The sequence below is a fragment of the Homalodisca vitripennis genome, chromosome 1, assembly GCF_021130785.1.
Source record: "Homalodisca vitripennis isolate AUS2020 chromosome 1, UT_GWSS_2.1, whole genome shotgun sequence".
NCBI lineage: Eukaryota > Metazoa > Arthropoda > Insecta > Hemiptera > Cicadellidae > Homalodisca > Homalodisca vitripennis.
The window spans coordinates 112,841,472-112,985,650 of record NC_060207.1 but is presented as its reverse complement, the minus strand read 5'-3'; the positions used below and the strand labels follow the sequence as shown (position 1 = coordinate 112,985,650).

Here is a 144,179-nt window from a genome sequence, read left to right as displayed (position 1 = left end):
TATTTAAGAAATAGTTAAGTATATGGAACTCGAATTCTTTGAGCAGTAATAAGGAATGCTCATCTTACTTTGATAGGCAATCGTTTTCTTTTGTAACAACTCCATATGTCATGAGAGAGCCGGTAGCCTCACGGTCTAGGCGACAAGCTTGAGGTCTGAGAGCTAACTCAGCATGATCTGCACAGTCAACCTTGTACTGACTGACTCTCTTCGTCTTTTGTTTGCTAAGATCTTCGTACATGCCAGTGGTTCATGATGTTAAGGCAAAATAGGGAATTAGGTTCACAATAAACTCCTTAAATTTAAGTAATTATTTCCATACTCTAAACGTAATACCAACATTTATGCCTTTTGAAACTAGTAAAAACTTAAAAGAAATATAACATTATTTGAGACTTGCTTCATTTCTAACTAATTTTATCATCATAGTACGACCCAAAATACCAAATAATTCTTCTTTTTGCCTCAATAGCTATTTATATTTACTGTATGTGTAGTTTTGGTTTCCTGACGTCACCTTAAAATACGATATTACTACTTCTTCAAGAGTGTTTTACACGAACGCGTTATTTTTGACAATCCTTATAGTAAGTAACGTGTGAGAAGGTTGGTGAACGCCAGACCCCGTGTCGCGAAGCAGGTTTCATTGAGGTTTCATGCAAAATGTAGAATTTATGGTTTGCTCAACTGAAATGTTAAAAAATGGAGGGAAGAAAAATGTTATCAGCTCCATGAATGATACGCATTGTTAATGTTCAGGTAAATCTATAGAGGGACATCCACAACCATCAATGGTCATGTTGCCTTTTTGAAAAATGTTATTCAAAATTTGAAGACAGTGTGGCAATTCGCTCTTACTTGATATTCTGCAAAAAACCTATAGACAGACAATAACAGACGGAAGATGAATTTTCCCAGCCACTGGAGTGGTAGCAAAATTTAAATTCTATATATGAATCCATTCTCGAAAGTTAGGCCCTAACTCTCATGCAAATTCCATGGAGTGACGCGCTATCATCAAATTTGATGTTGCCTATTCAGAAATGAAGCTTCATGTAAAATTTCAAATGGTTTTCGGGTGATATTTCAATTGTTTTAAGGCCACTTTCCTAGAAATATGCGAACATTCGTAAAAGACAGCCTCAGTGGGAAGGGCTGATTCAACGCGAATGCTGAGTTTAAATCCATTTCACCTTCCCCTTCGAAATTTAATCACCACTCTCAACGTTACTGTGTTTTGTGTGGGGGATCGGTTATTCCACCGTGCTTTAGGGTCATGTCTGAAACGTCGTAGTGCACTTACATGTATAACTAACGAGACAATGAGATCACCTACTCAACTAGATTACACTCTACGAGTATTTCTCCTGGGTAAACCAAGTGAAGCTTTTTTGTAGCATGGTTGCCTCTGATGCAACACGTAAACAACATAAAACTCATATTGTTACCGAGAGAACTTTTTGAATACTTCAGTTTCAAGCATGGTAAGCACTAAGTAATATTGCCAAGGCACTGTACTATTTCGGTCTTGCTGGATCACATCAGACGGACTTTGACTTCGAATTCAAGGCGTAAAGTCTGTGACATTGTTAGATCTCAGACGGCTGTTTCTTTTGCTTTCACGCATACACTATTCAATCGATTGTACTGAAATTCTGGATGGACATTTATAAGATCCATGGGATGAATATAGTCCTATTATTATTTCGGAAATATCTCTGGGCAATGCCCCACTGGTGTACAAAATAGCAAAAACCCAACTTAGTCTATAAAATTAAGAAATGTTCATTGAAAGATCCTGTTAAATGTAATCAACTGTTTGTGCCAACATTGACATAGCAACCATATGTTTAATTCATTTAACCACTATTCTAATAATAATATTTAGATTTCATAATAACTTTGAATTTTTATGTACATTCTAGTCTAGATACTCAAGACTGGTTGACTTCCTTGACATTACAACTGTACGAAAACAAGACGATTAATTATTACTGAAATGTTGCATAAACTTCCTAAAAATACCCATATATCCTGCTTTATATATACTTGACCGCGACAATCATGCAAACTCAAATTTCACATCGTAAATATATTAGATTAGAAGTGAATTTAAAGACCTAGAAGTAGACATTTTTTGACCGAAGTAGGCTTTTCAGTCTTGAGTTGGTAAATATATTTCTTTCATTGAGACAACGAAGCATCGCAACTATGGCACTGGTAATACATTAAAAAGAAAGAAAGAAATTTATTTCTTAAAGAAAGTAATATAAATCTGATTTTATTTTTCTTGTTAAACCTGAAGTATATCACAGGAGCAGGAACTAAGTGGTTTGTTTTATCCAAAGTAGATTGTTGAGACGTACGTATAAATTTTCTTAAACAGTGCAACAAAAAAACTCAACTGAGGCAATAGAAATATAACTCATTATAACTAGAAATGCCCCTTTATGAGCAAAACGTGATATAAGGGTTAGTCCCTCAACCCCTGATCGTCTAACCATGAACGGTGAAATAATACGTAACTACCTGATCGTATGCCTACTTACGTTGCTGAAAAGCATCATAGGGAACCATTATCTTACGTCATAAATGCTTGGATGTATACTACAGACTTTGATTTTATAAATTGCGGGTGAACCCGCGGGTAACATGTAGTTTTAGCATACAATTCATATACTGAGCGTGCATTCTTGTTTGGTTAAAAATTAAAATATAGAATACTTGTATTGAAATAACGTAACACATGATATAAAACCGCTTTAAAGCACTTAACTTCACCTCATTTGTAACTTCCTACCTTAGCTATAATAGTCCATTTGCATACTCTGTTGCAAATATATATATATATTTTTAATATATGATAGTGTTTCACATTTTAAATTAATTACGCGTAGGTAAACTTAATGTGTTTAACAACATTCATACACGTTAGAAAAACAACGAAAAAAGGTGAGTATTTCTCGTATTGGTGTTATCCATCTCTGTTGTAAATTACTTAGAGTATCGAATAATATACTAACAGATAAATTATCACCCTAATAGGATATCAGGTTAAAGTTTCGAATGAATATATATTATATCACTTGTACACTACCGCTCTATGTAAGATAGAGCATGGACTAGCATGTAAGACATAACTCACCAAATACTACGACGTTGATGCTGCTCTCTGTGTAGAGAATGTGTTTGTCAGGGAACTTGTCATGTATGACGTCTAAGAGGGAATCAGAAGTCAGCCAGTCCCAGTACCAGTGAAGGGCCGGGCCCTCGACCATCTCGAATACCTCTGGATCTAAGGCGAACTGACAACAATACAAAACTGTACAGCCAAAAAAAACTTTAGCTTGATTATATTGGTTAGGAGTATCTTAACTGAGAATTTCACTAATCACTCCACCACATGCATATCACAAAGCTGCATCTCATTACCAGTAATTTCAAGATAATGAAATGAAGGTATAACTTAACATGAGTCCATGTTACTTTATATAATGATTGTTTGATTATATGTGACTTCCTCATTGATAAATGTGTATTATACGTGTAATCATGAGGGAGCACCATTTCCCATACGTAGTCTCTCTGAATATGTTTTTACTTTCTTTCTCCAAAGTGGCTATCACGTTTAAAACCCTCGCGGTGATAATAGTATCGGCCGCGACGATTATATCGTCCGCCCGGGTGATATCGTCGCGAGCGCTACTATTATGTAAGCGCTTTTTGCAACGCTAATTCCTTCAACAATTCTCGTTGAAATCTAATGTTTTATACAGTGCCGTAATCATGGAAATTCTGGAGTTTCTTTTATATTCTCTATGGAATCTAATAGATTGCTTTGGCGGTAGATATATCGATGATTTCAATCAGCTGTTTTCTGCTGTTGTTACACCCATACAGTAATGGTGTCTACTGTGTTATTGTTTTGGATTGTGCTGTATTTAGTGGCAATGGATAACAATTTAGGCTCAGATCAAATCAGAGATGTTTTTTAGATGATGAAATAAGTGATTTGGAAGATACTAGTGATATAGATGTGCCGGAATTTGATTCAGATGTGTCATTAGAGTATTATTCTTCTGGCAGCGGTAAGGAATACGTTCCAAACTTTGAAGACTTAGAATCTTCTGAAGTAGATATTTCTCATCATACTGTAAATAATAGTGATAGTGATGAAGATGATACACTTAATCTAAATAGGCCTATTCAAGAATTTTCCAATCCCGTGTGGTTGAGAACTTATACACCAGAAGATGTCATTGATATTGAATCACAGTGAAGTTTGCTCAGAAAAAGAGGTGTACATAGTCATTATTATATATATAGATTGAGTTTTTTTATGAATTGAGCCATACATGTGTAGTTTTTCTGAATGTACATAAAAAGGCAAACACAATGGCTATTCCACATTTTTTATTTTTATTTGTATAATAAAGTACTGGTTGTGAGAATTTGAAAACAATCTTTTGCAAAAGTAAATTTGAACATTCAGCAGAGTACAGTGGGTCATCATATTAGCGCAAGTTCACTTATAGTATTATTTTCTGATTCCTTAGAATGTACAGAATAAAATGATATGCAACACAATATATTACAACACAGTTTTTGCTTTTTAAAAAATGTTTTTTTAACATGCGCACATTTAATCAAAATATGCCCATCACCATAGGTAAAAACATGTATCACCCGGAGGGTAACGTCTTTGCTACCTCCCCGAATTTCTCTATCAATCCAAAATATACCGTAATTCCTGTAGTAGTGCAAAACACCGTTTATATTTTATACTAGCGTGTTGATATTTTCTCATCTTCTATATGTTAGGATACTTTATAATTAATGACTATAACGTGTTAATGTGTTACATTATGGCGTGACACAAGGATAATGACAGAATGTGGTCTCGCGCAACATTATGGATACACTATATAACGGTTAATGTGTTACATTATGGCGTGACACAAGGATAATGACAGAATGTGGTCTCGCGCAACATTATGGATACACTATATAACGGTTAATGTGTTACATTATGGCGTGACACAAGGATAATGACAGAATGTGGTCTCGCGCAACATTATGGATACACTATATAACGGTTAATGTGTTACATTATGGCGTGACACAAGGATAATGACAGAATGTGGTCTCGCGCAACATTATGGATACACTATATAACGTGTTAATGTGTTACATTATGGCGTGACACAAGGATAATGACAGAATGTGGTCTCGCGCAACATTATGGATACACTATATAACGTGTTAATGTGTTACATTATGGCGTGACACAAGGATAATGACAGAATGTGATCTCGCGCAACATTATGGATACACTATATAACGGTTAATGCTACGAATACAAAATCCATTACATGAAGTGCACACCATTTACCATCACGTGCCACTGCATAGGTACGTTCGCAATATTATCCAATTATTCACTGAATATTGTTTAGGCTTTATTGTTGCGTTAGCTTATGTATCCTCCTAAATAAGGGGTCCTGAAATACCAGGTGACACCGGATCTAAAGATAACAACATTAAACACCTTTTACTCTCTCATCATCCATCTCAAATTGTTAAACTTTATAAGAGACATAATATCGGTTCCAAACCAATAAAGAGCGCACTATCGAATAATGCACAATCTCAACATTGCATAAAATAGAAATACCTTAAAGTGATTAACTTAAAGTACCAATATCATTGAATAATGTTTACAATATATTCAGTACAGTGATTTAAGTTGATAATATTAAGTAGAATACTCCTTGTTATCTTTATATAAATTAACTTCAGAGCATTCCTATGCCAAAACCAATATTGGTGAGTTTATCCAAATATCCGTTGTACCTATCGTCCGATTTGACCACCGTCTCTCATTGGTGAACACATTGCGTGTTCCCATCTGTCTGTATCAGCGATCACATAAGACCATTGGTCTTATGTGATCGCTGGTCTGTATGTCTGTCTGTCTCCCTTAGACGCCCGAACATTCAGTTCTACCGTAGAAGCCGTTCTGGAGACACGGTCCGGTTGTGGTCACTCATCCCTTTGTTCTCGCGATAGTAGAAGTGTCACCCCGGGTCTCTATGCCCTCTTTTCTTGTATTCATTGTATAGTGTCTCGAAGCTCCCGTCGGAGGTGACATGGTCCGATTGCAGTAGCAAGTGTGGTGGTTCCTCTCTACACTTGTTCCTACCCTGACGTCAGTGAAGATTCTTACTGAAAGTGATTTGTCCCACTGCAGCCCTAGAGACCGTAGCCGAGATGGACGTCCCCCCCTCGGATGAAACGAGACAAGAACCAAGGTCAACAACGGTGAACTGGCATCTATCCTCAAATGCACTATTTATACCTCATGTCTCACCCGTCCTTCCGTGTATCTCTATTTTCATTTCATTTGTAGTTCTCACTCCAGGTAACAATCATAACTCTTTCACATTTTACACGAACAGAGATCCGAATACAAATTCTGAGCAACAATGACATTCCACCTGAGAAGGAAAATCCTCACAAGAATATTATTTTTATGCCGCAGATGGTACAAAAGTAATTCCAGGGTACAAAAGTTCACATGTAAACAACGGAAAATAGAACAGGCGGCCATAGTCTAAACCTAGCCTCGCACACCGCAGGTGATCCAGCAACCAGAAGTCTCCACCTTCAACAAAACTACTTCGACGTAACACCCAATTGTTAAATCCCTTTACTAGTACCGAGGCAATATATACGATCTATTATGCAATCTGCAACCAGCCTATAAGTGTAACTTTCTAGCTGGCCTAAACGTACAGAAAACATGTTATGTGATAATTATGGTATATAGTCTGCACAGTTTAATATCGGATTAGTGAATAACTCTCTAAAATGTCTCCTCAACCTACGTTACTTACTAGTATACGGCTGATAAACCTAATCAACCCATCACTAGGTACAATAATGCATAAGTTCCAATATTATATCGCTATGTGGCTCCTAGCTTAATCTCAAAATTAATTCGTTCAGCCTTCATGCTTGTTCTTGTTCAGCAAAGTTGCTAAAGATGCTCATAACAGTTACAAGAGGCTGCAGCGTGCTATAGGAAAAATCAGATCAATTAATTATGAACACTTCAAGATAATAGTTAAAATAAGTATATGTACTGGTAAATTATTTTAATTACATTCTGCAAAAAAATAATAAATTTACTATCCAAGCTTAAAAGATTAATATAACTGTCTTATAGCTGTTTTAGTCATATAAATGCACAACCACGAGCAACAGTCTATTATTTCTGGTACAAATAAATGTAGGTATCTCACCAACAGGCGCGCAGGTCTACAGAATATTTTATTTCAAAAACTTATTTCTTTACCCAAACCCAACTCATCAAAATTAAACAAGTCTTCAAAATCGGTATATTCCAAGCCTTCACTTTGAGCTCCTAACAACTTTTTTTTCTCCAGCTTGAGTCAGCTTTATACATCTTTGCGGGATTTTTGATAACACTACTACATGACCACTATTTCTCTTACGCAAAGTTTCAATACCTACAATCTAAACTCAGTTTCAACATTCTTCACGTCGCCACTGCATATAATAACTAAAATAGTAAATAGAAGCTACACCAACACTTATGATAAATTATAATCATTTTCGTACCCGATCCATCCAGTACTTTGTGAAACCTCGCATGTCATCCATAAAAGCGAACTTGATGTGGCTGTGGTTAGATGCCTGCAGCTGAGGACCAAGGTAATACTTGAGCCACCGGCGATGGTCCAGCGGCCACGCCACCATGTTGAGCACCAGTGGAGTTTGAATCCATAAAGAAATCGTGACTTCATTTCCACCAGTTAATACCCAGAACTTGATTCCATTCTCAGCATACGCATCTAAAAATCTGTAAAACAAAGTATTTTTAATGGTTGCTTTACAATTTTGGTGGTGTAAATTGACTTCTTGTTTAAAAAATGCTATTTTAGAAAGGAATCAGTAAAACGGAAAATTTGCTTGATATATAATTTGGTAATGGACCAACAAGAATTTTATATAGAAGTTATCGCTATAAAATAGTCTACTAATAGATAAAGACTGAATGGCGAGTGACTACAAATGAATGCTGTGCCAGTAAACCATAACACATAAGACCAATAGACTATGAATATATAACTGGCATTACAGTTACCATTTATTGCTCTTATTGATATCAATATTTAAGCGGTTTTACAGTCTTCCCCTTATCAGTATTCCATACTATGATTGGTAGAACTTGACACGTTTGAACGCATCAAGTTAGCTAACTACATATAAATACCGATAGTTATAATCATCATACTTCACATGGTATCTGGCCCAGGCATCAAAGTACCGTGAAAGGATATATCCAGAGGGCGTACCATTACTAGTCTTCATCCATGAAGGAGACGTAAAAGCACATCCTACAAGTTTCAAGTTGTGTTGACTGACATTCTGGGCCATCTGTATGAGAGGAATCTAAACACATTTAATAACAGTCAATGAGTTCTCTGTTTCTAAACTGCTGTACTTTAACCTAGAAAATAAGGCTGTTACAAAACAAAAGTTTAACAAGTCTATGAGTTTTTCTCAGTTACAGAGCAAAGTAAGGGTAAACTATTATTACCAAAACAAATAATAATAATTCAAACAACCATTTTTGACGTGACAACGTCTTAAATTAGGTTGCGGCTCGGAGTCACTCATGAAAAAGTGTAACGCCCGGTAACGTTACGATGCCCGTCCAGTGGGTCCGCCGCACGGGATCCGCACGGGATAAAGCAGATAACTGTGGGTCCGCCGCACGGGATAAAGCAGATAACTATGTTTATTCGTGAAAATGTGGAGTGCTTAGATTCGTCATTTACAACAACTACAACAATAAAGGTAAATAATTGTACACTGATATTTCATTATCGTAAACTATGATTGATTGATTAATTGTTAGATTGACACAAAAGTTGAGAAACTGAGTTTTATAGGTTATGTCATACTATTGACAAAAATGTTGATAGTGTTAAGTAAATTATTAGTTTAAATCACTCTGCAATCAATCGTAATTCAGTCGATTGAGAAGAAACAGCGCGTATTGCTAGTCAAACATTTAAAATAACAAATTATAACCTCTAACCTGTCATAACAGTGCGACCAAACAAACGAACTAAACCGACCAATCACCACGCGTGGAGTTAGAATTTAACTGTGTTTAGCAAGAATTTCAAATTCCAATTTTAGTAAATGTTTTATTCAACTTTACCATTTACAATAACAAATTTTAATTAATTTCAAATTATGTACAATGTTTTAGTAAACAAAATATATTTCTATAGTTAAAATTTGTGCAATTCTTATTTTCATTCAATTCCTTGTTCCTATTGTGCAATTTAATAATATTCATATCAATAAATATTCTACCGAGAAAAAGACGTTGTCACGTAAAATCTTCGCCCGTAAAACCGACTTTACAGGCAACCATAATTTTTTTCACAAGTCCCAAATAGTATAACCTTAGCCTTTAAAAATAAATAAACATATATCGGATAGTTAACAATTAATTAGTAGATGAAGTACTTAGTTCCAGCTTTTAGAGCTTATTGTAATAGTATTGTTTGTTTGTAAAACTTTTTAAATAATTAAGTTTGATTTATTCTTTATTGTTATAATTTATATTACATATATACATATATATGTATATATATATATATATATATATATATATATATATATGTATGTATGTATGTATATGAACAACAAACGTTTACAAACGAAGAGTATACTAGGTAAAAAATATAAGTATTAAAGTAATAATAACAATGTATAGGCCTATACATATATAATATATACATATACATTGTTATTATTACTTTTATATAAACTGTTGTTCTCAATGTTTTTTATAGGGTCACGTTTCCATAATCTATTGATTTTGTATTTAGTGCTCTAAATTTAAATAATTGTTATTATATTCAAAGTTTGAATTTGATATTACAACCGAATTAAACTATCCATTTTGAGAGTTTTAAACATACTGTTGTAAGTTGCGTTTGCTTTTCCTCTTTCAGCTGATGTATCTGATTTTGAGTATTAAATTTAAATGTTGTATTAACTTTGATTAACATTAACTATCGTAACTTTATATTTGAAGTCCTCGCTTGACAGACTGAAGTGGCTCAGTTGATCATCGTCAGGAATGTCATCGTAGGTGTAGAAGTGGGTGGAGAAGTCAGAACATCCTATAGGGACCCGCGCTGCGCTGTATTCCACACCGTTTATGCCAAAATACGATCTGAAAAGTAATAGGGATTGATTATTTATCGTCACATCATTTCATCTCAGTTTATATTCTGTGGATAAACATCATTTTATAGATACAAATTCTGAAGTTTATGTGAAATCTTTCTCGGCATATCTTGGCACATGTTAAATTCAGATTTAGATCATTACATTGAGTCTCATATCAGTTTTAAGTAATACGTCTATACACAAATCCACTATAAAATGGTGTTGAATGTGTTGTGATAGTTTGGTCAGACCTCCCATATGTTAATATGTTAACATTTTTAAATCTCTTTTGGGTTTTTCTAGTATTAGGTAATACTAGTATTAAAATTATTAATTGAGATCTCTTTAATAATAAAGTAAAAGAGCCAGGAGTGCAATGATATGTCTTGCACTGTTGCAATAATTGAAAGTGGTGTGAACCAACAAAACTAGGACACGACACTCATTACGAAAGCGAAGGAACTAATAATTAATCAAATGTTATTCTCAGTATATATTTGTGCTTTTTAACACTACATGGGCAATGTTTACACTCATTTATAAACTATTACACTGTGACTGTCTTTAATATTTTTTGCCTTTAGCTACAATATCGGTTATTAATAATAGTTTAATATACTTCACGGTGACAATGTTATACAAGAATATAAATTATTTTTAAATGGATAAAGTATAAGAAATACTAACATTTTATTTTACGTTTTTCTCTCCTATGTAGTATTTTGTTGATTTTAGAAGGTTGTCATTGGAGCGTCAGTGTATTATAATAATAGGAAAGAATTGGGGAACACGGCTTGCAAGCGATTGTCATTTTATTGTTATTATTTTATTAAAGCTTATGTGTCATTTTATTTAGTGTGACATTCTTGACGCTTGCATGGTTTGTAGTGTACTGCAATTTTAAGAACCAGTGGACAGAACAAGTTAGTAAACAAAAAGGACAGACAAGTTTTATGTTATTGTAGGCCTAGAAATGGCTAAACTAATGCAAAAGAAAACACTGTATAGCGATGGTACACACGCACAGGCTTGCCCTATATGGATACTTTTTTTCTTATATTTTAAAGAATGCTTATTTTTAAACGATATTTTTTTTAAATATTATATTATAAATTAATGCAATATGCCATTGTAATTTCTTTATTTGGAAACAAATAAGTTTTTGCATTGAATTTTAACTGGTTAAATGAAATACTGATTCATTTTCATTGGAAAAAACTGTTGTTATTTACCTATTTTCCTCAATGCGTTATTCCCAGCGTTGTTTTTAGTACTGGTACCATACGGTCTAGACGTTTGAAACTCTACTGTATTTTTCGGATGGAAAACGAGAAGGTTGTTGAAGATACGTCTACTAGAGAAATTTAAAGACTTTTTATCACAGCATTTGGTATAACTTAAAAACTTAATTGGCCAATATTTTCCTAAAAACTGTTAGAACAGAGAACTGACCATTTTACTCGTAGTTGACAAGAGATTCGTTCAAAATCGACGTAGATGTAGGCCTACTTTCTGACCACATCCAGGAATTGTCAATCGCTATAAAATGTGATTCTCAAGCATTGGAAGGATTTCAAAACACGGGTTTTGAAGATTTTTTGTTGAGTTATCTTTAGAAGCTGCAAACTTGAGAATGCAGTTTTCATCCACATACCTCAGTGAGTCTTCAACATTGGCTTAACTAAAGTCAAAATCTTGACCAACACTGGACGTCGAAAGGTACTTGCAGTGTGATTGATCTTAGTTACAACCAGATATTAAAAACAAACATTACCACTAATTCTTCTCACTAATTACAAAGTAACTAATATAATTGCGTTTTAATTACCCTTTGAAACATTGTTTTAGTAGTGTGTTTAATTTATTTATCAAAACACATTATTAGCGGCAATGAGGGTATGCAAACACTGTATGATGAAAAGGTATGTGAGGTAATACTAAACATTTTGTAAAATATCTATCACGTATTTAATTTTAAAACATGGAAGTCTAACCTTCACTCTAACCTACAACTTGAAATTGTACTACTAATGTTTACCACATAAGGAGATGATGGTAAAGAGAAGTTGTGACCAAATGTCAAGTGTATTAAGGGAGGCACAAAGCCTAAAATATTTACAACCCCTACTGTAATACATCCAATAATTAAATTAAATACATTGAATATTATTGCTGCATTTAAATTAACAAATCGAAATTAGCAACAGAAAATGTTCAATATCGTAAATTTGTTACAAAAACGTGTATGACTACACAAAGGTTTCTACTTAAACCATATGTTATCAAGAATTTAAAATTACTTCCAGATCGTCAAAGATTTCTACAAATAAATGTGTGTGTGTGTGTGTGTGTGTGTGTGTGTGTGTGTGTGTGTGTGTGTGTGTGTGTTTGTGTGTATGTAGGTTTAATACTTAAAGACAGGAGACTAAACTATATAACTCACTCTATAAGCCTTTCTTTTGCCTCATCTGAAAGGCTGTTTACTGCGATACCGGAAGAATCTGTAAAAGATCCTCCAAACCCGATGATTTCTTGATGTAGGATATTGGCATTTACAGTAAATGTAACAGCTGAAAAATTCCATCGCCATTTATAACAAGTTTGTTTAATTACATGCTATAAATAAAATGTAACTGTCTTAAATCAATGACTAATGTATATGTATTTATATAGCTTATTGTTCTTAGTTATAGCTCTTTAGATGCCATCTTACAAAGAGTAACAATCAAACAATATCTAATCTTATCAAACTATTTTCAAATGTTATTTTACATAGAAATATATATAATTTTCTCATACTTCTTTTTATTCTATCAACAAGTTTAAAATTAAAATAACCTGAATCTGCCTGTCATTTGTTTCAGACTCATCAGTAAATGTGTCCAACGTTATATTTATTAACATTGCAACATCGCGTTTTATTAAAACATAACATTAGTGATTTCACATAATTATTCCATAAATATTTCAATTAGTATATGAATGGATACTTTATAAAAAAACCACGCACTTGTTATAATATCTATATTTCAATAGTCAAAAAAAAACTATATTTTCATAGTGCATTTTGGTCGAGCCTTTGGTTTGTACTGTAGATTTTACACTGTTATTACAACAATTACGCTTTTAATTTGTACGCGTAATTTATTATTGATTCCTTATGGATATCCAAATCAGCATTGTCTTCGAAAATATATTTTATAATTACTATTGATATCTTATATAGAAAGCTACTCACCATTTTGCTTGAGCCTTTCCCTAAAATAATACATTTTTATGACATATTTCTACATCTCGCAACTATTGAATTTTAAATTCAAGTTGTTTGAGATTATTATAAAGTTTTAGTCGGATACCGTAAAGAAGACCGAAATATCACAACGTGAGTCATAATCAATGCATGGTATCAATAACCGGTATCAAAAGTAACAACACAAAAACTCACTCATAAAAATGTTTTTAATTCATTTATAGAAAATATTTAATTTCCTAAAAGTGTGAACGACACTTACAGTTGTTATATTCACCGTTTGGCACTTTGGAAAAGTATCCTGTAGTCTTTGTGAAGCCTGGACTATCCTGGCTGGTAGTATAATGGTAATACTGGTCTGTACCCAGGTGTAGCGGTCTGGCCACTGTATCACAGTACGTGGAGTTGCATACACAGACTGAGCCAAACTCCATCTGTCTGGCAGCACACGGTATGTCTTGACACATCACACCTGGAACTGACACTGCCAACTTATTGTGTGTCTCCAATTTTGAATATTTTTCTGAATTATTAGTATTTAAAAGTAGTGATTTTGATGCTGTAATAACTTTTGTATATATGTTCCCATTTGTAGTTTATTGTTGCCTACAAAAATATACAGACAATACATATAAGTAAAATGTCAACAAAGTCTCTAAAAATAATAAACTTCCAAAACCGTTTAGAACATTCACATTTTGAAGTGAGTCAGAGATCGGTTAATGGAACTATTTTTATGGCTAATAATTATTTTTAATTTGAAAATGTCATATTCCATTTACGGCGATTGGTGTTAAACTAGATGTTTCTTCCTTTTCAGAAAAATATTTGTATTCGTATTTCTTTGTTTCCTATAATTGTTGAAAAATGTACTTTCTACAATATGTATTGTATAGGTGGACCTTTATTATAATGGTGCAGAAAATCCACTTTAAAAGTTTTAATAGAGATACATACTCGTATTTAGGACGCCCTGAGTGTTAGAAAAACGTGTATCGTAAAAAAGCTAGTTTCGCCCGGGCGCAAGAATTTGTTAAACTACAGGTCTCACGGACGCAATTTATGGAAAATGCAATATCTCACGATAGGAACCGAAGACATTCTGAATATCTTTATACTATTGTTTTATTCCTAAAACTATATGGTTTAAAGTAAAAAAACCGCTAACTTTCCTCATAATTTCAATGTTGCTTCAAAGGTTTTAATTTAATCTAAAATTAGGAAAGTGAGTGACAAAATTATATACCTTACCTCCAATGTTCAAACATATGAAGACAAATATAAACCAAATCTTCTTCATCATTGACAACTAATTCTGCAACAAAATTCATAAGCATTTTTCGTTTTTATTTCAAGTATAAAATATCTATCAGTAAAAAAGAATAACTATACAAAAATGTTTACAAATATAATTTATATTAGTTTGTTTATGGAGTGTTATAATATTGTGATCAATTGAAATCTAAGACTTGATCATCATTTGTCTTTTTCATAAAAATGTGTTCAGTGTTTCTCGTTACAACTACTAATAAGAAATTAAATTTGTTTTGCAAATAGATTTCAAACTAAATCTGAAATTAAGAAACTGTGTGGTATAATATGAAAAATTTTATTCTGGCTATGATCGTTTCTGTATATAACTTAGTTGTGCATTGACACCTGGAAGAACGGAACTGAAGGTCTTAGTCAACTTATTACAATCATTTACACTTTAATTGTTTAGTAATTAACTATATAAACCTATTTTTCAAAATTATAAGTTCATACTTATTTACTCATGTAAGTAATATAAGAGAGTAAACCAACGTGAACTACTTTACATGTTTTATATATATATATATATATATATATATATATATATATATATATATATATATATATATATATATATCAGTGGTTTTCGGTTTTAAACAAAAATTTTTTTCTACTAATAGACATATCTTAGAGTATTTAATACATTTAACTATATAAGTACAATTTACCAAAATATGAATTACTAAAATAAGCATAGTAAAATGTTAAATGTGAATTTTTCAAGAGTTATTATTGGAATTATAAGGCAGAACAATTAATTCCACATTAGGGCTAAGACTAAAAGATTATTATTTTTGTCTTAACATTTTCATTTAAACTAATAAAAATACCAGTTTATACTTACCCCATCTGAAGAACAGTTATATCTTTTACTGACAAATTTTAAACCAGTACTAACCAAACATGACTAACCTATATCTGAGTAACCGATACAATTTTATCTCTTATTGAGATGGTTCTATTATAAATTCCACTTCAGACTGACATGCTATTTGAATGATAATATTTAAACAAATATATAAACTTTGTTGTAGTTAAATATAACTGAATAACAAGTACAAAATTTAAAACGTTTACTTTTCAATTAATGTTAATACAAGAAATAATTAGTAAACTTGATTGTTTCTCATGATATTAAAGTTGCTGAAGCAATTCTGTTGTTTTCTCTAGTGTAAATTATTTATAAATTAAGTTTATAGCGTGATGGTTCTAAGACAAAATCGACTAGATTGCATCTTAAATAACAAACTTAAATATTTTAATGTCTTTATGTATATTAAGATAATTTTTATATTCATTAAATATAAGATGAAAACGGGATAATAACTTTATGATTAAGGTTTACAAATTCAATTAAGAAAGCTTTAAATATTACATCTTACAAACTGTTCTAAAAGAAACGTGTTAATGAACACTGTAGTGTTGGTTAGTTTTTTGTTGTTAGCGTAAACCGTTAAGGATTTAGCGAGGGTTAAACCTGAGGGAAGAGATGTAAGGTTGTAATTCTCAGAACTCCATATGGCACGAGAAACAATGAATTACATAATATTAATAATACCCATTATTCTGGTGTGACGGATATTACAATGGTGAGTGGCAGGGTGAAATTCAAATTTTCAGAATAATGGAATGTGAACTTATATTTAATACCCCCTTAAGCCCTGTAATATTCACTAATTAGTGGCTCTCACTGCGCAACCAAACAATCGCAGACTGGCAACTTTGGAACATTGAAATGGGTTAAAAATATGTTTGGTCTATTTTATAAATATGTGCTGATTCTTGTTCAACAAGCCACCAATAACATTAAATAGTCAAGACTAAATTTAAATAAATGCTATTTCCAAGAAAATTATGTTGAGGGACAAAAATTTATATTACTAAATATGATTGCAAACGTTTCCTTCGTACTATAAATTAGTTAGCAAAAACGGATTAACGTTTTTCAAGAGTATCATTAGTATTTAGTAGTTAATAAATAAATTTTATTTTGAACAGGAAAATTTCGCTTAGTTATATTTGTTAAAGTTTATAAATTAAATTCCTATACATTACATTAAAACAAGTATCAAAAGTCGCAAAGGCAGTGTCTACTTTTATATCTACAAAAGGAAGGTAGTATTTAGATTTCAAATTCCGAGCTGGTTTCCATGTACCAGAACCAGCGTAATTATGACAAGTCTGCATACTTATCTTGCAAATGACAAGGTGGCGACTGTAGGTACTAGCGGATGGAACTGTTGTTCTATATTGAAACTGGACAACATTGTGTCAAAACTGGGGAGGTCTGTGTGTTATTGACATTGACATGGCCACTGGACTGGTTGTCGCTAATCACCGCGATACTTGTCAAGTACCGGGATACCCGTTGTTTTATCGAGGGAGTACAGATTTCACGACAGTCTACATTAGTTTATTGCACGATCATACAACTTGTATGATCAACCGTAACCCTGTCGTCTTAGATTGAAGAGGGTACGTATTATCATCTCACATATTGGTCGAGGAAATCATCAGTAAGGTTTCACGAAATAACTATTATCAGATTTTCCAGAATATAAACGCGCCCTTCTCCCACAACGCCGCAGGAACTGCGAGTTGTGTGATACAACTATACCTTGTGTTTATTAAAATGAAGTCCCTATTGAGTATAAACAACAGCATTCTTACCACAACTATTCTCAAATATTTTCATCCCTTTTACATTGTTTCTTTTTATATTGCAGGCAATTTAAAACAGAATAGGATTACGCATAAGCTCATAATAAATTTCATATTAGGAAATATTTATTAACGCGTTGTTGAGTTTCAGTTATAATCATTCCCCTCCTGCGCCACTCGACATTCACCTTACCTTCACGATGTTTTTAATACTTACAGTTTGTTAGGGAAAAACTTCCTACGCTTATGTTGTGTATGTACGTGAGAGAGGAATGTGCTTAACTTCTCCATTACTTCAACTCATTCAGTCTGGAATGTAAGGAGCAGCAGAATCTATAACCGTGGGATCTCAATGGCTCTCTGCTCAGTTTGACTGCTTTCATTATAGCGTCGCAATGTCTTTATTGCGTCAGTTCTGTTGAGTGAATGTGTATGTTTATTTTGAGTGTTTACATGAAAGTGAAGACTGCAGAAGAAATTGTATTAATTGGATCCATTTAGTCTGGACCATGAGACAGATCCCCATTTACACAGAGCAATAAATTCAATAATACTTCAATGTGAGTTGATACATTTAGGATTTTGTTGTGACTATAGAAGTCTGACAACGTCTTTATTGTTTGAGAAAACGTTCCTGTGTTTTTATTGTGTACTTGAGAAGAACTATTTCCTATCATCCTGAATATACAGAGCAGTATAGTCTATAGTAATGTGACCTTTACGACTCTTTGCTGAATTTACTTCTTTCACTGACTTCATAATGCCTTTATATCTTCAGCTTCGAGATCCAATCGCATCATTGTTTTTACATAACTCTAAATATGTAAATTTTATACATAGATATAAGGAAGGCACAAAAATGTATTATTGTTCAATAAAATTAAAGCAATGATGTTGTAGCGCGCGGGTGTGTGTGTGTGTGTGTGTGTGTGTTTGTGCGTATTATAATACCCTTAAATTGCGTTTAAGTATAGAATAATTATTATTAATTATATTAACAAAAAAACTCGTGATAATTCAAGAATATTACAGCACGTTATGTGACAAATATCGCACAAACAGCTTATTCAATTTTCATTACATCAATGTTATCTCTGTTGATTAAATTACATATTCTGCTTTTATTATATTGTCAACAAACTGCGTTAATGGCTTAGTTAATAAAATAATGATCTTATCTCATAGTACGACTTTGCTGTTTATTTTTACAATCTTATTTATTGTGCTTTGTACTCTTTTTTCAACACCCAGACAGATATTGGAAAATATCTGCCAGCCCACTGAGTGATACACTTCACTGACGCTCAGTCGTATACCATGCACCTTTACCGAACACATTCTTGTTTATGTAGAAATTTCCTGCAGAATTTAAAGTACATGGCTCAATTGGGATATCAACGGAAAACACACAGATACAAATAAGAGGAATTTTACCAGTAGATTAGTGATAATTAAGCAAATTATACAAAGTTTCAAGTTTATAGCTCAATGCATTCCCGAGATATCACCCTAAGGGTTCAGCTAACACTCAGCCGAATCCCATGGAGGCACCATCTAGAAACCGATGCTCAAAATATAGTAATGAAGCTTCATGCAAAATTTCAAGTCTATTTGTAAGTTCCTTCTCGATTTATCCTGATGACACATACACAAATGGACACATAGACAGAAATTAAGTATTTCCAGCCTCTCGACTCATAGGCTTCGTTAACCCTGAGAAAATTAAGTATTAAATATTAGATGACCAGCTTAGACAAACCTATTTGGTTTGATTGGATATAATGAAATATGACTTTTATAAAATCTCTTGTTCTATTATATTTTATTCATACCCAAAACCATACGTTTTGGGAGCAGTTTGTTACTATTAAATTTGACAATTAATTAGCAATAAACATGAGCCTAGAGCTATTTACAGACTAAGAGAACAAAGAATATTTAACCTTAATTAATCGTGCAAGTGTCAGGGTCAGAGCTAGAGTAAATGTTCAAATGTTTCATTAGCACAAGCCCTTACAGTCAACAAAGCCTCATCCCTCGTCGCTCGGGTAGTGTTTACATTGTTAAGTGTGGGAGAGGGGACACCATGCGGGAGTTTCATAACTTTACATGGAAACTCCAGGGTTTAATATAACTTTGTATTGAGATTTTGCAGAGTTTACCCAACACATCACATACGTTGTGTAAATATTAATCAATTTTATATTACTTGCACCTTCAACTTGAGACTAAAATTTGTTTATCCTCTTAAATTGTAAGAGATGAATAAAAATTGTGTCACTATACTTCTTAAGCACAATTTAGGTATATTTCATAAAAATAAGCTTGTTTAACTTATTTCAATCACCTCTATAACCAAAATAGCCAACTCAATGCAGTAAATTTTAACTGATTAGGTCAAACATAGGTACAGAATCTTATTTACACATTCATCAAGCATCTTTATGAAGGCCATTCGAATTTCAGTAATTGCTTATATAAACAAAAAATAAAGATTAAATAAATATAATCAAATTAAATTCATATTATATGTGACACGCATGTCGATATCACATCATCAAAACGTCGAGCGTCAAAAGTTTCGAAATTAAATAGTAAAACTAAGGCAAAACTCTGGATACACCACAATAAAAGTCGAGAGGTAAAAAGAAATCATTATAACGTTTGATATGGAGTATATTTAGTTGAGGCCACACATTTTAGAACCCACATAATAGCGGAGGCTATCTTTAAATCCACCGTCTAGGATTTAGGTAGAACTTTTTAAATAAGAAGGGAGCCACGTGACATATGATTTTGAACTGCCTAATTCTCAGGAGTAGGAATATGAAATCTGTAGTAATATAATATCTTTATTTATGTCAGATTTATGATCTACAAAATACACCTAACAATTTCTAACGGTGCGAAGAATCATTATAGCGTCTGTCATGTTGTCTACATGAGGGTATAAATTTTTAGACGCTAATGTAACAGAGTTGGCCAACTTGAAATCCCCTATCTTGAATTTGGCTAGAATTTTTCAAATGACAAAGAGATTATGAGTACATTATTTTGAACTGCTTCCTTCTCTGGAATATTAATTTGAAATCTGTTTGAATTATCTGTGTCGAAGTTATGGCTTATTAAATTCTAACCACATAAAAAAGAAAAGAGGTAAGGACAAATCGGAATTCGAACCCGTATCCCTCGAGTGATAATTTGGGCGCTAACTAATCAAATACCACAGATGGAATACGTTAAAACACTAAACTTCTAAAAATAAGTCTATTCCATTTAAATATATGAGCTCATCCATTGATTGAGTAACTATACTAAAACATCAGAAAACTTTATGCTTAACAGTACTGAAAATTCATATGGCACTTAGAGTTTTCCTAAGTGATATAATGATATGAGTTACAACAAATGAGACAGAATCCCCCCCCTAAAGGCCCTTATCTCACTTCCGTTCTGTAACAACCCTCTCAACCCTTTCCCACCCGCCCCGCTCAACATTCCTCCCCCTGAAACCCCTCTTGACTCTGATCCCCATTTAACATTGATGGCATCTTATCTCTTGGCAACAAGGTTCGTACTATCGACGTTCAAACTGAATTTCTTTTGAATTTCATTAATATACTCATTGTTTTATACTGTGTTAGATTTTGTATGATAAATTTTATTTAAAAAACGTGTCAGCCTAATTAGAAAACGCTATAGACCAATTGTAGACTGTGTTCCCTTGAACACTCAACTTTGACTAGTTATTTATATTTTATAACCTATGCGTTACATAACGATAATAAAAAAGAATTTGTTTGTGGAATATGTATAAAGCCTTTCTTTTAAAATTTAATCATTTTTTTAAGCGCATAAATTAATATAAATCGAAATAGGTAATGACAATTTACTGAGTCCTTTTATTTTATAATAATTTGATCCTTTACTAGAAGAAGTCTGTAACTCACATCCACATCCACATTACCCTTCATTAAAATACATACTCGTATACTCTGGGTTCGTAATGAATTGATATATTTTATATGTTGTAGCTATGATCTGAAGAATTGGATTGGAGGCGTTTGTCAAATTACTTCATTTTATGATCAGGTGATTGTTTGTTACTAAGCAAAAAATACGTGCCCAAACCTCCCAGGGTGTACAATGAGACACTCATATGCTCGTATCGGGAACGAAATTCAATTGATAACAGATTTCAAGGAGGTGTACTATACTCGTATATTAAAATTTTTGAACCTACATTACTGGTATCTCATCAACACTTTAAGTTAAAAATCATGTATCTCTCAATAATTAATGAGAGCTTCGCCACAGCAGAGGGCAAAAACTAAAAATTCGACAGCGAGGTGACTTTATAAACGAACGGGTGGATATTTGTTTCTAAATATTTCACATCACGAGCATAGAAAGTTAAACCATTCATTTCCGTCATTCAACCAGTTTTTAAATGCGAATGAAGTAAGGGGCGAGTGCTTGCGGCAAAGTAAATATGTTTTACAACATTTAAAAGAATTGTATATATTCACCCTCTCATGCCCGTCATTAGTAAAGCGGTATGAAATGTCGACTAATGAAAGAGTTCTTTTCATTTAAAATTTATCTGGAAATGAAACATAAACTGTATTTTAAATATACATTGTTTACGATGTCATTAGTTATTACCTTTTAGGCAATATATTTCCATTACTTAAAACTGAAAAATATTACTTCAACGATTAAAGATTTAAGTTTTACAATTTTAATAAGACTAAAATTTGGTTATAATATAATCATACGAATTAAATATGTAAATAAATATAAGTAAAACTGAGAATATTGTTTTAAAATTATAGAATTAAAATACTTCTTGAATCACTTATAATTCTTATTAATATTTATAAACTTGCACAGTCAAGTCAACATTAATACGACAATTTCTCTGCGTTTCATATGTACAAAATCGCCATTACCATCGGCCTCTCCTTTGTCTTAATTTGCATTGTTAATTAAATTGTGCGTGGCAAAACATCGAAGTCATTTTGCTTACTAACCAAAATAGAAGTTAAACCGAGCATTAATTTATACTTGCTTATTCAGAGAATTTACACAATAATTGGTTTCCAAAATTGTCATTTATAACTTATTTATTTAATTGCATTATTAAGTTGATCAGTTTGGTCTTTATTTAATTGCAGTTTGGTCTAAGTTGACCAAATTTATTACGTTGATATCTGACATTTTTGTTTGGTGCAATATCATGTAAATTGAAGAAGTAACATTGTTATTACTGAACACAATACAAGCTAACTTTACAGCACAACTAATGTTTTTTTTCTGTTTTGTAGATCTATACTTTGTATCTGTAAGTGTTCAAGGTCAAGATAAACATGAAAAGTAGTTCAGTAACTTGTTGAAGGAGTTATTACAGTATATATAAATTAGATTATAAATTAAATATTCGTTAATTATTGGTAAATTATGATTTGGATATACAAGTTTGAATAACTATCTAGTGATAAATCTAATCTATTTACTTGATAGATAGAATTAAAATTAAATCTTTTTCAATTGAAACAATTGATATTCATTTTTATTCATCCGCAGCTTTGCACGCAATTTCTTGTTGTAGAACTAACACGACATAGGATAGGCATGTACTTTTTAATTCTATACAGGGGTGCTGAAAAGTCCCGGGACGGTCTAATAACTTTTTAACTAATTACAATATAAGAACCAAAATTTACATCAAGCTTTTGCTCATATAAAACTATTATTTTATGTATTTCACCATGATATCCTGCTTATGGGGGACGTCCTGCTAGGGGTTGGTGAAAATTCTTAAATAGAAGCATAGGTCGAGTCGTACATCAAATTAAAGCTCTTTTAATTAGAAACATTTTGACGAAAATCTGACGTAAAACAGTTGACGCATTACAAAATGGCGGACACTCAAAGATTATAAAATACAGAATTTTTCAAATGCAAACATTCTGGCTGTTAGAGAAAACTGAGACACTTAATCTTTTATTTTACTTCTTTTACTTCAAATCACTTACCAAAACAGTTATAACAAATGTTCAAAGTGTTTGCCTTCAGTTTGCTGACAATATCCCAATCGATTGTAGAACGCTGATATCGCATTGTTTATCTGGAAATTCCTTATCAGCAGGTAAGGTTATTACCTTCCTTATCTGGAAGGTAATCAGCTGGAGCAAACAAGACCAAAAAGACAACAATGAAATTGCCAGCTGACAGATACAGTTGTTTTATCAACTCAGTCACTTAGAAGTCTTCAAGCCCTAATTTTGCAAGTAGTTTCAGTAGTGCTAGTTTATTTTGCTATGGCGCTTTCCGAGAGAGAAAGAATAACTTTATTAATGACGCGCGGGTTTGGTGACCGTATTAGATCATGTGATGAGCTAAGGCATCTGTTTAATGAAAATATCTGGTTTCAGCAAGATGGAGCCCCTCCACATTATGGCGTACATGTAAGACATTTTTTAGACAATGTCTTTCCACATAAGTGGATTGGTAGAAGGGGAACAATAGAATGGCCTGCCCGTTCTCCAGATTTGTCCCCTTTAGACTACTACTTCGTTTGGGGCTACCTTAAAGAAAAAGTGTTTAAAACAAAACCTCAAAATTTGGATGAGTTGAGAAACCGTATTGTAAGAGAAGCTCAGGGTGTTCCTGTCCAAGCTTTAAACAATGGGATATCAGCGTTCTACAATCGATTGGGATATTGTAGAACTCGACCTATGCTTCTATTTAAGAATTTTCACCAACCCCTAGCAGGACGTCCCCCATAAGCAGGATATCATGGTGAAATACATAAAATAATAGTGTTATATGAGCAAAAGCTTGATGTAAATTTTGGTTCTTATATTGTAATTAGTTAAAAAGTTATTAGACCGTCCCGGGACTTTTCAGCACCCCTGTATTAAAAATGAATATAAATAGACTACTATAATTTCTATAGTCATGAAAATAATTCATCATCCCTTAATGATCTCCGGACTTGTTTTACGATTCATAAACTATAATTTAAATTTAAATTATTTGAGTACTGAAGTCGTTAATTGACAGTCATGTTTAAATCGACAGGCTTTTGAACTAAGCTGATTCTGGAATGCATGTAATTAAAATAAAAATCCATGGAATCGATTGTAAGTTAGTAATATTCAAGCACTATACTGTAGCTAGTATCACTTACACTGACAAAGTCTGAAGGCTTTGAACTTATCGCTTAAGTTTACATTTGGGCCGTTCACAAATGTACGGCCCAAATCTGGGAAAATTGAGGCTCTTCTTGCATAACTAAATGCAAAGTTCGAGATATTGAATAAAATGGACGGTATGATCAATTGGTATAGTATACCATAGATTATCATTACTGGGCTCAATTAGTGGTTAAGGGTTTAGTGTCAAGCATAAAATATATGGGATGATGAACCCATAAGTACAACAGAAGATAGTAGGTTTGTACATTGGAAACCGCTCTAAAAGTGATTATAAAACTGGAATAATTTTCTCCTTCCTTGAAAGAAGGTTGTAAATCTAAAGGAAGAGAATAGCTGGCATACTGTAAATACTTTACTGGAAATGGTTGTTTATCTCAAAAATTATCTAAAGCTCAGTCATAAAAGTTGTTAATGTTGTCAATTCCTGGCTGAGAGCTTGAAGACCTGTAGGTATCTGATCTTGGTCAGTGTCACCAAATGAGTGTTGCATGCTATCATATTTCAATTTGAAAAGATTCAGAATCAGAAAAAAAAACATAAAACTGTGAGTATGGGCTCCATTTTTTTAACCAATGAGATTCGAGAATTCAATAGGAAATTGAGGCTCTTTAACTTTTAGATGAATGGTCCTCCAATTGGCTTAAAACGAACAAGTTCTTCTCCAAGATCTGAGGCAGTCAGTGGGATACTTTTGTATCAAAGTTCTGTTCCAAATTTATTCATTTTTCAAAGTCAACAGTTGTAAAACTAGTATCACTAATCCAACAAAAGTAACTAAAATAATATTAGTTAAATTTGTGACCACATTTTCAACTCACCTTTTGTACTATTGTGGTTAAACTCATTATAATTAAATTGTAAAATTTGTACAATAACCTAACCTCAAAATAACTAACTGTTTGACGTGAACGCAGCGTAGAATGGGGGGAGGAGGGATGACAGACCCATGACAAGAAACAGGCGCGTGAGCACCGCGCAGCGCTTCTGCAGACGCCCTAGCGGCATAGTTCAGCACACTCACTGTACGCCGAACTATTCACGAACTACACAACATCCGACTGGTCCTTGACATAGAATTTTACTGTAGAATCTGACAAACAAGCACCGTATTTCGAACTTAACTGCCTCCTTTCTCTCATTATCTTGGGTGTATAAGGTATACAAAATTGTTGCTGATAACATGTTCCTGTTGATAATAACCAAAAAGAAGACGCGGCCCGTGATTCCAGGCTTAGTGGACTTATTTGTAAATATGCTACTGAGCTCTGAGAGTTGTCAGCTGTCTTCATGTTCCCAGAGTCACGAAGTCTCAACTCATTGTTAATTGTACAAGTCAGTGGACATATAGATATTTTCAATTTCTCTTTACATTACCTGCATTTTTGCCATTTACAGAAATATCAACCTATCCCCATTCAAAGTATAATTCTTCTAGTCAAACCTGTTTTTGTTTAATAATCTCATCTTTTTACGTGAATAGACACAGACATGACTTCTTTTTTACTAATTATCTTTTGCCAAACGAGTGGGAAAGAACCTTATGCCGGCCATCGACATGGACTAAATAAAAAGAAATAAATTTGCTAGTTAACAGTGAAATTGCTATCACCTGCACATTATCAAAAAGTACGTTTTAGAAAATTCACAGATGTTTGCAGCTAATTTTTCCTCGTATTCTGTAATGCTTTAAAACGAATTTGGTAGAGGGGATCAGAAAAACATATGAATTACGATAGAAAACGACAGGAACAAAAACATTTCATATCTTTCTCATGTAGCCTACAAGGACGACTTCAAAGCACATCCAAAATAGCTGTGTAACATGTGCATTTCTTAAAACACGTGTTTGAACTATAAACAATACAAACTTATTAATATTCAAGATAATAAAATAGTTGTAATCCACGAATAACATAATACATGAGTTTTCGATCATGGTAAGTATGAATAAAACATGTGTTTTATAAATATAGGTATACTTTTTTTGAGATGTGATATGACAAACTATTTTACTTCAATACACTTTTGATAACAAACGTTTATTAAAACTTGGTGTTTTATTAACGTTTATTAACTTTCAGAGCCACTGTGCGGCGCTGACGTCACCAAGGCAGCTTCCTGTACTGCAGTATAATGCGACCTCGGATTGTGCCAACTATCCCTCCTCACTGTTCCTGTATTATCGTATATCGGCCCCAATATCCCACACTTACCCATCCTGAATATCCTGGCACTCCTTGAGGCGTGCAGAAGACCTAATACTTGTAGTGAGAGGTTCGTCAGCTTGTTATATATAGTAAACCAGAAATCCAATATTCCCACATCCGGTAATATATACAAAACGACGAAAATCTGGGAGGAGGTGAGCTTATGGAAAGTTTGCAATAGCACTAATAGTGAAAAATATTTAACTTCAATAAATGTACAATACTTAAATGGAATTTACTTAACAGCAATACTATATGATGTAGTTGCGTGGATGCTTAAAACTACGCAGTAGGTAGACGAGTGATATTGACACAGTGGGCTGACCCTAACCCAGTGGGGACCGGTGCGGTGGGGCGAAGGAAGAAAATCGTTCAGTAACGTTCCCTTTTCTTCCGCGAACTCATTATCTGCTGTCGATAGGTTATGAAAAACGTCCTTATAATATATATATATTATTTTTTTGATTTCAGATTGTTTTAATCTGTATTATGCAACTTTACTTACCATAAATTTACCGTTTATAATTTTTATTACTGTTTGTTAATTTAACATTGTTTTCGTCTCGTCAAACCCAATACGTGTCCATCACTTAATTAACATTTTTAGCCAAATATTTTTACGTCCGGATTTGCTTCATTACGGCTTCATTAGGAGAAGACCTTCCCTAGAGCCCTTGGCTTGACTGTAGTAATCACGTTCAATAACCCTCCAATCTCACCCCTCTTCCCTACTCAGCACCAACTTCTTGTTTTGTCGTTTTAACGATTTTGGGGGATCAATCTCATTATTATTTGAATAACTAAGGTCATCATCAGCGCGGCAAGGTCTCAACACTCATTTTCAATAACTATTATAATGAAATTGTGAAAAGATTATTTTACGGTTATTATTAGAAACATTTTACATGGCTTGGACATAAAATCGGGGTCGATGGTGAGTAGTTATTCAATTGTTCAATAAAACTAATCCTAATAAATAAAGATTATAGTCAATATATAAACTCTTTTTCCTTGATATTGGTTGAACTTTTATTTCCATCTACGACAGTAAAACTTGGTAAGTAGCTCCAAAAGTCATAGAAGTTATGTTTACGATTCGTTTACGATATATATTTGAGAAACATGACAAACTTGTATTACAATGAAAACGCTTGAAACTTTAATACAACCACATCTTAAACTGTTAACACAGGATTTTATTACATTTCAACTCAATTCATCCAAAACGATTTGTGTCTTTTTAGTATTTAATTGCACAGAAATTGCAAAAACACTAACTTAGTCTACTGGGATATTCTACTTGTATATAAGTTTGAAACGTACGTTTTGTAGTTTTATTGTAGCATATGTACTAAATATTCACCAAAACTTCTGTTTAAAATCGACAACTTCTATTTACAGAAATCAGTGACACTGTTATTTAATGACGTAATAAGTATCATAAAGTATAAATAAGTATACAATATTAACAATATCTAAACACTGATGTTGTAGTGAAAAACATATACTTTCACTACATTATATACATGAAATTATATACTTTCATATATATTACAAATCATATAATAATTTCTTTGTTAAGTTTCTTTACTATTAATAATCAATAAGTTGCATAATTTAGCATATTATACACGTATCATGCTATGATAAATATCATATCAATAGAAATACACTAAAAGTCTCTACTTACAAATATTTTATTAGTTGCCATAATTATTGTTCTGTTTAAGAACGTACGACACTCTTCTATTTTATCAACAATATTATAAAATTCATATGATATGCATATTTATTCCCTTAAAAACATCATATTTAACTAGCAATTATATACGTCTTTGCACGCGATTTCCTAATGGATAACAGTTACGCCATAGGCATATAATCTTTTAATGACATAATGAATACTCCTGACAATAAGTGATAATCACTCAAATATATTCTACTAATCTTCTGATCTCTTTATAATTGGACTTAAGTTTAAGGACCAATGTTTTGATGCTTTGAATTAGGAGAATGAAACATTTTCCCTGCAACATTTTATCAGATTTGAATGAATAATAACACTTTACTTTCACTTCAGTAACACTATTCTTTGCTAGAGTAATAAGTAGAGTATTAAGTACCTAGTAATCTTAGGGATAGTACGTATGGTGTAACATGATGGGGTCCTATGATAATTTGGAATCCGAAATATACATGTTTAACATAGATCTACATATTATTTCAACGTTATTGTTCAGAGTTTTAAAAGTTAAACTATACCACAAATGGCACTTATTTCAGGTTTAGCGCATGAAGAAGTATTTCGAGTTCGAATCAATTATATTTCACACTCCATAGTAGTGCTTGTCTTGTTGAAACGATTAAAAAGTATTAACACAGTTGGTCTAAAACGTCTACTTTAGTAAACAATTGTTTTCATTGGCCCTTGCAACCTTCTTCCTGTATAAGTTACTCCCGGTCCACAAGTAGCATTTTTCTTGTCCCGATCAATAAAGAATACGTTGATATGAAAATTCTACTTCGGTAAAAAAAGCGACTACTTTGCTTTGGCCATTGTAATAATTTTCAGTCTAAAGTGTTTCGGGTTCCGATGGTATGTTGAGTGCTGTTACTCACATGTGTGTACAATTTTAACGGAAAGTTAAAAAACATACAAAACTTTCCGGAAAGTTAAAACTGCGGAGATTAGGTTTGCAACCGAATCTCAGCAGTTGATCTTTAAGAAAGATGTTTACTTTGTTAAGAGCCTAAATCACGTCAACCCTATGGGTGGTTAATATATATGACAAATTGTTTATGTGTCTGTTGAGAGCATAAGACACATGTGTGTCAAGTATTAACTTTGTTGGACATCGAGAAGATAAAAAACAAAATATAGTTCTTCTAGGGCCAGGGGTTTTCAATCCCTAAGTATGGTTGATGTTTATGAAGATATTTTAGTTTTTCTTTTCTAATTATTTCCAATTTTTCATGATGTATACACGTACCTAATTTGAACTTTCTGTGATATCGGTAGTTGTATAATTATTAATGGAATGAGTGAAGGCTTTGTCTTTGATACAGATAGTATAACAGTGTCCTACACTAGGGATCATTAATAATGTTTTTTTAAGCAAGAGAAACATTTACTAAATTAAATGTATAATTTAAGAATAGTGTTAAAGTTATGAGTATGAATAATAATATTAAGGGCTGAGGGTCTGAATTGGATAAGTTCATTGAGAAAAATGGCGTGGCAATACCTAATCTTATAATTGGGGGCACAAATTAAATAAAGTTCAGTGAGTTATATTTTAGACCACTTAAGTTTGTTTTACACTAGTTTTAGTCTAGATGTAGACCTGTACGACACACAATAGCTAATTTGTATTTTATAAACATACATATATCTTAGTTTTTCCTAAAATCGATGGAAAAATTTCTCTTGGCGAAGAAACTGATCATCTGCAACGATAGTTTAGGTGGGGGTTCAAAATAAGGTGTTCAAAATAGTAAGAAGTATGTTTATTCCAGGATCATATTTTTCCGCTTGACGCATATAAAACCAACCATCATGCACGGACGAATCTAGTATAAATGTCGTTAGATAACGACATAAAGATATATATAAAGTTGTCATTTTCAGAAATTAGTGGAATTGCATGTGATTGGCTGACGGTGATTTAAAATTTAGACCTGGGTTATTTAGCAAACTCCCCGGGAAGAAGACCTCGAGCAAAAGGCCTAACATAGTTGATATAAGAAAGGGAGCTAGATTACACAGAAAAAAGATAAGAGATAACGCCCACCGAGGCTCTGATTGGCAGACGGATAATATTCTTCCCACATATTTACATAATAATTATAATAATACGTTATCTGTGCTGAACCTTAACAAACGACAAAATATGGGATTACAATCAAATTTAATGACTTTCACAACGATATTGTATGATGTGGTGTATTCTAGAAACTACTCAGTACGTAGCCGAGTGGCATCAACACAGTGCTTCTTGCTAAATAGGGCACCGGATTGATGCTAGGCGAATCGAAATAAGAGAGTCGTTCAGTCTCCTCTCTACTTCCTCGAACTCATCACCTACTTTCTACTGTATAATCATTTCGTAGTTAAATATATTCACTAAGTAGTTCTGGCCGTTCAGCGCTAACTGTAACAAATGAATTATGTAAATATGTGCTCGATATGGGACACTTTAATAGTGTTTGTTAAATCATAGTCATAGTTTGTCGCTTATGGCATTGATTATTCCCTTATCACTTGGGGTAATTATGTTTTAAACCCACTTTTGTTTTTAGCGTTTGACAGTCCCAAGTTTCTGATGATTATATAGTTGTGTAACCATGTTTATAACCATTGGTTTATACAAATTAAGTTGTCCAATACTAACAGTTTTTTTTTCTGTAAACGAAGTGTGGTTTATCTATCATTCAGTATTTTTGCAACTAATTATTTTATTTAAGTACAGGTTAAGTGTAATAAAGAACCAAATGGCCGAAACTTTGTGAATTAAAATAGAGTTTTTCATTTCAGTATTTCATTTCTATTTTCATACAATGCACTTTTACCAGAGGTAAAGATAAAAGCAAGCACTTAGAGATGGACGTTTACAAAGAAGTGTTTTAGAGAAAGCTTTTTAACTGGCAAGGAGTGACGGCAAATCGTTCTTTGAGCTCTTGGTAACATTCTCTGCTGGATTACATTGTCTGAGTACACATTTGTTTGCATACTTTGAGAAGGTTATTTAACGAGATTTTATATTTTGAACTTTATTTAGTTCAAAAATATACTAACTTTTCAGCAGTTAAATTGTAAAACTCAAGCAATCTCTTCATAATGAAAACGTTCCATTAAACACATTTATTTCCTCTATAAGAGACATCAGGACAATATAAATCAATGAACTTAGTAATTGCTCTTTGATTAACCCTAGTAACTATGTTTAATACACCACTCCTTAGATCCTATGTTCCTATTCTTATCAGAAACAACTCCACGTTTTATATTTTTATTTATTTTTCCTAAAGCTAGCAAAATGGGATTTTCAGCTGCACTACAAATGTAATACTTTAATATTAGAACCTAAGAAAAACTTAAATTGAAATTTTAGATAATTGTTTATATATGGTACTAGCGGGCCCGGCGCGCTTTGCTGCGCATTTCAATAATTTTTTGCAAAAGTTGCCCGCGGCTTCGCACGCAATTTCCCGTTGAAAACAGTACACTATATTCACTTATTCTTTTTCTATCACATTCTAAACATTGCTGAGATAATTGATAGTCGTTCCATCGTGAGCCTCTTGGGCGTATTATGAAGGTATGTACCATATTCCTGGCTCTATCTAGCTGTTACCCACGGCTTCGCACGCAAATCTTAAGAACCGAAGTCCTTATATTACTTAGTAAATTTTTTTTTTACTATAATAAATTTTAGATTAAATTAGTTATATCTCCGATGCCACGATTGAGCTTGCTTTGTTGTCTCGATCGAGAGAATATGTACACACGGAGTTTTGAGAACCATACTTCTGTCAAAAAAAACAACTAAGGTTGATTTTATAACATTCTTTATATTTGTAGCCAACGTAAGATAGTAATTATGATATCTGCATTACTCTTCTGATCAAGCATGAGCATGGTTTATATTAAATAAATATTGCAGTTAAAGGTGAATTTTTACGTCAAATTTGAATTGTATTATCTGGATAGTAAAGTCTATGTTTAACAGTGATTGCAAAAACAGTTTAAACAAAATTTGTCGTTTCTCTTAAGCTTACTCTATGCTTTAAAACTATAAGTGTAATATATGTTTACAAAGAACAGCTGATTAAAAATTTGAAAAGACGTTAACATATGTTTGCTGCAATGCATTTCTTATGGGTATTTCTGTAACCAGTGGGGCGGAATCCTGAATCGGGAAAGGGATGGGCATAGCTTATAAACCTTCTCCGTGGAAAAATACATATACGTACAAATTTTCATCATGATCGGTCCAATAGTTCACGATTCCATAAAGGACAAACATACAAACATTCATTTTTATATATATAGAAGATAGAAGATGGGGCAACTATTATTTTTTATTATTTTCACTGAAATTAAGGACTAAGTAGATAAGAAGCAGGTTAATAATATGTTATAAAAATCATTGCAGATCACAAATAAAGAAATTCAGATTCAAACATCAATATTTTATCCCACATTTTTATTTCTGGATATTACTAGCTTAAACGTGTTTTTAAAATACTGAGTTATTTTATCTCTTTATTATCAATCATATATATATATATATATGATTGTTTGATTTCGTCATACTAATTATGAGTTATTTTTTTCTTAGACATCTTACATTATATACACTATATATATACATTTCATTTCTAAAATGTCTAACAAATGAGTGCACACAGTGATAAAAGAAAAATGGTAAATTTAAAAAAATTTAGTGAAATAGAAAATCTATAAATTTATATATATATATATATATATTTTTTTTGAATTACTCTACAAGGAGGGAACTAAGTTGTGTATTGTATAAACAATTATTACCACACACACTTTATCTTAATACTAAATAATCTTTTGAGTGTTTAACACACACAGTAACCAATTTCTCTTTCTAAGAACTGTTTTAGTAGCATCCACCTGGAAACTAATTCGTCCAAGATTCTACACCTCACAATTTCCCGAAAAGAGTGAGTTGAACTGACAGGCTTCATTTCTCTTACTCTAAATCTTCCAGCTAATCTCCTCCACTCTTTAACTGTAGGGCTATCTGTCAACCTAACACTTCACTTCTGTTCTTTTCTCACCTTAGCTCTTTAAGGACTGGGAGGTCATTAAACATGTGATGTTTGCAGAATCCCCATCACCGAGCTGAAGAAGATGAGATGTTCCACGCTATATTACTCAACATCATAGCGAAATTGGGTCGTGCTAAGACCATCGCTTTGCAAACTGAAGTAAAAAGAGACTTTGTAACATGGCAAACACTAAAAGTATTGATTTTATATCCCAGATATGTACCCATTAATTTTATTAATCCAGAAAAAGTTAGAGCTGTTACAGAATTGCGTTTTTGAAATTTTCAGAATATAAGGACAACAAAATTGATCATTTCACGTAAAGCCACGTGGTCCCAGGATAATTGCCTATCGTCCTTTGTGTTCAGTTCAAGAATCGCTGGAATTTTTTCATTGCGATATCCAAGTTTGGCAGATTTAACCTTCTCATATTGCCTCCAGTACCAATCCAAAGGTAGTAAGGTAAAGTATGATGAATTAGCAAATATTGCACCGTCAAAGAAGTGAATTGGACCTCAGCCTTTCTGTGGTATATTCAGAAGTTGAGCATGTCAGGTAATTAATTCCTGGGCAAGGAACAAATGGTACACCAAAGAAGATGTGCTATAACTTTAGAACTTAAAAAAAGATATCTTGTTTTACATTTAGCTCCCAGTTAAGTAGTAGCTCCCTCTTTTACTCAGTAGGAGTGCAAAAATCGATTGAGGTTGACATGTCTTGTATATTACTCTGCCATGTTTGGATACATGATAAAAGCTTTTGAGATGTTAACTTTCTTTTTTAATTTTTAACAGAAGTATTTCTCTCAACCATATAATTAACATTTTTAATAATAAAACGTAGCTATCATAAAAGAAATGTTAGCTACTTTTCAACGAGTAGCTGAAATATTATTTACAATTCATACGATTTGTGTATTAAAATAAACAATGATTATGATGACAAAGTGTGAAAACTGTCGTGTTTTAGTTACATAGATTACATAAAGCAAATTATAGAAATTTATCTGAGTGGTTAAAACCGTTAACAATGTTGACTTGCGGATATTTGACGACATAAAAATATTCAAGTGTTTGTGATAATGTGCTTTAACAAAGCATTTGAGCCCAAAACCATAAACTGGAACATAAAAGTTAACTGTGAATAGGAAAAGTTTCACCAGTTCTCTTGCGTAACATTTCGGCTTTTAACTTACACATGTGGAACCTGTAACGCCTTGTTAAAATCGGTAGAAAATTTAACTCTTTTCTTGGCAGTACACACATTCTTCTCAGTAATGTGTGACATTACTGAGAGTGATCGCAGTAAGTATGAGGCATCTAAATGGATACATTCTAAGTTAAGGGGTAAAATTTTTAATTATTCGATCCAATTTTATAATTTTCAAAACGATACGTTTTTTAAACTCGATATAAGAAAATTTGTAATGTAGCTTATGTGGAAAATTACTCTGAAAAATCCAACGAATACAAATTATCTTATTAACCTCAATTACCCGACAAAATATGAGATAAGAAAATATAAGTTTCTGTCTGCTTCACTAAACCTATTAACTATAATTTATTTATGGAATACATTATTTATTTCATCTCGAACAAAAATATCCTTCTGACTGTGTGTAATAATTCAAAAGTGTCCGTATGAAATACTGTATAATCTTAGGATAAATCTTCCGCTCCACCGCATATTTTGAAACTTCAAAGAACTATGGTATGAGCTACGTATAAAAGAAGAAAACTTGTATAATTTTAACTGATTGTTAGATAATAGGGATTATGGGAATATCAATTTATAAATAATCTTTTAACTGTATTATATAAATAATGCTACTAATATTAATTTTGAAGGAAATCAATTATCATATCAAAATTCATTTAGTAACTGCCTTATTAGACCTTCATATTCTTTAAAGGCCTCAAAAAACCATGGTCACATTGAAGATACTTCATTTAAAATTCGGTAAGTATAATGTGTTTTAATATTAAAATCCCTAAAGTATAATTCTAAAACTGTGAATAAGAGGATTTCGGACATATATCATCTTAGTATGCAACTAAAATAGTACAATGTTTAAAGCAACTTGCGTTGTATTGATAAAATGTACAGGGTTGTAACAAAAAGTTTGGCTATGCATGTTTAAATTACATGTGTGATTCTAAGTTAAAAATGAAGAATAAGTTTTTCCAATTTCCGTTATAAGCCATTTTTTTTAAATTAAAACAATATCCTTGGTTTTATCTTTACGATTGTTAGAAAACTTGGTAAACGGATCCATGTCAGAAAGTATTGTATCAGAAAAAAATAATGTTTAAACAAGTTGCAATATTATAAAATGGGGGCCATTTAATTTTTGTTTTATGAACTATCTAATTAGCCTGTTTTATCAAAATTTTTAATTTATAAAAAAGGTGTTTACACAACTTTTCCTTTCTTATGATACTTTATTATTTGTAAAAGTTGGTCAAGAAACAACTATTTTATGGAAGGTTTCATATTACACATGCAAACTAAGTGGCCCATAATTTGACAGTATTTGAACAGCTGTTATTTAAATCATCCGTTACTGTAACTAAAATGCAACACTGAAACTTTGAACCTTTAACATCCAATAAATTTAAACATAACCAAGTTGCAAACTGATCTTGCACCTTGTTAATTTATGTATGCATTATTATGTAGTACAATTTACATTTATTTTGTTTTATTTATTTTACTATCTGGAAACGTATAGCCAGTCTAACCTATTTGTCTCACCATTTCATTTGTCCAGTTATTCTTTCAAACCATCCATCGCTAATAATAAAATGTTATTCTTAAAAATTGTATTACGAATATTGAACCTCTTTTTCATTAAAGACTTTCATTCCATTTACAATATTTATCTATTATAGTACGTTATACTACAGTATAACATTCGTATATTGCAGTATAGTATACATTATACTGCAATACAAAAATATAATTTTATATATTTCTCTATACTGTGAAACCCGTAAAATAGATTGTTAATAAAAATAAATTATTGATATTACTAAATTCGAAAATGTTATAAAACCCAAGTACTTTATGAAAAATATGTATGTAACTTATCTTAAATAACTGTACGGGAATCAATTCCTATTTTGTTCTATAAAGTTTGTGCAGCGCGTAGCCAATCAAATTCATGTTACAGGACATGAAGATAGTATGGGAAGAAATGTTACGTAGAAATGAACATGAATTTTGCCATATACTCTAAATAAATGAACATACACTTTATTTATTACAGAATTAATACATTCTGGTATAATGTTACGGGTTGCAGACAGACCCTCTATGAAACAGATGATCAGTTCCTGAACAGCCTGGGGACGTGTCAGTGGTCGTTGTATTCGGATTGTATTAATACATTCTGGTATAATGTTACGGGTTGCAGACAGACCCTCTATGAAACAGATGATCAGTTCCTGAACAGCCTGGGGACGTGTCAGTGGTCGTTGTATTCGGATTGTATTAATACATTCTGGTATAATGTTACGGGTTGCAGACAGACCCTCTATGAAACAGATGATCAGTTCCTGAACAGCCTGGGGACGTGTCAGTGGTCGTTGTGTATTCGGATTGTATTAATACATTCTGGTATAATGTTACGGGTTGCAGACAGATCCTCTATGAAACAGATGATCAGTTCCTGAACAGCCTGGGGACGTGTCAGTGGTCGTTGTATTCGGATTGTATTAATACATTCTGGTATAATGTTACGGGTTGCAGACAGACCCTCTATGAAACAGATGATCAGTTCCTGAACAGCCTGGGGACGTGTCAGTGGTCGTTGTATTCGGATTGTATTAATACATTCTGGTATAATGTTACGGGTTGCAGACAGACCCTCTATGAAACAGATGATCAGTTCCTGAACAGCCTGGGGACGTGTCAGAGGTCGTTGTATTCGGATTGTATTAAGATTCGCATTGTATTATTCTGACGCAACATTTTAATAAAACAACTTTTGTAACGCACTTGATTATAACATAGATTATTCTCTGTTCATTAGGACACAAAAAAATATTTTGAAGGTGTTGGTGCATTTTCCTTACTACTTCATACTTTGACCAGTATGAGTTTGTGTTTAGTCTAAAATCCAGATTGATGTAATATTATAGACTATATTTTATTCTAATAATTTTTCTGATACAAATTCTGACAGAGGAATAATACATTAAATATTCTTCATTCAGTGGTTAAGGTTAATCTATATTTCATGAATAAATCTGTAATATTCTGAAGTGACTTCCTGACGAAAATAATATAGTTCAAAAGAAGATCATTGAAAAGCACCATTTATTCAGCGTAAGATTTAATCAGTTCTACAAGTTACTCGTAGAATAAAGTTAGGTTGATACTCGTGATATACGAAGTAATTAAAAGTTCCATTTTTTACCCTTGAGCTGAAGTATCAAACAAAAATATGTAGATGTAATACTTTTTAAAAGCATTATTCATGTACAAGTAAATTTAAACACATTTTGTTTAAAGAAGCACCAAATGGACATACAAGCACTGTGGTATTGAACAGCCTCTAACCATATTCTCTAAATTAAATAACAAAAGTAAGTTTTAAAATAAAAAAAGCTCATCTCACACATTTTTAAACAATTTTAGGACTACCAATTGATATTTCATTTCTTAAACGTTTACCCCAATAGCTTTTATTCTAATGGAAGACACACTTTAGATTGTTACCGATATATATTTTTAAACAACCTTAGAGTGAAGACAGTTATCAGGAAGAAACATACACTGCAGCTCTAGAGTGGTGAGGGTTCAGTTAAGACTGTCGACAAGCATTGGACGGCCTCGTAAAGGAAGGATTTATAGGCATTGATGTAAGTTCCCCCACTACATTACAGCAAGTTTACTGGCATGTTCTGCATAACCTACAGTCTGCAGAAACTGATAAATGGGTATTTACATTTTTTCGCTTTTCGATACAAAGGAAATTCGATTTTAAAATCACTATTAATCAGAATAAAGTATAGTCAATACATTTTAATTGTATAAAAACAAAAAAAAGTACAAATTCATCATAATCATTATTGTTGCCTGACGAAAAGATCCACTGGACTTTCGTACCAATTTGTTGCCAAACATGTTATGTAGCACTGTACAGGAAAGAAATACCTACTAACAAGAGGTACATTATTACCAAAAACTAATATCAGTTTTAGACTGGTAAGAACAAACCATGAACAAGACATGGAGCGTGGGCAAACAACTAAACTCACTCAAACTCTTCACCTCCGAAAGTATTCCGACAGTAATCATCTTCCTCCACTTAAGCTGATACTTCAATATCCGTCCCAAAGACTCCTAGTGTGGTTGTGTATCAGAGCCAGACAAGTGCCGAGGTTAGTACTTGTATGTTAGCCACGAAGAACCCTACTGCGGTTTTGTATCAGATCCAGACAAGTGCCGAGGATGGTATTCGTATGTTAGCCACGATGAAACCTATTGCGTTTTTTGTATCAGATCCAGACAAGTGCCGAAGTTGATACTCGTTTGTTAGCCATGAAGAAACCTTAGAGTGGCTATGTATCTGATTAGGACAAGTGCTAAAGTTGAAACGCACATGCTTGTCACGGAGAACATTAGTGTGGTTATATCTGAGATCTAGACAAGTAAAATAACACTGCACAGCAAGAGTTATTTTATAGATAATAAAACACAAGAATGTTTTCTCGAGAAAGCTGAAACGGTAAAGGCATTGCAAGAATTCAGTTGCCATATTATAATCCAGGAGTTAGTAATTCGAATTGCGTATTATTGAATTTATTGCTCCGTATAATAAGAATCCCTGAAATAGTTTAGAATAAATGGATTCAATTAATAAAACATTTCTGCAGTTTTCACTTTCACGTAAACACTTAAAATAAACGTACAGATTCCTCAATAGAACTGACGCAATAAAGACATTGAGATGCTACAATGAAAGCAGTCAGACTGAGCAGAGAGCCATTGAGATCCCACGGTAATAGACTCTGCTGCTCCTTACATTCCAGACTGAATGAGTTCAAGTAATGGAGAAGTTAAGCAATATTCCTCTCTCACATACATACCCAACATAAACGTAGGAATATTTCCATAACAAACTGTATGTATTATAGACATCGTGGCGCAGCAGGAGAATGATTATAACTGAAACTCAACAACGAGTCAATAAATTAGTTCCTACCATATCATTCGTTTAAAATAAACACACAGATTTGCTTTTTTGCTTGAACAAAATTAGTTTTTCTTTCAAGCAACAGGATTTCGTAGACCTACTTATGCAGTCAAACAAGTAGAAGCAATTATTTAACAACAGTCTGATTACTGTATAGTCCTTAGTGCACAGAAGCACACAGAGGAAAGTAATAACATTTTACTTCAGTTTTTTGGAAAAAAAAAACAAAATTATTGCAGAATATTTCATGTGCAAGCAATATAATCCTCAATTTACAATGAACTTGGGCGGTTTTGATAGCCAGTTGCAATAATATACCTTGGGTTTAGCCCTATTAAACAAAAAAAACTCGAAAGTATGTAAAAAAACAGTAGTAAAAAAGTAAAAAACAATAAAGTATGACATTATTGCTGGTCGCAGAGTTATGGTATTTGTTTATTTCATATTATTAATTCAAAATTTTGCGATTTTTTATGTAATTCGTTACTTGGATGAGAATGTAAAAATCTTTTGAACTACAACGTAAAAATAATGAAAAAAGCACACTCTTTAAAAAAAATTTAATTGTTTCGCTGGTATTATTCATACCTTAAACATTAAGAAATCCCTATTTCACATATAACATTATTTAATACCAGTCTTCTACTTAAACTCCAGAACTGATAACAACATAGTGGCAGCCTGTAACGTTATGTTAGTGATTATACAATACAAAGGTTATATAATTCAAAAGAATACGTATAACTCGAGTTTACTTAAGATATGTCATATATTTATCATCATTTGTGCACTTGAGGTGTCCATTGATAAGACACAGAACACTCGAGATAGAGCGGTAACCACGTGTCATAAACGAAGAAGGCTGCTACATGAATGTTCAAGGGGAAAAATAAAAGTTAAATAAAATCATTTACCGTTGTGAAGTAATTTTATCGCACAATATACAAGTAAATTGATGTTTTATAAAATTGCTTTTAATCTGTAATTGTATGACAACATTTAAGAGTAAATTTATTATTCCTTATTTATAACAAATAACAAATTTGTATTGGCTGAGCGTCAGCGTCTATCACTCAGGGGGCTGGAAATATCTATTCTTTCTGTCTGTCCTTTCCACCCGATTGATATTTTAAGAATGAACTGCAATTTTGCATGAAGCTTTTTCTGAACAAAAAGAATCGAGATCGATAATGATGGATATTCCTCCATGAGATTTTTGAGCTTTTGTAAAATGTTAAATTTTCATTCAACTCAAGCGAAGCCGTTTTTACGGGACACATCCCTATCCTGTTTTACAAAGTGAATATAAGTATTTGAGAAAATATTAAGAAGGATTTTGTTGTTTACTCTCAATATTGACCTATTTTAATGCACTAAACTTCCACATAAGTTATGGTTATATAACCTATCACACCAACCGTAGCTTTGTGGCGTGTTTCATCTAGAAAATCTCATTACACCTTTCTTATGAAACCTTATTGATAATTTTCCCAACCACCAAGTTTGTAAACTCTTCAACCTAAGACAATGAGATTCCAGGTGAAATGATCGTGCACGTTGATATACTTTCACTGTCGTCAACTCTGTACTTCCGTGATAAAACAGTCTCAGTCATCGGGACAGCCAATGATCATTTCAAATACAACTGCGCGAAATTATCCTGCTCAAAATCAATTTTATATCATAACTAACTAATGACACTCTTGAGAAACATTAATCAGTTTTTATTAACAAGAATTAATAAGATGGTAAACGATTGCAGTCGTATTATTTATAAATAAAATATTTATATCTTACAAACATTTCATTAAGATATAATTTAGGTTAAGGAAGAATTTTATGTATCCTTGACTATTTTAATTTAACAAGTGGCCTGACGAACAAGAATCGGCACATATAAAAGGCCAAATCCATTTTCGTGTACCAGGACTGCCAGTCTTGGATTGTATGCGCTGTGAAACGCACTAATTAGTTAGTGAATATTAAAGGGCTAAAGAGTGCATTCAAATGAAATTTTAACATTCCATAGATATGAAACTCTAGAGTTTACTCTACCACCCAACATTGTAATATCCGTAACACCTGAATAATGGTATTATTAATTATGTAATTCATGGTTTCCCGTGTAAATGGAGTTCTGAGAATTACTAGCTTCCATGTATTCCCTCATGGTTAACCCCCACCAAATCCTTAACGGTTTACGCTATCAACGGAAAACATCAACCAGCACTACAGTGTTGGTAGCAACGTTGGTAGCAAAACAGCAGCAACGTTTCTATGATACTACTACATATGTGATTCTGAAAATTTCTATTTCAGACCATCAAGAGAAACAATAAACTTGTTGTAGTTTCCTCACTTCAAAGAACAGTTTGTATAAGATGTAATATTTAAAAGTTATTTTAATTAAATTTTTATTTATAAATTTTAATCATAACTACATTACGTGTCACTCAATTGTATTTAACTATAACAGATTTGTATCTCTGTATAAATCGTATCATTCAAATAGGATGTCAGTTTGAAGTGGCATTTGTAATAGATGCATCTTAATAAGAGATAAAATTGTATCGGTGCTCAGATGGGATAGTTGATTTTGGTTAGTAATGGTTTAATATTTGTCAGTAAACGAGTATAACATTTTCTATAATGAGGTAAGACAAAACTGTTATGTTTATTAGTTTAATTATATTAAGGAAACTTTAATGAGTTTTTATACTGTGTCTTATTATTAATCGTAGCCCTATACAAATTTAAGGAAAGCTGCCAATATATGTTGAGCTGTTAATAAAATTTGTTAACTAACTAAAGCATTACTCATGCCAGTTTTAAAATCTATGAAACCCATTAAATGAGTGAAGTTTGAGAAATATATTTCTAAATATCACCAAATTTCTAAATTTAATATATATATATTAATAATTTTGAATACATAATCCCATGGCCAGTTAATTATATCCTCTTTCTAAAATAAGTCCTAAAATACTACTACAATAAATATTATAAACTATAAATGAATTAAGTAAATTTTGCAGACTCATAATACTGACAGTAACTTTCTTAATAATAAGCAATCAGATTTAAAGTATTGCTCAACTTACTTTGATAATTGAATTTATCAAAACTCTGATATATGTCTATTAGATACCAATATTTTTTATTTTAAAAGGAAAACCACTGATAGGTGTAGTGTACCTATAACTAGAGCATATAAAGTGGTATTATGTACGTTTACTCTCAGATATTACTTACTCATACTTATAATGTTGGTAAAATAGGTTTATATAGTAAATTACTAAAACGTTTCAGTATAATTGATTGCACTAAGTTGCCTAAGACATTTCTTAGATCTGTTATAGCTGTTACTACAGTTTACATAAAAAACTATCATATTCAGGTAAACAATCACAAATGTTAAATATGTTTCTTTCTATACCACTCACTTTCCTAAAGATTTAATCAGATTTAATTTCAAATACTTTTGGAAAAACAACTTTAATTCTTATTAATTAGTCATAGCAAGAAATGCTGAAGAACATTGATGAAGAAGAAAAATGATGATCAAGTCTTAGATTTAAAATGATCAAAATATACAACACAATTACTATTTACAAACATTTTTGAATAGTTATTCTTTTTTATTGATAATATTTTATATTTAAAATGCAAACAAAAACTGCTTACGAACTTTGTTGCAGATTTAGTTACCACTTATAATGGAGAAGATTTGGTTTATGTTTGTCTTCATATATTTGAAGATTGAAGGTAAGCTTTGTATACCATACACTTTCTTTATTCAGGATTAGTTTAACGCTTTGTAAATAATAGTGTAAGATATCCACAAGGTGTTTGGTCCCTGTCATGAGATAAATTGCATTTTTATAAATTACATTTTGACTACAGTAAATTGTGTTACTTTCCTAAACATTAATGTACAAAGCATATAAAAGTAAAATATTTTCTAATCTGTTTATGAGAAAACTTGGAGATTAGCAAAACAGTGCATTGTGTAAAAGAATGTTTTAAATATTTTGTAATATTCATAAATTATACGTTCTGTTAACACTCATTTAATTATTAACGTGCCTGAGGCCTCTAGTTGTGGCTAAGTACAACTTTTGGGTAGGGTCCAATAAGCGGACCCGGTTTTTTATATCGAAGAATATAATCATCGATACCTAATATTCCCATATCGAATCATAGACTATCAATCGATATAAAAGTAATAAAAATCATATGTTTTAAATTAAAATGTGAATTTAATGATGTAACAAATAACCTTTACCATTACCTCCTTTTTTGCATCTGAAGACGACCATGTTAGCTCCTCTGACAGTTACATTTGTTACCTTTCCACAAATATCACATAATGGATTCTTAGGTACTAACCCAACATTCTGAAGCCATAAAAACATGTTTTATTGTCTTTTAAAGCAATTTCGTGAAGCTTCCTAAGATTGACAGCCATTTTTAATACAAAATGTTACTTATGTGACATTTAAAATATTACCTTAATTGTATTATTTGAAAGTGTTTACAGCTGTTCATATAGATTATTTAAGTTAATTGTTAAAAATAATAAATCAGTATCGATTGATTATATCGATGGTTATGATTAAGTAATATCGTTTGCCAATTTCGATATAAAAAACCGGGTCCGCTTATTGGACCCTACCCCAACTTTTCACAAACCGTAAGTGTCAGGAACGAAACTTGCATTTTCACGAAACAGCTTTTCTCAACTAAGGGTATCCTAAATAAATATTTCTATTATAACATTTAAAATTGATTTTTTCAACCTTATTATACGTTCAACTATTCAGTACAAATGGAAGAAAGTAAATGTTTCAATATTACTTGAAAACAAACAAAACATTTTTATAAACCAGTAGAAATATCTAGTGTGTTTATCGATCACCTTAAACGGAATCTAACACTATTAAATAATGAACATTTTAATTATTAGAAATAAAAATAGTTATATAAATCCAATGTACATTTTCTTAATGGGTTTGCCGGTTTATTCATTGTACACATTATAATATTTACACACATGTATTAACATAAGACTAGTTTCATTGTCTATAATTATTTGGTATGTAATTGTATTCTCTGTCCAAATAATCAATAACGCCTGACCTCGCGTGGTGGCCTGATCGGTCAGTATAGCGTCTCATGGACGTTCCCCGGGCCAGTGTGAGGTTGCAGTTATTCATGACATGACCCTTGGGCAATGATCTATCTGCAGCACTCGTCTCGCTCCTTTTCTCTCTAGCCCAGGAGCGGTATGTCTCAAATAAGTGTGGAGTAACTATAAAACCCCCCTTGGCCCCGTTAGATTTTGTAAACCCCGTTATATTTGTGAAGTTTCATTTGGCACGAGGCAGATAATCCTTTTGTACCGCGTACCCCCTCCCCCCGTTACTTTTGTGAAACGTTAGCTGTGTCGCCAACTGCCCATCCACCCTTGGACACCGAATCGACCCCGTGGGAGTCCTCTGGAGGATACGACGTCAGCCGAGCTGTGCAGCATGTGTGAGGGGAGAAATTACCACATCGGTGAGAGGCATGAATCCTTAAATATCTTTTTTATCTGTCAGTTTAATTTTCACTCTTGTAACTACCATATCGTTCATTAGCCCTCTGAGCCCGAATCTATTGTATTCAGTTTATTCTAACTCTCGGAATCGGTCACATATTATTGTTGACAATGTAGGTATGTGTAAAACAGTCAGCAACAAACCACAAATACGAACATATATACAAAAGTTATTTTAATACAGCGTTAAAAGCACTACCTACAAATTCTAATAATTTTGAAAACTATTTGCAGTTAGACAACATTCAGACCAATACTATCATACAACTCTTCAAGTATAACATACACAACACTACATAATACAGAAACACAATAAATAGGTAGTGTCAGTTCCAGATGTGACGTGTCAAGACATACCGTGTGCTGCCAGACAGATGGAGTTTGGCTCAGTCTGTGTATGCAACTCCACGTATTGTGATACGGTGGCCAGACCGCCACCCCTGGGTAGAGACCAGTACTACCAATATACTACCAGCCAGGATAGTCCAGGCTTCACAAAGACTACAGGTTACTTTTCCAACGTGACTAACGGGGAATATGACAACAACAGTAAGTATGATTCACGATTTTAGGAATTACATTTTTGTCATAACAAATGTAATAAAGATGAAGTGGTGTTCTCGTTGTCTCGTCAGATACACAATTGAGTGCAATACGATGTTTCTGAGACTGCACTAAGTGGAAGATGAACTGGAGCTTAACTTAACATTCTTAAGTGCATGCTTATTACGAAAGTATGCGTACATGTATTATATATTAAAATATTTATAAATTTGTTGTGTGAAATACACAATTAACATAATGGTTCCTAGTTGGATTATTTATTGAAAATGATTATTGAAGTACATAACCATCTTGTTAAGGCAAACACATTTACTGCCAGATTACATTCTTTTAATTATAACATTTCACTTTATATCTGTTAATATAATAAATAGTAACATGATAAAAATGCTCGTAAATGCATCATTAAAATAACGTTGGAAGATAGTTTGTGTTTTCGATGTACTCTTTGTAAAATGACATCTAAAGAATTATAACTAAGAGCAATAAGCTATATCAATATATCTACATTAGCAATTGGTTTTAATTATTGAAATAATAGTTGTTTATATCCCCTCTCTAAGACAAATTTACAACATTTCTTAAGTTAAAAAAAAGCATGAACACTTTTTCAAGTAGTGTGTTTAAGTGAACTAATTTAAGACAGTTGCATTTTATTTATAGCCTGTATTTAATTAAACGCTTGCTATAAATGGCGATGTAATTTTTCAGCTGTTTTATTTACTGTCAACGCCAATATCGTTCATCAAGAAATCATCGGGTTTGGAGGATCTTTTACAGATTCTGCCGGTATCGCAGTAAACAGCCTTTCAGATGAGGCAAAGGAAAGGCTTATAGAGTGAGTTATACAGTTCAGTCTCCTGTCTTTCAGTATTAAACCTATACATACATATAGACTTTATTTGTAGAAATATTTAACTGTCTGGAAGTAATTTTAAATTCTGGATAACACAAGGCTTAAGTGTAGTAGTACCTTTGTGTAGTCATACACGTTTTTGTAACAAATTTACAATCATGAATATATTCTATACCTTAATACTATATGAGAAACACTTTTCGATAAGTTCGATAAGGATGCATGTACATAAACTGAGATGAAATGTTGAAAAGATATATAATCAATCCCTATTACTTTCAAGATCGTATTTTGGCATAAACGGTGTGGAATACAGCGCAGCGCGGGTCCCTATAGGATGTTCTGACTTCTCCACCCACTTCTACACCTACGATGACATTCCTGACGATGATCAACTGAGCCACTTCAGTCTGTCAAGCGAGGACTTCAAATATAAAGTGACGATAGTTAATGTTAATCAAAGTTAATACTACATTTAAATTTAATACACAAAATAGGATACATCAGCTTAACGAGGTGAAAAACAAATATAACATAAGGTACAACAGTATGTTTAAAATGGTCAAAATTAAATATATAATGCGGTTATAATTCCAATTTGGAATTTGCAAATAATAAAAAATATATGTTGAGAACTAAATACAAAGAACATTAGATTATGAAAACGTGCCTCTGTATAGCGAATATCGAGAATAAGAAACTAATAATTTAGATCATATTACTAGCAATAAATAATAAAAGATTCAAAAATATGTGATAATCATAACAACAACAGATATATATATATATATATAGTCTATATATATATATATATATATATATATATATATATATATATATATATATATAAATAACATATATAGGAATAAAAAATTTATACCAACAAAAGGACACAAATAGATAATAATAATGAATATATAAAACTTAATTATTTAACAAGAGTTAAGCATGCATCACAATTATAACAAGCTATAAAAGTTTAAACTAAGTACTTTAGAATTTAGAAGGTGGCATACCCAAGAAAACAGTTGAAGCAGTATAAACAAGAAACCTTGACCTACTAATTAATCATCCTACATATGATATGTATTTATCTTTAATAACTGTGCTTATATTATCTTAGACAAAAAAAGGTGATGTAAAGGTAGTTTTCATGATAATAATGTGCCCTTACTTTGCTCAGTAAGTGAATAACTGAGAGGAACCAATTCATTCATTTGTTAAGCGTTAGTTTTGTGGCATCCTCAGCTTCTAGATAGAAGTGTAGCAGTTTAAACTTTATGAAAATGCAAACTGAGTGTGACTAAATGTGTTTAGATTCCTCTCATCCAGATGGCCCAGAATGTCAGTCAACACAACTTGAAACTTGTAGGATGTGCTTTTACGTCTCCTTCATGGATGAAGACTAATAATGGCACGCCCTCTGGATATATCCTTTCCCGATACTTTGATGCCTGGGCCAGATACCATGTGAAGTAAGTTGATTATAACTATCGGCAGGGCCGCCCACGGGCGGAAACAAAAATTGGGGGAATGAAAATTTTGGGGGGAACTTTAAAAAGCGGGTTTCGGATACGTTATTTACAAAGTTAAAAAAAATGTACAAGTTTGCAGTAGTTTTAACAAATTAAAGCCGTGAGAGGCAAAAAAAATAAATAAAAGCAAATTAAACTTTGCATTTCAAACGTGGCGAATGCAGTAGTTCTATTTTTAAACCAACAGACCCCCGCCCCTGCCTTGCCAAGGTCATTGTCAAGGGGAAGTCCACGCACCTCATCCCTTGCGCGCAGTCCAGTGCTCAGTCAATCACGCATTGTCTTCAAGTGTAGTATGTAGTGTGTAAACATAACCTCAACACAACACAATAATTAGTGTCTTTACGAACGTAGTGACCACTTGAATGTCGTGTGTGCGTTTCTGTTTCGTTTTGTTATACGAGTTTAGTATTAAGTAGCTACTGTATTTCTGTACTAACTATAACTTTTTGTTTTATAGAATTAAATAATGCTTCGTAAATTAAAAAAGGCATTCAAATATAAGTGTTTGGAACTAATGTGCAATACGGTGCACCGCCATGACAAGTGGCTAGAACACTGTAAAAGGAAACACCTCTATAAGCTCAAAAACAATATTGATATAAAATATAAGATAACAAAGGAGAAAGAAGGTGATGGACCTTGGATACCCTACATGGGACGTGGAGGACGTTCTACTTTAACTATGGACGACGAACCTCAACCATCAACTTCTGCGCAATCATCGGCTATTGAAAGGTACCGCAATATTACAGTAACAAAATGTCCATATCTTAGTTTGTTCAATTTTATAAGCAGGGAGTAAATACATATAGGCTATGCACTATTAATGACTCATTCCTAAAGCTTTCAAAACATTAAAACCTTTCTAAGTAACAATTAATTAAGGCATTGAAGGCCATAGAAAGGGGCAAAGCTTATAAAAGAAGACTAACAAATGATAAAAAACTTCAAAATGCAAGTAAATATTATACTGTATTGAAGAGATGAGGCCTGCCTGAAATGGTGACAAGCTAAATATATGTAAATATTAGCATTTTACATTTACAAACATACTATCAGCCAAATATTAAAGTAGTATTGGGCCAATGCGTTATAAGCAAAAGCATCTAATGAAATAAAAATGCAAATACAATTTAGTTTAATAATATATAAGCCTATTGTTCTATAGAGTTTTTTTAATTAAAATATCAAGATCGTTTTACTTGTTATTATTACAGCTTACAGCTTTTGCTTAGTCCCTTCAACCCTATTAACACTCTTTGTATGTAGAAAGGAGTTGCTATCTTTAAAAAAAAACATTTTGTCATAATATATTTTACCACTTTAGTATGATATTACCATTTTGAGGTGCCCTGAGACAAAAGAGGTTTCTCTAAAAATATATGGCTTTATGTGTGTTTGTTTATCTCCTGTTCAGTGTAACAAAATGTGGCATATTATTGATAATAAACTCAAAAACAGCTCTAATTAATCTGTACTTGAAAAAAGGGTTTATAGATTTTACTAAATTTTGACTAGCAGATTATTGATATAAAAGTTTACAGTGAAGGCATTTCTCTATATTTAGATTGGTGGTGCGTGGGCTAGAAGACAATCCACATTCTGGAACATCAGCTGTCCAAGACCGCAACGACGAAGAAGTTGAGCTGCAGTGTCACCAAAGAGGAGATGGATCTAAATATACGCCTCTAATACTTGTTCACGATAAAGAAATTGAACTTCCAACGTCCTCCATGGAAACTAGCCTGCCAATGTCAACACCAGAAGAAGAAGACGAAGTTTTAGAAAATACAGAGGACAACATACCCACAGAGAAGATACCTGAACCTATTACTTTGACCGAACTTCAATTCTCTACAATCGATCCTACAGATCCAGCATTTTATGCAAACAAAAGACTCTCTGCTAACTAATTAACGAAGCAATAAAGCTGGAATCGCAAGACCTAAGTATAATAGATTTTCCTTCCTCATCCGGTAGAAAATTCAACCCAAAAGTTAAAAAAGTCTTTTACCTGATGGAACAACCAAAGATAGGAAGTGGCTTGTTTACAGTAGACATTCTGATGCTGTATTTTGTTTGCATTGTTTGATATTTGCTTTGCCATCAGAAAGAACAATGTGGGGTACTACAGGTTATAGGGGTTGGACGGATCATAGAGGAGATCGAGATATTGAACTTCATGAAAAATCAAGAATCCATATTTCTTCTCAAATTGGTAGATTGCAATGGATATCCAAAAAAAGAGTTGATACTGATTTTACTGAGCTAAATGATAAATTAGTCAGTCATCACCGTGAGGTTCTATCGGTCGTTATGGACTGCTGTCGGTATCTGACCGAGGAGATGTTGGCTTTTCGAAATAAAGAGTTCTAAACGGAAAACTAGTAAATTTATTTCGATTGCTTGCTAAGTATAACCCAGACGCAAGAGTTTATTTGGAGAAGCTTGATAAGTCAAAAGAAAATAAAACTAAACTTGGTTCTAATTTTCAGAGTTACAGAAACATTTATGATTTAATAAATCTCATTCATAGAATTGTTGTTTCAAGAATTGTGGATCATGTTAATGAAACTAATACGTATTCTATAATTCTTGACTCCACACAAGATGTTAGCAAAAAGGAATGCACAACAGTGCTAATTCGATATGTCGATCACTGAGATACATTCGGAGAAATCAAAGAGAATGTGAAGCCAGAAGAGCGGCTTTTTAACGTTTTTACTAGCGGAGACACAACTGGCAAAAACTTATCAATTGAGCTATTAAAAACTCTCCAGGAAATTGGATTTGATAAGAATGGTATGATTGGGCAGAGCATGGATGGTGCGGGAAACATGCGTGGTCCATTTAGTGGGGTCCAATCATTTGTCCTCAAGGAATGGCCTAAAGCATTCTACATTTGGTGTTGTTCGCATAGATTTGCCTTAGTTGTCGAAAAATCAATGGAATTGTGCCCACAAATAAGGGACATGTTCTCAACTCTGCAAGAACTGTACAATTTCATGTCTGGACATAAAAGACATCATATTTTCGTAGAGAAGTTAGAAAAAGGTCCATGACAGGCTAGTAAAAAGCGTTTGAAAAGAGTCAATACGACAAGGTGGTCAAGCAAAAACGATGCCGTAAAAACCGTTATAACTTGCTATGATGTCCTAAGAGAAACCCTGGAAGACATATCTGATAACACTCAATCTGAAACGGACTCAAGAACATCAGCAAAAGGACTTCTGAAAACACTATTTGATTATGAATCTGCTGCAGTTATGATCATTGCTGCCGAACTATTCAAAATTCTGTCACCAGTGACTGTTTGTGTACAGTCTAAAATTATTGACTATGGAATGATTCCGACAGTGGTGTCTGAAACTATTTCTAAACTCCAATCTATGAGAACCGACGAGGCATGGGACAAAATGGTGGGCAGTATTAATCATTTTGCTCAAGAACACAATCTCCAGAAAACTTCAAACAAACGAATCCGAAAGAGAAAAAGATTCATGGACGAACTTGCCATTGATGAAGTAATATTAGATCCTGATCCTATGGCAAAACTGAGGACAGAAGTCTTCTTTAAAGTGCTTGATTCCGTGATCACACAACTACATGATCGTTTTCCTGAAAGGTCATTAAATTTTGTGCAGCAAATGACTCATTTTTCTCACGAAAAGCTGCTAAACACTGGGGACGACACCCTAAACCCAGACATTGTCAGTGACCTGTGTGGTTACTATGGATTGGATACCGAGAAACTTTGTGAGGAGTTTGATGTTTTCAGCCAGTTATACAAAGGCAGCTATCAAAATATTGACCTGTCAGATGTCCTTTCTTCAAAAGATGATAAATACAAAAATGCAAGACTAACCAATGAAGAAGTTGAAGTTGAAACCCAAGATTCTTCTGATGAAACATTGGATTGTACAAGTACAATTGCAAAGCAACGATATCTTGATTAATGGATCAAGAAGGGCTTTATAAGACTCTATCGCTGTTTATTGAACATATCTGGGTTTCCATATTTGATATCATTGTATCAGATAATTCTCGCCCTGCCAACAACAAGTTGCTCAGCTGAAAGAGCAATGAGCAAACTTAAAATCGTTAAAAATAGATTGAGAAGCAGTATGGGTGATACCTGGTTGTCTGATATGTTGGTTTTGGCATCCGAAAAGGATATTTTACAATCAATTCCAAACAGTGAGGTCATAGACAAATTTGGCATTTCAAGTGAGAACAGGAAAAAACTGCTGCTTTACAAAGGCCATCAAGGGTAATCAAGGGTTAAGTTCATCAAGTTAGTTACCTTTTTGAAACACCTCTAGCCATTTTGACTTTTAATTATAGTACTGTACATTGATTTATTATTTTGTATGGCATATGTGTTGTTTATACATTTTATTAAAAAAAATTGACAGTAATTATACTGTATAATTTATACACCCCCATGAATGGTAAATGTTTTTGGGGGAATGTGCCATAGCCTTTGGGGGGGATGGGCACCTCTGACTATCGGTATAAGTACTGAGTAGTTAGCTAACTTGGTGCGTTCAAAAATGTCAATTTCTACCAATCGTGTTATGGAATCAGTAGATATGAGAAGACTGTATTAGTGAGAAGAGCCAATGGTAAACCATAGAGTGTCTTCCAAATGTTTCGTAGTGAACATAATCCTGGCATGGAATCGGTAATGAATTGACCCTACAACCAGGAATTTTGTTAACTCACTAGTCATCCAGTAACTTTCGAGTTTTTGTAATATTTCTGAGTTATTCAAAAAATGTTAATAACTCAATGCATTGGAATTACTCAATATAGTTTTTTACTTAAACTCTTCTAACCACGAGACCATTTGAATAAGTCTTCGTACGGTTTACGTTTTGTATCAACATCACCAAAAATACAGATTTGCTGTCAAAATTCCTTTGATGTCTTAGCTGTAATATACATACTCAGTGTGGAAAGTGAATGACAATGGCAGATCCAGAACAACTTAGCAATAACAATTGCGTTAATAACGTCAACCCATATACTGGATAGTATGGAATATCTTCTTTAGTTCAGAAACGATTAATATGAGTTTATCTATTGGAAGTAATTAAATAAGTTTTTATTTTATCAGCATTAATGTTAGGATAACGAAGCCATATCTAACAATTATTCCAAATACTCGTCACACGCGCCCGGGTAGGTGAGCTGCTTACAGGAACAGTATAGCTTAGCGGTTATTAGTCACGCAGTCTTTGTCCTTTAAGTCTGTTACTTTAGCGACAACTTATATATATATATATATATATATATATATATATATATATATATACCCAACTTTTATTGGCCCATTAAAAAAAAGGAAATTTTTCGTTATTCTGGTTTCTTCCTAAATTATAATTGATTTTATTATTGATAAAGTCAGCATCATAACAAATGTGAAACCACTGGAATATCTCGTTTTTCCAGATTTTTAGACGCGTACGCTGAGAATGGAATCAAGTTCTGGGTGTTAACTGGTGGTAATGAAGTTACGTTTCCCTTCGTGATTCAAGCTCCACTGGTAGTCAACATGGTGGCGTGGCCGCAGGACCATCGCCGGTGGCTCAAGTATTACCTAGGTCCCCAGCTGCAGGCATCCAACCACAGCCACATCAAGTTCGCTTTTATGGATGACATGCGAGTCTTCGCCAAGTACTGGATGGATCGGGTATGATTATAATTTCTCATAAATTTTGGTGTAATTTCAGTTTAGTATTTGATTTATTACATTCAAGATAACTTCTTAATTTCGAGTTGTCATAAGCTGTTTTCGAATCCTATTCACACGTTTTTCATTGTATTCATCTAGAAAAGATGACAGTAAGAGCTCTAGCACTAGTTCCATGAACACTAAGAATGAGGGCCCGTGAATGGAGGTTGCCATATGATAAATCGAAGCCGAATTTATGACAGTTTCATTTAAACGTTCCGATAATTTGGTAGGTCATGCGATACGGTTGTTTTGACTTTAATGGAATACCAGTTGGAGGGTGAGTTATTGCACATGATGCGGAACGTCGTTATCTTACTTTTCGTGCATGACTAAGACAACATTGCAATGAGACAAGTTTTGGCGAGGGATGAAACTACGCGTAATGGGTAGATGGTATGGCGAGGTGGTGCTGCAGCAGGTAGTAACGGTGCAAGCAGCAGTGGCTGTGATCAGCGACGGCCGATTGGCAGGCTGTAACCAGCCGATCAAGAGCCCAGTTGAACTGGAGACGTCTAGAGGAGTTTGAGAGAATTCGCGAGAGTCGTTTTGGATAGGTTATCGAGTATAGGTGTGTGTAAATCATAGTAGCGACGCGAAGAATATTGAATTAAGTTGAACATTGTAGGTATTGAAATTTTGTAAAGCGAAATAGTAATGGTTTATGTAGTATTATTGTCAATAAACACGCAAATATAAAGAAAAAATCCGATTGGAGCTAAATTTTCGATTGTATTTAAAAGTAAGAGCCTGAAATATACCGATTTTCAGGCTGAGTTTGATTTGGAGGATTGGGTTGGACAAAGAAATAAGCTATCGATTAAAAATACTCTTCAGACCCGTTGACGAGTGAACTACTATTTATAACAGGAATGTATAGTACACTATAGTTAAGTAGTTATTGCATATTGCAATCATAGCCTGTTGCATGTAGTTGTGCATTTGGATGACTTAAAAATCCAAAAGAAAATTGTATTAATCTCCTAGCTAGTAAATTTATTATTTTATTGCACTCTGAAATTAAAACATTTACTAATTGTATAAATAGCTATTGTATTAACCATCTTGTAGAGTTTTCATAATTAATTGATCTGACTTTCCCTGTAGCATTCTGCAGCCTATTGTACCAGGTATGAGCATGTTTAGCAACATTTCAGAGTTGTAAAAAAGAAGTACGCTGTAAAAATTAATTTTAAGATTCGGCTAGGAACCAATATCTATTAGTAGCGATATAATATATGACTATATAGGTTATTATACCGACTGATAGATTTATTATGTTCATCTCCCATATATTAGTAAGTAATGTAGGCTGTGGTGAACGTAGAGAGATATTCACCTCTCCGGTGCTAAATTGTTCAGGCTACATAACAGCATTACCATTTTGTGAGATTTATAGTAGGCCTACAAATTATTGATTTATAACTGTGCTGTATTAGATGTTTGTTGTACGTTTAGGCCGACTACCACGTAGAAGGTTACACTTATATGCTAGTTGCAGATCGTAAAGTAGATCCACTATATTCGCTACGCATGTTGGAATATGCTGTTGGAGTTACGAAGGAGCGGTGGTTTTGTGGGCGGAGACTTCTGGTTGCTAATCATCAAAGATGTGCATAAGCTAGGTTCGGACTACGGCCGCTGGGAATTGTTCATAAATCCTGCACATTTAATCGACTGTTTTTATAGGAGCCCTCCCATCTTGCTACGGAGCAGAGTTTGAGGAGACCATCAAGCCCCTGGAAGATCGCTAAAGACTGATCAGACCGGTTCGACGCCGGGGCGGTTAGCCTACTCTTGCCTTCTCACACTCGTATTTAGGTTCTGGCCGTGATTATAATCCGACTTGTGGTTACTAGGTTCTTATTGTGTTTGTTGGAATCACAATTTATAAGCATAACATAAATCACATGCCGGCCACATCGCTCCTCTTTTATGTTCCGTTGTTAGCGCCTGTGACTTTTGATTCCCAGGAATTATCTGGCCCATTGGAGGCTGAGCCATCAACGGCAATTAAACTAATGTGCTTGTGTAGATTTTCCTTCTCAGGTGGTAAATTCCTTGTAAAATGCCTGCCATTGTTGTTCAGTTTGTGGATTCGGTTCTGTACGTTGTGTAAAATATGAAAGAACAAAGATATTGATATATTAAATGTTTGCTGATAATTTATATATTATGCAAGGTTGAAAGAAAGAAAGAAAGAAATTTATTTCTCAAACAACACCTTACATACATACATACATTTAATAAATATATCGTGAGAAATAATTAATCCTCCAAGGCTTAGCCTGATTGGAGGTTTTACTACAATTTTAAATATCACCGTTCATATGGCAACTAAATTATATAAACAAAAATAAAGTAATTATACTTAAATCTATAATACACAATCAAAATATATACAATAAATACTACTCATCCAAACTACTACAATTTATAATACAAACACTTACAAAAATCATTAGACAGAACAACTTAAATACTTATTGAGAGATTTTATGATTTAATAACTATAATACTTATCATAACTATAATAATTATAATACAAGGCAATATACAGTAAGTAAAGCAAAGTACAGTGGAGTAAAGTAGGAGGGAAAACTAAAAAACAACTATTTACAAATATAAAAAAATAAATCTTCAATATTCTGAATTGGTAAACAACCATAGTCTTAATTTTTTAAGAAAAACATTTATATTACTTAAATCTTTTATGTTGTTTGGCAATTTGTTTAAAAAATGTAGGTGCTAAAAAATTAAATGATTTTGTAAAATACGTGTTTGTTGGCTTCGGTACGAACACATTTTTATTACTACGCAGTCTGTTAATATACTCATAATTTTCCCTACAGTTTCTACTTCTTAAGAAAAAAAATTTTGAGTACCTTATATACATAAATGTATCTTAAAGGAAGAACTTTTAAGGAACAAAAAATTGGGAAAGAATGTTCAAATCGATTACTTTTTAGTTTATTATTCTCATAAACTTTTTCTGTGCTGTAATTATGGGTTTTAAAGTTTGAGACATATGTGCCTCCCCAACACACAATTCCGTTATTCTAACCTACTATGAACTAATGAAAGATATAATGTTCTTAATAAACTATCACTACACATACTTCGAATGTAATAGAAGAGTCTTGTTGTATTATTTATTTTTTGTTTGAGGTGTGTTATGTGATCTTTCCAATTTAAATTTTCATCTAATATAATTCCTAAATATTTTCACGCTCCGTGCTTCCTTTATTTCACAGCAACCATCGTTGCAAAAACCACCACTCATTATACAAGTAAATGCATTTCAAAACAATTTTATTTTCCTGTTTATTATTCTTTTAAAAGAGAAATTTGATAAACTGAGTTTTTTCAGGGCTCAATGCCATATTGTTTTTACAAAACCACCATTGAATCGAAAGCAAATCCCTGTTCATCTTAATAGCTACTTCGTTCCAAGACTCTTCGGAATAAGACAAAGCAGTATCATCAGCGAAAGAAGTGATACTAGCATTTAATTTAGCATTGCACAAGTCATTAATGTATATTAAAAATAACGTAGCCCCTAAAACCGACCCCTGCGGCACACCGTGTTTGATTTCCCCCATTCCACTTACTACTCCCGTTAACTTTAACACATTGCATCCTCCTCTGTAAATAACTTCTAAACCAGTTGTGTACTATTTCCTCTAACCCCACAATTATGTAACTTTTCTAGCAAAACTCTATGATTCACAGTTGTCGAAAGCTTTTGTTATGTCTAAAAATAGGCCACTAAACTTTTCTCCCATTGTTCACTACCATGGATAACCTGTCCATAAATTCTATCAGTGCCGCTTCTGTATTTATACCACTTCTAAACCCAAATTGGTTCTGACTAAGTATGTTATTTTTTTCCAAAAAATCAACTAATTTCTGTTTTCATAATCCTTTCAACAATTTTAGCAAAAGAAGATAGTAAAGATATTGGTCTATAATTATTGCAAGCATCCCTTGATCCCTTCTTAAAAATCGGAATTACCATAGCGTTTTTTAAGCCTTTCAGGAAAAACCCCTGTCTCAAAGCTTAGATTTATAATGTACAGTAGTACATTCTTAATTTCCTTAAAATGAATCTTAATCACTGTCGAATTTACTCCATCAAAGACCTGGTGTAGTTCCATTTTTCAAATAGTTTACTGCTCTTTCTAGATCACTATCTAATACAGGAGATAGAAACATTGATTTTGACAACGGTTGGGTAGTAAAGCTGTCTTTACAATCTATCAGCTCAAGATCAACTGTTTTATAAGTTTTTTGTTCATCTATTAATTTTTCAGAAATGTACAAGAAATATGTATTAAATGCTTCAGCTACAGCTAAAGGTTCAACTATGCTTATATTGTCTTCTTTTAAATAAATCAAGCCATTTACTTTTGGTTTGTTGACCACTTACCTCTTTTTAAAACCTTCCAAGTTTTCTTAGAATTTCCCTTATATTTTTCAAATAAATTACTGTATTTGAGAGTGCATAACACAGATTATGAGAATTCATTATACAACACGGTATTTATTGTGTTGAGACCATTTAAATGTCTTTTTTCTAACTTTAATTATTTAAAATAGATGATGTGAGAGAATAAAAGGCGTTTCACGAACACTTGAGATTGTAAGGAGTAACAAAATCTAAACGCTATACTTCAAGATCTAAGCTGACACGAGAATACGTTCTAAACAATACACCGTGAACAACCGTATAACATTCTGAACGTACATATGCAGTGGCACGTGATGGGAATCTATGCACGTTCAATGTGATGGAGTTTGTGTTCGTAGCATTAACCGTTATACGGTATAGTGTATCCATAACGTTGCGCAAGACAACACTTCGTCATAATTCGTGTTCCATGCCGTAATGTAAATAGGAAAACATTAACACGTTATATACATTAATTATCAAAAGTATTTTGCACTGCCACAGGAGTTACGAGATATTTTGAATTGATGAGGAAATTTAGTGGGATAGCAAGCCAGTCTATGTGATAGCTACTTTAAAGAAAGAGATTTGGGATATATTTTCCTTCATCGCCATACTGAAAGAATGGAAAATATATCCATCAAGGCGGAAAGGAAATGGTGCTCCCTCAGGTTTAAACTTTTAATACACATTTGGTAAAGAGGGAGTCCCATATAATCAAACCATCATTACATACAGTAAAATGGACTCGTGTTAAGTTATACCTTCATGTCAGTATCTTGAAATTATTCGTAATGAAATGCAGCTCCGTGATATGCATTGGGTGGAGCAATAAGTGAAATTCTCAGTTAAGATACTACTGACCAATATAAACAAGCTAAAGTGATTTTTTTCATTTGGCTGTACAGTTTTGTTTTGTTATCAGTTCGCCTTAGATCCAGAGGTATTCGAGATGGTCGAGGGCCCGGCCCTTCACTGGTACTGGGACTGGCTGACTTCTGATTCCCTCTTAGACGTCATACATGACAAGTTTCCTGACAAACACATTCTCTATACAGAGAGTAGCATCAACGTCATACTATTTGGTGAGTTATGTCTTACATGCTGGTCCATGCTCTATCTTTCATAGAACGGTAGTGTAAAAGTGATATATACATTCATTCGAAACTGTAACCTGATATCTTACTAAGGTGGATAATTTATTTATGGGTATATTATTCGATACTCAAGGTACGCCAACACAATAGTTTCACCGACGCGTAATTATGTAAAATGTGAAACACTATCATACATTTAGTAAAATATTTTTATTGATGTAACAAATTATGCAAGTTACTATTATAGCTAAAGAGGGAAATTACAAAGGAGGTAGTTACTAGATTGCACAGAGGTTTTATACGTCCTTTCGATACAGGTAGTTTATATTTTTATTGTTAATAAATAAGAACAGACGGACAGCATATTTATGTTAATATAAAAATTAAGCTCCACACACCTGATTTAATAGACACGCAGCGCGTCTGAAATCTGACACTGTCAAAGAGAATATAAAGTCCTCGTGCGTCTGAGGGGATCAACAAGACCAAAACTGTAGAGTGCCCTGGCAATACTACTAACTACTTACCATGATTTTGAGATCATAGAGAACCAAGATGCAAAAGAGCATCATATGTTACACCCAGCGAAACTCCAGTGTAGTCAATCAAATGTAGCGTACTTGAGAAGGGTTTCCTTTGTTTCGTCAGTTAGACAGGAGAGTGCACTACAATGTTTCAGACACGAACCCAAAACACAGTGTTGCATCCAATCCCAACACAAAACACAGCCGCGTAAGTTTAGCTTTATTTCATTCCTAAACTGAAGATGAAATCTAGCTAAGCTCAGCATTCGCGTTGAATCAGCCTTTCCCACAATGACTGTCTCGTATAAATGTTTAGATGTGCCTAGAATAGTGGCCTTAAAACATTGAGAATATGTTCGCTTTTTGTAAAAACCCAACGAAAATTACATGTTTCAGGTGGGCAGCCTGTGGAGCTAGGGTCTTGGCAGCGAGGTACATTCTATATTTACAATATCATCCAGGTAGTATTCATAATGGAATTACAATAGTAACTAATTAATTATTCTTCATAAACAGAACACTTTTATGTAACAAAAAATCTTCAATGTAACATTTCAGATTCTTCAATTTATTTTGTTAAACAGATTAACAATAAATATGCATTTCATATGAAAGATTTCCCACCTCCAAGATAAACCTGATTATAATATATATTATCATCTTTTAGATAGCATTATACATGTGAAATATTGTTTACAACCCTAGCATATCAAATCAATATAACAGACATTATCAAACTACTTACACATGAATAATAAATAGCAAGACAAACCGATGTAATACAAAACCAGGTATATAATTAATAATAGTTGGTCCCTTAAACCGTGCATTATGAATACAATTAAAAAACGTTATGTTGTTCAATAATTTAAATAAATAACAAAAAAAAATACGTACGTGAATGGTAAAAGAAGCTCACATTAAAAATATAAACAGTTGTACTACAAAAATATTAGTTTACAGCTCTGTAGAATATGTGTAGTTTATTAGTTAATCATTTCAGTTTTTTCGTTTTTGATTCCTTAAGATTTTTATGAAAATATTTGGTGCTAGTAAGTCATTTTTGGTAAAAGTGTGCTTCCGGGTAATTGAATACTATGCTCACTTTTTCGTACTTCTTTATTAATATTATCTTCTAACCATCGGCGTTTTCTGGTTAGCAAATAATTGTGGAATATTTTGAATTATTTACAGAATATTAACCACTGGACAAACCTTTACTTGGACTGGAATCTGGCCCTGGACACTGCAGGAGGGCCTTTCCAGGAATTACCCATCGACGCGGCAATCATCGTCAACAAGACCAGTGGAGAGTTCTACAAGAACCCCATGTTCTACGCGCTGGGTCACTTCTCCAAGTTCATTCCTCCAGGCTCCAAGCGTATTGATGTTCAATCCAACCAGAACATTACTTTAGACTCCAACGAACAGCTTAGAGATAAACTAGCTTCGTCTCGTCTATTCCATAACTTCGGATCTCTTCCTGCAGGCCAGGCGAGCCAGGAAGGATTGCCAACGGCTGGACCGTCAGCGTTGCCAACTTTCCCCCCAACACCCGAGATTGTATTGCCCAAGACGGTTATCTGTCTCGCTACAGCAAACTCAGACAACAGTTCTACTGTCATCGTCTTTAACTCGTACGTTAACATTTAGCAGCTTTGTCTCTTGTGCAGCTTTAAATCCCTCTCATGACGTTAGTAAAGGTTAAAACGAAAACTATGCTGTAAGAACAAAGGAGTAACTTTAAACTAAAGTAAAACTCAAAGGTGATGGCTGAGTTGTCATCTCCAGACTAACTCATTCACCTTAACATGCCGATTGCTAATTTTTAACGGCAAATTTTAACTCCTCTTTACTGTTTGTTACATTCGAGGTGCAATGTTTGCACACCCAAAAACACCCATATCCTAATTGAGAATTAATTTAGTATTAGTTTAGGTTAGGTGACCTATTTACATATTTCAGAAGCAAATAAGTAATACACTATCCACGTGACCTTTTTAAACGCATTGACTTATATTTCCTTAGGCTCCCGTATAAATTATTCTCTCCTTATTCCAAAGCAAAGAAGTGGGTATGGTGAGGGGATTGTTCTCATCGATCACCTGTCTAGACGGAGTACATGCGATAAATAACTATTATGGAAATTAGAAAAACACTTTTCGCTAAATAGTATGTGAAAGATTTCAATCATATATTAATTATATCGTCATATATTTTTGTAACGACATGAATGAGAAATATCAATAGAATATTCCAGATTTTTAAGTAAGGTCATATATTATGAACTGGTTGTGAATGTTGCAGGAAAGATGAACCTGTGAATGTCACTGTGGTGGACACTGTGGTGGGTAACATCTCTACGACTGTGGCTGCCCAGTCCATCAATACTTTTGTGTACTGGCCGAAATAAATTCTTTGTACAGTGTACTTTTGCATAGTCTTTGAAATAAATACTTAAATAAAACAAAAATGTCGTTTCATTATAAAATACGAATACAAGATCGTAGGTGAAGGCTTTATATATCAGTGTAGGAAACTTGGCACTAGTCCTTCATCCCTGAACTTTTGTTCAATTTGATGCCATTCACTGATCGATTTATACTGAATATGTTCTGTATACTAGTTTTCACGTAGCTGAGCATTGCACCTATATTTTGCTTAATCAGCCCTTCAGGGATCATGTAATCAGATGCGACTTCGTGCGCTTTCCCTGGGCGTCGGTAACAAGTTATCAGCGAATTCAACAGTTTGCCGTTACAATGTTAGTGACCAAGCCCAGTGGGCGGAGCCGTGATTTCGGGGAGAAAATAATAAGTGGATGCTTGAGAGGATTCATGTATAAGTATATGAATAATATTACAATATTATTTGCGCTATCTACCCTGATTTAGTAACATTTGAGCAATTATTAAAAAGTCCACAGGCCACTGGGACAGTACCCTTAAATCAGAGACTAAACGCTGTTTTGGGAGTACCCTAAATAAATTATAAGAATTGTAACATTTCTATTCTATAAATGTTGTAAGTAGTTATTACCATTTTAAATAGTAATGGGGCCGACAGCAGGTTACCACACTTTCAGCGCCTGTCTGGAAAAAATGTGAGCGTTACTACTGGTCTAGATTTTAATTACTTACAATAACTCCAGGGAAGATTGTAGATGTACTATTATTAATCATTTTCAGAAAGGTACTCACAATGAAAAATGAAACTGTTTAGGTTTGAAGTAAGATGTGATTGGCCATTACTTTTGGCATTAACAACGTATAGATGTATAGTTCTTACCATAATTTTTCGCTTGTCATGTTTATATCATAGTGCATTTCAATGGTAGTATAAACTTAAAAAAATGTTTTTAGTTACAATTATTTCTAGAAATAAGACCAAATTACCTCATCCCTAAGAAAAAGCATAATTTCAGGCCCTAAACTTTCACTGAGGGGAAATGTTCTATTTGCCCTCATTTTTAAGTTAGATAAGACAATTAATGGGAGAGGAGTCTGTAGACACCCGGTACCAATTAATAATATTACCTGACTCTCTTAAGTATTTTCTGTTTGTGTCAAATGCTCACTTTGGTCTGCCTCGACGTTTGAGAACATGATGACGAAATTGACGGGCTGGCGGGCCGGCTCTGCGTCAATCAGAAGGTGTGGAATGCTAAATTTACATTACAAGGTTCACTGGATCGTCCAATATGCAAGGGATGGAAGGGAAGGGGAATATTAATAAGGAAGATTAGGAATTTCTAATTATGTGCTCCATTGGAGCCAGAACATCACAGCCCACCTTGTTCAAAGGCATTCTATATTACCTGCAGCTGCAAATTTTTGTTTCTCAACACAATATTGATGATTTATTTAATAATGATCATATTTATGTTGGCAAATGTTAAATTATAGGGGGTTTAGTAATGGATGACCTTCCATATTAACACAAGTCAACTTGTCTCAAATCCGTACGCATTGTTTTCATCATGAACCAATCATGTAATCAATATTCGTTGTAACATACAGAATGTTCAAACCACCCGCCTCAGATGTTTAACGATCAAACGGCTAACTGCAGAGACTTAGTTTAAACGGATTCCCGACTAAATTAGCCCTAAAAATGGTTTAAAACAATTTCAACTCTGTAAAAATACAGGGTCCCAAAAGAGAGTTTTATAAATTACAACGCTTTCAAACACGAACACACGTCATGTTGTACATAATTTTAAAGATCTTTCTGTCCTAGATATTTTGACGAAAACAAATGTATTTACCATTCAAACTGATTATTTAAAGTATACAGAGAACCGTGTTTTTGTCCTTTTCATTGCCAGTGATACGAACCCACACCAAAATAAACCTTTGTTCGATACTGCATGACATAAACGTTTAATTCGTACCACGCATGGCTGTATTTATCAAATCCTTTCTCCCACTGTAACATTTACTTTTTTGAAAATACAAAAAGGTGCATAATCTAAAGATTTTAAATAGTAAGAGGTTTCTTCAACATATTAAAAGCTGTACAAAACGAAATAACTTTTACATTTAGTTTTTTTTTATCACTAACCATTACAAAACTGCGACAAATAAACTGTATTTATAGGTACCAAGAAGATACCATTGTCTCTTTGCTAGTAGTTAGGCATTTTTAAGGCCAAACAATTAAATGCTGTAAAAGCTGTATTCACTAAGTAATAAATATCACTTCACCCATGTGATCATGCGCTCAAGTTTGGCTAAATTCTTAGCGTACATAAAACGACGCTCGAAGTGCATGCCGTTGTTTCTCAGGCATTGCTGAATCCTGTACAATGAGAATGTAGCCAAGAAATAGATTCTGAAAAATAATAAGAAAGTTGAAACTGAAATTAAATCTAAGGATTCAATTAATTTGTACAGTACATTTATTTAAACAATTATTTAATTAGAAAATTACTAATTTAAATGCAAACACTAACAATATTTATTGTAGATGTCTAGTGGAGCTTGCTTGCAGTACGTTGTTGATTTCCTCTGAATTCTTTTAATATGCCTTGAGGGAAAATACATCTACAATGCACAACAGATTCTTATGTTATACGTTGATATGTAAGTATCGGAGGACCCCAACAGAACGTAAAGAAAAATATCACAACCAAATTAACAAAATAACTTCATAACATATATTATACTATTTCACATGATAAAATATAATACTGCATTCAGTTTGCTTATAAATCTGTTTATTCTGTCATTTTTTATTGCCATCACCCATAAGACAAATGTAAAATGTTAGATTTATATTATTACCTTTCATTCTAAATTTTTGTCTCCAAGTTAATAGAGTTCTTCTCTGTACCAATAGAAACCTATGTACCTAGTTTCATGCCTCTAGAATCTTTCTATCAAGAGTTATCGTAAGGATGGAAAGACAATGACACGATTTTATGACAGCCCTGTCAGGACCCTAATAAGACATATTCCAAATGTTAAGGCTCAATCATTCGATCTCAAGATAACCTCAGAATTACAGGTTTCGACTGCGGTAAGCCATGCCAAATCGCATGGACGCAAATTTATCGCGATCAAACTCGATCTGTTTATGTTGAAATACCGTTACATACATTTAAAGTCCATATCCCAGATAGTTCTCGAGATATTCTGTTCAACAGACAGAAAGTCGGGAGAGGAATGTGGCCATTCCTCTTAGTTATATAAAAATTAACAAAATCTGAAGCTCAATAGCTTAATTCTTTTTTTTATGTCTTGCGAAAAGTTAGGCTTCAACAACGCTCAACCAAACCCTATGAAGTTACATGCACGATCATGCGCATCAAACTCGATCTTGCCTATATAGAAATGAAGTCTATAGGTATATTCGTTCTAGAGATATTGTGCAGACAGATGAAAGAAAAATATTTTCACATCCATTCACTATTACACAGCCAAACACACTGGAGTAAAAGATATGCCATGATAATAACCCTTCATCACATAACAGGTTACTCTGACATGCACTCTACTGGATGTACTAATTTAACCAATACAAAGACACAAGAAATGACACGGATGAACACTGAATGAAAGACTGAGTTCTATTTTACTATCAGATTATAGTAAAAATTCATTCTTAAAAGTAGCTAGTGAGTGTATTTCTGAATTGCTAGAGAGGAGTCAGTTATCTACAGCTCGAAGAGTTACAACACCAGTTACTAATTTGGAAATATTTGAAATAAAACAAAATAACATTTATTGTTCCTTTTCACATACATACTTCATACAAGATTGATACAATAACTGATTATATGAGGTATATAATAATTGATAACAATGGTATTATAGGGTTCTTTCTTAAATACGATGTCAATGTATAATTGGTACACAATGTTCACTTTTTGTTACTGATAATATAGTTCTAACTATGTTAACTTTTACTATAGTAAGATTTTTATGTACTTTCAACATACTGCAGTCCAGGGAAGGAACTGTACATCTCGAGGTATAAAACATGTTTGTAACATCCATGTTCTAAGAACTTACGCTCAGTGCTAAGGAGATGTTTTGCCTGCCATACAACACAATTACATATTACAACTGTACAGTTAATTAGAAATATGTGAGTGCTTGTCGTGTTTTCTTCATTTCCGAATTTCATTAACAACTGATTTATGAAATATATTACTTATTTCATCTCGAACGATTTAATACATTTCTTTCTGACTATATATAATTGTTCAAAAGTGTCCATGTCAGAGTATATGGTTTACTGATATATCCGCTAATAAATATTTTTTTTAAACAATGTTATAGAAATAATACGAGTAATTTCAAACTCGAAGAAAATCAAACCGCATACAAAACCTTCACATTTTTAAAGTCCTAACAAAACTATGGCCTCATAATACTTTATTTACAACGCGGTAAGCACAATGTACTTTTAATATTTAATTGCGTACATATGAAAATTTGAAAAGGTATAATCCCGTAATTAAAGACATAGTTGACTGTTTGTTTTGTCAGTAAAAGTTTGATTTGTGTTTTTTTTAAGGTTTTTGTGTTTCATTTTGAAATCAGTTCTTGTTTTGTGTCTGAAATGGTATGAGATGTTTACCAAAATAGAGTACAATTTGTGGTTAAGGTATTTTCTTACTATCTCTGTCCTAAGGTAGACGCTGAAATCTGCTGTTTATACACTAACTCCTAAGCTTAAGAGGCAAATCGAAGCCGAAACCGATCTATAAAGTCGACAAGAGCACACACTCATATCTTTCTTTGTAATGACATGCGTCAAAACACGCTACACACGTTATGGTCAAAGTCGTATGAATTACACATCCAAAGGGTAACCGATGTTTTTGTTACAAAGATTTTCTCGCGAACGATCTACGTCAAAGCAATTGGTGGGAAATTAGACCCACAGTTTGCGTGTTCCTGTTATCGTTCTTTGGGAACTCACCAGCATATCCATGGAACTTGGAAAATTGCCGTTTGTAGCGTTTTTTCTCATACGCTGAAAGTTAAGGTTCTCCCACCATAAGACCCAGTTAGTCGTGCTTGGTTACTGATCTAAAAGCAGCTACCATTCTGACTACGAGGGGTTGTCCTTCATCCTCTTCTGTGGAACCTAGCTGCCGACTTCCTGGTCGTATTTAAAAACAGAGGTGACTTTGCACGTGGGTACGTGGATAATTATGTGATTCTTGTGAGCGACATATTCAACACAACAGTCACGGAACTGACTAACGCTGCTCTGAACATATCGAGGAACTATTATGATGGGATGGCCCTTAGTGTCAACCCCATCCAAGCTGCCGTGGTTGCCTTTACTAGGAGGTGTCGGTTGGAGGTGTCAGTTGTTATTCGTCCATTCTTACTAAGAGGCTCTTCCCTTGAGTTAAATTCTGAGGTTAAGTACCTGGGCGTAATCCATGATAGAGTCCTGAACTGAGGACCCCATCTGGAAAGAGTTATCTATAGAGGGAAATGCTTTTTTATGCATTGCAGATGTGTGAAATGTGGGTCTTGGGGACTTAAGACCAGGCTTTTGTATTGGCTTTATGTCTCTGTGGTTAGACCTATACTAATGTTTGGGGCTGTTGTCTGGTGGCCAAAAACGTAGCTTGTTTGGCTAGTTTCCAAAGGTTGGCTTGCCTTGCTATCACTGGTGCTGATGTAAGTGCGCCGGGCGCAGTTCTAGACTGTTGCCTCAATCTCCCACCTTGACATTGTCATTCGGGCAGGAGGAGTGCTTTCAGTCTTCAGAAGGCAGGACTTTGGTACGCATCGGGCTGCAGCAGGGGGCACTGCAGAATTAGCATCCTGATTCTGAGAAATACTCTGCACATCTTATCTTAGATTAGATACCAAAAAGAAATTCCTTCAGGATTGTAATCCCTTGTAGGGATACTTGGTCGGAGGGAAAAACCTCTTCCACGAATAGAGCTTGAATGGTTTACAGACGGCACAGCAATTATACGGAACTCCAAGTTACGACGAAAGCTTCTGGATGAAAGGTTTTTGCAGCAATAACTTCTATTTTCAGGAAAAAACTTTTTTATTCAAGATTGAGCAATCATGTGGGCTTTGAAAGACCCGTTAATTTTATAACCCCCGTTCTCGTGTGATCTTTAAGGCTTCCAGATGATCATTCCAGAATGGCTGGTAGTTTTTTACCTGACTGTGTGGAAAACTTTAATGAGCAGCAGTATTAGTATTTTTTTCAAATCGTTGGTTACTAGATTTGTATCGTGGCCTTCCTTTTTCTTTGAACAGATATAGGGAAAACACTCAATTTATCTTCAAAACTACTATGGCCAAAAGCCACGCAAGATAGAAGCAAGCTATAATGAACTATTTAAGATGAGTGTATCAGACCAGCGTAAAGCTTTGATGTTGCACCAGTGTAAGCTAAAAAGGCCTTCCATATGGCAATGGCATATATTTCTCTAGGTTCTCATCATTACAATTTTGTAATTCCTTCTCCTACTTTCTGTTCTGCTATAATCTCACTTGGTGGATTGAGGCGATCTGATCATCGCGAAGTATGCAATGAATGGCGATGCCATTTCTAGATATCTTTTACCAAGGTAAAGGAGGGGTCATTCTCTTGCGAACTATACTCAAAGAGTAAAAGTTTATGTGTTTTATTTTTCCATATCATGAGCCCGACTGCCTCAATTTTATCGGGTTTACTCATCACTTTCCTTAACACAGTCAGATTTGATTCCGCAACTATCAGGATTCCGGTGAAGGCTTCTGTGAAGGTTATACGTCTAATAGCCAGGAATTTGTAGTTTTGTGAGATATACTGTAGTGGCTCTCACCTCTATGATTGTAAATACGTCGGTATAGTTATTTTTGTTTGTAGCTTGAGCTCGTGGCACTTTTGCTTCGGTCCGTCTTCCGGCATTCCAGTACAGTATTTTGAGCGTGTCTTTTGGAAGTATGCTATTCATCATTAGCCATCATCGTTGTTGAGCTTGAGAAAGGCCGTTTAAATAGTAGTGGTGATGATGAGTACCATTGGTAAGTCTTTCTATTCATGGCGTCGTTATTACGTTCAGTTGGGTGCGACGAACGTGTATGCGTTTAGTACCTCTTTCTACTTGATTCACTGATTCTATCAAGTAGTAGAGCTCAGTGGGAACGTTCAAAGACAGATACTTGGATCATACCCCTTTGCAGCTAATACTGCTCTACATCACCGCACTTAAAAACTATAGTTCAGGTGTTAGGCAACATGGAGTACAGTTAGTGGCAAAGAAATTTTCTTACCATCCCCATCTTGTCCTACACTATATACATATGTTATAGATGATATCATGCTGTTGTTAGACAAACTCTTTAACTTAAGAGGCAAATTGAAGCCGAGACAAATCTTAACGCAAAATCGACAAGAGCTTACACTTATAGCTTTATTCGCAATGACAGTCGTTGAAACGAGTTTTTGTTCAGTCACTTAAATAACAGACATCAAAAGGTGGCTTTATCCAAAACGCGTTCCGACGACTGTCAGGTTTTGGTAGTTTTGGAGTCTGGGATATGATCGCAAAATTCCAAATATATTTCAAAAAGGTCGTCATGAGGCTGATTACAATTGGGTGATTTTTTTAATAATCATACCAAAACGACAATAAGTTAAATTAATTGTACAAAAATAAGTTCATATTGAAATAGTCTGAATAAATAAGGGAGGATATAATATTCTGTCCTTATAAAAGGTCTTCTGTGTAGTATATGTTTTCAGTTTTTATAATGTTTCTTGTTAAAAATCAGAAAACAATACTATATAGTTTTGAGATAAAAATAAAAATATATGTTTTTGCCATCATAAATTTCATTTATTCTTTGACATAGAAAAAATATATTACATAGAACTACCCGCATTTTAATAAAATATGCGATGTTTCAAAATTACAAAATAGCCAGATTGTAGGACATTTATATGAGAACACAAAAATATATGGTATTATGGGGTTGATAAATGCAAATGGTGATATTTTTTTAGTTTACGGAGAAACGCTCAGTAGGAATTATTACCCAATTTCAGTTTTTAAGCACATAATGAAATCCGCGTAATAAAATTGGCTCTAATTAACGTTTAATGCGTTTTCTACCTTTTTGTAAAGCAAAACAAAGTGTAAATGTTTTTTACTTCAAAATTAACAAAAAAACTAAAAAACATAGGCTACAACTTTTACTACAAACTCAATCAAATCAGTCACATCGTATTTCTTTAGAATGTTACGAGTATCACTTGACCTGCAACGATAATCCATTCTGATATAGTATAATCAACAGTGTATGATACAACTTTACACAAATCGAATAAAAAATTTTCGAACAAATAAATTTGTTACAAACAACAGTCTTCATTGCACAGAGGTTAACAACAAAATCACATCTGGCAAAACCACACAGATTGTCAGATAGAAACAGGATTATGAAAATCAAAGACCACTAAACAATAATAATAATTCTTAAGCTTTCGATTTATATATAATCTAAAGCTTTTTTACCGGTAATAATGCTTTTACCACTAAAACATTAATTATCACTTGGTGTTGATCGTACTGTGGAAGTTATACTATCGACATCAAAAGGGTCAGTCGACGTTTCTAGGGTTAAGCCGTGACCGGATTTAATGGCATTCGCTGATTTAAATATTTACGGTTGGTATATTGGAGTGATTGTTTAAATAACGCTTTAAATAATACATGTGATGTATGATGATGGCACTTCTTTGTTCGTGTCAAACGCATATGTCAGGGAGCTTGATTTTTATGTTTAGACTGCTCATAACGTGGTTTTGAATTGTTTTTCATTTAATAAACTATTTTTCAACGTGGATAAAACTCGTTCAAGAAATTATTATTAGCCCACCAGACAATAGTGAACATTATTGTGTTAAATACTGGCAATTCACATTGTAAATAAGCTGAGCTGGAGAACTCACGTACATAGTGTCTGTGGGAGAGCACCCAGAGTGGAGTACTTAACAGCTCCATACTTAGTTTTTATCAATCTCTCATCACACTATTGTATCGTACCTATAGAATTCACATTCGGGATCACTCTGCAGGGCGGATGCCATTCTTTTTGTAAAAAAAGGCGTTGTCAGATTACCAGCTGAAGAACCAGTGTAGTGGAATACCACAGACCATGTTTTATGCAATTTAGAATCACGACAGGAATACATTTATAATTGCTTAATCCATTATATCTCGCAGAATACAATACTAGACAAAATTGTCATTCAAGAACACCAGGGAAATAGGCAAATTAGACCTTCAACACATAGGTTGGCTAAAAGCGGAAATTATTTTAATATTAATTACAAAATTTTTTTTTACTACTCTATGTACCGCTACATTTATTCCTCTTAATATATCAAAATTCAAAACTACGAAAAGCCTAATTAAAAATCATTTTTATTCATTGACAGAATTTTTAAATAAAAAACTATTATTATGTTCCATATTTGTTGTATAAGAGTGTATATAACTGGCTAGCTTGCTGACTGACACATGTGACTAAATGCTAAACTTTGTACAGTTGTAACTTTGTACTTGTGCACTGTCCATTTTATGTGAACTTTGATTAAAGGCAATGAAAGAGGTTCATTCTTGGTGTATAGTCAACAACTCATATCATTGTATACGTAGAATTGAACAAGTAAATAATTCTGGAAACCTGAAACATTTTGATGTAATACTGCACAACACAGGACTTTTTAAGCGGTATCTGTTAAAATCACCAGTTGAATTTTGCTGATATTAGTGATCCTTTCAAAAGTCTAATCATTTACGTTTTGCCATTGGATCTACAACGCTGCGAAGTGCCTGAGTCTGACATCATCTTCATAAATATTGTACTATGTATTATATGATATACTGCAAGATGTATTAAATGTGCAATCAATACCATATAAATTATAAATATAAATTAATACCGTATATCGAATTTTTAGATTAAAAAAATTATAGTTGCCTGTAAAGTCGGTTTTACGGGCGAAGATTTTACGTGACAACGTCTTTTTCTCGGTAGAATATTTATTGATATGAATATTATTAAATTGCACAATAGGAACAAGGAATTGAATGAAAATAAGAATTGCACAAATTTTAACTATAGAAATATATTTTGTTTACTAAAACATTGTACATAATTTGAAATTAATTAAAATTTGTTATTGTAAATGGTAAAGTTGAATAAAACATTTAATAAAATTGGAATTTGAAATTCTTGCTAAACACAGTTAAATTCTAACTCCGCGCGTGGTGATTGGTCGGTTTAGTTCGTTTGTTTGGTCGCACTGTTATGACAGGTTAGAGGTTATAATTTGTTATTTTAAATGTTTGACTAGCAATACGCGCTGTTTCTTCTCAATCGACTGAATTACGATTGATTGCAGAGTGATTTAAACTAATAATTTACTTAACACTATCAACATTTGTCAATAGTATGACATAACCTATAAACTCAGTTTCTCAACTTTTGTGTCAATCTAACAATTAATCAATCAATCATAGTTTACGATAATGAAATATCAGTGTACAATTATTTACCTTTATTGTTGTAGTTGTTGTAAATGACGAATCTAAGCACTCCACATTTTCACGAATAAACATAGTTATCTGCTTTATCCCGTGCGGCGGACCCACAGTTATCTGCTTTATCCCGTGCGGATCCCGTGCGGCGGACCCACTGGACGGGCATCGTAACGTTACCGGGCGTTACACTTTTTCATGAGTGACTCCGAACCGCAACCTAATTTAAGCCAGGGCGCATATTGCCACACGTGGCACGGCCCGGGCAGCGCAGCACAGCACAGGGCAGCAGCGGCGAAAAATCTGCGTCGCACAGTTTACCTCGCATATTGGGAAGCAGTTATCATACAGCAGTTCAGTGTCTTGTGTGTTTGTTGATATAGTTTTGTTTTATTATAATAGTTTAACATAACAATAACAGTTACCTTGTTTACCTAGTTTATTACCTTGTTTAAAACCTTGTATGATGAGCATGTTGTCAAAATATTTGGATTTGAGTTCTGACTCAGATTCTGATGCCGACCTAGATTTATTATTACTACTTCATCAGAGAACAAGAAAGAACAAGCGTAGAAACAGTGACTACCTGAAAAAAAGAAGTTCTCATGGTGAATTTGTTCTGACAAAAGAGTTGTGTAGTGAAAGGTTTACGAACTATTTTCGTCTCAACAAAGCGGAATTCCAAGAAGTTCACAGCCTGGTCCAACCTCTTATTTCTTCCGAGGGATGTAATGCTCAAAAACCAATTGGGAGTGAAGAAAAACTAGCAGTATTTCTAAGGTAAGTTTTTATTTATAAGTATAACACCAATATGAAAACGTGTAAGTACAATGGAAAAATGGAAAAATCATATTGCCTTACTGTAATAATCTAAAAACATTAGGTGTTAAAGGTATTGATAAAAGAGACCAGTGAAGACGTTGGCAAACTGGGGTTTTCAGGGGCGTAAGGCGAGGTCGACGTTGAACGATGTCCTATAGCTGAAGAAGAGGTAGAAGTTTCCGGAGACAAGACGTTTGGAGAACGTGACCAGTTGTCATACGTTAACTGACGATCCTCATACATAGGCTGATGAACTTGATGCCGGGGCTGTTGTGGGGAATGGGTAGGTTGTTGAATGTTCAGCAAACGTGCTTCCTCGTCCGTTACTGACAGAAAGACATTCCTTCTCACAATATGCTGGGATGAAGGAGGCATTTTTTTTGTTAGCTCATACATCGACATGAAAAATAGATGTAAATCATCTGAAGGAGCTATTTTTTCATCCAGTTTTTTTCTTTCTTTAGCCCGCTCTGTTGCCCTCTGCTCACGCTGTTCAATAGCTTTTACTATTACGGTGTCAACTTCATGTTTTTTAAATTTCTTTTGTGGTCTTGATGGTGGTGGCGATAGATTATCTGTAGGTTCCTTTACAGACAAATCAACTGAGTTAACTCTTTCAACGTCGGCTGTGTCTGGCTGAGATTCTTCATCAACTATCCCGGTAATGTTATTTTCGACGTCCTGGTTCTCTTCTGCCTGCTGTGTTTCTGGTTGTCCTCGTAGTTGTGGTTCAGAGTTGGGGTCATCATTGGTAAAACTTGTTTCTCGATTTTCATTAACCATGTATGCAACAAAAATTCCATTTGAGCTTGAAACCTCCATGGTTTAATATCTGTTGCTGCTGCACCACTTTTCATCATACGCTTTTGCCGGCGTAGAGCATCTCTATGGTTGTTCCTTAATTTCTTCCACATAGATTTTACCTCTTCAACTGAAAAAGAGAGAGAAAACTTAATACTTATTTTATTTATAACGATAAACAGGTAAGGGGATTCCACACTGGAAAATGACCATTTACCAAAAACAATTTTGTTGCATACGTTTGTTCCGCTAGGCTAAACCAGAACTATCTACTGCAACTATTAAGTTATCTATTGCATGAAAGTAGCATATATATTTTTTTGTTGTAGGTATCTGGCTTCTGGTGACAGCTACAAAAGCATCGGCTACAGTTACCGGATGGGAGATAGAACAGTAGCTAACATTGTGAATGAGGTCTCCGTCGCAATATGGACAACTATGCAGCCGGATTATTTGCCACAACCTACATCAGAGACGTGGCTGTCGATTGCGTCTGATTTTAATTCAAGATGGAATTTTCCTCACTGTGTGGGGGCGATTGATGGGAAGCACATTGTTATAAAGAAACCAAACAAATCTGGATCATCATACTACAATTACAAACACACTTTCTCCATGTACACAAAATTCACTTTCATCGATGTAGGATCCATGGGGAGATTCAGTGACGGTAATATTTTTTCAAGTTGCGAATTGGAAAAAAAATGGTAAGAGGAAGTCTTAAACTGCCCTCCCCTTCTGAACTTCCCTCCTTTCAACATAGTATGCCATACGTGTTTGTAGGGGATGAGGCCTTCCCGCTAATGTGCAACTTGATGAGACCCTACCCAAAGAAGCAAGTTACGGACAACCATGAAAATAAGGTGTTCAACTACAGGCTTTCACGGGCCAGACAAACTGTTGAGTGTGCTTTTGGAATTCTAGCATCGCGATTCCGCGTATTCCAAAAACCATTCGAGATTAAAGTTTCTAGCGTTGTCAGTGTCGTAAAAGCAGCTTGTTTGCTACATAATTATCTGCGCAGAAATGCTGCAGTAAATGTGGATAGTGAAGATGTTTCAACTGGACAATTACCAAAAGAGCAACTGGTTCCAGTATCAAGGAATGGAGCAAGAAGTGTACAAGCAGCTTTTGCAGTAAGACAAAGTACACTGCATACTTTAACTCAGTAGGAAGTGTGGAGTGGCAGGATGAACGAGTCTCTGAAGGACAATATTAAATTCATGTTTGTAGTTGGTCTACGACTGGAGTTAACCCACTGGAGGTTGTATCTTCTGATTGTCCATACTGTTAGAAATATAAGTCATTGGCATGTTATATGGCTCATTTAAAAAATTGACATCCTACACAAAGTAGGCCTATCCTCCATTGTTTTAGTTTTTATTTTATATAAAGCCTTTTTTGTACACAGAATTATAATTCTTTCATACAAATGTTTACAATAAAACTAAATTTTTGTGGTAAAAAATTTAATGTAGTAAAATAATTTCTGTTCCTGACATTTTATATCTCAAAATAACTAATTTTTACAACATTTTACAAGAATCGTGTATTTATTTCTAAATAATATTTATGTAAATGTATTTATCCCTATCCCAAAATATTAATAATATCACTGTAGTACAGAAAAGTTATTTATGTGATATATAAAACAGAAATTCGGTGTAGATAACCTGAAAATAATAAGATACATAGATTTTGTTAGGGTTAACTAATAACAAGTCCCTTACCATCTGCAATGTTGAGTTCTTTTGCGATTTTCCCCCAGATTTCTTGCTTGTATTTAGTCTTCATATATTTTCCATCACTGGTATCATACAAAACTGGATAAACACGCACCATTTCAATTAACTTTTCCTCTTGACATTCCATTGCAAAACAGTGGCGTAAGACGGCGCAGGTCAACAATGTGAAGCAGTTTCTGTGTCTCGACCACAAGTGCGGACAGTCGACGTGCGGGACTACACTGCCCTGCCTTGCCCTGCGCCACAATATGCGCGCTCTCTAGCGAACACGTGCTTTACAAAAACTGCCCCGCCCTGTGCTGCGCTGCGCTGCTCAGACTGCGTCTCAATATGCGGGGCGCCTAAGACGTTGTCACGTCAAAAATATGTTTAGTTCGTATTTTGCCATATTTATTTTACGCACTTATATAATCTTACAAGCAGTGTTACCATAATTTCATTTTTACGTGTCTTTGATCCATCTGTTATCTCAGCTGTTAGCAGCAAAGCTTCAAAAAGATATTGCTTTTTTTTACTTATATTTTCTTCTTGGGTAGCTCATATGCTGTGCTAGCCTGTGCTGTGTTAGTGGTTAGTGCTGACGACTTAGGTAGAGACAGTAGGAGGATGTGTTTGTAAAGTTAGTTTTGATAATTTAATTAAATTGTAACCTATGTGTTTAGTGAATTTTGTGAAGACAGTGTTTAAAGTAGGCTCAGATGCCAGTTTAGTTTGACACCTATCTTGGATATTAGTTAAAGTTTGAAATAATGATATAAACATTCTTCATAATGGTGTTTAATATTTTTGTTTTGTGATCACTCCATCTAGCCTTCAGAAGTATAGTAAGGTACATCGTACATTTCTTTTTGTAATTATCAAGTGACAATTTTTGTCTACCCTACTTAAACTCAGCATTGCTGTCAGAAATATTGGGTAAGTATCAGGCATCATAAAAATATCCTAATTATAAAATAGGCCTTGCCTGTGGTATAGACTTAGTTATAGGCTCATTCATTAATCAGGTAGGTAGATCTGTTCTTTAATGTTTTGTAGTAGATAACACCTTTGTAATTAATAACTACAGTATAATAAGCATCCAACACTCAAGTGGTCGATAATATTGAATCATCAATAATCATGAGTAAAGAATCCTTACTACAATTAATTATACCAAATTACTTGTATTTTTAAATTACAGTATAAGAAGTAATAATGTTATGGTGAATAAAAACAAATCTAGTATATGTAGCCTATTTATAAAATATAACAAACAAAACAGTATAACATTTACTTACTTTTTACTATTTTAAAGGATAAACGTGCCTGACGCGAATAAAACGTGCATAAAGACTCCACTTGCTGCCATTATATATCTGCAGTACTATTAGTGTCAGTAACAGGTTATTCAGTGGTAATCTATTACCAGGATACAGTTGTTTCAGTAACAGCTGGGCTGAATGATTTGTTCTCATAATGATTTTTTTGTTTTTGGTCACTCTGTAGCTGGTAACAGCCCAGGCCATTTCATGTAAGCAATGAGGTATATATTATCATTGGAAATATTGCTACACTATGCAGTGTTATTATGTGATATAAGTAGGTTTAAATTAGGTTATTGTAAATATGTTACGAGTAGTACCAAAGTTAAGCATAACCTTTACAAGCGCTTACGTGATGTGAGCTTCAATTTGGGTGCTATCACAAGGATGTTACTTTTGTTTCAGACAGCAATGCGGGGTGGTGCCAAAGTGTGCACTGATGGCCATAAGCATTTCCAGTCGGTACTTTCTCGGTCTCAGATCATGTCCTAAATCTTATAATGTGATCAGACTCAGACATCGGAGAATTTGAACTGTCTGGGATGTGATCTGATCGGGAAAATACCAATCAGAAATGCTCCTGGCCAAATTAACCTGTTTATAAATTTATCATTCTATGTTACATTGTACTGAGTTTAATTAAATTTCTGTATATTGACATGTTACCATGTTAACATGTCATAGGAACATAATAAGTCAACACGTTATTTTGTAATAGGTATTGACAAACAACAGTATGCTACCTCAGTAACAGGTTACAGGAACATAATAACTTAACATGTTATTTTGTAATAGTTCTTGACAAACAGTAACCCATTGGCCATTACTCAAATACCACATATATGGTTTAATTTTGTTTCAATCACTTTGAAACAATAATGTCAAACTGAATTACGTTGTAGACTTTTAAGATTGTGTTATAGTGCAGCTATAGTTTTATATGTCAAAGAAATATATGCATTTTAGAATATATAAAATAATACAACTTTCTTTATACTAAGTTTAGGCAGTTACAATTATTTAACAGACAAATAAACATATCTGACAGTATTTAAATCATTCTAATTGACGATTCGATATTATCAATAACATGAGTGTTGAACGCTTACTATATTGCAGCCGCATTAAGTTTGTGATTCCCTTTTATTTTATTTTCATAGCCTAATTCTCAGTTTTGTAATTTTTTATTCTTTCTAGGCAGACTTGGTTTTGGGTAGTACTTTTAATTTTAAATAATTGATACTGTAAATTATGATTCAGTAGTGAAGGTAACTTGAATAATCTATTTTGGTAAATACAGAATTTAACGACACCTACAATAATGATCTAAATCCATCTTTAAATATTCTGACTAAAATTGCAGTTGTGCAGTGTTTAAAATTTCTTTTAAAATGCAGTGTTAAACATTCTTTTGCATTGCATATATATTGGCACATTCGCATGTTGTCTCTAGTATACTTTTAGGTTCATACTTTTGGAAAAGTTTCAAAGGAGATGGTAGTGATGTATATTGTGTTGGAATACACATTATCCCACTCTGGAGGGTTCCTTATGAAGATTTCTTTACTCCATTGTATGTTTTATGAGCATTAAAATACTGCTAAAACATGTACCTGTGTGTCAGAATCTCTCAAACCAGAATGTTCTTCAGCAGGCCTATTAGTTAAGATCCAGTGTTAGGTAGGATTTGATCTGGAGAAACATCTTCAACAATAACATTGTTCAACCCATTTCCGCTTCCACTTGCACTAGCCACTACTGTAATAGTAGCCTCATCTCGTTCTATGTACAACAAAGAGTCAATTTGTTCATCAATGTCTGGTATTTGTTCATACTGTACATAAAGAAAAAATTCATCTCCTAAATTGACACCATTTTTCAAGTTTACAGCAGTTGAATTTTCAGGGTCCTTATCTTCAGTGTGTAAAGCCTCAATATCAGAAAGGTTTCCATTCTCTATCAAATCAAGAATGTCAGAGACTTTAAGATTGTTACCACTAATTTATAATATTATAACAAACACACTTCTCATAAGGCAGTAGAAATAAAACAAAGCCACTAGTTCACAGTGATTTACACAAAACTGAGCAAATAATGACTGATTCAGAAACCTCAAACTTAATATATACACTCTGAATGCAAAACATGTCGTTTCCTAACACCAAAGAACCTAAAATGTTGCCAAAATTTGAGTATGAAAAGCACAGATTATAGCTCTGTAAACAAACAAGGCAGCACTGTTGCAAACTTGTGGTACTCTAGTAGTTCTAGGGATTTCCAATAGATGGCAATACTGTTCAATGCAAAATCTAATATGCACTATACTGTACAAAGCCTCTGAGATTTAACTTAGAGTTGAATTCATACCAATATAAACAGTGTAAATCCGATGTACACTAGACTGTACATTGGAACTGAAAAGTGATAAAAATATGTATGAAGTGCCACTGAAGAGGTTAAAATAACTGAAAGTAGAGGAAGTGAGCAATTCTTAGGCCTCAATAGTTTTTAGGAATACAGTATGTAATATGAAAGTTGTTCTAGGCAATGTTGAAGATAACTAATCAACATGTGTATCCCTAAACAATTTATTACCAATGAGTTTCCTTCAAACAAAAGGAATTCCTTACCTTTTTTTGACATCAGAGACATCTAGACTACAAAATATAGCGCAATCTCTCATTAGGTGCACAATTGAGTGCACTACGATGTTTTAGACATGATCTCTAAGCACAGTGGAGCAACCAAGTTTTCTACACATAACATAGCTATGGCGGGGGAGTTGATTCAATGTGAATGTTGAGTTTAACCTGGAATCTGACCATGTTCGTCTAATGAGATCCAAAAAAAGGCGATGAAGAAGCTCAAAATGAACTCTTTATATCATTTTGACATCAGAGAGCTTTAAACTCAACATTCGGAAGGAGAGAAACTCGATTTGCAGAAGGCTATCATGGCTAAAGGTGGTCTATCTCTCTATCAACAATGTCAATTCTGTAATGTGGCTATCAAATCCATTTAACAAGGAAATGCATCTAAATGTAGAAGAGAGTGAAGAACTGGTTGAATCCCAAACAGATACTTCGTTACAGACTGGATTAAAAACGAACTATTTTCTAGTTTTGATGTAATGTTGAAAAAAGTGATCCTGCAAATTACCAAGAATTTGTTGCTTGTGTTCATACCCTTAGCTAGTTACTATCTTGGGCTTCTCAGCTATGGCAGCCATCAAATCAAAATACAGACTAAACTTAAAAAGATGTGTGTGTTGTAGTTTCGAATATCAGTCCAGATTTTGATTTACTAATTAAAGGAAAGAATCTCATCCTTCGCATAGACATTTAGCAAATATGTCTGATTGGTTTGTGTGAAACTTAACAAACATTATGAACAGTGATGAATTTAAGTAAATATAATTTGACTAACAAAACTGTAGTTTTTATGAAGCATTTATGATTAATTATTATACGTATATTTAAAACATTAAATATTTTGTACTTTACTTTATTCTCTCTCTATATATTAACTACTCCAAGTCCAGCAATAATATAATATTAGTGTTCTTTTGTTTAATCATTAATAGTAAATAGTACATAGTCTAGCTTTACATAATTTATTCAAAACACGGATTTTACTTGATATTTGTATGATGGCTAATTTACAATAGGCTAACAGGCATGGTGTGAATTAATTATGTGAATAATAAAGTAAAAAAACTTTATTTTTATTTTTCATCAACTTTATTGAGGTGAGCTGAGGGATGGGGTGCCATAGAAAGTAGTACAGAACATTCTCTCAAGAATAAGTACTATTATTTGTCTCTTCAACAAAATGAGTTTGATGAAAAACCTTATGTTGGTGTACAAAAATTTTATAAAGCAATTTATGAACTTGACCAATCAGTGCATTATCATTTTGCCACTCAAGGTCCTAGGAAGTTGAATTTGGTACATAGATTACTCTTGGTCCTAGGAAGAACGAGCTATTGATTTTGGAGTCAAAAGATTAAAGGAAAGTCTGTCTGTCTGTGCAATATTTCCTCCGTTACGTTCTGTCATGTCCTTCAATGCTCAGTTTATTCAGTTGAAGTTTGTGGACAGATAAGTTTCTTTCCATGTGGTAGATAGCAGTAGTCCAAAGAGGTGTCTTTGCGATTTCTCTCTAATTTTAGATCAGTTCCTATTGTTAGTTAAATACAAAATATATTGGAAAAGGTTGTATTTCGGTATAATTTTCTTTATGAAAGAGTTTGCTATCTTATCTTTCCACACAAACACGGCTTCTTGAGAAGTCATTCAACTGCCATAGATCAGTCATAATTTTTAACCATGACTAGTCTTATGGTTAGCAATGAGGCTAGGTTGTTTAGTTTCTACTTAAAAAACTTAAGTTCACCTTTTAAATATAGGTGAATTCCTTCTGTATGCAGAGAAGTAGAAAAATCCATAATTTTAGTCGAAAAGTAAATAAATAAAGTACTAAATATTTAGTTATTTTTATGAACTAGTTTTTATGCTACTACTAATGCTTTGTTCTTATCAGTTTTTGTCAAATTTAAATCTGTCATCATCATGAACACCACCAAACATTTTTTTTTATTTGTAATATTCTAAGGTTTATAGTATACTAAATCACAACACAAACAGTTCTGAATTATGTATTTTTTTAAAGGAAAAAATAGATAGGTCCTAAATGAATAGATATAATATGTATCCCAAGGACAGTTTTTGCTAGTTGCCATGTCTATCATTTCCCTAAGTTTACAAATCTGTTGTGAAACATACACCATTTTTTAATTTAAAAAGTAATTTCAGATTTGGTTGACTGAAGACAGCTAGATGAATATATTTTAAGGATTTTGTTGTGTTACTAATGCTGCAATATTGTATAAACTAGAAAACTAATATGATTATGAAATATTGTTCCTCCATTATGGGGATCAACAAAACTGAAATTTCTGTATTTGTGTTCATTTACACCCTCAAAGTCCTCCACAGTTCACCAAGCCCCACCATGTATGTGGAACTTCCCAGCCTTCATAATATTTAATCATAGATCTGTCATTAATCTTGATCTCTTGGCATCACAGTCATACAATTATATGGGTTTCCCAGACCCTTTGATTAATCTCAAACATTCAGACTTGCACTAACTGAACTTCTTGATCAGATCACTAAAAGCCCTCAAAAGGTCTTCAGAGATATGAAGTACACTCAAGGTTATCTGTTGTACTGTGTTAATAAATCCTCTCGCCTTTACAGTGACTTTTGTCTTTTATTCACTACAAGATATAAAATTTGTGATGAAAACTTTAAGGGTGATTTTTTGTCTTTAATGTCTTACATTTTTTACATTTGTATGACGTACAATATGGCATTGTAGATAATTATTGGTAAATCAATTAAGTAAGCAAAATCATAGCAAAGCAAAAATTACTGTTTAGTATATACCAAACTAAACAAAAAATATATATACTATGGTCAAGCAATTAGCTGAGATTATATTATTTTATGCAGTAGATTTAGTTTGTTTGCATTTTAAAAATATGTATGAACTTTTTTCATGTTGAGTTCCTTTTTGAACTTAAAATTCCAGCAAATGCACTGAATGTGATAAGAAGCAACGCGAGTGGCGTGATCGTGCTGTAATATGAAGGGGACATTGAACAATTGGTTGGTGGGAGGGGGGGGGGTACAAATTAGTGAGATAACAGAGGATGGACTAGTAGCAGTAAACTTTCTCTATGACCTTGAATGAAAACAGCTGACTCACTGCGTAAACACTCATAGGAGGATAGACCTTCAATGTGTCTTCCTCAAATCTGCGATTCTGCGTTTGTTTTTTAGTAGAGTGTTACACAATGACATAACATCACTGTACTATCTTTTTGCGTCATAGTAGTATTATCACAGAAAAGTTTTTAGACACTTGCCTCTCTCTTGTTTACTATTTTGTGTTATCTTTTCACCCACTACCTATGTTATAAATATGCAAAATTGCCACAATGTTTAACTCCATTTTAAACCGACTCGTCCACATTAACATTTTGCGTGTGAAAGTTCAATTGAACATCCTTTTAATCCGGATAAAATCATGTATGGACGGTTTGTAATTTCTTAAATCATTGTTGTGTGCTACACGAGATAAAACATTCTACAACGATTCACCTTTCGATAAGATAACAGCAGATAATAGATCCGTAGTAGAGTTAAGCCGCCAGTTCATGTACCTGAGAGTCCCAACAAAAGGAATAATAGTGTCAGTGTTACAGCTGGCTAAGAAACGTGTCGACTGTGGGCTACGGCTACATAATGCGAGTAACGGGCAGATCTGGGCCTTGGTTTGTTCATCATTACATAATGCCAACGTCGCGCCGCGCCGCGCCCGTGCTTTCTGCCAGTCATGCTGGGACCTTGCCTATCGCGCCAGCCTTGTCGACTTATCATCCGTAGTATCGCTGTTATCACTTCGATCAAGGTCATGCCCCCGTCTTCCCGCTCTCACACACTCCATCGGATTACCTAAGCATCATCTCATCGGAGTATCAGCGGACAAATTTTTTGTTTTTTAACCCTATGAGTACAATGTCTAACCTCAAACTCCTCGTGTACGCCCTTACTTATAATTTTAGAATCATGGCAAGTGTCTCATTTTAAAGGTATAAACTCCTTTTTATAATTTTTATAGTAATTCAAAAAATCTCATACTTTTTTAACTTTATCCTGTACAGGTATATATTAAAAAAGGATAAAATAGAACCAAAACGAACATGAGAATGAATAATTAGGTAATCAAGCGAAAATTTGTGAAGCCTATCATTTAGGAGGCTTACAGAATTTATCTTTTGTCTGTCCGACATCTTGAGAATAAACTTGTCAGACTGGACAATTTGTATGGAGCTTTATTGAATAAAGACAATATTTGGCTTCAAATATTAACTTTGAATGTATAGTACTAGACATGTAACATTGTTTTTAAATTTTAAGTCGCTGACATTGCACCTGTTTGCCATTTGTAAAAATAGAATTTTCCAAACTTTTTGTGCAATAAAGAAATTATTGACGTCATTGCAAGCCTGGATTGTGGAAAATTAACTGGTGTTTAACACACTTAGACTTGAGATATATTATTTAAACTTTCCATCAGTATAGTAGATTAGTTTCTTGCAATACAACTCATATTAATATTATTAATTGAGATTTCTTTATATTATTAACAAATAATAAAGGCCAGACTTGCAATGATTTGTCTTGTACTGTAATATGACACACTTATTTAGGTGTCTGAGGATTGGTTAAAATGTTGAACCTAAACATTGAAACACTCTCATTTCAACTCTGGTAACATGTTTTGTCAAACGGCCACTTTTATTTTTGAATGGTGCATGGCTCTATGTTTTGTATAATTGAGATAACACCCATTCCCAATCTAGACATTTCAGGAGTAATGTGGAAATATCTAAATACAATGTTTACTGTGTAAAGTCAAAACACACCTTGAGCACTTTTAAATTTGTTATATTGTGCTGTGTACTTTAAGTATTTTTTATGTTATATTTGAAATATTACTAGGTAGAACAGGTGTGAGAATTGGGTTTTGTGTACAAGTGACTTGCAGTGCAATTATCTCGCCAGATGCAACTGTATTGCAGGCTGATAACAAAATGCAAGTCACTTTAGTGCTTGAGGTTCAAGTGACCAGGTCTTGCGTTGATTGTTTTAAGACCCACATGGAAAGAAGAGTACTTAACAATATGCTACTACACTCTTTTTGTCAACCTGTTCACTTTAACGGGTTTCATACTGAACAAGAAGTGGAATTACTTGGGAGTAATTCATTGAGACTGGTACTTTGTTTTTATTGTTTCAACTTAATAAATAAAAACAGGTTGTTTTGTAAAACATTGTAAAGAGATTGGACTTAAAACTGTAAAAAATTGATATTTAATTAGGATGCTTTAAAACTCCTTTATATGCACAGGTGATGGATAATATTAAAGGAGTGGGGGGGGGGGCAGATACTTCTTATTGGCTAGGAAATCCTCTCTAACTGATGTTTGATTAATTGGTTTCATGGTTTACAGAACAACACTAAATACATATTTCCTATCATTATTTCTCCTTTTTCAATTTATGAAAGTTCATTGTTGGAGGTTGACTTTTTTAGGGTTGCACAAACTTTTAGACTGTTAATATATTTACCAGATTATGCAAGGTCAGTGGCATATTCAGGATTCAATTGTAGGAGAGGTTGAAAACGTGGTTTCTTTTATTTTAACATTATGTATTAAAGGTATGTTTCAAAAGTTCGAAACTTCAAAAATAGTTTTGTATTTTTCTAAGTTTATTCCATTTTAAATGTTCCACACCAATTTATTTAACATTTGTCCCTGTCTAGTTTGTAGTAATGATCATAACAATACTATATTTAATTTTCCTACTATTATTTATAATGTTATGTGAATGGTAACCCGAGATGTAGTTCCTACAGGTCTAATAAAACTGTATTTTCAAACAAATACAAGTTGTATTAACCAAACAGAATGGATTTATACATGGTTAAATTTACACATATTGTATTTCAAATTCATAATATTTCAGTTTTAATAACAAAAAAGACATTCTGACCCAAAACTTAAAACTATGAGTTTAAATTATAACTTGTCTAATATAGAAGCCCCCTCTCTCTTGACCTTACTGCAGCAATGCAACTATCTCAGGGATTGATTTTGAAGTTGGTTAAATTAGCAATATAAATAGTATTCTAAATCAACATATTTATCTTGGAACAACACATTTAACTTATTTAAAATTGTTCTATTGAAAATGCATGAGCTTTCAATGCACTTGTAGTTGTTAGAACATGTATATTATGTTTCACTATTTACATTATATATTTTAGCACACTAGACCCCTAGCTATCCAGATCTCTGGATTATCCGGCTCAGTGCCTGTTAATGATAACATTATATAAATTAGGATGGAACTAGTAATCAGAACAGCTTCTTAATGAATTGTTAGCAAATGGCAGATTTTTCTGCAAATGAGTGATAGTCAATGTCTGCTCACTATAACGCCTGCATATATTACGGTGGTAACCTGTTAATTAGTTCTATATGGTATTGCAGCCTTGCACTTTGTCGGTGAGAGTGACAACGTATTTCAATAGCTTGGACATTGTACCACTATGGTGTACTTGGATGGTGTGTGTGTGCATTATTTTATTTAACTTTTGGATTATCTGGCCTGCTGTCCACCAAATATAGTGTAGTCTAATATTTTTTTATAATTTTTATCTGTTTTCAAAATGCTATCATATTAAATAAGTTTTCCTCTTCAATGTCAGTAGACTAAAAGCTCTTCTACATTATTAATAACTTAATTAAGATCTTGACCTAAGGTCTGTAAAGAATATGAGATTGTTTTGAATGCAACGTCAATATATAATTGTCTATCAATTGCAGGAAAACATGTGAATTGCCACAACGCAAGAAACAACAAACTCAAGGTCCTGAGTCTTGTAGGCTAACAAATTGTCAGTTTGTAACCTTGTGTCCAAACTTGACTCTAATAAGAGATAATTAGCAACCGTTTGATGACTTTAGTTCATTAGGCAGTCTATTTCCTAAATTTTAATTTTCAGTACTCTCAACTTGCTATTTATTTATTTAAAGGTTTAATTCTTTGATTTTTTGTGAGATTTCAGTTGTCAAGAGTATAGAAAAGAGAGCATTTAGAATTAGTACAACCTGTTTATGTTGCTATCACAAATTAATAATATACCAAAATAAAGCATAGCTATATGGTGGGAAGAGTTGATTCAATGTGAATGTTGAGTTTAGCTCTGATTCACCTTCCCCTCCTGAATAGACTTGACTCCTAGAATCTGGAGTCTATGTACATCTGGAGAGATCCCTATAAAAATAAGTTGTTGTCGAAGACATTCAACACAAACTCTGTTTATCGTTTTGACATCAGAAATATCTAGGCTACAAAAGAGCTCTGTCTAGTTTACCCAGCAGTCTTCCAGAGTAATCAAGAAGTATTCTCATTGCCTCATTAGATGCACAATTTATTCTGGGGTTCAAGTCTGTGACAGTGTCAGATTTCAGACACTGCATTAGTTGATAGTAAAATGTAGCTACAATGAACATCCACACAAAAATTAATGTGCAAATAGAGAATAACCACCAGTGTGTCAGTCCTGAGTTAAAATTTTATATGTATGTAGTTTCTTACCTCACACACAGATGTTAAAAGAATGCTGTTTTACAGTTTAAAATAAAAAATGTAAAACCTCATCAATCTTATACACAGACTTTGAAGAATACCTATTTTATCATCTCTTTTTAATTATTAACAGTTTATTAAATAATTCATAAAAGTAATGATGCAAACACTAAATGAAAAGTGTAAAAGGAAATTGTAGCTGCCACAATGAAACAAACTGGTTAAGGAGATTCATAAACTTATACATTGTGACTTTGTATGGTACACGTTTATAGTAATAATGTTACATTTAACAAAGCTCTAAATCTGAACTCTGTGTTAGGTGATGTGTTTGCCTATTTTTATTGGCTATGATTAGAGAACAAAGGCACATATTAATCAAGTGGTGCTGGTTCTGCCTAACAATGACTTAAAAATCTACGATTGGGGAACCTAAAGTGAAACCCTGACCCATGAGAACTATACAGACCTCATACAAAAGACTGGAGGAAAGTAATCAGATAACTGCTCTACCTACAAACTGTTGATCTTTGTAATGAACAGCAGGAGAACGAACTCTCAACATTTGAAATGTAGTAGGCTATGGGAGGAAACCGTCAATTAATTAATACCCCGACAGTTGCTACAGTGCTACAATTGAAGACAGTGACAATCACAGTGATGATTCTTCTGTGGTTTGTCAGTCAGGACATCCTTTGTTACTGTGACATTAAGGCATCAATTATTGGTATCACATTTGTTATTGCTTCAGTTGTTAACAGGTTCCATTTTTACTTTCTCCTCCATAAGTAGAATTGAGTAAATGTAGCAATGTTAACAAAATCAGATTTTTATTTTCCATTTTGGAGGTAGACTCCTACATTAAAGGGTTTAAAAAAAAAAATTCGAATAGTTATGCTTTTGACGATTTTTGTCCGAATTCACCAAAAAATAATTAAGATGTGAAAATATACTTCACCTAGTTTTAGCAATACCTTACTAGTGTTTTAGATTTCTTCATTGTTATTTAGTATTTAGTGTTTTTATATCTCGACAAACTTTATAACAGTGTAATGTTGTATTGGACTTATAAATCATTTCGTTTAATTGTAATTTTTAATACTTTTTACCATATATAGCCAAATAAATATTAAAAATAGTATTAGGAGCGTAAAGCAAATTAGCATTGTATTAGCACAAGTCCCAGTTTTTCATTAAATTAATAGAACGTCAGCTAAGAAAGAATTTATTGTCAGCCACACTAGTTTTTGTGGGACCAGAATTGAAAAGTATCAAAAGTGTATAAAATATTGAATGTAAAGTTTCTCAGATCATATTTTGAGTATGACATAACCAACTGTCAGACATGTAAACAATACGTACATCAGACAATAGATGTACTGAAGAGACTGGAAGCTAATATTCGGTTTGTATATTATTAGCTGATACCGCTTAAGTGTTACTTATGATCTAAGAAAAATTAATCTTTTGATATGTTTAGCACTTTTGATATATTCCCATTTCAACTTCCACTGAAACCAGTGCAGGTGACAATTGTCTTTTTGTTTATTTTTACTCTCCTGCATAAATATATTATGTAGTACAAGAGAAAATTTTGTGTTGGCTAAATATAAAAAATAAATTAATGTAAGTAATATAAATATATACCTAAGTTTAGGTGATTATTAGTTTTGGGATCATCAAAGTCAAAAGTTGGTATTTGGAATACCACGCATACTTCTCTGCAGTGTATGTCAAAACAGATCTTGCTCAGGCTCTAGTGATTATAATTAAATTTATTATTTTTGGCTCTCTAGATGCCTTGCAAATTTCCACAAACTACATATTTTAAACAAATTCAGAAAGGTTTTTATGACGAGTTTTTCTTATTTTGATAGAATTTGGCGTGTAAGCCAAATTTTTTATGTGTCCTAAGACATTTTCATTTTTTTATTGTTAAAGATTTAAATTAATCTTTTTACTTAATAAAAATATTGCCTTGATTAAAAAACCACAATTTTAATTTAGAATTTAACAAATTTAAATAAGTTGTTACTTAGAGGTAACTAATTATTATAAATCGTGGAAATGTTTCTGTATAAATAAATGGTGTAAAGCACATTTACATAAAAATGTACACAAAAAAATAAAAATGCAATGAAAAAATTATGAGTCTATGTCGTCTCAGTATAAAACCTCTCATGATACATAGTATAAAAACCCATTTCAAGTTCATTCTATATTTTGGCACAATACACATGATATAACTCCAATAGAATAGGGTTAATGTAATAAGTAATTATTTTAAATTTAAGATTCAAAATTTGAGGGAAACTATCAGAGACAGACATAGATGCGAGAAATCAGATTATTATTGTGGTTGATGGTAAGTTTAAACATTGTTTAGTACAGTACAGAATGAAAACAGATTCAACCACCTTATCGGTCACCTGATAAGTTTTTCCACAGATTACAATTTTATCACATTTACAAGCAACTCATTAATTCTTAGAAGCCAACAAAACTCAAGAACAATTATTAGCTCTCAGAAAATTACTAAATAAAATGCTAACGGACTTTGGATTTAAGTTTTTTTTAGTGACTAATCTCCTTTCTAACACTATTCTACACAACATCAGGGACCACTGACTTGTGAGAGTAAGTTATCAAAGAGAATGCTAATGCTAATGGTATAGTATTAGGTAAACATTTCCAAAAAACTATTATTTTTTTCCATCTTGAATATACTTTACAGAGTGAGATTTTATGTTTCCTTTTACCCATAAGATAAAAAGCGCTGTACCCCAGAGGTAAAGATTAACATAGAGGTAAAAGATGGACATTATATCCATTTTTTATGAAATTGAGTTAACATGTCCATGATGTACATTTGCCGCTCTATGTAGTGGTATAAGAACACTACGTATGTCCAGTCATTATTAATAGTGGAAATATGCATTAGGAAATAGCACCACGTGTATTTTAGTTGGGAGATAAACAACACCATGTGCTCGTAGTGTTGTATACTTCTGAGCAATTTAGCGGATATGACTTCTGCTGTGAACTTATAAAATGAGTGAGAATAACATGATCTCAATTTATTACTGGCCATTACAGCAGAATATTTTATAATGTTTTATCCACTATCTTGCTGAGAAGTAGAAACTACTATGTCCAGACTGTGTTTTACTAAGGCCAAAAAAATATTTGTTTACAATGTTTAGGAATGACTTATGACATTGCAAATAGTAATTCTATATAATATTATTAACCAAAAATAATGTATAAAAGTTCCATAATGAAATTTGTAATACTCAACAAGTGTTATGGAAATCTAGTTGTAAATTTTAGTAAAAGTGCTCTCCTGAAAAATTACAGTTTTGTGACATGGAGTTCATTACGTCCGGGAACAGAAATGTACTGTAAAAGTATTTAGAACTAAATCCAGATTTCATCTGGTCAAGAAGGCATTTTACAATTTGCATCAAGATCTCTTGAATATGAGTTTCATATTCACCTTTTAATAAATATTAATTATTTTTTTATTAATGTTATTTATTTATATTTGGAATTAGGATACCAAAATAGCTGCAATGTTTCATTGTGTTAAATAAATATTATTCTAATCACTTAAAAACAAACAGGAACAAACATTTCAATTGATCTCTATTTATATCAACAGGAATATCATTATGAATGTTACCATTTGTAGCACTTTATTTTTTATTTGTTTTCAGATGGAGGCGAGCGTGGAAGTGTTTGTGGTGTGGCAAGTGCGTGTGTGACAGTGGCGCTATGTCACACAGTGTTGTGTAGTGCATGTCACGTGTGGAGTGATGGTGTTGTGTGTGTAGCACAGCGCGATGGACGGGGAGGAGGACTATTCCTCCAAGCCCGGCGATACTGCCAGAGGCCAAGATACCAATGATATGACCTTTGTAATCAACAGTTACCTTAAGGATGCCATGAAAGTAAGTATTGTACATAAAATATAAAACAATTTTATATTTTCATTCTCTCCTTACACCCAGTAGGCTATAGGAGAATTGTTGATAGTTAAAAGAAGTTTATTTTTTAGTGGAAATATCCACATTGTACAAAAAACTTATTTTTATCTATTTATATGGAATTATATTTACCATAATATGATACCTTCTAGCTCTTCTAGAAAGTCTTTCTGTGTTGAAATAAATGCAATTATAATAATAGGTAATTTAAAATAGTTAAAAGTAAATCTCTTAAAAGTAAATTTATATAATAGATTACAGTCCCTTCAATCATTGGAGCAATCACAGAATTCTCCAGTCATTTGCCATATTTAAGCTATTGTACGAGTAAAATGGTATGTGCATTCATTGTTTGTTATCAGATATGATTTAAATATTTTGAGTGACTTATTCTGCCCAGCAAGTAGTAAACTTAAGGAAATAATTCTCCAGTCTTTGCAATATTTCTATTGTATTCCTAGATAATGAACATGATGAGAAGCCACAACCTGTTGACAGACATCATTCTAGAAGTGGGCAGTGAATCGTTCCAGGCGCACAAAGTCGTTCTTGCCGCTGCTAGTCCGTACTTCAAGGTAGCTCAAATTATTTATTTTAGATTTTGATTGTAGTATGCTAAAATAAAACTTCTTCTATTGGTTAAATTGATGATAATAAGCCAAATTGTGAATTTTAAAGCTGTAAGCTACCAAGTGCCTTAATATGCATTATCATTCCTATTTCTTTAGTCTGCCATCATACAACCGTGTTTTTTTTTTTTTTTTTTTTTTTTTTTTTTTTTTTTTTTTTTTTTTTTTTTTTTAAATGAATATTCTAGTCATAGTTATGTTTTCTTGATTCAAAAGTGTTTTTTTTTGTGCATTGTGTCGCTAAAAAATGTTGGTTTGTTTTTTGAGGTGTTACATTACTCATATAAGAAATGTTTTGTACTAATTCTTGACAGTATGACATTTCTTTCTAAAAACCAACTGTTTTTAATAACAGGAAAATGAGTAGAGGTTTCACAAATGAGTAAATTTAAGTCAAATTTCTTTTAAATTTAGTGATTATAATGTAATTCATTTTATAAATTTAATAATGGCAAACAATCATAATTTTTATCTGGATAAGATAAAAACATTTCATTTCTTGTTAAAATGCAAATTTTCATTTTATTTACTTCAATCTTGTAATGCAAATAAATTTATTAATATCCCTTCATTATAAAGGAGTGTATAAGCTTTTCAACCATGCATAATCTTAGCAGTTTTGATTAAATTTGGTGGTTGTGACTAAGTGTTCTCTTACAACAGAATTTTCAGGCCAATATCACCTATATTAAAACCATGTAGTAGTAACTCGACAGTGAAAGGATTTACCATGTTTCTCTATGGTTTGTTACCTGGTTAATAGCTTCAAAATGTCTAAAATGTATGTACTTATCCATCATAAGATTCTTACAATCTAGTATTGTTTTCTGAACTCAGTTACTTCCCTTTGCGAACAGACTAAGTTTCTTGTTAGAGCACCAAATGAAAATTTTTGTTACCGTTGCCAGAACAAGTATAACAGACATTCTGTTATCAATGTAACAATGACTATGCTACTACCATTATCATCATGTGTAAATACTGCTGATAGCAAATCTATCATGAATATTGCCTGTGTACTTTTTGCAGTTTGATATATCATACTTGTGTTAATACACCATACTCTCTTTTTATTTTTGCAAGTTTATCTGATTCATATATCTTTAAACCTTATACACTATTTGATAGTTTTATTAAGAAAGAATAGTAATTTTTAAGAATATTCTATCACTTGGAATATAAGTAGTATTTATAAAGACATTTTTGTAAATGTTGACGTGTCATGTGGTTATTTATGATACCTATTGTGATCATGTAAATTTATGTGACAAATAAATCTCAGACTCACTCTACTTGGCAACAATAATCAAAAGTAGTTCAGCATCAATATTTGAAGAAATATACAAAAACTAATGGATAAATAAAAGAACTCAGCCTGCAATTAAATTCATAAAATTTTGTAATTATAAATGTTATATACAAATTTTAATTTTGATTCTACCATGATTACTTTAATTTAATTCTATAAAAGAACATTTGAGAATAAAAATAAAGTTAAATGTAGCAATGGAGGGACAGAAGACCTTGAAAATGCCAGAGTCATTGGACTTAACAGGTCTTACAAAACATCCTCATCAGTCAGTGACTGACGCAGAGAACTGTTACGACAACAATGCCCAGGAAATGTTGACAGAAACTTATAGGAAACTTTTGGCTGGTTGCTCCTGGATGACTTGCAGAAATAGGACCGAAGATTTCTTGCTATCTGTGGCGTAGTAGTTGTTATGTTATACACTGTAAATTACAATACTCCTAATCACCTCAGATAGTGAGCCATGACTACTCACACAGTGAACTGCAATAAAGCAGCACCTGATTAGTGAGATTCTTTGGAATCAACAAAGTGATGTAGAATTTTAGGTTTTATATATATTCTATTCAACAATGTTTTGTCACCAAAATATACTACAATTTAATCAACGTATATTTTAAACTTCTTCTTGTACTTAACATGAATTTTTAAAGTTAATAGAATTTCCGTTCATTCTAGGCAGAGCAAGAAATAAAGATTCTTGGAGCAATTGGAAAATTTTATATTTGATACAACTAATAGTGATTACACAATTTTCCATTATTAGTTTTTATTTTGTGCAAGGCTTTTTGAAATCAACAATTTCATCATTAAATTGATTTCGAAAGGCATCACAAAAATTAAAAATTAATGTTGGAAAATTGTATAATCATTATTAGTTATATCATATTACAAAAAATGTTGAAATTGGACACACTTTATATAATATACACAAAGAAGGTTTAAATGATTGTTTAATAGACAATGTGAGAAGAAGATCAAAAACTTTACAATATAGAACAAGATCAAAATGTTGCTACATATTTTACACTTCTTTTCTATAAACTGACTGTAGGTAATCTAATTTTCTGTAAAAATATAAGACATTATTAATTAGAGGGCAGCTTTAAATTGTATAAAGTATACAATTTGAGCCTTTTATGTCTCCAATCAGTGGCATATGTAAGGAAGAAGTCTCCCCTCCCCGTGAAAGTCCAGAAAAGGGGATAAAGGGGGCAACCACCCCCGCTCTTGGAAATGTACAATACATAATAAAAATATATCAAGGAATTAAAGTTAAATAATAGTTTAATAATTTTGTTTAGGTCTCAAAAAGAATGTTATGCCTATTTGATAAAATAAGGCCAGAATCAGAGGACTATATAAATAATAGACGCAATATTCTTACTCAGTACAGGTACTACCTACACACTGTCCTATTGAGTGCTTTATCTCAAATTATCTCATTTCTAGTTAATGCTAAGAGGAAAATATTACTCCAGCAGTTAGTATTATTTGGCTAAATTGATCTAGCTGACCTCCTCCTCTCGTCTTTATTTATATATAACAAGTACACGTCTTTATTATCTCGTCTAGGCTTTAACAATTACACTATTTAAAGTAGATTTAAAATGAAGAGCTTCGGACAGTTACAGACTGGTATGGATTGTTCAGCTGGAGAAGCTTCCATCTCATATGATAAAATTAAAGGATAGTGAAGTCGGGCCTAACACAGATGAATAACAGTGGCCATTATCTCTCAATATTGCCACATATGTGTTAGGCTTAATGACCATACTGGTTATAAAACATTGTACGCCCCAAAAATTACATTTTTCCTGCAATCTGTCCATGTTAAAAAAAGGGCATAAGGAGCAAAGGCAAGTAAACTTAAGTTACTTTGATAAATATCCTTAGCTAGTTTTCTCTGAGAAGAAGCAAGGCCCTTTTTCGTAAATATTGTATCATATTTTGCTATAAAATTTAACTGTAAGGAATCAAACTGTATCTAAGAAAACTGGTATGTGAGCCTTGCAGAAATACGCTAAATTACCAGGCTTAAAACTTGATGGATATTCAGAAAATCATGCCTCTTCAAACTACCACAAAACTACAGAAACAGAAGGGGATTAATTTATTTCCCTCCATCAGTATCCTGAAAATGAAATAATAAACTATTTGGACGATACAAAAATAACTGGTTCTTGAGAATAGATCCCTATTGTGAAGACAATAATATTGCATGTAAGGACAAATATTCTATTAAGAGACCATAACAATGATAGTAGTCATTCTGAACTTTATGATGACCCATTGCAAAATGGCAAACAGTAGGAGACCAACTTAAAATGTGTCATATTAAATGCTATGTCATATTAGCAAAAAATACTTTTAATTTCATGAACTTATTAACATTTGTGGAGAAGAAATTGTATTAGAAATAAAACACAGAGTTTGTGAAGTGAAATACTACAGTATCATTCATTTTATGAAACTATTGATGATTAACATACTTCCAACTAACATTGACTGCGGTATGTACATAATGATTGTGTAAGAGAGAACTTTGTTGGCTTCCTTGACATTCACAAGGTTAATTTCAATTTTTAAGAGCCTCATAAAAAGGTGAAACTAGTCCTCATTTGGAAGGGCCACCCAAGTTTTAGTTTACAATTATTGTTACTGTAACAGGCAATTTTGCATTTTAATGCAACAAAAAAGAAAACGTTTTGTATTAAATGTACTCGTATGAAAAATTTAGTTCATGAAGGTGTTCATTTTATTTGTAATGCTTACATTACAAAAGTGATTTAAGTTTTCTTCTCATGAGTATTTTCTTTAACAAAGTCTCTCCTGGGTCCGCCAATGGACTGAAATAGAACCTTTAGTTTGTAGAGAAATTCTTAACAGGACAGTATTGAACTCTATGAAAAAAAACTAATTGGATCTGAAACTCTGTGTAGGAGTTGGTTGTGACTGATGCAGTGTAAATGTTTCAAGTATTAAAAGAGGAGTGTCGAAATACAGAAAGTAGTTGTTCATAGTACCCTGTATCTGTAAAAAGCATGCCTTAACTTATCCCTCTCAAATTCAAGCAAAGTTTGAGTGTTAGAAATAAACTCGAGAATGTAAAAGAAATTGCTAATTTTTTTAAAGCATCAGCTAAACAGAATCATGCTGAAGAAAGTTTTAAACCACCAACTGTGAAACAACTGGATCTAAAGCCAATAGTTTACTACACAGCATTTCAAACTGTGAGTTTATCCCTATTGTTCATAGCCTGAGTAATATTTCGTCATCAACATCAGTTCTAAGCAAATGTTTGCAAGTTGAAAATATTGACGTGATTGTATCATACTAAGGAGAAACTCAATAACACCTTCAAGTTCTTAAAGGAAAGCTTGACAACTGTGATGCATTTTTTTTTTGGAACAATCTAAGAAAATTTGGATCCATGTATGTTTATATTGTTGAATCCCAAGAATGACTCAGATACAGCTTAACCAAGAAAACTATCAAACCCCATCACAATGGACAAATCAGAAAGAAGAAATTGTTTTGTATTGGAAAATTTCTGTATATATTCTAAATGATATTTTATCAGATCTAAAGGACAGATTTTCTGATGGTACCATTGAATGTTACCAAATGAACTTGCCAAAAAACTGGACTCTATTCCAGAGTTGATGATCTTAGGAGAAATTATTGAACCCTTAAGCTTATTATTACAAAACGTTTTCTTTTTAGTGTCTCAAAATCCGAACACTGTACGCTATAAGAATGAAAGTCATTCAATTAGTAAGAGGAACATCAAAGGAGAAGCGAATGAGCTATATTGATTTGCAAATAACAATGATGTAGCTTCATTGTTTCTCATCCGATTGTCAAAAATGGTTATTGTTATAATTGTTATTAAAATCGTTAACTTTTGATCTCTTTTCTTATTTTTTATTAGTTTTCTTGGAATTTGACTTAAAAAATAGACAGCCATTTAGAAATTTGCTTAAATAGAAAACAATGTTTGTGGAAATGTTAAATATCTCAGTTAGTAACATATCTGTAATGTAACAAGTTTTGAAGAATTATTGAAATAACGATGTTTTAAAAAATAATAGTAATAAAATAACTAATTTAATTACAAAATGGTGGATTACAGCTAAACTAAGCCAAAATAAAAATAATTCACTGGACATTTTCCACTTATTTTCATCTATAGAATGCTGTTCTGTATAGCCGGTTAAGCATTTCTTTTACCCACAGTAAAGCCCCTATTATGAAAACTTATTTCTGCTATGTATCTGGAAACAAAACAGTAAATTAAGACGTTATCTTACCACTGGACCTTGTACCACTGGAATCAGTGTATATTACTGAGGAATATTCCAGGCTCCCAATTCACTCCCCCCCCCCTCCGCCCCAAAAGAATCCTGGATCTGCCACTAGCTGTGAACATGTTGTGTACCTGCTGTATACAAGAATAAGACTACAGTGGCGGTTCATACTCCAAACACAATCGTGAAATCAGAGCAGACACTCCAAATACACACAGTTCTCACAGGGGGTTACTATTGGTTCATAATTCCCAGTTATTAACCTTACAGTTAAAACATCAGTTTTAAGTTGATTTTAACAATGATTTTCTTGAAAATCACATCTTTTGGAACAGTATAATTAGATTAGGTTCACAAATGAATACAAGAATAAAACTGTTTTTCATAGATATGGAGTTTTAACACACTTCTTTACTGTGTATGGTTTTGTGAACCCACTACCAAAATTTACTTAGTTGCAAATGTTTACTGAAACACATATCTCAATTCAGTTGTTAGATTGTTGTAAGTGTATTTAGAACTTGTACAATTTTCATTATAAGGAGATTTACAATAATATTTAATAAACCATGTGTTTTATTAATTTCATAATAAAACTTCATAATCAGTATGGTTTATGTTTATTCATTACTTTACAACTATTAAATGTGGTCCCTATTTATAAAAATTACCCTATTTATTTGTGAAATGTTTTTGTTGAAGTGGACTCATGAAGCAATTTGCTTGTGTCATGGCATCTCTGTGTTTATCTCTACCATGACTGAACTCTTTTTCAGGGTCACTCATCAGCTGTTGTCAACTTTCTATCTTTCTGTCCGTACATACAATAGAATTTGATTTCTAGGTTGTTTATGAATTTGGATTTCATGGTAGAATTCCGAGATATATAAAAGACATGTTTGGTTGAATCGTAAGGATGTTTTATTCTCCTAACACATTTTTACGTAATATTTAATGTTACACTAATTAATTTAAATAACTATTGTATTTTTTCCTTAAGCGCCCTACTGTCACAATATGTTACTTAACCTCTTAACTGCAGTAAACGAGTTTTTGTTAGCGTCACTGTTACTCACACATCATAGTGTTGTTGTTTTTCTCGCAGCCAGTACGTCTCTAAGTGCCTAAAGCAATCGAGATCTATTTATCATCGGTACCTGCTATCTAAGTGGATGTTTCTTAAACATTATGCTTTACTATTCATGACAATGAGTAAAACTAGTGTACTAAGGCCATTTTAATTATCCCAGTATAAGATTACTTGTGATTGGTAGTAGAGAGATTTTACTGCAAACTTTATACACACTGACTCTCCAATTTGCCTCCTTTCCTGTAAGTGACAACTCAAAGTTCCACCAAATATGATACAAGAAATAATTGATAACAATATTTGTTAGTTTTCTTCAATCATCTTCTGGTGACCACTTTGCAACTGTACATCAACTGGAACATTTTCAAAGAATGCTTTTGCAGTAGCTGTTGAAGTTTCGTTTTAGTGACTGCCGACGTGTTTTCTACAATATTCATTTATGATCTTAACATGAATGACCCCCAAACTCCTTTAACTATAGGAATACTAGGAGGAAAAATAACACAGTGTACGTATAGAGTACCTTTCAAACTACTTGAGTACACCAACCAAGGAGTATATTAATGTAACCAGCATCGGTTAAATTTTATTTGCAAATGGCTAGCATCATAAACAAAATCTGATGGTAAGACCCAGGTTTGTGGTAACCATTGTATTCTTCAATCGTTTTAGATATCCCTGGGACAGCTACTTGTAAAGATGAAGAATTACTACTCCCTTGTTATAATAAACACAGAATCCAATGGTCCAGTCAGTTTAGTTCCATCTCATCACCATCACTGCTTCACTTCCTCTACTTTCATCTTGATCCTTTTTCCGTTTGAGAGGTTTTGTGTTATTAGCTAACAACAACGGTAGCCAAGTTCTCTGATAAAATATAAACCTAATCATCCCAGTTCTTACTTAATTTCTAGATATTAATATATTAATACAAATAAAAATAACATTAGAGTATAAAATTAAGCAAAGTTTTAATTTAAAATTGTATTTTCTACAGAAATTGAGGAATTACTTGACTTGTGTTTTTGAACCAGTTTCTTATATTCATTTAGGCAACCTCAGTTTTCTTCAAATGTAAATAATAAAATAAATTATAACTGGAATCAATTGTAAAAAAACATTGTTAAAAAACACCTAGTAAACATCAATAGTTCAACTAAAATACTGATCAACTAACGGTGAGCAACTCAGTTAATATAGTGACACAGAACTCAATAGACCGGAAGGGAGGTGGAGACACTTCTAAAAGATTCCCTTTTCTCTCATTGACTGCCACCTGTAGACTCTTCTAGAGCTCGATAGAGACCTCTCCCTCTCTTGAATCCCACTAAATGGCTGACACAGATGGCTCTAGATCAGTGGCGCATGTACACCACCAGTCGGAGGTATGGAAACACCCCCAGACCAGTAGGGGGACAGGTGCATTCCCCTGGGAAATCTTTGAAATATTAGGTCCTAAAATAGTTACTTTATAGTACTTTTGAACTAATAAAAGGAGGGCAAATTGGAGGGTCAGTGTGTATAAAGTTTACAGTAAAATCACTCTACTACCAATCACCAGTAAGCTTATACTGGGATACTTAAAATCTTCTGCAACAAATTCTGTTTATATGAAGTTTGTTTTAAGGAGAATATATCGTCTCATTTAACCTAATGTTAAATGTGTCATATATCAGTACCAGTTAAGCTATTGTAGCCAAAAAGATAAACTTGTTGCAATGACTCTTTAACTAACTTTTATACCTCAAATTTAAGTTTTTATACTTTCAGAATTTAAATAAATAAATATATATATATATGTATATATATATATATATTTTAAAATCTTAGAATAGTATGGAAATAAGGTCATCAAAATACTATATAAACTTATATTCTTGACTATCCGGATGATCCTCAAAATTCGGCATTGGTCATGTCATGGAGCTCTTAGTTTATTGAGCATCTGATTTTGAAACCACTATTAAAAATGTTACAATTTTTTACACAAATAAAACTGAGCATGTTTTGTTAATTTACCACAACCAGCAACTGCTCTTTTTAACGTGCAAATCGTCGTCCTAAGAGTACAAGTCGTCGCAAACCGAAAGTACCCGGTACAGGTTACTTTTACGATACACATTTTTTATGTGTTTAGAGCAGTTCCTGGTACAAAGTACTCGAACTCGTTTAGCAGTAACAGGAACTGGAACATTTTAGGAGTACTCTGTAACATATGATTTTACATCAGTACGAGTACAATTTTGCACTTGGTTACTGAAAGTAGTGAGTACAGGGAGAAGCCACAAGAAATATTAAGAACTAACCTCATTTTCATAGTTGCTGCGTGACGGTGAAATATTGCGTTTTGAACTAAATTGAATTATATTTGCAGTGTTGTGTATTTTGTAAATTTAAATAGTTATAAAGTTTGAATTTATGTATTTGATCTCAAATTTCCAACATAAATATTATTTTTAGTCTAAAATAAATTAATAGGGGATTGATTTCTGAAATAAAATGCTCTTCAGGGGGGGGGGACCGGACCCACTCATCCCTATCAGTGCGCCCCTGCTCTAGATCAGTGTTGTGAGATGTCCTCCGATTATGATAATTATCCCATTTTTAGTATTATTTTTATGGTTTCCTACAAACAATAATTGTGTGTTTGTACAATAATTTCAATCGACAATTAAATAACAATAAATTAACCTAATTTCACCATTTTCAGTAGTGTAAGTTTCTTTATTATTAAAATAGTTATTTTAAAAACCACTAATTGTTCTTTCAGGGAGGGCAGCTGCCATTCGCTATTGAATCAAAATTAACACATCTGTAAACTTTATTTGGTAACCAGAAATCCCAGCTTCAACATGTAAAAATATTTGTATGGCTGTAATGAAACAACCTTGAGTTTTATCTTATGTTAAACTTTAAATGCATTTATACCTTTGTGTTTGTCATAAAATATGGAACCTGTTTCATGTAAAAAATATAAACACTATGCACATAAATTCTTTTGAGTTTTTCTTGTAAAGTTTATAATTTAGTACTAGTAAGTATTCAGTAAGTAAATTCAGTTTTTTTTCTGAATAACTAACAACAGTATTAACATAACTGAAAAGTGTCTCGATCTGTATTAATCATATTTTTATTGATTCATATTTCTGTCAATTCTACAACCAAGCATAAGGGCATAAAAGGGTTTGAGGCTTAAGATTACTTGTTCTGAAGAGGTTAAAGTCAGATGATTACTAGTTCAGCCAGCTCTTACGAGCTGCTACTACATTCTTACATATAGCAATGTTCATTGAGTTCAACTGTTTTTCTTGGAAGAATAAAAATTAAGCTTTATTCAATACAGTAAAATTTGTTTGTATTAGTGGGTCTTGCAATACCTAAGCCGATTTGATGAGACATGACCTAGTTAACACTGAGATAATTGAGCACAATCACTTAAAAGTTCAAGGTCTTCAGTTTTTTCTTCCCAAGCTAGACAACAAAGTTATAGTGGTTAATTAGTAAAACTGGACTATTTATTCACTTGAGTTGAGATGAAATTAACCCTAGATCTGGGAAAACCTGTAATGACAAGCTCTTTGGTCTAAGAACATGGCTCTTTCCACCAACAGAAACCTCTCTTTAAAATAAATACTAAACACATTTGTAACATAAGTTTCTAATTAGTTATAAATAAATTTTAGTCATATTTATAAATACGTCTGCATCATCATCCATACATCAGTAGGATCTTAATTACGGAATTAAAGAACACACTGGTATATACTTTTTTATTCAATACATAAAGAGAACACGTTATGTGCTTGAATTTTGTTTTGTTTTTCAAATAATTATTTTCATTATATTATTAGTACAAAAAAGATTTTTTTAATTATTAAATTTCCAAAGTATGTTCAGATTTTTTTAAATTGCAATATAATTATTTAGTATTTTTAAACAGACCAAATGTGTCAAAGATGGTTTCCTATACACATTAAAACATTCTGTTAAAATCATTAGGAACAATAAAATGTTGATTACTTTTTAGTTTTAGCCTTTACTATTACAGAATTAAACTTTGATATGTTTTAGGTGTATGTTTATGTGTTATTTGTAATAAATTGAGTGTATATAAGTGTAATTTCAAGTTCTAAAATGTCATTAAACACAACTTGTCACAAAAGTGTCAAACAGTTAAGATTTCTAATAAGATTAAATTTCACAAAAGTATCATAAAAAAGGACTTGCAGCACCGTAAAATGTTTTTCAAATTGATGTCTTAACACCAAATTCTTCATAAAACTTGTACAATTTTTTGGCATATTTTGTAAGAAAAGTATTGTTTGTTTCAATAACACCAGCATTTGTGTCACATTTTTTATAACAAATTTATCTATATTATTCAGTAAACTATATACATCAAGTTAAACTATGAATCATTTCAATGAATTTTATATACAATATATATTATTAAATGTAATATTTTAATATCAAAACTTTAATTTAAACATATATATATATATATATATATATATATATATATATATATATATATATATATATTGATAAAAATAGAAACTAGTTACTTACCTGATGCAGAGTAATTTTAGCCCACATTAAGAAGGCTGTATTGTGGAGATGGTTTAGGTTGTTCTAATAAATCATATATAAAAAATAATATTATTTATTTATTGGTAAGTGTCAGACAGGAATAAGTCAGGTCCTCACAAGTAGTATATTTGATTTATTAAAGACCTATTTAGGTTAAAAGTTATCTAAGTTGTGGTCATTTTACTTTTTCTACATATTATAATTATGTCATTGTATAAAGCCATGTTAATATAACAAATAGAAACCCCTAGCAAAAGAAGTAGCAAAAACTCTTAAAACATACCATACAATTTCTCTTCAATACCATTTGATACCATTTTCTCTTCAATACATAGTATAAATTAAAGTCGCTTTTTGTGTTGGTTTGTTTGTGCATCAATATTATCTAAACTACTCAATGGATTTTAATATGGTTTCCACTGTCGGCTTCGTTATGACCTAAGTCAGATCTATAGGTATGATACATCAATATTTTAATCATAGAAAGAAGAGAAAAGTTTGTATAATACAAAAATCTATATTTTTGAGCACTTTCATTGTAAATACTGACTAACCCTTATGACGGCTGGACTAATTTGGATAAGTTGGTTTTGAAATAGTTTTAGGAGTCCAAGGAAGGTTTAAAAGGTGAAAAACGTTAGAAAAGTTTCTCAGAATATTTAATAATTCTGGAAAATAGTATAATAATCACAACACATAAAGTTAACTGACACTAAACCGTTGTTAACACTTTCAGCTAAAGTTCTCTAAAGCGGTAGAAACACTTGTTTACATTTAATTTTTAGAAAATGTTGAATAATTATACAATACTTTAGTATTGATTAATGATTAGTAGTGTTACGCAGATTGCAAAGAGAAAATTACCATCTAATTTTTTATTTTAGATTGCACCATTGACGAGTAAATCATCTAATGCATTGAAAATAATATTTAAACAATGTTTTAAAACTCACCTTGATGAACAAAAATGTGAATGTTTTGCACATATATATATATATATATATATATATATATATATATATATATCAATTATTAGACTTCTTGATATAAAGTTCCTTTAATATTTCGGCTTTTACCGTTTTCAAAAAGGTATAATAAAAAATAACAACACAGCAACAAAATTTACAAAAGTCAATTTTATAATATAATAATATAAATTGCCATTTATACAATTTAACGTATATATATATATATATATATATATATATATATATACATTGAGATATAGTGAAGGTGAGGAATGTAAAGAATTTAAATAATGATTCATGAATGAGTTAAGGATGGACAATGGATTTTGTTAATATATTAATTAATTATTATTGATGTATAGTTTATGATATCAACATTATCTATAATTTTGTTCTTTAATTTCAAAGTATTTATGCTTGAAATATTCCTGTGCATTGTAGGCAATGTTCACGGGTGGTCTGATGGAATGTGGTATGACCAAGGTGAAGCTGCAAGGTGTGAATCCCACAGCTATGGCCAAAATCATTGTGTTCATGTACACAGGCACGATACGGGTTACGGAGCCAACAGTGTGTCAAGTGTTACCAGCCGCCACCATGCTGCAGGTAGCCATCTCACGATATACTTTCTAAACATTATCTTCTTAAATTTTCGGCTGTAAGTGAAATTTATTTTTTGGTCAAAATATAAACAATACATATGTTTTGTGTAAATGTGTTATGTATAAACAATGTTTGGTTCATTATTACACCATTGATGAATTCACAAACTAGATAACTCAATGGGATTTGGAGGATTGAACATCTTGGTGAATTTGACCTGTACTTTTCTTGACTCAATTCTATAAAATTTTGACACCATTGTAATTCTCAAAGAATGTGCAAAGAAAGATATATTGTCTATTAATTGCTTGAATTGTTTGTTAAATTATAATACATTTTACATCTTCTATATCTCAGTGAAAGTTTTGGGAAGGAAAGAGAAATGAAAACTAGTGTACTATTAAATTATTAATTGAAAATTAACAAATATTTAACATGTGCCTTTTGTTCTTCTTATCTCACTAGTCAACTAATTTATTCCCTGTAGCTTAAAACCTATCTGTTAAACAAGTCAATATCATATAAATGTAGCATAATTGTTATTATTTTAAACCTTATTTTGTTGATATGATCCATTGCAACATAAATACGTTTAAAGTTCTCAATATAAAAATCTTGAAAGACATTGTTTTCAAATTGTGATTTTATGTGTATTTTGTAATTTTTACAATACGAGTAAATTGTTTTTTTATGCTTGATAAACTCATAGACGACGTTTTCTTAATTGTTACAAATTTTGGTCAATTTTTACAATTAAAAGTTTACTTATTTTATAGTACAGTATATTGGGAATCCTGAAATTTAATCTGAAATATACTTTATATTTAAACTTAATTTCTGTGAATAAACAATTGTTCTAGTCCTAGATACTGATAAACACTGAACATACATTATACATACATATACGAGGGCTGTTTTTTAAGTAAGGGCCGTTCTCCCGTACACGGTATTAGTTCGTGTTCCTGCCGTAACGAGCGTGCGCCCCGCCTCCCGGCATTCCTAGCGTACAACTTCATGTCAGTTGCAGCTCTGTAGCTAACCTGTATGCATTACTGTGGATCTTTAAAATATTTAAGATTATCGAATCACCCATCGCGTGTGAGATTCGGTCAGTGATACGATTTTTGACTGCAAGAAACATGTCGGCTGCTGACATTCACCGTCAGCTTTGTGAGGTGTATGGTGCCAAGGCAATGAGTGAAGGTAAAGTGCGGAAATGGGTCCGAGAATTTAAAGATGGCCGCGAAAATGTCCACGATGAAGATCGCTCAGGCCGGCCATCTGTGATCACGGGAGATTTGGTTACTGCAGTTGACGTTATAATTCATGAGGACCAACGGTTCACAATAACCACTCTCTCTATGGAATTTCCTCGTGTCCAGGTCAGTACTGTACAAAATTGTGTCAGAAAACCTAAACTTTAAAAAATTGTGCTCAAGATGGGTACCCAAACTCCTCACTGAGGATCACAAAAAAAGAGTTTAAGTAGTTCTTTGACTTTCTTGACCCGCTACGACGAGGAAGGAGACGACATGTTGAGTCGAATTGTCACAGGAGATGAAACATGGGTATCCCAAATCACTCCTGAATCAAAGCAACAGTCCATGGAATGGCGGCACACAACATCTCCAGTTAAAGTCAAAGCCAAGCAAACGCTGTCGCGGCGCAAAGTTATGGCAACTGTGTTCTGGGACAGGCGCGGTGTTTTGCTAGTGGACTTTATGCCGCGAGGAATGACGATTAACTCCTCCACGACAATGCAAGGCCTCACACCGCTGCTCGGACACAGGAAATGATCGACTCTTTTGGCTGGGAAGTTTTGAATCATCCGCCATACAGCGGATGAGCGATTTCCACCTTTTTCGATACTTGAAAAATCATCTTGGCGGGAAGCGCTACAATGACGACGAAGAAGTCAAGAAGGCCGTGAACTCCTGGTTGTCAGAGCAGGCGGCAAATTTCTTTGAAGAGGGATTTCAAAACTTAGTTTTAAGATATGATAAGTGCCTTAACAAACAAGGCAAATATGTATAAAAATAAAAAAAGTATGTAGATTCTGAAAATAAATGTATATTGAAAAAAATAATTGTTGTTTATTTAAAAAAAAAAAACAGCCCTTACTTAAAAAACAGCCCTTGTATGTAAATAATAAATACTTTTTATAGAAAATCTATTATATACTTCATAATGTTTATTGTTTCTTTTACAATAATAAGGAAACAAATTATAAAGTGAAAATAGACCAAGTTAACAGTCAGCTAAACTATGTAGTCCAGTCTACAGTCATACAAATAGTTCAAAACAGTTAATTGATTAATAATGTATTTTTGTGCAAGTATGAAATACATTAATTTTATAATAATAATTATAAAAATGTAATGAGAGTTAAACAGTTTCAGCTCAAAATCTAGTGAGGAACTTAATTAATTCAACTAAGTATCATGGGTGTACTATGCATGTTAACTCATCTCTAAAGTAGGAAGCCGTAGGTGCACCATATGTAATGTCTAATGTAACATGTTAAATGGTTTTAAAACATGACTCCCTTGTAGTTTTCACTTATTTTTTGTTTCACACTATTCATATACTCTTACAAAAATAAGATTAACTCCTTCACAGGTTTTGACATAATTTTAACATTCATAGCGATTGCATAAAAGCCTTCTACTGACGTAATTACACATAACAATTACTGTTACTGTTTTATTCTGTTGTCTGCCGTTATATTGCGCAAGAAGCATTTCTGTGACAACTGCATGTCGTACCAGAAGTTCTGGCATTTTCTAGTAGATGTTAGCATTTCCTTGTCCTCTGTGTTTGTACCTTGGTTAGTTCACTGTGGGTGCACAGTGCGACAGTGTGTTGTTGCATGTCACCTATCCTAGAGTATTTTATGGTTTTATTTTTAATGTGTATTGTGAAAATACCAGAAACAAAAGTAGACGATCCAAAGCTAATTCAAACAAACATTATTTGGAAGCAATAGTACACTAAAAATAATGTTTTTGCATAAAAATGTATATATTTCAACTCTACTAACCTATCTCTGTAAAAAAACATTAAGCAAAAAAATATAATTTTTAAGTACAAAAAACCGTTAAGGGATTAAGGAACTTCTTTGCACTTGCTTCCCAGAGCGATAGGGTGGATATTCAAGATGGGTAAGGTTGGAGGTACAGGCCGCTTAATATCGAGATCTCATGAGAAGGGATGTGGGCACTATATCTCATGTCACCTTGGAAGAAGGAGAGACTAGCTGTGTAATCTCTTTCAGTAAAATTAGGTAGGGGGAGTAATCCCTTATATTTAGTCTAGCAACAGCCTTTAACACTAAGTGAGTTCCACCTATTCTAACAGTCATCCTTCACAGTAAACTGACCTATTGACCAACTCTGTTACCTCAACATTTATGGTTCAGTGACAATGCTGCTCTTGGGCATCCATAGGGTTATCCATATATAAGTGATAATACACCAGTTTTTGCTCTTCACAGAGTAGGCTCAACTGAAAGGTACAAACTAGCTAGAAGAAAACCCTCCTAGGATTAACTATTTAGGCAATACTATGCATCATTTCACTCAAGTTTTGCTCTTTAGGTTTTGAAAACAATCAATGATTAGTTGTCTGAGAGTTAAATTGTAGTAGAATTATAAATTCTACTTCAATTTTGTCTTTAAATAACATGTTGTTTTAGGTGGCAAACGTGGTGGAGGCATGTTGTACATTCCTAGAGCGACAGCTGGATCCCACAAATGCCATCGGGATTGCAGCTTTCGCTGAGCAACACGGCTGCCGTGACCTGCTGTTCAAGGCTAATAGGTTCATTGAACAGCATTTTACACAGGTGAGACAACATTGTTTGAGTCTTCTTGCATTTTAGAGCTAAGGAAGTTATTGAATGCTCAGCTTCTCTTATTTGTACTGCGTGCTGTAAACCTTTATAAATGTATCAATTAGCCTTTATAAATAAATACAATTTAAGTGATATTGTACGAGGGCTATCCAGAAAGTAACAAACATTTTGAAACAAAAAATTAACTAACTGAAATAGGAACATTTTATTATATACATTTAAAAGCTATACTGTTAGGCTATATTTCAATATAATCCGTGTTCAAATTGAGATATTTATCATAATGTTACGCAAGTTTTCAATTCCAGCTTTGTAACAATCTGCTGTCTGAGATCTTAACCCATTGCGGATCGTATTGTTTTGGCGCACGGGCACGAATTAATTTACGGTCAGTGGCCGAACGAACAGCAATGGTGCGCTACACTTGTATCACTCGCTATTGTATACTCACTTCATATCTACGTTGAACTGGATTCCGGTTTATAAAAATATCTCCATCTATATTCTTAAAAACAAAATAATTAAATACAATATATTGTTTATGAACTATTGTAATAAATATCTCTAATTAATATCGATCAAGTTCAGACGATCGTAAGTTTTCCATTTCGATCAGCTCATATTATGACACGCAAATTATACCATGAAATGCGATACTAGTTACTATTATAATAACAGCTGAGGAAGACAACCAATCAGAAGCGCTAAAAAGCAGGGAGTAAACTCATATGATTTTTCAACTTCGACATACAACTGCGATCTTTAGGATATTTATAAAACTTTTGAAAACTCTGAACGTATACCATTGTTAAACACTCTTAGTTGACAAGTGAAGACGATCGTCCAATCTGTCAGACATTAATAGAACTATTTGGAGGGAAACTTAATAGCAGATCGCTTTTGTGACCTGAACTCGTCATTGTGCCGTTAGACCCGACCGCTGCGTGACGAGCACAGCTCGTCAGTGATCCGCAATGGGTTAACCACTGATTAATGCCAATGTGAAGTTCAGCGTTACTATCGAAGTGCTTCGTTGCGAGCCAGATCTTCATTGCTGGAAAGAGATGGTAGTCGCTTGTTTGCCAGATCTGTGCTATAAGGCAAATGATCAAATACTTTCCAACCAAAATCATCCAAGACTTGTCGTGTACGATTAGCTCTATGGGAACGTGCATTGTAGTGGAAAAACAACATTTGTGAGCTCAATTTTCCCCTACGCTTGTTTTGTACCGCTCGCCGTAGCTTCTGCGATATTTCATAGTACCAATGTATTGATTGTTGATCCTCGTTCAAGGAAATCAACCAGAATCACACCCTTAGCATCCCAAAAAAACAGTTGCCATAATCTTTCTTGCTGACAGAGTTTGGAGACATTTTCTTGGTTTTTTTGGAGAATTTGTGTATCCCCATTCCATTTTTGCTTCACCATTGACAGCTTCCCTCATGTTTAATCACTAGTAACTATACGATTCGAGTTTGTTACCATGATTGTCGTATTCATCAAGGAAAGTTAACGATGCAACAAGTCTTTGTTTTTTGTGATCTTCCGTAAGGATTTTGGAACCCACCTGTCACAAAATTTGTGGTATCCAAGCTTCCCTACAACAATTTTATGAAGTAAACTTTGTTAAATTTGTGGGAAAAGGATTAACCAATAACTACCTACTAAGCTTCTCTCTGAAAATTAAGTCAAGATATTATTAACCAATGGTATTAATTTATTGAAGACTTAATGAAATTACTTTGTGACTATTTGTGGTTTTACTAAGACAGTTAAATTCAATTACTAAATTATTTCGATTCCTTGTATTGTGGTTATGAATATTGTCACATACCCAAAGTTAGGGACCTTAGATTGTACAACACAATTATAATATTTATAATTGAATAATAATCACTCTCTGTTCATAGACATGAATTACAGATAATAAAGTACATATAAATAATAGCAACATTAACCACCTGTATGTGTTGTGTTGCTCAGATCTGTCAAGAGGAAGAGTTCTTACAGCTGTCACCAATACAGCTGATTGAGCTGATCCGCAAGGACGAGCTCAACGTGCAGGAGGAGAGAGAGGTATACAACGCCGTCATCAAGTGGGTCAGGTCAGCAAAATAGCCATGGGACATTGAGCAATAATATTAAAATATTAATTCGTACGTAAAACAGGAGTACAAATTTAACTGTAGAGTTCTCCTATACTACTGGTTCTTAAAACTGTCACAATAAATTGTAATAAAATAATGGTTAATAATATTTTATAAGAAAGATCTTATAAAATATTATTACTAAAATATAATTAAAAAATTATTATTAAAAATTGTATTATTATTCCTTAACACTTTGTACCCTGGGCCCTTAATACATGTTTCGGCGTGGCTCCCTGGAGTTTTATGTTGCTTTTTGAAAACATCGGTGTTATTACAGTAATTATGTTATAAACTCATACTATATATCATTTTAAAGGTACATGCTTATTTTTAAATGTATACAAATATAAAGTTTATTTTCAAAATAAAATTATTAAATAATTTTGAATGTTATGTAAAAAATACCAAAAAGTTTTTGTTATATAGCTTCTTAGTTCAAGTGGTTGGCCTTAGTGTGGTAATCTTTAAAGCACACTGGTACACAAAGTGGCACTGTACAGACTGGGCACCACCAGGATCTATCTTTCCTTCCAGCTTTGCCAGTTGCTTCCTTGTTTTTTTCCGAGCATACTTTGCATACTCGTGTCGGCTGGTTCTTTTTTTTCTGTAGGTGGTATCTTGTCTGGAAAGTATCTAACTGTAAAACCCAAACGTTGTGAAGTAATAGTAATGTAGTACAACAGAAATATTTGTTTTATATAAATATTTTATATATGTATATGTCATACATAAAAAAAATATTAGGCTTACCGATTAGTCGATTAGAAAGCAAACATGAAGAAGCGCCATCACCAGCTCCTGCAAGCGTCCCCCCTTTTTCACCCAGAGATTTACCAACAGCTTTGATAAAATTATTAAGGTGGCATTTCTTCCTCAGATGTTGTGGCCTCGATTCACGGTAAAGCACAAAAGCATTGTCAATTGCTGTCACGAACAGGTGGAAGAATAATTTTTTCCACCACTTCATTTGCTTTCTCTTGAATGGATAGTAGGAAATAATTTGATCTGATCGGTCTACACCAGTTTTATTTTTGTTATAATCAATTATAACATCAGGTTTTTATTTTGTAATCAAGCCTACCTTAGAGTGGACTACAATATCAGAATACGTCATTTTATGCACAGAACAAAGAGCCAACACATCTCTTTTGTCCTTCCATTTTAGGCACAACAGATAATCTCTTCTCATAAAAGCTTTTTCATTTGTTTTCAACTTTTTTGCTAACGTTTTGTGGCAGCTCTTTTCTGTTCCTGTATATGTTCCTACAGCCTTAGTGTTGTTGGCCCATAAAAAATCAATTACGGCAGATGAATTGTAAAAACAGTCCATAAACACAGTGTGGCCTTTACCCAAGTAATCTCCAAGTATTCTTTGAAAGAGACTGATAATAGAGCAATCTTCAGATTTTCCAGTGTACACCTCCATTTTCACACCATAGCCAGTCAGTGAATCACAGACAATGTATAGTTTGATCCCATATTTGTCTGGTTTGTTCTTGTTGTAAACTCTAAAGCGCACTCGTCCTCAGAAACCACATGTTCCTTCATCCACAGTGAGATTTTCATTAGGATAGTATGAAGCTGGAAATGCACTAAGCAGGTGGTTGATATAAGATCTCAACTTATGAAGAGGGTCGTGGCCAGGTTGCTTGTAAGGTATAGTGATGCTGTTATCGCTAATATGGAAATGAGCTAAGATTGCCAAAAAGCGGCCACAAGCATAACTGAAGGTACATAAGAACTTTCAATGAATTTATCGGTAGACCAATAATCTGCCAATCTGATTTTTTTTACTACACACATATGCAAAATTATTGAGAAATAAAATATATTTCGTGAAGTTTGACTGTTGTCCAATGTCCCCAAATACTATTTTTTTTTAGTTTGCCAGTAATTGACTTGGCGTACTTGTTTGTTTCAGTTTTGAAGGTTTTTATGATAGAATCAGGAAAGAATAAAGAAAAACTTCAATTGGAGCTGAAGTTTCACTAATGTTAGCTTTTATGCCACTGATTTCATCAAAAACAGGCAATGGAGTTTGAATATCTGATTCTGACCAACCTAAGTCATTATCTGTAGGTTTCTCTGATCTCCTTCGTTTCGGATTTGGCCTAATATAACCATCTGAGTGAGCCCTACCAGTGCTAGTGGAAGGCTGAGTGCCTAGATGTAGGCCTATGTCAATATCAGGATTGTCTTCTTCTTCAGATTCAATAGTTGTAGGGTCTTCTAAATAGTCACGATCATTTTAAACATCATCCAACTCATCCTCAGAGTCTGAATCAAATACAGGATCTCGCACATTTTCATTTAGATTGTTCATAAAATCAATATTTGGTCCCATGTGTGTATAAAAATCATCGTCACTTTCCGACTCAGAATCAAACAAAAGATCGCAAATTGTATTACTTTTGATTTCATCACCCCTATTATTTAAACTCCAAAATAATAAGTAAAGAATATAAAAGAAAATCAATTGAAAGTTGAGAAGAAAGAACAAAGCGAGTGTAAATACAAAACAAAACACGAATAACCTCACATTGTTGACATTTGCCTTTACTACATTCACTAAGAAACAGCTCTGATTATTTACAAACAGTTAAATTTACATTTGGAATATATTATAATAACTTTTGCTTCAGTATTTGTCGGGAAGATTTGTGGAAAACTTAGTAAGACATCACTAGGACTCAAAACAACACACAACGTGAAACACTACAAAGTAAACTGACAGTACCGATGATCAGCCGTGGCGCCTACGATCAGCTGTCCAGACTCGCTTGTAGTACAACGAAAAATGTACGTATTTCATTGCTAAAACGTGACCCAGGGATCTCAAAACCAACAAATACGAACTTAGACAACCAATGAACATAATAAAAATGTTTGAATCCAAAAATATGCTGAATAAGCTAAACAATACAATTAAATAACACGGCCCTAACTATACTCGGACTCCGGGTAAAAAGTGTTAAGAATATTTTACAATTGTAATTAGCTAACTATTTACCACATTTTTAATCTTTCAATATTTTGTTAACCACCTTTGAAAATAATGGTACCACTTAATATAAAATTAATACAACCAAATAAACAAATATAAGAAAATTTAAAAGAATAAATACAAGTGTATTTTTATGGAATACTCCAATCATAGACAACAAATATAAAGAAGATAACCAATGTGTACAAAGTCTAATGTGGTAATCCACCAACATGATTCATTTACAAAAATTTGTAATCATTAACCCTTCTCACGCCACTAATAAATACATTAACTTTCCTATAACACCGAGACAAAAAATTTTGTTTCTTTAAGTTTAAAGCTAATTTTTACTAGAGCTAAATTATAAAAGGTAAAACCAAAAAAAGTATAAAACAGGGCATTTGACTTATAATTAGCGTATTTATTGATAACAGTAAAAAAACAATTATTTACAAAACTGTTTATTTCAATAAATTTTAATTTCATTGTAAAATGTAACTGAACTGAAAAGTTTAATTATATTTTACTATAAAAACAAGATAAATATTTCAAACTAATCACAACACTACCACTTGATGAAGAATAATAAGAAGATATGTAGTAGACCCGCACTCGTGACAACCAAGAAAACAGTAATACACACCACAGATATTGGTTATGGCTCTGTAGGAGAAGCAGAACTGACGAGCAGGTGGTTGGAGTTAGGCAAAGTTAGTTAATTACCCACTGATGGTCCCTCCAGGTAAAGTTTCTAACTCTAAGAGTTTAACATTACATGGAAATATTTTACTATGATTGGCAGTAGTTTATCAGTCATGATTGGATGAATCAACCATTACTGAAAGACAGGACATTTCGGCCAACTCTTCAATCATTAGCCTTAAAGCTTCAGAAGCTAAACATTTTCACCATTGCCTAATTTTTGTTCTCACAAATGAAGATTTTGGCTCAAACAAGCATGACATGAGCTTTGAAGTATAATCCAGAGACCTAAAGCTATCTAGAGCTGGGACACAGCTCAGGAATCTGGGACTGTCCCGGAAAATCCGGAATGTATGGTCACCATACCTATAAAGATGATTTAGCCTAGACCAGAAGTCCATAGCAGAGACATGTCTTGAAAAAAGCAAGTCTTTGCTGTTGCCTGTGTCACTCATTTTTTTATTCATTTAATCCCATATTATAGATTAACCATATACACAGTTTTTCAATGAGAGGTGTCCGTTATATGAGAGGAGACCTTCATCGGTTGTTATTCCCAAGTATTCTATTGCAAGGAGTTGTGATTGAAAAGTTATGCTGCCATATGTGATGTTCTTGTTGGGCGCTTAATACATTTTTCATACAGTAGTTGCTCAATTTTAAATATGTACCTCTCCATTGTGTGTACTTCATTAAATATTTCCTAAAAGTCTCAAATAATTCAGACATTTTATTAGTTAAACCCCTTAATATTAACTAAGGTGACACATAAAGTACATCTATAACCATTAAAAACTGTTTAATGTCATTTAAAGTTATAATAAGACAAAATAAAATAAAGCTAACAAATGAAATTTTAAAAGTTCGTTTGGTGACTAAATACTCCTAATCATAGTGTTTTATCTATAATGGCAGGCCTGTTATGGCTGATTTGTGTTGGCTTCTTTAAACTGCTATAAATCATATAGTTTGTTGTCAAAGACTACTCTTCGAATGGGTATGAGTTGAATGACAGTTGAGGGTTAAATAAAATTCATTATTGGCTGTAAATTATTTCAAAGTATAACATGACTGTTATTACTGTCATTTGCCATGATAATGTAAAATAGTCAAGAAACATACTAATTTTGCCTAATGTTCAAAATAGTCCTCTAATCATTTCATATTATGTCAGTATTTAACAATTGCAGGAGGAGAAGGCCAAGGTCATATCACATAAGGTCAAACCGTCATACTTGGTCCAGGCCATTGCATTAGTTCAAGGCCATCATATTCCTTACAATTCCACTGAGACAAGATAATCTAAATGATAACCAATATTAGTAAAATATATTAATTGTCATAAATGCTAAATTTTTATTTCAAAATTCTTCTCTATTGGATCATTAATGATTTTAGGTATAATGAAGAGACCAGAAAGCCTAAGATGGAAGCTGTTCTGAGAGCAGTGCGGTGTCAGTTCCTCAGTCCTGCGTTCCTGCAGGAGCAGATGAGGAGCTGTGACATTGTCACTAAACTGCCGGCATGTAGGGATTACCTCTCTCAAATATTCACAGTAAGTTGTACCTGTTTTAATGTCAATTGTTGGTACCTATGCATTATACTAACTACACTTAATTCATGTATATTTCTGGTACAAAAATAGGGATCGGGTAAGCTCTTGGATATGTTAAGCTGGAACACATTAAGTAAGCACTAGCATCTAACAGGTTATTACCTATTCTATTGAATTAGGTTAGGTTTTGTTCTTTTTATCTCAAGATCAGTTTATGTTCTCTAAATAGGATAGGTTTAAGGTATGGATATAGCAAGATAAGATATGGGTTCGATATAATAGGTGGGACAGTTATAGTTGGGCAAGTTTTGTCAGTGTAAAATGTAAGTAACCCATTTTGGATCCAAAGTATTCTTAATTGTATTAGATATATTAAAAAAGTTTGTTTTATACAATAGAAAACAGTTTACACACAGAGACAGGTTAATATTTAAATGATCATCAAACCTTAAAAATATCAATACCCAGTTTTATTCATGCATGTCTTGTTTCAAATAATTATAGGTAATACATTTCATAATAAATAATTCTTGTATAACTCTCCTAGTTTCTATGCACCAACTGATAGTTATATGGCATTGAAAATAAGAATTAATGTAATAAAGAAATGGTTATTTTATGTTTAGTTTATTCCTGTTTTAAAAGGAGTCTGTGACATCGTATAACTATTGAAAGGTGTAATTTTTTTGAAGTTATACCACATTATAATATAAACCATGAATCTTATAATTAAAATTATACCATTTAATTATAACTGATTATAAATTTTTAATTACTGTTAAACACATAGTCCGATAGAGAGATATGAAAACCCAATACAGATTACAAGCTTAAACAGCAGTGAGAAAACTTGTATTGTGTAATACGAGGGCCATCCGGAAAGTAGTACCCGTTTCCGCCACGTGAGGCGCTGACGACGCGAGTAGCCGCCGGTCAAGGTCAGATCGCTTCAGTGGCTTGTCTGCCTTCTCTGTTACAAGTTCCGTGATGCTAGCATTGCCTGTGTTGTTTCTGTGGCAGTTCATAATGTTTAAAAACATTGAAAACGCCGCCAGTTGTGAAGTGAGGGCTGTAATAAAATTTCTCAAAGCAAGAAACGTTCGACCTTGTGATATTCATCGCCAATTAAAGGAAGTGTATGGAGACAATGTGATGGAAGAGTCATCTGTTCGGCGCTGGTGTCGTAATTTCAACTTGGGGAGGGGGAACACACACAACGATGAGCGTTCAGGGAGACCATCTGTCATTACAGATCAACTGTTGAGGTCAGTAGACGAATTCGTGAGGAGCGATCGGCGCGTTACAATTGATGACATCTGTGAACATTTCCCTAATGTTTCTCGAACAATTGTTCATGATATTGTCAAAGACCATCTGCATTATTCAAAAATTTGTGCAAGGTGGGTCCCTCGCATGCTTACAGATGAGCACAAAACCAAGCGTATGGCTGCTGCATTCACATTTTTGGAACGTTATTCTGATGAAGCAAACACGTTCTTGAATCGCATAGTTACTGGTGATGAAACGTGGGTTTGTTATGCTTCACCTGAGAGTAAACGACAGTCAATGGAGTGGCATCATACTCATTCACCAAAGAAACCAAAAAAATTCAAGACTGTTCTGTCCACCAGGAAACTTATGGCAACCATTTTCTGGGATCGACGTGGTGTACTGCTTATTGATTTTTGGCCCGTGGAGACACTATTAACGCTAATGCGTATTGTGAAACATTAAAGAAATTACGGCGGGCAATACAAAATCGACGGAGAGGTCTATTGTCTGATGGCGTCATTCTCCTCCATGACAATGCCAGGCCTCATGCAGTGGGGATAACACAACAACTTCTGCAGCAATTCAATTGGGAAATTTTCGACCATCCACCTTATAGCCCGGACTTGGCCCCTTCAGATTTTCATCTCTTTACAAAACTTAGAGAGTTTTTGGCGGGATAAAGATTTGACAGCGATGAAGAACTTAAAGAAGGCGTGACTACGTATTTCAATCGGCTGGCGGCGGAGGAATATGACGCTGGAATACAAAAACTCGTCACACGTTATGACAAATGCTTAAATTTGCTTGGAGATTATGTGGAGAAAGTAGTTTAAGGTATGCTCTTTTCAATAAAAATGTTTATATTTGTTAATATTTACTTCTGTGTCTTTATTTCACAAACGGGTACTACTTTCCGGATGGCCCTCGTATTTAGGGCTTCTAATGTAGAAGTTAATAAACCCTAGGAAGATAATAAATAGGTAATTTGCAAATCTTTGTCAATTGTCAGTTACAAAGATTTGAAACACATTCATTAGGTTTTTGTGACATTTCAGTTGCTGTCATTCTTTTTCTACTAAATTTATAATAGAAAATAAGTGCTTATATCATTCTTAACAGTCCCGAAATAGATACTCTTTGCAGTATTGTGTCTTATGATTTGAGCAAGTTTGTAATATTCTATAATTAAGTTACATTAAATTATTTTATTTAAGTCATTGTTATGATGGGGTTTTTTAGGACCTGACCCTCCACAAGAGGATAGGTGTGAAGGAGAGAACGCCAAAATCACCCAGGATAATTTATGTTGCTGGGGGTTACCTCAGGCATTCTCTGGACACATTTGAGGGCTTCAACATTGACGACAACACGTGGACAGCACTGGCCAAGCTGCCGATACCTCGGTCCGGGCTCGGTGTGGCCTTCCTCAAGGTTGGTAATTGGATTTTTGCAGTTAACAATTGCTTTTGTTTATTTCTATACTACAGTGAAGACTTATTATCGTGAGTAGGCTCTCTATGATTAGACTGTTTGTAGGTTGTGTGGACAGCATGACTGCTAAGTATATTTTATACAATGGTGTTGAGCTAGAACAGTTGTGAATAACATCCTTTGGAACTTTGGAAAGGGGGCTGTAACCTTTTGCAAGAGGAGCTCATGTACAGTTTTTATAGTCTCATAGGTCTTTATAAACTTCTCTAGCTTTGGGAATACAAAAATCCCTAGTGGCTGTAGTGCCTTATTTTTAAAATATTCAGTAATTGCAACAATAAAAATTTAAGTACAACACAGAAATGTATTCAAAATGAAAATATAAAGGAAGAGTTTTTGGATGAGGTAAACAAGTCTGCTAAAGTCTACAACATACATAAGAGCATTTTGAATAATCCATGAAAAGTCAGGGAGATATCCTCACTTGTACATGTTGAGGATATTTGTAGTTAGTAGGACCTCTGGGAAGAACCAACATCAATTTTTAGCCATGGTATATTTTTATTTTAAGTTTAATCTTAGTTTAAATTGTGCAGGTAATAACTGCCCAAAAACTGGATTGCTCCAAACTATTATGTAATTTGTTCCAAGACTATTCCATTTATGGGACATCATTTTTTAATACAAGGTGGGTTTACTACCTCGTGCTTGAAATCTTGGAACAAAACAACCTATTAGTTTCCATTTGAAATTGTATAAAAAACAAAAGCTATCTCTGCCCCCAAAATGGATATTTTTCTTCAAATCAGTATCAAAACAAATCTAAAGGTTGTGTTTTTAAGGGAACAAATGGCTATTTTGTGCAGTTTGTTAATTTTTATTCATTCATATAATAGGAATTGGTTAAAGCATTATTAATTTCAAGTTCTTATGCGTTAAAAATTCATTAAAACTGTATTACTCATAATTATAGCATCTGAGCTGTGGAAAATGTTTAAAACTAGATTACTTATGTACCGTCATAAGTTATCACAAGCTTGTTATCACATGGAAATTGTTGATTAACCAAAAGGCTTCATCAGATGAATTAAAATATTACACATTACAGTGCATATAACATATGTATAGTTAGCCTGTTCAGTGTAGTGTTGTGGTGCATCCTCATCCTGATAATTTTGGATATATAAGTATATATTTGGCAATTTTTTATTTATTACTTTTTATGTTGTTAGTGATACTTAAGCGAGTTCTCTGCTACACTTTTGTTGGTTTTTAATTTTAATTATTTGTGCTTGTTTTAACCTTGTACCTTAAGGTTTTTCTTGACTCATGAAGAAAAGGATAGATTCCAATCCTTGAAATGTAGTATTCTATTTCTCTAACATATAACATTGGCAAATGTCTGAAATCCTGTTACCTTTTTAATTTTTTTGTTGTTGAAACATTTAGCCAATCAAGGAAGAATTTGTGTACCTGTGCAGGGAGCGATATACGCTGTGGGTGGAAGGAACAATTCACCAGGCAGCAGTTATGACTCGGATTGGATCGATCGATACGACCCAGTGATGGACGTATGGCGACCCTGCACTGCCATGAGCACACCACGCAACCGTGTTGGTGTCTGTGTCATGGACGGGCTGCTGTATGCATGCGGCGGCTCTACAGGTGCGGACTGCCACAACAGTGCTGAGAGGTAAATGGTGTCAAGTTTTAATTAAAAAATGTTAAAAAAATAAAAAATATCTTTAATACGTTATCATCAAGATAAGTATAGTGTCATACAATGTTACTGAGGAGCAAGTACAATTCTGAGTAATTTTTCAAAAGTCCGGTTGAGTTTGCCAGCTCATGAATTCTTCGATGCTGTAGAAGGGTCGATTGAGAAGCCAGGTCTTCAAGTGACGGAGCGAATTGTTGTTGATCCACCTTTGGCAAACAGTTCCACATTTTGGCGCCGATGTAACTTGGCTTATGTTCAGTGCTGCGGAGTCGGTGCACAGGAAGGCAGTAGTCAGTGGCACGTCTGGTGTTGTAGTGATGGAATTGCTCACCCCTTTCTGCTATGCCTGGAGTCTTGATGTGGACATACGTTACTGTTTCCAGGATGTACAGGCCTATGACTGTTAATATTTTGAGGTTCTTGAAAGCATCCCTGCAAGACTCTCGTGGTTGGAGATTACCCAGTATTCTTATGGCTTTTTTTGTTTCAAAAGTATGCGTTGCAGGTTGCCAGAAGTTGTCCCTCCCCAAACTGCTATCCCATAGCGGATATAGGATTCAAACAGGGAAAATTATGCAATCCTCGTGGTCATAGTGTTTCCTATATTTTTTATTTGTCGTATTACATACAGTCTGGTGCTTAGCTTTTTGCAGAGGTTCTTTATGTGTGGTGTCCAAGAAAGGTCTTGGTCAACTGTTACCCCAAGGTACTTGGTAAAGGTGGTGTCATCGGTCTCTGGTAGCCTTGGAGTTTTTTTCCTACACCTCCCTAGAATGAGCTGTTTTGTCTTCTTCTCATTCACAACTAGGTCGTTGTTATGACAATATTGGATAGCCATATTCACTGCTGTGTATGCATCTATTTCTAGTTGACCAGGAGTTCTTCTGCCGAGCAAGAGCACTGAGTCATCAGCATACATGATGCAGTTGCTGTATTCCTGTATGTACTTAGGGAAATCATTTGTGAAGAGAATGAACATAATGGGTCCCAACACAGAGCCCTGGGGTACACCTCTTGTGATCTTTTTTGTGCTTGACCTGACTTTTTCCGTTTCTCTATTATTGTTGTATCTTATCTCAACCATTTGTGTTCGTTCCGTTAAGTAGCTGGTAAACCATGCTTTTGAGGTTCCACGAATTCCAAGTGTCATTAACTTTTTCAGAAGGTGTTCATAGTCAAGACTATCAAAGGCTTTACTATAGTCTAGAAGAATGGCAGTTGATGTGTTCCCCTCTTCATGCTGATCTAGTAGGAACTCTACAAGATTAATCAGTGCTGTAGTTGTAGATTTACCAGGTAGGAAGCCGTGCTGATATTCTGTTAAGAGATTGTTGTTTGAAAGATGTTCGAGAAGTCTAATCAGCACTAATTTTTCTATTACTTTGGATATGGTTGGGATTAGTGAAATAGACCTGTAGTTGCCTGCTTTGTGGCATCACCTTGTTTGAACTTAGGGTACACTTTTGACAGTTTCAGGGCAGACGGGAAAACGGTTCTATAAGTTCGTCTTGGCACTTTTTCAGGACTATGGTAGATAAGTCGTCGTATCCTGCTGAGGGCTTTGACTTCAGTCCACTAATAATTTTGGCAGCTTCTTCTGAATTAGTTGGCTTCAGTGTCAGGTTGGGGATGTAACTATTTTCGGTCGGAGTAAATGGTTGTTTATTGTTCAGCCCATTGTTTATGATGGTTTCTTCAGCCATGTTGACAAAAAATTGTTGAGATAGTCTGCCATCCGCACTGGGCTGGACGTAACCTGGCCACCTACCTCGAGTTGGGTGAGGGCATTTTTGTTTTCTTTTGGCTGCCTTTCTAAGTTTATGACATCCCAGATGGCTTTTGTTTTATTGTCCACATCTGTTATCTTAGCTATTGTGTCTTGTTGTTTTAGGTGGCGGAGTTGCAAGTCATATTCTTTTTTGAGATGGACAGCGTGTCTTTTATGTTCCTCACTACCAGTGGTGTTGTAAGCGTTTTGAGCGAAAAGAAGTCTTTGCCTCAATTGTTGAGCATTAGGGTTGTGGAGAGTATGTTTATTTTTGTTTCCGCTTCTTTTGCACGTGGTATGTTTCACTGGACATGCTTGATTGAGTGCTGCAAGAAGAGTTCGGCCGAAATTGTCATATGCTTCATTAACTTCATTGGAGTTGTATACTTCCGTCCAGATTTCTTGACTAAGGAGATGTTTCATTGTCAGTATGTTTCTGTGACTCATGTTTCTACCCCTCCAACAAGTTGTGGTTGGCGTTTGAGTTTTTCTTCCCTTTATGATACATAGTTGTCCCGTATGATCTGATATGCTGGTTTCTATTACCTTTACAGTGATTTCTTCTTCTCTGATGTTGCAGCATACACAGTCGATGGATGTTCTTGATGTTGGTGTTATCCGAGTGGCAGGGAGGTTCTTTCTGTAGAGGTTGTAGCTTGCCAGGGTCTCGATCAGTAGTGTTGTGTCTATTTGATTTTTCATGCAGTCGATATTTATGTCACCCATTAGAATGATGGGGTGTTGCTGAGACTGTAAGTTTTCTAGGGCTTCAGCTAGCACTTCTAGGCCAGACTCGAGGTTGTTATTTGGTCTGTAAATACCTACTATAATGAAAATTGACTTGCCCGCTTTTAGCTTAATGGCAGCCACTTCACACACCATTTCTATCGAGAGATCTTCGATAGTGATGATAGCCTCACTGTTTTCCTTAAGATGTTCTTTCGTGTAGATAGCTACTCCCCCCCTTTAGATGCTGTTTCCTGCTGTAGTCAGAAATTAGTGTGTACCCAATAAGCCTAGTGTTCAGGAGTGTTTCTTTATTTTGGCCGTGTTCGGTTACAATCAAAACATCTGGTTTTTGTATTTCCAGGAGAGAATTCATTCTATCAAAATTACTTATTATTAATTACTTATGCGGGCAATACCTGATTACTTAAGACTCCGCTTCCCCAAAACTCCACATTTACTTAAGGCCCTCACTCAAAATAGTCATTTTTAATTTTATTACTTACAAAAAATTTAATGCAGAGCACCTTAATTTCATAAATTTTCATTACTTTTCAGTCATGTGCGGTCACAGTTTTCTATAGTGAATACATCTGAGACATGATTAAAATATACTCTACCTTTAGTTTCTTGCTGTACTCATTCTGAATCATGGATCAAACTGAATTTATACATTTTTGCCTTCATTCCTACAACAGAGAAAGGCTTTATAATTTTCTGTTGTGTATCTAAGAAATTTTAATAGTAATTAGTAATAATTTAAATTAATATAACAATTTAGGCTTTAATATTTGTGTTCAGTAGAAAGTTCATCTTTTATTTTGTATAGCAAAACAAATTCTTGTTTGAAGGATGGACATATAAAACATTATTTCCTCAACTAACCAAACAGCTAGTAAACTATCAGGACCATATTTTTTTTAACAATTCTTCATTGTATATGTTTTTAGGCTAAATCTTACAAATGTAATCTAAAGATGAAATATCAAAATGAAATGTACTTCATAAATAATTTTTCTTTAGAACCTATTTTGATGGATATATTTATACAGGTACGATCCAGACTCTGACCAGTGGACACGAATCAAGTCGATGAAGCAACAGCGTATCGGTGTAGGAGTGGCGGTAATTAATCGGTTGCTGTACGCAGTTGGGGGTTTCGATGGAGAAAGTAGACTGCGCAGTGTTGAGTGCTACAATCCAGACAAGGACAGCTGGAGCTTCGTAGCTGACATGCATGAGTGCAAAAGTGGTGCAGGTCAGCCAACCTACAGATTTTTAGACAGAATGTTTAAGTAGAACTAAGTTCTTTTGCCAAATTTTAATTGACATTTCATTACACTTTTAAATAATAAATGTTTTAGTTTTATTATAAACTAGCATAATGAGTAAAGTTTTATCATCCAATTTTAATTAATAAAGAAATTAACAATAAATCAGACTAAATAAATTTACTTACATGCTTAAACAATCTTTTAACACTTTGTACCCTGGGCCCTTAACACATGTTTCGGCATGGCTCCCTGGGGGTTTTATGATGCTTTTAAAAAATTCTGTGTTATTACAGTAATTATGTTATAAACTCATACTATATATCTTTTTAAAGATAGAGATACATACTTTTTTTAAATGTATACAAATATAAAGTTTATTTTCAAAATAAAATTATTACATAATATTGAATGTTATGTAAAAAATACAAAACAATTTTTTGCTACATAGCTTGTTAGTTCAGGTAATTCGCCTTAGAGTGGTAATTTTTAAAGCACAATGGTCTGAATCAAATACACGATCTCGCAAATTTCCGTTTAGATCGTTCATAAAATCAATATTTGGTCCTAGGTGTGTATCAAAATCATCGTCACTTTCCGACTCTCAGTCAAACAAAAGATCGCGAATTGCATCACTTTTGATTTCATCACCCATATTATTTAAACTTGAAAATAATAAGTAAATAATATGAAAGAAAATCAACGGAAAGTCGAGAAGAAAGAACAAAGCGAGTGTAAATACAAAACAAAACACACGGATAACCTCACATTGCTTGCATTTGCCTTTACTTCATTCAGTAAGAAACTAAAGTTCTGACTATTTACAAACAGTTAAATTCACATTTATAATAACATTTGCTTCAGTATTTGTCGGCAAGATTTGTAGAAAACTTAGTAAGACATCACTAAGACTCACAACAACAAACAACATGAAACACTACAAAGCAAACTGACAGTACCGACGATCAGCCGCGGCGCCTACGATCAGCTGTCTAGACTCGCTTGTAGTACGACGAAAAATATATGTATTTCATTACTAAAACGTGACCCAGGGATCTCAAAACCAACAAATATGAACTTAGACAACCAATGAACATAATCAAAATGTTTGAATCCAAAAATAAGATGACTGAGCTAAATAATACAATTAAATAACACGACCCGAGCTATACTCGGGCGCCGGTAGCAGGCGCTGCCGACGCGGCCCGACCTATACTCGGGCTCAGGGTACAAAGTGTTAATAACCCACTCTCATTTTATTAGATATCAACATCATTTGTATATATTGAAACTGTTTGAAGAAGAAGAATGTTTAGCAAGCATAATTGAAAATGTCTTAAGAAATCACAATGGTATTCATTAGTATGGCACTAAGTATCATTCTCTCCATCTACAATAAAATTATTATTTGCAATTATTAGTTTCTGTCAGATAATATACAAAAATCTGTGTTGTAAGCCTCTCAACAAGCGATTATTTTGATGAACAGTTAATTCCTTGATCAATAAGGAAGTTAGATGCACATCATAAGTGTAGGAAACTTGGATTTAACCCATTAGCCACTCAATATTCTTGCACCTAATTTTGTACAAATCCAATTAAATATGCAAAAAATGCAAGGCATTGGATTCTCACAAGGACTCTCACAAAACATTAAATTTTATTGTTATTTGGTTGACTGAACCATTGTTTTTTAGCTAATGAAACAGGTTATAATATACTGTAATTTATAAGCACTAAACTATATAAGATTTTTTTAATTTAGAAAATAATTTTTAATTTATTTTTTTTTTGTAAATATTTTAACCCTTTTAATCCCAGCCATTTTTCCATGGACTTGCCAGAAAGCCCATGGCGATAAGGGACCGTAGTGCAGAATTGAGGGAAAATATATCTAGTTTTCTTATTTTTGAAGATAATTTTTAGGTTTTTGTTTTAAATTGTTCACAAATAAGTGTACTCTTAGATGTAATAGTTAAAAAGTACTTTTACAGAATGATTTGTTTTTTTAGCGTATTTATACATAAAAAAATTTTTATTATTTTTTTATTTTTTATAGTTTGGACATACATAAAGGGTAGAAAAAAAAAATTGTAGCCCCTGAAAAATGAAGCAATTTTGTTGTACACATATTTCTTACTACACACACAAAATTTGAAGAACTTTCCTTGATAAATGCAGGAGATATATCTAATTAATTGTATTGCTGCATAAGCACTTCTTCATATATTTCCACATACACGTCAGTAGAAGTATACAGATATGTATACTTGTTTTTGAACTTTTGAAATAATAACAATTGTAAAATAACACAAACTAATTGTAATGGTTTGTAAGACTAAAACTTGTTTAATTTTTCAAAAAAGTAAAAGAAATAATATTTACAATATATACATTTTATATAAACAACTCAATTCATTGTCTTCAAAAATAGCACATTCACCACTAATAATAGGGCACTTTGGGATTATACCGACCATACCAGTATGAAGAACACAAAAATATAAATTTATAGAAACAAACATGATAGAACGAAAAAACAACTCTTTAATTACAAAATTACAAACTTACAAGCATTTCCAGGCATTGTGATCGGTATTGTTGTCGCTGTTATCTTATCTTTCTCGAGAATCCCGATTACGACAGGCCATGCGGCATCACATGATTTGCACGGTACATAATTGCCTTTCCATTACAATTCAATTTATATTTCTGATCAGATCCTCTAGAATTTGATATTTTACTGATAGGTACTATCTCGAGAGATGTTTTTCTTTCGTTGACATCAGCGCGAAGGCATGGCACTCGCATTTTGGGTGGCGGAGTGTGATCAAGAATAAAAACAAGTTTTGAGTGTTTTTTCAATAAAGAGTTTAGTTTTAGTTTGATCATGTTTGTTTTTATTGAATTTTTGTGTTTGGAGAAATGTAGAGGTAAAACACGGAAGTACAACAAAGCGACGCACCAGCTGAACGGGCGGCGAGACTCTGCAATCACGTTATCTACTAGACCGCTCGACTTTGACCTCTGTCTGAGGATGGGGAGGGGTTTGCGATAAGACAATTCCTGTTTTATATTGACGAAATATTGTTCTACGCTAATCTAGTAATCAGTAGAAGCAAAATGTCAAATAACGATTCATGTCTGGGTGTGGTCGGTATAATCCCAAAGTACCAATAATAGTGTTTATCAAAGTGTTTTCACTCACTGGTAACTTTTCTCTACGACGTTTACTCATGTTTTTTACTAATAATACAATAAATCACACGAAAAACAACCGCTTTCAATCACGCAAACTAATTGAGGTTTTAAGTCAGCATACAACAACAATGCAACTGAAGTCGTCTGACAGCTGTCATCGACAAATAAACTACGCTCAACGACGACGAAATACGATGCCAATTGGAAGGTTTATTGATTTTGCATGTAGCCCGTTTCTTCACCGACTACTATACCGAAACTGATGGCATTTGGACATATTATCAGCCAGCTACATTAAATTCTCGAGACGTCCGGTATATCGGACGTTGGGCATTTTAGCTAGACCACCTCTGTCCGATATATCGGACGCCGGGGCTAAAAGGGTTAAGCAAGAAATTGCTTTCAATACAAAATACAGAAATAATCTATGATATTTAGTGTAGTTTTATAGGAAATTTAATTATTTAAGTGGAAATGTTATTTCATTTATTTATCCCATTTTTTTCAATTTTACAAAGATTTTTGTAAAATACAACATTTATGAATAAGAATAAGAATACGTTTATTGTCATAGAGCTTATACGAGCATCGACACAAGTCATGTATAAAATATAAAAATTAGCATAAGTCCAGACAAGGAAAATTTGGTACCCAAAACATGAAGTTGCCAAAACAGTCACGCCACAATTTAAATTATTTTAAAATATAAATAAATAAATAACAAATTAAAACAGGTATGTAACAAATAAACAAATAACAACAACAAGTAAAACACAGCCTCAGAAATTACAACAACAGAATTATATAACATTGATAAATTTTCTAATATAGTTTATATTAATAAAAAACCATAACATTAACATTTAAAATCTAATCATTAAACTAAATAGGTTATGTCTAGAAACTAACAGTTCCACAGTCAAAAAATTCTTTCACTGAATAAAATGGATTGACTAAAAGCCAGGAATAAAATTTTGCTTTAAATTCATTAAAACTATATTTCAAGATAAGTGGTCTTAAAAATTTGTATACTTTCAAAGCAATAACTGTGTGACTATTAATAGTTTTGTTTAGTCTATAAAATTCTATGGATACATTTTCTCTATTTCTGGTGTTATACATATGTCTGTCACTGTATGTCTTCAGAGGTTCAGGATGTTTGAGTATGTAGAGTACAATATCAAATATATATATATATATATATATATATATATAAGTTAAATATTATTTGAATTTTATTTGCAATAAAAATTGGTTTACAGTGAGCTAATGGTTCACAACGTGCAATAATTCTAATGGCTTTTTTTTGTATAGTAAAAATTTCTGATATCCTACTGCAGTTTCCCCATAGAATAAGGCCATATCTGAGCACTGATTGAAAGAAAGCAAAATATGCCGTTCTGAGGTAATCAGTGTGCACACAACACGTGAGACATCTTAAGAGGTAAACAATCCTGGAGATCTTAGCTGATAGGTGATCAATGTGGGGTCCCCATGTTAAATGATCATCCACACAAACACCCAACAACTTCACATTATCCAACAATTCAATATCAGAATAAATATTGTAATTTACTTGTCTCAGGCTAAAAACTATATGCTGTGTCTTGTTTTCATTCAACAAAAATCCATTGGAGTTAAACCACAATGATGTTTGTTGAATGGATTCCATTGAAATTTGTTTCAATTCATTCAGATCATTACTACTACTTAAAATGGTTGTGTCGTCTGCATATAATATAGTTTTAGAATTGACTGAAAAAGGTAAGTCATTGATAGCTACCAGAAACAAAAGTGGTCCGAGAACAGAGCCTTGAGGAACTCCATACTCAACCAAGAGCTCTCCTGACCACTTTCCCTCGGCATATACTTTCTGTCTACGATTACTTAAGTATGATTCAAAAAAACTAACAACATTCTCACTTAAACCATAATATTTTAATTTCATAAGGATGTCATTGTGATTTACACAATCAAACGCCCTGCTCAAGTCACAGAGAGTGGCCTGAGCAAAGTCTTTGTTTTGAAAAGCATTTAGCACAAATTTAATGAGGCTGTCTATAGCATCAAAGGTGCTTTTTCCTGATCTAAAGCCAAATTGTGACATACTCAAGAAGCCATTACTTTCCAAAAAAATGCTAATTTGATCGTATACCAAAATTTCAAATAATTTTGACAGTATTGGTATAACAGATACTGGGCGGTAACTATTTGGCTCGTTCTTGGGCCCCTTCTTATAAATAGGACAAATACAAGCTATTTTAAGTTTATTTGGGAAAATTCCCTCAAGTAGGCAGAGGTTCAAACAGTATGAAAAAGGTTCGGCTAAAATTGTTATCACCTGTTTTATAAGAAAATTTGACATATCATATATATCACAGCTATTGGAGTTACTCAGACGCTTGACAGCATTTATTATGTCATTGGGAGATATATGTTTCCAAGCAAATGAGAAAGATGGAATGAAATGTTTCCGAACAAGATCTTGAGTGCTCGGAGCATGTTTTGACATATTTATTTTTTGTTTAATATTTTTCACGGAATTTATAAAAAATTCATTAAAGTCATCAGGAGATTCTCCTTACACAAATCCTAGCAAACACACAAAAGGGTTAGTATTATACCTTGATTCACATTCTTTTTCTGGGGTTAATACATATTTATATGTATAATATATGTCTTTTGTTTAGTTTTAATACACAAACTTTATTATTTGAGTACCATCTCGAGACGGCTGACGTGGTACCAAAACGCTGATCACGCTCATATTTTTATTGGGTTAATATATATTTATATGTATAGTACATGTTATATTGTTTAGTTTTAATACATAAACTATATTATTTGAGCCCATACTATTAAAACTACTACTACTATTTAAACAAACATTTAATAATGTATGTTGTCATCACGGTACCGTCTCGTGATCAGTGTGTTGGTACCGCATCGGCCATCATGAGACGGTACCGTGATAAGTGGTTAATGGGTTAACTATAGACCTAATAAATATATTATATACTTAATTATATATCTCTATTAAGGACCAGCTGTATTAAGGGCAGCATTCCTGATTGTCATCCCATAATTGCAATGTTAGCCCTTAAACACTTTTATAATCTTATTTTAAATCATAAAATATTATGGGAGACATCCCATTTTAAAGATAAAATTAATACACATTCAAATATTTTTTAAAATTTGTATTTGTTATTCAGAAAAAATCTTAATGTTTTCGTACTTTATCATTTGAAAATTCTAAAAGTATAAAGTTCATAAAAATTAAAAATCATTTTGATGTGTATTAAACATATCTTAAAATTATACATATCTCATCATTCTACAACAAAAATAAGAGTATAAAAGTGTTTGAAGTTTAACATGGTACTAATGTGGTAAAACTCAAGAATATTTTTCACTAGAGCCGGATCTTAATAGTAGGGGAGCCCGGGATGCTTAATTTGCAGTGACTAAAGCATCATGGGTGCCAATAGGATTGTGAAGATTAAGTCTTAAAACAAAAAATTTATGTTAAGTTTGTTATTTCAGTGTGGAGGAAAGCGTGGACAAATTTTCAAAAATTTAAAAAAAAACATTCACATGGAAATACTTGAGCGCGTCAGACATTCATAATGTATACGCGCTATATCTTTCTGATAACCAAGCGATATTAATCTGACGAGTAATTAGTGGACGGTGGCCATAAAAAGGGATAGAAATAAGAAAAAAAAGTTATTCGAGTGTGTCAGATATTCAGAGGGAATGTTAAGTAAACTCAAAAAAGTATCCTATTTAAATGACTGACGATTTGGACGTGATTGAAAGTAATGGCATATTTGTGAAAATGTAAAAAAAATGCGGTCTTGAAATACTCGAGCGCATCAGATATTTATACAGGCGGTTCAATTCAATGACCTGACCGGTTTAAATGATAATCTGACAATAATGTGGAGAATATTGTTCATCTGACCATTTGAACAAATTTTTTTTTTTCCCACGTTTCTTTTCCACATAATACACATTTCACACTTATATCACTCATTATTGTAATATATATATATAAAACTTATTACATTAAACAATCAAATTAATAAATAAAAACGTTGTACTTCTACAAAAACGCGTTGTTTCGAGGTAACGTATTTTTTTACACCTTTGTGACTTTCCTTATACCATGCTTAAATCGTCAGATTATTGAAATCTACACTGTTCTACATGTACTTAACTTACCTTGTATTTATCTGACGCGCACGAGTTTTTCTGAGGATCGATTATTTTTACTAGTCTGACAGTCTGCCCTCAATGCAGACCCCTATATTAAAGGTTCATATGTGCTAGGGGTACATTACAGGGTATGACATTTCTCTCCCATATAATTTTCTGACGCGCTCTAGTAACGTGAAAAATCCCCACTTGGGCTCCCCTACTATAATGTATAATAGGTGGTGACATTGATCATAACATATTAACAAAAGACCTTTCTTACATGCTGTAGGAGTGGCAGCCTTGGAACACCACATCTATGTGGTGGGTGGCTACAATGGCTCACAGCAGCTCGACACAGTGGAACGTTACGACCCGGAGCAAGACAGGTGGGAGTTTTGCTGTCCTCTGAGCATCGCTCGCAGCGCCCTCAGCCTGGCTGTCATAGACAACAAGGTCTACGCCATTGGTGGGTTTAGTTGCGTCTTGTCTATTAAACTATGAATAGTTTGCAAAACAACTGTTTGAAATCATAGACGAATTTACAAGGATGAAAACAGTAGTGCAGTGTTTATGGATACGTTCGAGATAGTGAAACAAATGGAGTCTGTTGTACAAATTTTTGTATATATCCAAATAATACAAGAGTTATCTATAATAAGTGAGTTGGTCCATCTGTTTCCCAAGACATGTTTCTTTAATTTGAAAAGAATTCTTTGTTCATATTTGTTACAAAACTGAACTTAAGTGGTTGGTGATTTCTCATTTCAGGTTGTACGAAATATTTTAGTTTTATTAGGAGATACCACTGCCTGCTTTATTCTAGATCGCTGTGATTGCTTATTGCCTCAGTCCGCTGAATCCAGATAATTTAAATCCCTTTTTACACAAGTGCTGGAGGAGTCTAATTATGCAACAAAGATGAATGAGCTCTAATACCAATTGTCTTCAATGCACTTGCTGTGATTTTTAAATTAGGAGAGACAAAAAAAATCAGTGCACATTTTTTATTTACAGGTTCCATAACTCTTTACCATAATACCACTGATCAAACAGAACTCAAATCATTAATCCAAAAATAATTAAAAACGTAAATACCATAACAAGTTTCCTATTAGCTGCTGTATAGAATATTTTTAAATTTTGACTCAGAAATAAAATTTCATTTTAAAGAGGGAAAAGAGAATCATCTTATGTTTAAGCCGTCTGGTTGCCTTGATTTTAAAAATAACTTGTGTGCAATTTCATTTGCTGGTTTTTTTATTATCTGTTAAAGCTATATAATACCTTGACCATTATTTTGGAAATTCTATACAAGTTTTGTGGATTTTACCAAAAATTTAGATTTTCCTTGGTTTCTAAGGTTTATTAATTAAATTATAAAAGTATAGTTACATTATAATAATAAATTGATTATAACTATAATTTACAATATCTATTACAATAATTGACTTTAGACAACTGGTATTCTGTAAAGTTCTAGATAGTTTTCAAGATTAATAACACAGCGTTTAATGTAGAATGAATAAGTCATCCCATCCACAAAATGAAATTGGTTATTTAATCCCTTAACAACTAATTATAAAATGAATAAAAATTCTTATTTTTATTGCATATTTTAATTTATTGGTCAGTTATAATGACATAAATAAATCAAAATAATTATTTTTAAGGTAAAAGTGGCAAAATAACATCTTTAAAACTGTTTTTTTTTTTTTAATTTGATAGTCTTTTAAATTAATAAAAATTGATGTACAACACCTTTTCACACATTATATGCATTATTTACACTTAATTGTTTCTGGATGCCGGTTTTGTTAAGTTTAAAAAACCTTGAAACAAAGAACCCCTCATAAACCTACATCACAATCACTGTATTAATAGTACTATTCTTATGGCATGTCGTTATTCAACTAAACTACACATCTAAGCCAATCTGCATGCCACACCATCTAGAAGTGAACTTCGTAATGTTACTTATTTCGCTGTTCTCTCCACTAGTCACAGATGGAACTAAAATTAGTTATTGTTACATGGTAGATTTACTCATCAGCAGCCCTTTTTTAGTCGTATGTCGGTGACAAATAATTCAACAAAAGCCATTAAGGGATTAAAATTTACAAATCCTGCAGGAACTTGTTGCAAACTGTATCATTTCTACAGGGTGAGTCTGGTAAAATATTTTAAGACGTGATTGTAGAGCTAAAAATAAGAAAAAAATTGTTATATAAAGGTAGGTCCGGAAACGCTCCATTACTGAGTAATGGCTGGCTTATGACCTACCTTTATATAACATATTTTTCTTATTTTTAGCTCTACAATCACGTCTTAAAATATTTTACCGTATTTCTGACTCACCCTGTATAATATTTATCAGTTTGAATATGATCAGTTTTAAAGAGTGTTGTAGTCCCACGTTGGCTGTCATTTTGCTCCGAATCGGTGTTTAAAAAATGTTCAAACTTCCAATTCCCACGTCGATGTGTCCTATGCTGTGGAAATTGTATGTAGTGTTGTTGGAAGTATAATGAGTGTTAGTGAAAGTATACGTTATATGTCACTAGGCCTAGGCCTATATTCATCTCAGGTTTTAAATAGATTAAATGATAGTGCAAATTAAATATCACTGTATTGATGGCTCACACTTCTTCGCAGATGGGATAGTCAATCATATTAAAACAAAGCAAATCACTTTGATACGTTAATTTATTTTGATGTGATACAAACAACTAATTGTACTCACTTTGCTTTGTTGTTAATTTATTCACTAAAAACAATATCCCATCGCCCGGTTATAACTTTTAATACACTATTGCACAATTCCGTATTGCCTCACTGCCAGGTGGACCTACACGTCTGACCTCCTCTCTGCTTCAGCTCTCCAAACAGAAGAAACATTCTCGGGCCAAAACCTTGCGTACTGTCTCAAACAATGCTCAACCCCTCTTCCGTTCAAATTAGCGTCTTCACGATTGAATATAATTTAATTCTTTTCTCGTAATTATCGAATTTTATCACGTTCATTGTAATTGATCAATTTAAGTCTTTCTATTTTCTTTAACTATTTTTCTATCGCTTTTTATTTAAATTTTTGCAACATGTGCTTTCTGATGTCATCAATACGCAAGTCATTTTATCCCACAATTGGCTTTTTTGCGTAATTTTATTTGGTACTTTTAGTAAAAACGAACTTTGGTTATGTTTAGCTCAGTTTAATTATTTGAATTTGTTCCCGTATAAGGTTTAACATATTTCTCCATTATTAATTAAATAAATCTCAATTCCAATAACATGTGATTTACTTGCGTCACGGTCATTTGATTCACCGTCTGCTAATTCCCCGCCAATATTTAAATGTCGTAATTTGACCTGTCATAAGTTCAAATGTTACACTTCTTTATAAGACTGCTTTCATTTGCTAATCTGGAAGGATAACCATACAACTCATGTTTCAATAAAACTTCAATGTCTATTCTTCTTTGGATTGCTAGCATATCATTTGAACTGACATTTTACATTTGTGGAAATAATCTTTTTCTTTGTCTTTTTGATTTTCTTAAAGTTCTATTGGTTACATCATTGCATTCATGTTGTTCTTCTAAATCCTGTTGATTTATTTTTCTTTAAATATTATTAGACATAGCAGTTATTGTGCCATTTATAAATAGTACTGTCTCTTGATTTTCTATCAGTTATTTTTTAAATAATGTTATTCCTTAAATACTTCCTTAATGTTAACAAGCCTCTCATTTTTATATTTATAAATAAAAATACATTGTTTTTTACTTACATATTAAACATAAATTTCCACTGACTTTCTATTGTTTCATACAATAACTGCTTAAAAGAAAACACTATTTTTTTGTGGATCAGATTTTGGTGCTGAATTAGGTCATGGTGTGGGAGTTTAATTATTTACCTCACATGGTCATTACGTTCCGGTTTTCAAAGTTAGGTTATGTTAGATGCCCCACGTGGTTGGTCCCATAAGTCAAAGATTCAGTGTTGGTGAGTTAAGTAGAGTTTAGGTTATGTTCAGTGAAGAGTCCAAGTTGTAGTGTTATGTGTAAAAGGGGTTTTTTGTGTGTTGAGTTAATACCTGCAAAAGTAGTCAATTATGTTATGCTTAAAAACATTACTAAACCGCTAAAAGATCCTAAACTAAATGTTTCCTTGATTCAATCATAAGACATGCACATTCACATCATTATAAACCATGTTTTCGTTTCATCATTTAATACACAACAACATTAACAACAGGTGCACAAGGTTGTGAAGCATGTCCGATCCAAAGAATCTATATCCGTGTAACACTGACTTGACTTTAAACCTCTTGTTTCTGGTAAAATCAAAGACAGGTAGTAACACAAATTACGGAGTGTGTTGACAGACACGTTCACCGAGTGGACCGCACTGGTTGGTACATTCTAATAATGTTGATTTACTTCATCCCATGTTTTTAGATAAAATCTTCTATGTGTATGGCTACTACACGGTCATTTCTCTTTTTTAATTAAAAAGTGTTAAACTTTAAAAATGGAGAGAAATTTAAAAAGTGTGCAAATTTGCTACAGTAATATCAATTTTTCAAAAACTATAATGGATGGAGCATATTTTGTAAGGACCTATTCTAAATAACATATTTTCCAAATGTTTTACTTATTTACAAGCCTCTATCTATGACCATTATTGATTTATAGCAGGTTCTTTAACAGCTACTATCACCATATGCCCCTTCCCCCTTCCCACAATGTTGTTGACCACATTGGGAGAGGTAACAATATGGGGTTTCAAAAAAACTATGTGTTGCTTAAAGTGCATACTCAACCCTCTTTAGCTCACAGCTTATAATAGATACCTGGTGCCCCCCCCCCCCCCCCATTAACTTTCTTATGACTAGAGATGGAATAATTTACTTTGGGAAATATTTATATGACCAATTGAGGAATTTTTTATGTATGAAAATTTTTGATCCGCTCTCCCCCCAAATGGGGTATTTTGGGGGGAAGTCAAAATTTTTAATTACGAACACCTAGCAAGTAACAACTCATTTTAAAAGTATTAAAAACAAAAGAATGGCACAAACTAGAGGTCTCTAATGTTACCATATCAAATTTAGTGGTTAATTAAAGTTGGAATTGGTTTATAAACTCCCCATTCCTTGTGACTAATTTTGTGATGAAATTAAATAGTAAAAATCTGGAAATCCACCTCAATTTCACTCAGATGAGTTGCTCAAAATGACTACCATGTACTTCTTGACAAAAATAAAACGCCGGGGTTAAAAACTGCGTCACACGTTATGTAACATATCAGGTGTGATGAGGTAGCAGGCCTCTTCAATTCTTGTCCTTAATTCATCAAATTTCTTAAGTCAAAAATTTTCATACATCAAAAAACTCCTCAATTGGTCATATAAATATCCCCCAAAGTAAATTACATTAGTCCATCTTTATTCATAAGGAAGTTAATAGGAGGGTGTGGGTCTTTTAAGACACCCGGTATTTATTATAAGTATATTAGTTTTATGTAGTAAGTGACATATTTAACTTGTTTATTTAATGTTGTAATATTTGGAAAGGCATTCAGTGAAATATTTAGGGATAGAAATTGAATTGATGTTGTGTAATATTTACTAGTTTATCATTGTTAATTGCTCCATAGGTGGGTATGATGGGAGAAACTTCATTTCTGTTGTGGAGGTGTATGACCCAACAACCAACACATGGACCCAGGGCACTCCCATGCTGACAGGCAGGTCCGGGCATGCGGCGGCTGTCTGCTACCAGCACCAGTGTCTGATCCCTTGTGAGGGACCCTCACACGTCCACGCGCCTGCCACCACAGCAGACACTCCTGTTCGCCCCCACAACTCCCCGTCCTAGCGGCGGGCGCGGGGCCCCCGGCACAAGCACCACCGCGCACACAACTGACCGTGACTGTGATAGAACTTTGTGCATAATTCTTTATAGACTGGTACCAAAATCTGTTGATTTAAGAGCATCTAATTATACAGTTTAAAATAATGAGTAGTTAAAGCTATGAAAGTATTTCTGTGTACAGCACATAACAAACTTAGCACTTAAAATTAGTAATAAAATTTAAATTGTTTAGTAAATATAATAACAATGTGTTCAACTTTCCAAATCTCTCTCTGTAAGTAAAAAGACTACTCTTAGTCCAATCATACTAATTTATGTTTTGTTATTTGTTTGAATTACACATCTTTTAATTAATTATCCTCCTGTTTACAAAGTATAAAAGTTATCTTTTTTATGGCTAAAGTATTTTTACATCAATTAACAAACATGATGTTATTGCTATAACAGTTTTTTCTTAAATCAGTTATAAAACAACTACATAAATACTCTCTTTTATTATAAAATCAAACTCAACTGAAGGAAAAAATTACTGTGCATCAAATAATTTTAAATGAATAACTAAGTTTAAAGGTGTTTTTTTTACCAAAATACATAAAAAAATTGGTAGATTATTTGTAGTTGTGAGATTTGTACACATAACCTACGTTGATTTTTCAGGTTTTTTTATCAATAAATTATTCTTGGAACAAAATATACTATATTAAAATATATCCAGATAAGTTTATGAAATATTGGGATTTGAGAACAAAATTGTTGTTGTTACGAGATTTTTTTTTTCTTTGTATACTTACAGAAAACATTTACTGAATATGACCATTGGTCATGAGAAGTAATTAAATATAATTGATTCACAGTTCTAACAACGTTATTCAACAGCTATTGGTTTGGGGAGGGAATGAAGGAGGGAGGGGCTTCTTTAATGAGTTGGCAGGAGCCTGTAGCAATACTGTGTGTCTTTAATAGCCTTTTTTATATCTAATGCACATATGCCCTAATTCCAATTTCAAATTGATGTAGTTGTGATGTTTACCCGCCGTGGTGACCACTGAAGATGCTCCAGTCAGCAAACTGTTATACTCCCATGTCATGGGCAAGAATGACAAGTATGTTATTTCCTCTACAAGTATGACAGGTGCTGGATATCCACCCTGATGTATATCGTGGATTAAAAAAATAGCCCACCTTATTCTAAAATAATATATTGTAGTATTCTGTTTATAAGTACGTTAAAAAGTCCCCTATCCATACCATTTAAATCAAATCTTATTCTTATATTTATAATACTATTAAACTGTGAAGCACATATTATATTACGAGGGTAATTTTTTAATAAAGAACCGTTTTGTAATGGATCAATGGACATTATTGTATCACAAACTTAATTATAAACATATATTCACTTCTCTACAGTGTCACCATAAACTTTAAAGATTTTTCAAGTTAGGCCACTAACTTTTGGGTCCCATTATCAAAGAACTCTGCTTCCTGACCATTAAACCAGTTAGTAACTACATGAGGCCAAACATTGTCATGAAGCAGAACGACGCCGCTAGAGAGTAAGCCTCGTGAGCGGTTTCACATGCCTAAACTTCAATAACGTTTCAAAGTATCTCTCGGCATTTACTGTCATTCCTTGTGGCAAAAGTTCTATCAAAAGTATGTCTTTCAGGTCCCAAAATACTGTGGCCATGATTTCCTTTTTGATGGTTCTTGCTTGAATTTCCGTAGCTTGTTGGGGAGTTTGGGTGATACCACACACTGGATTGACGTTTAGTCACAATGTGACTTAAGAACTTATCACCACACTTGTGATAGTGCCCAAAAAAGAAAAAATGTGCCATATGCTTGCTTTCTATTCTTCTGTTAACATGTTTGACACCCATGTTGCACACAATTGTTGTGTCAAAGTTTATCAATACCAATATTATAAACTACAGACTTTTAAACTTTTGGAAAGTGTTGATGAAGTTCATCAATAGCAAAGTACCTGTTTTGGGGAATTTCCTCATCAACTTTTAGTGTCTTCATTCATTACAGTAGGCCGTCCAGGTTGTTCTTTATTATGAACATTGTCCTTCCTTCATTAAAAAACCTACACCATTTTCACACAATTTCATCGTTCATTACGCTCTCACTATAAATTTCAGCAGGACAAACTTTTTTTGCATTTAAAACCGAATAATTGAGTGCACTTCACAATCGGGATTAATTATTGACATGGCGACAAACAAAGCAGTATAACCACATAACCAACACCAGCAGACACGTGAAACGTAATGGCTGCTTAGTGGGGGACTGGCCAAGATTGGCTGATCTTGAACGGTTTTCATGTGACAGGATGCACGGGCACAATGCACAATTGATTCTTACTTTAAAAATGACCCTATTAATTAGTTTAAATTTTTATTTTGTTGTTAATTTATGAAGTTATTAAGTTCAATAAGAACTTTAGCTGATTTATGTGAATTTATTGTAGTTTATTTACTACATCAACATTTTGATTATTTATACAACACATCATAAGATCTCTTGTATGCAAATTACAAGATTATTTGTCCACCTGTTATTAATCTTATTCTGGTAATTAATCCATAAAGTACTACAAAAAAGAAAATCTTGTTTACATATTTCAGATGTTATTTTGGAAATCAGATTTTATATGATTATTTTTACAATTATGATCAACGTTGACGGGTAAGGATTTTCTTTCTAGTTTATGGAAGAAATCAAAATCTTTAAAAAATTACATATATTGTTTTAGTATTCAGATACAGCCGTATGCAATACTTTTATATGAATTGTTTACATGTTTTTGACCAGTGCCAAAAATTATTGGGGTATTTTTTTGAGTTTACGTAAATCCTTTATAGATCTATGTAACATGTACAAGTTATAAACATTGTTCAAGATATATCAAGCATTTATTTAAATTGGAATTGCCAATAGATGTATTAAATGTATTATTATTGTTTTCAATTTGTTGAAAACTATTGTTCATAATAAATTATATACTAGTTGAATTTTTATTTCGCATAATAACAAAAAGCATACACAAAATAAAAAAAGCTTAAGGGTGGAGATGTATGAAATATTATTAAAGAAATTAATATTATTCTTATATTTCTATGTATCCTGATAGTGAGAATTCTCAAGCCTTTCTTGGATCTTCAATAAGAGTAAGTCAATAGTGGATTAATTTTAATCAGTATCTCAGGAATTTTTAACATTTATTTTGTTAATTTAATTAAGTTTCAAAGGAATGTGTGCTTTTTTCATTATTGTTTGTAAGTTTACTGTATGTTTTAACTAGAAATTAAATCCATTGTCCTTTGAACTCCATAGCCATAGCTTTGTTGATCTACTTGAATTTTGTTGATCCAAGAAAACTTTGCCCAGAAATGTGAGGAACCCAAACTCTTATTGTCTTGCCGCAGGTTTTTGTTTGCTCTACAATGAGCGATTACTCTCATCTATTACATTATAACCTGGAGCTCAAAGATTTTAAGTGTATTTGTAAGGGTTCACTTTTAAAATTCACAGTTCCTTATTACTTACTTAGTTTAATGTTACATACATTTTCACATCCCTTTAGCAGATACAAATTGTGTCAGCTTAAAATCAAAATCTAGAAATGTTTATTTAAATATATTATTTTTAAATAAGAAATTTTAGTTTTGCTGTAAACAAAATTTTTAATATTGAGTGAATTTTAAACGTTCCATACTTGCTAAATTTTACATTTATCTCACAATTGTGCTTACTTAAGTGAGCATTTTGAAAATAGGTATGACCAATCCTTTGGGTTAGATACGCAAAAGTATGCACAAAGTCAATACTTTAGTTATGTTTAGAATCCATCATTTGTTTTTATTTCTTAAAGTAGATTTTTAGTTATCAGAAGGACAAGTGGTAAACACTTAAACAAATACTTCTCTTCTCAAATAGTTTATCTTTATAAATCGTGTTTTATGCTGTGTGATTTTTGTGTCATTCAGATGACATATAACATATATTTTCAAAACTTATTGAAATCTTAAGTGTTACATTATAACATTTTAAGTTAATATCACATAGAAATAGAATTGAAGGTTATTTTGTTTTTCTAAAAAAAATGTGTTTTGAATGACTTTAATACATTTTCCTGGTTTATAACAATTATTTTGTGATACAAGGCATATTATTTAATGGATTTGTATGACTAACCTATCGTGATAGTTCTGTTTTTTATTTTGTCACCAATAATCAGCGTTATAATGTTACTATAAGATTTATAAATGTTATTTCAAATTTCAGAAATAGGCTTTTTCAATTGTTAAAGAAATGTTTTGCTTTCTACGTTTCATTATTATTCTCGACTAGTATTTACTAATACTATCTACAGCTGTTATTAAATACATTCTGTAGCATTCTGAGGTTTTACATTCCATTTCAACCATAATTGATATTATAAATATGTATATTATGTGGATAGTTGTATATTGTGTTGTAATTGTTTTAGTGTTAAAGGGCTGTAATTTGTATTTTTCAAGATTGTGTATATGTATAATGATAATTTATATTTATAACTGTTTATATATTTATTGTCTAAATTGTTTATCTCATCATTGTTTGTATTTGTACTTAAGATAAATAAGTTATTTTGTCCTATCCTCTCTTATTATTACCTACAAAGTGTCCTCAATCTCTCTCTCAAAATCACCGGGGGGTTTAAATTTGTCATGTTGAAACTCTTCAAACCACGTGGTTACTTTTGTCATATTTTATACATACTCAGTTTTACTGATTATATAAAATGGCCTTAACTAAAATAGAATAAATAAGAACAGCAGTTATAAAATTGGTTTCACACAATTTGCCAAGCAGTAACTTAGAAGTATTTCTGTAAAAAGTAGCTTGCTCTGACTTGATAATCATATAAAATGTTGAACAAAAAGAAGAATGCTTTGTAACTGCCATTGCTGGTTATATCACAGTGTTAGTGCAGTAATTGAAGCATTATTGCTCTGAATTTTTTTACTGTGAACCGAATTGCATACAATTTTGGAATTAGGTTCATCTTACCCTTAACTTCAAAAGTGAAAATGATTTGAACTCCGCAACCACCCTGGGGGTGGTTGCCACCCCTTCTCGGGGTTGAATTGTTTTTTCTTCTATATAACCTCGGATATCGATAGAAGGCCTAATTTTAAGCAAAAAATCATCTATACAGTTTTTCGAAAAATCCAATAATTTTCAAGTTATTGGCAATTTAAAATTCGCATTTTTTCACGTTTTCATCGGTTTTTTGCAAATATCTCCAAAAATATACGTTTTATTGAAAATATTATAAATAATAAAATTGTAGCAAGTAAATAAATAAACAATTTGGGTTTTTATAAAGTATTCTAAGTGCAATATTAAGCTAGATATTAAAGATCAAAGCCGTTTTTTTATTTTGTCTGAAATTTAATCGATGTGGTCAATGCCATCGAGCGGCGAGCAGATGCATTTTAGGCATTCTAATAAAAAACTGTTTTGTAGTGCTTGAAATAAGCTTTAAAATGAGCACTATTAAAAGTCTTTTGCACATAAAATAAGTGAGCTGTATTGCAAATAAGAGGAGCATCTAATGTTTTTTCTTTTAAATCAATGGGTTTCATAAAGTTCCATTTACACCAAAATTAAAATTAATCGTATTCCACCTAGAATTAACTTTATTATGAAGAGTTTGATAGATTGTATCAGTTTGGCTGCTTCAGGACACA

General features: G+C 33.1%; 3 protein-coding genes across 6 annotated transcripts in view; 2 read left to right on the top strand and 1 right to left on the bottom strand.

Annotated features, from left to right (window-relative positions):
• The window catches only part of LOC124369582 (lysosomal acid glucosylceramidase-like), a 20,559-nt gene extending 4,817 nt beyond the window's left edge, over positions 1-15,742 (bottom strand). The window contains exons 1-8 of one of the 2 annotated variants that reach the window (XM_046827621.1): positions 15,690-15,742; positions 14,783-14,846; positions 13,794-14,009; positions 12,725-12,851; positions 10,132-10,285; positions 8,321-8,478; positions 7,645-7,885; positions 3,146-3,305 (exon numbers count right to left, since the gene is read on the bottom strand). In XM_046827621.1, the coding sequence (XP_046683577.1) occupies positions 3,146-3,305; positions 7,645-7,885; positions 8,321-8,478; positions 10,132-10,285; positions 12,725-12,851; positions 13,794-14,009; positions 14,783-14,834 (1,108 nt within the window). In that variant the 5' untranslated portion in view covers positions 14,835-14,846; positions 15,690-15,742. The remainder of the gene's footprint in view (positions 1-3,145; positions 3,306-7,644; positions 7,886-8,320; positions 8,479-10,131; positions 10,286-12,724; positions 12,852-13,793; positions 14,010-14,782; positions 14,847-15,689) is intronic. The other variant, XM_046827626.1, reaches the window with a different exon arrangement.
• Positions 15,743-42,513: 26,771 nt separating this feature from the next.
• Positions 42,514-62,780, top strand: LOC124369567 (lysosomal acid glucosylceramidase-like). 3 transcript variants are annotated; one of them, XM_046827601.1, is made up of 11 exons: positions 42,514-42,596; positions 43,641-43,707; positions 45,878-46,090; positions 46,817-46,943; positions 47,245-47,407; positions 48,279-48,436; positions 53,954-54,194; positions 59,612-59,771; positions 60,704-60,768; positions 61,502-61,944; positions 62,615-62,780. In XM_046827601.1, exons 2-11 carry the CDS (start codon positions 43,659-43,661, stop codon positions 62,718-62,720), a joined length of 1,725 nt encoding a protein of 574 aa, XP_046683557.1. In that variant the 5' UTR covers positions 42,514-42,596; positions 43,641-43,658; the 3' UTR covers positions 62,721-62,780. The 3 variants fall into 3 exon arrangements, with proteins under 3 accessions (XP_046683557.1, XP_046683565.1, XP_046683554.1); XM_046827609.1 differs by having other exon boundaries at positions 45,872-46,090; positions 47,245-47,398; XM_046827598.1 differs by having other exon boundaries at positions 45,872-46,090.
• Positions 62,781-77,240: 14,460 nt separating this feature from the next.
• Positions 77,241-143,082, top strand: LOC124369560 (kelch-like ECH-associated protein 1B). The gene is made up of 12 exons (XM_046827590.1): positions 77,241-77,614; positions 91,946-92,179; positions 92,677-92,790; positions 105,556-105,720; positions 109,412-109,561; positions 111,555-111,676; positions 116,808-116,964; positions 119,476-119,667; positions 121,149-121,360; positions 124,934-125,139; positions 132,846-133,022; positions 138,218-143,082. Exons 2-12 carry the CDS (start codon positions 92,072-92,074, stop codon positions 138,436-138,438), a joined length of 1,824 nt encoding a protein of 607 aa, XP_046683546.1. The 5' UTR covers positions 77,241-77,614; positions 91,946-92,071; the 3' UTR covers positions 138,439-143,082.
• Positions 143,083-144,179: the final 1,097 nt, after the last annotated feature.

Coding starts and splice junctions, on each gene's coding strand:
- LOC124369567 (XM_046827598.1), top strand. CDS start 43,659: ATGGAGAAGATTTGGTTTATGTTTGTCTTCATATATTTGAAGATTGAA. Junction 43,708..45,871: donor CATATATTTGAAGATTGAAG/GTAAGCTTTGTA, acceptor AGGTAGTGTCAG/TTCCAGATGTGACGTGTCAA. Junction 59,772..60,703: donor CATCAACGTCATACTATTTG/GTGAGTTATGTC, acceptor TACATGTTTCAG/GTGGGCAGCCTGTGGAGCTA.
- LOC124369560 (XM_046827590.1), top strand. CDS start 92,072: ATGGACGGGGAGGAGGACTATTCCTCCAAGCCCGGCGATACTGCCAGA. Junction 109,562..111,554: donor TTGAACAGCATTTTACACAG/GTGAGACAACAT, acceptor TGTGTTGCTCAG/ATCTGTCAAGAGGAAGAGTT. Junction 125,140..132,845: donor TGAGTGCAAAAGTGGTGCAG/GTCAGCCAACCT, acceptor TACATGCTGTAG/GAGTGGCAGCCTTGGAACAC.